Here is a 144,179-nt window from a genome sequence, read left to right on the forward strand (position 1 = left end):
GTACATGAATGCTATCAAGACTGAAGTCTCAAGGATCACAGCTGCTTTTGATAGATCCCTAAATGAGATGAGCATTTTTGTATATTGTCAGAGTGAAGGATCATTCAAAGTGTCACTTCATCTATTTGAGAATCGTTCGTTGTCAGAGATTTGGGTTCTTTTAAACAAAGTGAAAAGAAGCTCAGAGTTGAATGAAGTTCTTCGGGAAAGGCTTAAAGAGTTTGCCAGCAGGGCTAGTCCTCAAGTGGTCAACAATCCTCATCAGGTGAGATTCTTTAAGTCTGATTGTCTTCAAATCTGTCAGCTAGATGTACAATCTCTTAAAGACTACTCAGCTAAGCATCTGGTCTGGATGGAACATCATTTGAGAACTGCTGGATATTCATCCATGTTGAAGACTCAAGCTGCTGACTTGATTCAAGCTTATTGTGAGAAGAATGTTAAAAGGTACAATCAACTCAAGAATAAGTTGAAGACAGTTGGAGTTCAACCAGTCAGACCTGCAAGCTTCACTTCAGAAAAGGATCGTGTTTTTGACAAGGAATTGCTTCAAGATTTAGAAGAAGGTGAAGTCAGAAGAGAAGACAACTAAAGTCAATTAGCTCAAAACTCAATGTAATATGATTAGAGCGTTATGAATCAAGATAGTCTAATGTAGTTGTATGTTCAGGCTAGAGGAACATCTATCTTGTATTCACTTGTAAATTTCATTTGGAATCTGGAAAATGTTAAATATAATCCAGAACTTTTCTGCTATTTACTTTACATTACTGTTTATATCTTTTTCTTATTTGTTAGTTGAGTTATCCTCTAGGTATTTGTTGTTATTGTCTAACAAGCAAATAGGGGGAGATTGAAAGGCATATGTCATAGCCTACTCGTTTATTCGAGTATTTAACTCAACTCAAATAAGAATGTAATAAGTAAATAGTGGATCAAGCATCAGAGAGATCTCACAAAGTAACATCTGTCAAAGAATAAAGAAACATTGTTCATCTGCAGACTTGAAGATTCACTGGAAGAAGTTCAAGAATTTGATCATGCCTCAGTGATATAAATCAAGATCGTGGATTTAATCAAGTGACAGAGATCTCGTCAAGGTATCATTTATTACAAGGATTCAATCAGAACAACAAAGTCAAGACATGAAGAAATGTCACAAAAGTTAGTCACTCATGAACCAGACAGTACATCGAGTGTCAGCATTGAAGTGACGGAATTGATTCATAAGTCTCAGAGACTTTCAGAAGATTGTCAGAAGAATGGATGCTGCTCAGGGATAGTATTAATTCACTATTAATTAATTAAGTCATATAATTTAATTAAGAGAATAAATTAAATCTGCAAGGATTAATTTATTGATTAATTGAATTAAATTGATTAATTAATTTAGAATTAATAATGAGGATTTTCAGAATGTTAATTGATTAAAATCTGTGATAATTCTAAAAAGACAACTGATTGTACTAGCATGACAATCGGTATGACAATTGATAGTCATACCGAATGTCTTGCTAATTCAGTTGATTGTATTGATAGAATTTTCAATTAGATTAAAATCAATTATGTATTCAGAAAAACAATTTCAATTGTACTACTATGACAATCGGTATGACAATCAATAGTCATACCGAAAGTCTTGCTAGTTCATTTTAATTGTCTTCCTAGCTCTAATAGATTGTCTCACCGAAAGTCTTTCAAGCTCAAATAGATTGTCACACCAGTTCAACAACTTCAGCTGTGATTGATTAAAAGAAAGCAGAAGACAATATCAACTCACTACTCAGCAAAAAACAGAGAAGCACATACAGAACAAGAAAACACAGCAGAAAACAAAAGAAAATATTTCATCATTCATCTGCTTATTCAAGATCAAATATTCTAGTTTGTTAATGTTAAATCCAAACCACTAGAATTACTTATCTTGTTCTTGTATATCAATCTAGCGGATTAAAATCCCTAGAACTTAATCTCAAATCGCTTTTAGCATTTGATCTTTTAATTACAAAAATAGAAAAAGTTCATGTCGAATTTATTCTAAATTTGTAATAATTGATTTGAGATTAATCCCTTGTAATCGATACCGTAGTTGTAACACCTTTCAAGTTTAATAAAAGTTTTATTTAACTTGAATTTTGTTTCACAATTTTATTCCGCATTTTATTCGACGAAACGGTATTGTTTGCATTCAACCCCCCCTTCTACAAACAAATTGGGACCTAACATGTTTTTCTTCAAAAAACCGTGAGCAAGGAGATGGGGGGAGAAATGAATGTGTTTGCTTGGTTGCTTCCTTTTTGTTTGTTAATTAACCTTTTACCATGGTAAAAATTGTGTGGCCCACAATCAACCAACCAACCCTTCCCATTTGGTCATGCTTATGTCATCTACTTATGTCATCTTGTTACACTTGTCTTCCTCTTGTTGGTGTGATGACATCATCATCCACTAACCACTTTGATTAACTCCTAATTACTTGGCTAATGATCGCTGATCTGTTATACGGTTCGCTTAACTTTCGTTCGCGTTTATCGTTTGAGGGATCATATCCGGGGTCTTATTATTTGGGTTCCCCTACCCTTTCTCAATATTTTATATTCCTTTTATAATCCCCTCTTATAATCCTTGAATTTAAATCCTTTTAATCATGTTACCTTATATTCAATTCTTTCGGTATCTGTTGGATTTCGGGAAAAATCAAAGTGTTCGAATTTGGATTCTCACGATCTTTACATACACTTATTTACTTTATGGAATACTAATACGATCTTATAATTTTCATAACAGTACTCCTATATAGTGTGGTCTGATAATTTTCCTTAATCAGCATCATCAGCAAAAGTTACTATTCATCAGGGTTTCAAAAATTTCCAAAAATTGGGGTTATTACAGTCTCCCCTGCTTAAAAGGATTCCGTCCCGGAATCAGATAGAAAATGAATAGGGATACTCTCTTAGCATTGCACTTTCTAACTCTCAAGTAAATTTTCCCACATTGTGGTTCTACCATCAAACTCTGACTAGTTTGATAACCCTTCTCCTAAGCACTTGTTCCTTTTTCAATCTATAACCCTTTCTGGTTGCTCCATATAGCTTACGTCTGGTTGCATGTCTATGCGCTCATATGCCCCTATTTGTCTGGCATCCGAATTACACTTCCTTAACATTGATACGCGGAACACGTTATGAACTTGCTACATGTTCGGGGGTAGGGCTAGCTCATATACTAATTTCCCAATACGTCTTAATATATCCAAGGGTCCAACAATTCGTGGGCTTAGCTTTCCTTTCTTTCCGAACCTCATCCATCCTTTCCAAGGGAATACCTATAACAGCACTAGGTCCCCTACTTCCTATTCTTTGTCCTTTCGTGTCAAATCAACATACTTCTTATGTCCATCTTGGGCTACTACCAGCTGTCCTTTGATTAGATCTATTATATCCTTGGTTCTTCGGACTACTGCAAGTCCAAGCATCTTGCGCTCTACAACTTCATCCTAACATAAGGGAGATCGACATTGTCTTCCCTCAAGGATCTCATAAGGCGACATCTCGATACTGTCATACGATCTATTGTCGTGAGAAAACTCAATCCGCGTTAAGTGATCATTCCAAATTATTTTAAGTCTTATTGCACAGACTCTCATCATAGCTTCTATCATTATAGCTTTTGCTTCTCAATACTCCTTCTTTTCTTGTTCGTAAGCGTTACTATCTTCCGTACAAAATACTATTCTAGATATACCTTTACTCGCTAGAGTTTTATAACCTTTTAATAACCACGTCAACCTTAGTATCACGTATGTGTTAGATTCGGAATACCACCGCACTGGTACTACTCCTTTCTAGCTGCTTCTATCTTCAAAAGCTTGGTCCTTCATATAGAAGTAAAAGAATTTATTGAGAGATCACTATGATCATGAACACTTGTTATATCACATAATTAGTACAGAAGGTGGCCAGCCTTTAGTACTTGACAAGCAATTAAACAACATGTGGTATCCTACCAGGCTTCTATCACACAGATAGATAGTCATTCGGCAATACCTCCCTTTCTGGAAGGGTTTTTCTTCTCAGCTTATAAAAAATGAAAAGGAGAGAAAAGAATGAATTGAAGAGAATTGTATATATATAAAATATACTGCCACAAAATATCTGGCTTGGAATCTACCTCTGAACTATAGAGCTTTATCATAGGAGAACAAAACATATATATATATATATATATCAACATCAAGTATTATAGCATCGCATTTCACATGCCTAAATATTTTTGATATTCTGTCCATCATTCTATGGACCCATTCTCTTGCTCGAGCTTATACAAAATCACCTTTGAAACTCCCTCGACGTCGAAAATCGAATCTGGGATCTCATTCTAGATATCATCGTTACTAGAATTCTATGCTTGCACCGCAACCTTCCTCGTATAGTAATACGACTTTCTATTGATAAGAAGGAATAAGTATTCAATAGGTAAATAATCGACTTAATTAGTCTATTAATGATAACTTATACATCACCACAACCCGATTAGTGGTACCCAATCTCAACATCCATTACACTACAACTCTCACGGTTGTAATCGGCTCATTATTCAAAGAATCGTTGCTGCATTACTATGGTCCACCACTGACCTATTATCGTCATTCATTTTCCTTGGAATCTTAATAGCTAACCATACGGAGTCCATACCTGTCGTATCAAATTCTTCTAAGGAGTTAACATAATCACCATTCATAATTCATGAAGAACACTCCAGATCCTGACGTACTTTCATGACATGAAGCAGATAAAATTGCAGAAGAGTTTCAATCAAAGCAATGATAGCAGGTTAATACCATTATTAACCATATGTCTTTATTTGGAGACATGCATCTCAAAGGTTCATTTAGTCATTTCGTAACATGGTCCTGACTTATCTCAAGATAGTACCTTCTAAGATAGATAGCCCGCTCATGGCGATTACACGAATTAAACCTTTACCAAACTACTATTACGGTTGGGTATTGCACAGTTATCAGAAGGAATGTCAATCTTCCAAACCATAATACAACATTCATGGCTTTAACCATCGTCACTGTATTCCTCTGGCACGAGCTCCTATAATTGCTCTCTTACACTTAGAGTGTCGGCCACCTCTTTGGCCTTTCCTGATAGTAAAATTTCCTTACAATCAATGTCATTTTAACCACCTCCAATAAATTTTCTGTAACGCTTGGGAAATATTATGTAATTATTTTTATCAATAAATAATTATTATGTGAGTTTTGTGTGAATTATTTGATGATGGATAATAATATTTGAATGTTTATTTCTGATAAAATTTAGATATTCTAATTTCCAATTATCCAGAATTAAATCTAGATAATTTTGGTATTTTTCTGGTAATTTTTGGATTACCATATGATTTTATAAGGATTTATAGAATTTATAATGATTATTTTACATAATTATAAAATTAATTTTTAGAATCAGAAATCGTCCCACTTCAATTGTTTTTGCGTTTTTACAACCCGAAATTCTTCCGAAAACTCCTTCCTAACCTAATCTGATAATTCTGAACACTTTTCATGTCTTGACTTTTTCGATCCGGGGTACGGTTTGACCTGTACGAGTCCTGGTGTGAAATTTTCGATACACAAATCATTTTATATATCGATAAGAATTCATATTCTCAAAAGACGAGACATTATTATCTTATTTTCGTATAAATTATTTTATAGGAAGTTCTGTTTTGATAATTATCCAAATTTGGTATTAAAATCGTATCGTCTTTTCAGTTACTTAGCGGCTAAGTAACCTATTTTCGGAACCGATCTATAAATGTAATTATCGAATTATTAAACAAATAAAATATGTAATGGTTCTGTCAGCTATGTGTTGCTGTATTATCAATTGTTTGTGAATTGTTGGGCGCAAAGATTAATTTTATAATTAATTATTGAGATGTATGAATTTAATTCATTTTTAAATGATTTTATTGAATATTTAGTCTCATAAATGCCTAAATTGCCCTAAAAAATATTTTGTTGTTTTATAATTTTATTTATTTATTTTAGGAATTTATAAAATTTAGAAATCAATATTTTATTAATTAATTATCGTTAAATGATATCTGATTTTATTTAATTGAAAAATCAATAATTAATTTTAGAATTTTTCAAAAATTTTGAAATTTATATTTTATTAAGTTTGGAATATCCCGAGAATTTTTAAAATTATTTTGGTAATTTGGGGATAAATTTCACCTGCGCATTATTTCGTTTATTCGTTAAAAACATGTATAAATTGTGTTTCAAACATTATTTTAAAATTTCAAAAATCCTATTTTTTATTAACTTTTATTTATTTGTGATATGTTATAAAATATTTTATTAATGATCGAGTTTTAATTACCCGTAAATTGTTCGTTAAATAATTAATGTGCGGGTCAGATAATATTGTGTTGCGGGGTTTATAAACGAAAAAAATAACAAAAAACAAACAGCAGAAGGGGGTGGTTTTTAATCGGTTATAACCCGTTTGTTCATTGCAGTTCATGTATTTCCTTAATCAATCTCTCATCTCTCTTCGATCCTCTCTCATCTCGATTTCTCTCCCTCGTTCTCTATCTCTCAACTCTCTCTACCTCTCTTAATTAATCTCTCCTGGTGTCTCCCCCATACTCTTCTTCCCTTGCCCTCTGTTTTCGCGATTCCTCTTCCCGTCGCCGGTAAGCCGCCGCCTGAACTACGGTGGGTTTGGTGGCTTCGGTTCTGTTCTCGTTCGATTATGCATGTATACATATATTTATGTATTTGTGTATATCTGTGGTATGGGATTGTGCTGTGTGTGAGAATTGTGTGCGTGCCTGTGTGTGTTTTTGTGCGTGAGTGGGTGCGGTATGTGTGGTGACGCTGCTTGTGTTACTTCTGCTACACCTGTTGCGTGGTTGTAGTTCTGCTATGGTGCTGTTGTACTGTGGTTTAATTTCTTGATTAATTTTGTGGAGAAATTTGATGAGAACCTTTGTGATTATTGAGTTAATTATTTGGTTTACAGAAAATATCGGTGAAATTCGTGAGGAATCCCGAAAATAATCGGGCACCGACGAATTTTACCGCCGTCGGCGATGAGCCTTGGCGAGCCGATGGTGGACTATGATGAATAATTTCTGAGTCCTACAATTTAAAATACAAAATATGATTTAAAATGAAAATTTCGAATAAAATTATAAAATGCGAATTAAAACGTAAAATAAAAATATAAGTATTAATTGATAATTGTTTTTAATTGGTGATTGTGAATTTGCGAATTAATATTGTGAACTGAAATCGGTGGTTGGGAATTGAATTGTAGTTGATCTGGAATTTGGTTGTGATTGATTGACATCGATTTAATTTCGACGGGTAGGCCGATAAACAAAGGAGACGCTGCCCGATTTTCGGGAAAATAAATTCTGAAAATACGGAAACGTAACCTGTAGTTGTCGGTAACGTCGAACGAGGATATAATTAAACTTCCTTAAACCTATTTACGTGACCTGACAAGATATTTCGTGAGTAATCGATTACCCTATTTTCGAAATAACAAATATACTTATTTTCTGAAAATAAATACTGAACCGAGTTTCGAAGAGGTGGACCATAATTGCTATGTGTATTTCGATAATACATATAAATATGAGTTTGGTTATGAAATCGTATGGGTAGAATGGGGTGACGATTTGATGTTAAGCTTAAGCGGTTATCTGAATTAGGATATTTTAACCCTGTAAGTTTAGACGGAAGTCCCAAGACGTGACATCGGACTAGGAACGATCTAGTGATTAGACGTCGAGATCAACGAAATTCCAACCAAAGGGTCTGAATGTTGGGATCGTATCGAGAATAGGATAGTAAGTGAACGATAAAGCCGAACGATCAAAGTCGAACCAAAGTCAACCAGTAATAACGGTTAAAGCTTATTGCGGCAAGTATTCCTAACCTTTCTCCAAAATTATTGCAAGTATTCTGGATTTTTCTTTTTCCATACTGCAAGTATTCCAGAACACTCTTTTATATACTGCAACTATTCTGGATTTTCTTTTTAATACTGCAAGTATTCGTGCTTTTCTTTTAAATACTGCAAGTATTCTTGAATTTTCTTTTAATTATTGCAAATATTTATTCGCTCATATTCTAAGTTCAGAATAGTTAAATATTTTACATTTCACTGCAATTACTCATATTATGCTTTTTCATTTATTCTTGATCCTGTAATTCGATTGCTCTCGTGAGAAAATACCCATTCTTTCGGGTTATTTGCGAACCCTGAATTGGGAAGTTTTGCCTTCAAAATGGTTTGACATCAAAACACTCTACGGGCTGGATAGTGATACTTTGGGGACTAAGTTTTACTTAATCCTAAGGACCGAAATATAATCGGTGCCTTGAGATGGGCCGTAGTGCCTGGGGACCCGACTGGATCTATACAGGTAGGTATAGATCTACACTGTATCCTGACTGATCAACAGGGTATAAGTGTGAACTAGTGTCCAGTCTAATTTATTGTTGATCACCATTAATGGCATTCCTTCTTGAAATAAAATGTGATTATGGATTAAAGTTAGTTTTCTTTAGCACTCAGTTTCGGGAAATTACAAGGTTTCTAAATAAATTCAAGGCTCAGATTGTTGCTGCAACATTAGTTGCTCAGTAATAATTAGAATATTAAATGAATTGAGATCTTTTTAATTATTCAACCCATCCTTATCAGGCTGGTTTAGCAGGCTAAGTCCATGGCAACTTAGTCGATAATGATGGATACTGAATAGTTAGGAATTTCTTGAACGTCGTTTTATGAATAGTTATTGCATTCGTTGCTCAAGTATAAAGTGTTACCAGAAAATATTTCGAAAACACGTGATCTCTGAAGCTCTTACAAAATGTCATTATTTCCTATGTGATTTATAGCAATGCAAATCAAATTGATTTTAAGATAATGAAGTATATCCTTTAAACAATTTCGTGTTTCGCTCTTCAAAATATTTCAGAGATTTTGTCCGGAAGTTTTCTTTGATATTAATGTTTGAAACTCAAAATATATACTTGCTGGGCATTTTTGGCTCACTCTTGCTTTGTCAATTCTTATTTCTGCCAGAAACAGATAAGGATAAGAATGAACAACGTAGATAGACAGCAGAAGTTCGAGAAATCTCCGCTGCGAGAGGTTGAAAAAGTTAGAAGAATATGTTATGAGCATTAGTTCAAAGGTATTTACATTTGTATTTTAGTTGTTGAAAGTTGTAGAAGGTTAGATTCTTATTTCATACCATAACCTGTAAACGATCCGGATTCAAGGGGTTATTTATTTATATCTTTATTTTATGTTAAGATTGTTTAGTGACACCAAATCTTGACCCCGGATTTGGGGTGTTACAGTTTGGCATCAGAGCTGCAGGTTATTGGTCACTGAAATAAGAATAGGTGAGAGTAAGATAGGAATGATAGGCCGTACAGGATAGGAAAGACCCTAGGCATATTCATGATGAATTGAGTTGAGTGCGAATTAGGGTTAGTAGATCCGAGATGGAGTTGCTAAGGCAGGATTGCTGAGAAAGTGCAAGGCGAATGTCGCAACCCTATAGGTATATTGAGTTCTCAGATCCTATAGTAATGAGGAATCGACAGATCGATGGAGATGGGTATGTTACCCTACTTTTCATGTGGTTTTGAAGGGAAGCTAGGTGAGTGTTGGCACGATTTAAATTAGAATTAGGTAGTAAGAGAGCTTCTCGTCGGAGGCAACCAGTTGATGGAAGCTGATGAAGAACAAACGTTACACGTCTTGAAGGCACCACCGTTGCGAGAAGATTCTTATCACCTATCGGGGCTGCGCGAGGAATGATAGCTACCTTAATAGGTGTAGGTAAGACTAGTAAGAAGATGCGACCCTATCTACCGACAGAACATCGAATTGCGTGCGTGGTTGTAATCATAACGTCAAGGACGATGACAAGAATAAGAAAGACAATGGCAGATGTCAGCGTTGGGTCCGAGTTAGGAATAAAATGGCATATAAGGGTGAATGGAGTTTTGTCGGCTAATAAGTGCATGTATAATTCAAGGAAAAGCGGAAGAAGTACCAAAATGAAGAGACCTTATATGGGTATTCTTTTAATTAGACATTTCATTGGTAAATCATAAAATAGCAAGTAACTTATATAGTAATGACGACCAAATATTTGATTTTCAAAACTTTAAAAATGAGATTTTGGAAAAGATTTTGCATGAAATAAGTTTTACAATTTGGTTGTCAAGGTCCTACTTAAGTTCTTGTTATTATAAACAGAAAATGACCTAAAAAGAAGAATGGAATTAGACTCAGTGTTGTTAATTCAAAGGGCCAAGTAGACCCACCAGCAGGGAGAAGGTTTAAGGTTTGCTGTGAAAAATGAAAGTAAACGTTGTTTAATAAAATCAATAATTAAATCAATATATTAAAATATTATTTACCCCAATTCATGAAATTATTAAAATTTAACGAGATTCCTGATTGAAGGAAATGGTAGAATCTTCCAGACGATTGGAGGAGAATCGTATTTTATCGACGAAATTGAGGCATGGCGTGCTCGATGGGTATTTTACGCGATATAGATAAAATCTGAAGCCGTGATTATAAATTTCGGGAGGACGCGATTAAGACCAAATCATTGAAGCAGATGATGTGAAGGCATTTCCAGACAGCATTTCGAAGCAATGATGTGACTTGAATCGTGAACCTGTATTCGCACAATCCTGAAGGCATACGTAAGTGAAGCGTGGAGGTGATCGGCATTGATATTCTTTCTTCTAATATGATAGTATATGTTTATCTTGATTCATGAATACGTCTGAGCTTTTTATGTTGATAAATTATATGAGGTGGAAATGAGAGAAAATTTCTTATATATTCCTTCTGAATTGTTTCCTTTCTCAAACTATTGATTTCTGATTGAGACAACAGTGTTGTGATATGACGTTTTGTCGAAATGACGAAAAGTCGGGTGGGACGCCACCTAATCATGTGTTGTATGCCATATAGTATGAAAGACTGGCCATCTTGAGTACGAATATGGTTGTCTCATTCTTCACTCATTTTTCTTCCTTCAATTCTCTGATTTACAAATTCTTTCAATTGATTGTTGTATTATTATTCCTTATTTACCGTTTTTAATCAAAATCATGTTTACTAACTCTCCTTTTGCGCAAAGTCTGATCTCTGACGATTTCAAAAGAAATGAAATAGTGTGATGCGTGGAACCATACAACGAACATAGATACGACTACAAATCGATAAATCTGCGAGCGAGGAAAAATGGATGCACCGACAAATATGGACGTGGCGAAGATATCAAACAGTTGTTCATGTTACGAGGATCTCGTTAATATGGTAGATTGCGTTAACGTAATGCACTTCAAACTAGAGGATTTCGACGCGAAATGAGTGGTTAGCCAATCATACCTTAATTACGAAATAAGGAAGTGAAGTTGTGTGCTCAAATGAAGCAAACGAGTATCGGGACGACGATCAAAGATCAAGGAAATTCTAAACAATAACTCAGACATGCAATTACGACGTGAAACATCCCTTCGTCACTGGAAGATACTTGTCGTGAAGATTCAAGATGGGGAAAATCTTAAATGTAATCAAACTTCGAACGTGTTCTCTAAGGAATTGTGAGGTTCTCTAACTTGCGTAAATAAGTGATTGTGAATTCAATGATCATACCCGGGTCAGTGATGAAACTTCGATGTAAAGTCATAAGTGGAGATGAAACAATGGTGACTCGACTGTGAAACATTTCAAGAAATAATGATCTAACGGTTGAGAATCTATGAGATTTTGACGGTAATAATGAAGACCATGCGCAGTTATTCAAAGATAAACCGATTAATAATGGTCAGAAATAAATTAACTGAATCATGAAATCAAACCTTAAATTCATTAAGGACAATTCGTAATATTCTAAAAGAATTGAGAAATGTATGGTTATATTAATCATTGTGGGAATTGATGATTTTAGGTTGATGAAAGTAGGTGGACATGATTGGGAAGGATTTGGTTGATTGATGGTGTCGGCGTAAGTCCGACTGGTAGTCAATAGTGTAGGGGAAGTGCTGCCCAAATTTTCAGAAATTTCTTACGTTCAAGAATGAAAAAGTATATTGTCGTTCTCGTCAGCATTCCAAATAATTGCGATCTCGGTTCTTGAGAAAGTTGTTATGACCAAACCAACTTTATATAATTGGTCTTTAATTCCAGTTAGCTAGTCAACATGTGGTTTAAGGGATCAGTTAAAGGAGTTAATTGATCAACTTTACCAACTAATGGTTAGATAAATGGAGATCGATTCCAATTAGATTGAGTCAAGCTCTAACATGATTTCCAGATCCGAAATTAAAGCGATAAGAAATTTGGAAAAAGTAATGGCGTTAACGTAAATTAAAAGGATTAGTTTAATTAGCGTAATGATACTGTAATCAGGTGCAAGGTTTGATCTAGAAGAATACGCTCTTTTGGATGAATAAGAGGAACAAGAAGTTACTGGTACACACTAGTAAGAAGAATATTTTTAAGAACTGAAGGTTCAAGATAAAGTAAAGGGATTATATCATCTGCAATAGCGTTCCACGAAGAACTTGGATGTATACCCATATCGAATGACGAATTAATAAAAGATTTGAATGTACACTTCTTTTGAACGACGATAGAATGGAAGTTGCTGTAAAATAATGGAAAGCTCGCAAATTCAAGCACCCAATGAAAGACGGAGATTGATGAAGTCCGCATGTGAACTTAGGAAAAAGGGATGATGGTCAATGAAGAGAAGTCAAACACGCGATATGTGATACGTCAAGCAAGGCTAAGAAACTAGATACTGAGGAAATTCGATAATTCTATTAGTAAGAATTTAAATAGTACAAATAAAAGCCTTCATTCCAGTATGAACTCCAGAAATGACCTATCCAATAATAAACAGAGTAATATTACTAAGAAAAAGAAATTCGTGATGTCTAAAGAAGATAATGAATAATGAGAATGAAGAACTAATCAAGACAAGAAGTGAAATCAAAAAGGGTGATAAAGAAATTTTATAAAATAATCCAGAAAATATGCAAGTTGGGCACGTCGGTTGTGCCAGAACTATTAGGAAAATGAGGTGAAACGTCGATAGTTGGAGATAGGAATTTCATTCAAGAAATGCATGTAAACAGGAATGATTAAACAAAAGAATTAATGTCAAACGATTGGAGAAGCGCGTTGCAATGAATCTCAAAATGGAATTCTTTAGAACTAAAATGGAGTCCCGGAGGTTCGAAGGAATGCTTTAACAAGATTACCTCAAGGAATGAGGTAAGAATTTCTCGTCGGTTACTGCACAGAGTCAAGCTGGTGATAAAGGCCCCATATCGTCTAACTCAATAGGGATGAAATAATAAGTGAAGGAAAACCTCGGAAATGTGAAATGTAAGAATAAAGAAATAGAAAGTATTTTTCGCTAAGCAAAAAAGTGGTTATGGAAAAAGAAAATAGATATATGATGTTACGCGTCGATTATCAGAAATTGTAAGTTTGAAGGTTAAGTGAACACAATATACCAGGAGTATTGGGATAGTGTGATTGTAATTATTGATAACATCCTCGCTAATTCAAGGACTAAGGAAGACCAAGTTGAACGCCTGAAGATATGTTTGCGAAGAATTGAGAAATAGCAGCTGCATTCTCAGCTTCAAAGATATGAATTCTGGTTATAATTGATTTGAGCTCCAATGTGTGGTTAAATACCAACCAGGAAAGGTCCATTTAGGGACATATGTTTTGAATAAAAAGAAAAAGAGTGGATACCATTAAGATTGTTGGGAAATGGTTAAAAGAATTGGAAAAGTCAGAAATTGAAGAATATGTTTTGATCCGTCTTCTGGGTTATGCTGATACTTACTTTGTTGTTATATATCAAAGGTGGTATTAATACAGATGATTGATGTTGACCTCAAGATGGGACGTTGTGAGCATCAAAGTTCGTATTGATATCTAATTTGATAGGATAACAAAATGAGTATTAGTACCAAGAGTCCGGATTTTTAATAAAGTTCTAATTCATTCCGTTCCCAATTAATGTACTTTCTTTCAGATAGTTAGGGATTCTCGCTTGATGAAGCTACTTGATAGTGATTGAAAAGAAATAGAAGTATGCTACCAAATGGTGAGTAGATGCAACTGCCGAGATTTTTCTTTTTAGCTTTTGAATAGATGTAGAACATTTCGAAGCATCAGACGTCATGAACTCAGGACATCGGGTGCAGATGAATAGGAAATGAAAGAGACCGATTAAAGATTCTTGAATACGATTAGAAACAATTATAGGTCAATTTAACCGAACAGAAGGAGACATGATAAGTAGAGAAGAACAGTCAGTGAAAATAGAAATTTTATGAACAGGAACTATTAGAATTGGAAAGAAAAGAAGGGTAGTGTAAATTAAGTTAGTCCTTTGAAACAATGAGATAGATAGAACGATTGTGAATGAGTTGGTCTTGTTGTCACAGGTGTAACGAGTCCATAAGGCATTTATGTGTGTATGGCTATGAAGAGTAATTTAGTTCCAAATATTTGAAATAAAAGATTGAGTTAGGGGTTGCATGAGCAACTGATAAATCTGATGACGGTAGGAGACCGTTGGAACATGATCAAAAGTAGTGAGTCCTGAGAAGTTTTAAGTAGATACTCGAAAGGTAGCAGTGTCTGTTCTTTAGCATGATTTTAAGGACAGACTCCTTTTAAAGGGGGAAGAATGTAACGCCCGGGAAATATTATGTAATTATTTTTATCAATAAATAATTATTATGTGAGTTTTGTGTGAATTATTTGATGATGGATAATAATATTTGAATGTTTATTTCTGATAAAGTTTAGATATTCTAATTTCCAATTATCCAGAATTAAATCTAGATAATTTTGGTATTTTTCTGGTAATTTTTGGATTACCATATGATTTTATAAGGATTTATAGAATTTATAATGATTATTTTACATAATTATAAAATTAATTTTTAGAATCAGAAATCGTCTCACTTCAATTGTTTTTGCGTTTTTACAACCCGAAATTCTTCCGAAAACTCCTTCCTAACCTAATCTGATAATTCTGAACACTTTTCATGTTTTGACTTTTTCGATCTGGGGTACGGTTTGACCTGTACGAGTCCCGGTGTGAAATTTTCGATACGCAAATCATTTTATATATGGATAAGAATTCATATTCTCAAAAGACGAGACATTATTATCTTATTTTCGTATAAATTATTTAATAGGAAGTTCTGTTTTGATAATTATCCAAATTTGGTATTAAAATTGTATCGTCTTTTCAGTTACTTAGCGGCTAAGTAACCTATTTTCGGAACCGATCTGTAAATGTAATTATCGAATTATTAAACAAATAAAATATGTAATGGTTCTGTCAGCTATGTGTTGCTGTATTATCAATTGTTTGTGAATTGTTGGGCGCAGAGATTAATTTTATAATTAATTATTGAGATGTGTGAATTTAATTCATTTTTAAATGATTTTATTGAATATTTAGTCTCATAAATGCCTAAATTGCCCTAAAAATTATTTTTGTTGTTTTATAATTCTATTTATTATTTTTAGGAATTTATAAAATTTAGAAATCAATATTTTATTGATTAATTATCGTTAAATGATTTTCTGATTTTATTTAATTGAAAAATCAATAATTAATTCTAGAATTCTTCAAAAATTTTGAAATTTATATTTTATTAAGTTTGGAATATCCTGAGAATTTTAAAAATTATTTTGGTAATTTTGGGATAGATTTCACCTGCGCATTGTTTCGTTTATTCGTTAAAAACAGGTATAAATTGTGTTTCAAAAATTATTTTAAAATTTTCAAAATCTTATTTTTTATTAACTTTTATTTATTTGTGATATGTTATAAAATATTTTATTAATGATCGAGTTTTAATTACCCGTAAATTGTTCGTTAAATAATTAATGTGCGGGTCAGATAATATTGTGTTGCGGGGTTTATAAACGAAAAAAAAACAAAAAACAAACAGCAGAAGGGGGTGGTTTTTAATCGGGTATAACCCGTTTGTTCATTGCAGTTCATGTATTTCCTTAATCAATCTCTCATCTCTCTTCGATCCTCTCTCATCTCGATTTCTCTCCCTCGTTCTCTATCTCTCAACTCTCTCTACCTCTCTTAATTAATCTCTCCCGGTGTCTCCCCCATACTCTTCTTCCCCTGCCCTCTGTTTTCGCGGTTCCTCTTCCCGTCGTCGGTAAGCCGCCGCCTGAACTACGGTGGGTTTGGTGGCTTCGGTTCTGTTCTCGTTCGATTATGCATGTATACATATATTTATGTATTTGTGTAAATCTGTGGTATGGGATTGTGCTGTGTGTGAGAATTGTGTGCGTGCCTGTGTGTGTGTGTTTTTGTGCGTGAGTGGGTGCGGTATGTGTGGTGACGCTGCTTGTGTTACTTCTGCTGCACCTGCTGCGTGATTGTAGTTCTGCTATGGTGTTGTTGTACTGTGGTTTAATTTCTTAATTAATTTTGTGGAGAAATTCGATGAGAACCTTTGTGATTATTGAGTTAATTATTTGGTTTACAGAAAATATCGGTGAAATTCGTGAGGAAACCCGAAAATAATCGGGCACCGACGAATTTTACCGTCGTCGGCGATGAGCCTTGGCGAGCCGATGGTGGACTATGCTGAATATTTCTGAGTCCTATAATTTAAAATACAAAATATGATTTAAAATGCAAATTTCAAATAAAATTTTAAAATGAGAATTAAAACGTAAAATAAAAATGTAAGTATTAATTGATAATTGTTTTTAATTGGTGATTGTGAATTTGCAAATTAATATTGTGAACTGAAATCGGTGGATGGGAATTGAATTGTAGTTGATCTGGAATTTGGTTGTGATTGATTGACGTCGATTTGATTTCGACGGGTAGGCCGATAAACAAAGGAGACGCTGCCCGATTTTCGGGAAAATAAATTCTGAAAATACGGGAACGTAACCTGTAATTGTCGATAACGTCGAACGATGATATAATTAAATTTCCGGAAACCTATTTACGTGACCTGACAAGATATTTCGTGAGTAATCGATTACCCTATTTTCGAAATAACAAATATACGTATTTTCTGAAAATAAATACTGAACCGAGTTTCGAAGAGGTGGACCATAATTGCTATGTGTATTTCGATAATACATATAAATATGAGTTTGGTTATGAAATCGTATGGGTAGAATGGGGTGACGATTTGATGTTAAGCTTAAGCGGTTATCTGAATTAGGATATTTTAACCCTGTGGGTTTAGACAGAAGACCCGAGACGTGACATCAGACTAGGAATGATCTAGTGATTAGACGTCGAGATTAACAAAATTCCAACCAAAGGGTCTGAATGTTGGGATCATATCGAGAATAGGATAATAAGTGAACGATAAAGCCGAACGATCAAAGTCGAACCAAAGTCAACCAGTAATAACGGTTAAAGCTTATTGAGGAAAGTATTCCTAACCTTTCTCAAAAATTACTGCAAGTATTCTGGATTTTTCTTTTTCAATACTGCAAGTATTCCAGAACATTCTTTTATATACTGCAAGTATTCTGGATTTTCTTTTTAATACTGCAAGTATTCGTGCTTTTCTTTTAAATACTGCAAGTATTCTTGAATTTTCTTTTAATTATTGCAAATATTTATTCGCTCCTATTCTAAGTTCAGAATAGTTAAATGTTTTACATTTCGCTGCAATTACTCATATTATGCTTGTTCATTTATTCTTGTTCCTGTAATTCGATTGCTCTCGTGAGCAAATACCCATTCTTTCGGGTTATTTGCGAACCCTGAATTGGGAAGTTTTGACTTCAAAATGGTTTGACATCAAAACACTCTACGGGCTGGATAGTGATACTTTGGGGACTAAGTTTTACTTAATCCTGAGGACCGAAACATAATCAGTGCCTTGAGATGGGCCGTAGTGCCTGGGGACCCGACTGGATTTATACAGGTAGGTATAGATCTACACTGTATCCTAACTGATCAGCAGGGTATAAGTGTGAACTAGTGTCCAGTCTAATTTATTGTTGATCGCCATTAATGGCATTCCTTCTTGAAATAAAATGTGATTATGGATTAAAGTTAGTTTTCTTTAGCACTCAGTTTTGGGAAATTACAAGGTTTATAAATAAATTCGAGGCCAGATTGTTGTTGCAGCATTAGTTGCTCCGTAATAATTAGAATCTTGAATGAATTGAGATCTTCTTAATTATTCAACCCGTCCTTATCAGGCTGGTTTAGCAGGCTAAGTCCATGGCAACTTAGTCGATAATGATGGATACTGAATAGTTAGGAATTTCTTGAACGTCATTTTATGAATAGTTATTGCATTCGTTGCTCAAGTATAAAGTGTTACCAGAAAATATTTCGAAAACACATGATCTCTGAAGCTCTTACAAAATGTCAGTATTTCCTATGTGATTTATAGCAATGCAAATCAAATTGATTTTAAGATAATGAAGTATATCCTTTAAACGATTTCGTGTTTCGCTCTTCAAAATATTTCAGAGATTTTGTCCGGAAGTTTTCTTTGATATTAATGTTTGAAACTCAAAATATATACTTGCTGGTCATTTTTGGCTCACTCTTGCTTTGTCAATTCTTATTTCTGCCAGAAACAGATAAGGATAAGAATGAACAGCGTAGATAGACAGCAGAAGTTCGAGAAATCTCCGCTGCGAGAGGTTGAAAAAGTTAGAAGAATATGTTACGAGCATTAGTTCAAAGGTATTTACATTTGTATTTTAGTTGTTGAAAGTTGTAGAAGGTTAGATTCTTATTTCATACCATAACCTGTAAACGATCCAGATTCAAGGGGTTATTTATTTATATCTTTATTTTATGTAAAGATTGTTTAGTGACACCAAATCTTGACCCCGGATTTGGGGTGTTACATTTTCTACCTCATTTCAAATCACTGCTTGTGTGAAAATGCTCTTCCTTAAGCTTTAGTGAGAAAAAAAAGATCACCATTTTTCCATAAGTTATTGCCTCGGTCTTTAGATGTGAACATTGTGACGACCGACTCTCGATCATACTTAGGACGTCTCTTATCTTGGGTCCTTCTTGTTTTCACCAATCTCGACCCTCATTGGGTCGATCTATACTTTCTTATGGTTCAACACGTGCCCCACCTGGCATTATTATATTTACGTCACATTCCCTTTTATCAAAATTTCTATTCTTGAGAACTTTGAATATTACCTTTTTCCTTGTAAAACCTCTAAGGTTATCCTTAAATTCTTAATCCGGTACTCCCTAGGTACAGGGCATATCAAGATACCATTTACTAATACTAGAACCATTGTTTAAGTACTTCTGAAAAATTTCTCTACTGATCTTTAAAGGTTGTTGTTACCTTAGTCCTTCGTTCCATACTACCCAACTCATAATGTCCCTATTAAGGGTGAAATGCCATCCTTTATGCATCCCCCATGGTTCATCTCAAGCTATTGAGGTTATGTCCTTAATTCCACCTTTAAAAAGGTATTTGCATCCTTACATGGATAAATCAAGTCATATATCCCTGATAAGGGTATCTTATTCAATCATTCCCATCTCGATAGTATATGCCTAATTTCACAATAACATCTGTATTCAAAATGAGGTCAATCAATATGGCCTCCAAAAGATAACTACGATTATCTACTTTTCTTGCCAGATTCAGTAATGATAACAGGGATGTTCTAGAAGATATTGGTCGTGTTCAACATGAACCTTTTAGTTCTAACTACTCATTTACTTCTTTTATTTATCTCAACAGTCATCTCAACGTTGGGATATATTTTATGTCTGGTGTCCCCCTTTTTGGGTATCAATTCACATGCGTTACTTACACTTCACATTCTTGAAGGTCACTTCCTTCATCCAATTTTTCTAATTTCTTACTTTCTTGTCTCCTCAGTCCATCCGTGTTTCCTTATTAATCAATCGATCTATCTCAAATTTTCATCGAATACTGTCAACTTTAAGGGAATTAACTATACGTATCGCTTATGCCTTCAAACCTTGAATTTATCTCATGATCAGTCACCATCACGCTGATGATGACACACTTCTCTATATTTATTGCAAGGGTTTCTTAGGGTTTCCCATACCTAACTCCCTTATCACTTTTTAACTCTATTTCCTTTATATCCCTTTATACTCCTGCCATTTTCAGTCTTTTATTTTCGTTTCTATTACAACCATTACATGAACCAACACATCATAAGCATTAATTTCAAACATCCCGTCATTCTAGATTCATGTCCTCAGAACGAATCTTGACAACTTTTACAACTTAGATTCATAATTCATCATACTCATCCTGCTTTTGTTCCGGTTCTAAAGCTTTTACACTACCTCCATAACCTTGGGAAGTACTTTCCCGAAAACAATTGTCTGAACTTTAATCAGTTTATTATAATCTCTGGCCCCGTGCCTTTCTTGGCCTTTCACCAACGGGTGGCCTCTCTCTTAGGGGGTAAGTGACAAAAATAGTCTTTTGTGTTTCGTCAATCATTTAGAATCTCAAATGATTCCTATATTTCCTTTAGCCAGGCTCTTGCCTCAACTGGGTCAACCTGTTCCTTGGAACTCTGAGAGCTTAGCAACTTAAAGGTCATGAAAGAATTTCCTACGGCATTGTTTCCTCAAGGTGGTGGTTGGAGATAAAAGTATAAGTTTTGTTTAGGCAGGTCCATGAATTGCCCCATAGGAGTACCGTCCTAGTTCTCCCTATCTTGCTCGACTTCTATTTTCTCAGTATGAAATATTTTCTCCTCCTCCCCATAAACGGGGTCATCCTACATGTTTTAAATGCTCAGTTTCCACTTCATTATGTTATGGGTTCCTTCTATCTTGATGGCGACCTCCCTGACTATCGCATTCAGGGTTTGCCCTAAATCTTATTCCTAGAACTATGGCTTTCATCTAAGATCTCGTCCTTAAGCTCTTGAACGTTTGGAACCCAAATTCTGTAGGAATACCTCATTATTCCCTTATCATCTTTCTCGGTATTAATCTCTTCTCTATTTTTTGGCTCTCTACCTTCATTCATCACTTTTTCTTGGCATAATATGATCTTTTCCAAGAATTCGGGCTGTATTGCAATCTCAAACAGCTTTTCGGTACCGGCTCCGGTTACCTTCACTTCTATTTCCATTTTCTCAAAATCTCTTATCAACTCTCCCAAAGACATTTTCATCTTAAGTCTCTCTTTTATACTAAGGGCATTAGCCACCATTTTGGCTTTCCATGGATGATAAAGAATCTCACAATCGTAATCCTTGATTAGCTCTAACCACCTCCTCTGGCGCATGCTGAGCTCTTCATGCGTGAAAATATACTAGAGCACTTATGGCTTATGTAAATCTCGCACTTCTCTCCATATAAGTAGTACTTCAAATCTTTAGGGCAAAACTATTGCCACGAGCCCAAGCTCATGGGCGGGGATATCGAGTTTTATATTCCCTTAATTTTCTTGACGCGTACGCGATTACCTTGTTGTGTTGTATAAGAAGCACCCTAATTCCTTATACGAAGAGTCACTACACATCACAAAATCTCCTTTTCCATCTGACAACGCCAACATAGGGGTCGTCACCAATCTTTGCTTCAGTTCTTGGAAGCTGTTCTCGCATTTCTCTGTCCATTCAAACTTCTCAGTCTTACGAGTAAGCCGCATTATACGGGATGTGATCTTTGCAAACTTGAACGAACCTCTGGTAGTAACCGGACAATCCTACCTTTGGCAGTCGCCCTGACTACGGTCATCAATTCCTCAGCGGTCATTTCTTCATTCTTGTCAGGATCTCCCACGAGATCCTTTTCAGCAACAATCCCTTCTAGGATAACATCCTTAACCGTTACATCCTTAATATGAACATCATTTGGTCCCTCATTAGAACGCTCTATCGGATCCACAATCTGATCTCCAATAAGTAATAAAACATCATCGCGCTGTTGCTCCTCAACCTCAGGGTTCGGAGTCCCGCTACCATATACGATAACGAACTACGCTTCTATCACGATATTTATAAGGGTTCCTATAAGGGTTTTAACTGTCAGTACTATGTTAGGTAGCCCGACTATGAACTTGGCAAGAGTTCTTATTATCTTAGTGAACTTATTATCTTAACGTCACATCATCTCTGAGGTTTATAACGCTTAGCTCTGATACCATTTCTGTAACACCCCCAAATTCGAGGTCGGGGATTCGGGTTGTTATGAGTTCCATTTCCCTTATCAATACTTAATCTTAACAGTCAACCAACTACTGCGTACTGTGACCCCACAATATACACACACACACCACAAGTTATAATCTCAGAGATGAATACCAAAAATAACACAAGTCATTTTATTCCACATTATAAGCCATTACACCTCAAGAGGGTTTCTGAATAAATTTACATTTCTTTGCCATTATTACAATTCATATAGATACATAAGTCTGGTACATCAGAAGTTGGAAGCCTAGCCTATTGGTACTTCCTACCTCAGCTACAACAGCATCAACGCCTACAAGAAACTGCGGAACGTTTCCTATCCGCTCGCAAATTGGGAGCTTGGTCATGTTCATCTTGTCTATCTGTTGTTGTGTGATGAAAAAAGAAAGCAAGGGTGAGAAACAAGCCCACCGAAATAATATGTATAATAATTGACAATATATGAGCATTCTCATAGTACTCATGAAAGTCTTGGTCAAGAAGAAAAGAACCAAGTTGATATTTTAACGCGACCAAGTCGCAAAATATTCAGTATATATATACATATATACTTTTCACAATCTTTGAAATCCTCTGACATGTATAATATACACAGAGTTCCGGTTTATAACTGTATAAAAATATCATTGCAAGGTGATCTCATATATCTAACCTTGTCTCAACGTTTTTCTGAAAAACTTTGTCTATCATAAGATAATCATTAACTAGATATAAGTTTAAAATATGAAGTTAAAAGATACTCCAATATACTTATATCTTTTTCTGAATACTACTTGAACTACCACCGTTCAAGGTATAAATAGTTCATCCCATAGATGAAGGTACATGACAAAACTTGTATAGAATCAATCTTTGAAATATCATCAAAATGAAATGAAGTTACGAGATACTTCAATTGATGAAAACATCATTTTGAAAACTCGACCCTGCCAACACTCAACAATCGCCCAGCCGTAGCCTTTTATCGAAGTGCTCTGGGTAGTGTTGCAGAAATATCCAATTGGATAATGAACTCATTACGGGAGTTTGCCGCTCCAGGAAGACCACTTACAATGATCAGTCGCAGTAGTGCAACCCCACCATTTTCTACATGTAGAGGAGAACAGTCGGATTTACTTGTCAACCGAACCCTGGACTCCTAAGGAATGGACCGTCTTAGCGGAACTTCCAGGCCATTTGGGCCAATATAATAAGGCTGGGCCGGCGCCACTCGACCACTTACGCCACTCCTAGTTTAGATGAAATCCATGACTCTGAAACGTAAAACTCGTCCCCCCTTTCCCCAAGTAGAAACTTGTTGATACGGCTCCACCAAGAAGTCGTATCTAGTTGGAAAGGAAAACTCACCGATATTTTCCAGGCGATGCCTGTTAATGGATTAACTTGTTCCAAGAATTTTACTTCCCGAGTGTTGGGTAAGTAATCAAAAACTCTTTTATCAAAACAGCAACCTTGTTGCGAATATAAAATACACCACAGAGCCGGATCCCTCAGGTTTTGAGCGATTATTTAAATCCCCTTCGAAAGGAAGATCTTAAATATAAAAAAAATGAGTTTTGGGATCCGCCCTAACCTTTAAAAATCATTTTGAAGACTCGAAAACATTTTAAGAATGTTTGGAGTAATGCTGATTTAATGAAATAAATCAGTCCCGATATATTAGAAAATATATGAATATTATTATTTAAATAATATTCCCATAAAGGATAATCTTTATAAAAATAATTGAAGTAGAAGTTTTAAAACTTATACTTGAAATGAATAATAAATAACCAAAGATATATTTATATGAAAGTACGAACTTTATTTGAATAATCAAAAATAAGTTTGATTATCGAAATATTATTCTTTAATAAAATAAAGAATATTATTTAATAAAATAAGCGGAGTCATAAGTCCTCGAATAAATATTCAAAATAATATTCATTAAATAAAATAAACGGAGTCATAAGTCCTCGAATGAATATTCAAAATAATATTCATTAAATAAAATAAAGTTATCGAATAAACCTTATTCGATTAATAGTTTTGAAAACTATATCGTATATATATATAAATATATATATATATATATATATATATATATATAATATACTCGGGAACATCATCTCCCAGTTTAGAAAATGTTCACCTCTGGGTCCCCTATACCTAGGGTATACGCAACTACTACTTATCTCTAGCATATGTATTATGCAACTTATAAGCATTTGAATCAACAATTAGATATCAAGATTACGAAACAGGCATGCATATAAACCATATCAGCATGCTCCAATATATCGCAAGATTTGCTAATAATCATCATGCATCTATCACAAGATAATGCATATACATATATACATCACAACAACAGTATAACGGGTAGAAAACTTGTCTGAGTGTTCCCGGATAGACTTAAGCTTAGAGTGGGTCCGATAACCTATGAACAACAACATAAGTCATAATTAAACCCCGGTCGCTGAAGAAACAAGACTTTAACCAATTGAACCCTAACGTTCGCTTATGGTCACTTCTACGCTTAACGAATCACATTAGTCGTTCGAGTACCCTCGGCTCCACCATTTTTAATAAATTAGGCATTAAGAATTTTAAGGAGATTCTTTCGCGAGTACTCTACCAACTGCCTAATCCACTTTACATAATTGTTTCATACTCCAATTAGTCAGTTATGGGCCTTAACAAAGGTTTCAAAGTAAGGCGAGGGGTAATGGTTCATTCGCGAAACGCCGTTACTTAAAACGGTCGTTTCTCCTAAACCGTACATCGGATTCAAGCGAACCACACATCAAAACGAAGCTCGTAACATGAACTATCTAAAAATGGCAATGATCAGAATCTTACAGTGAGTTCACGGGTCCTGAAGTTAAGAACAAAACAGTCTAAGGTAAATCGGGCATTACGACGGCTATGTTTACGCGATTTCCCAAATTTTACCATTCCAAATCATATCAATCCAACTACCAATCAACAACAACTCAAGATACACATCAATGCTACTGATTTCAGTCATAATAAGCCCAAGAATCTCAATTTAATCCAATATCATACTATCTTCAAATTCAACCAAACTACTTAATCAAACAAGGTTCAATTCATGCTTAAACATTTAAACTACTATTCCTCCATTAACAATCATCAACACCTCAATTAAAATCCAATCACTACAAACCCAACCAAACTTTAAACACACAAGCATCATGCTTCTCATGAACTATATTAATCAAAACCACTCCTAAATATTCAAAGTAAAACTAGGGTTTGAAGTTTTATACCTTCCTTGAAGCTTTTAATCAATGAAAGATCCTTGGAATGCCCATGGAAGCCTTAATCTATGCTTAAGCTACCTTGACCTTACAAATAAAATCAAGAATCAAAAATTTGTTCTTGAAAGTTACTATTCACCCTAAACTAAAATGATTTATTTGAGCTAGAAAACCTTGGATTCAAGCACTCAAACTACTTGCTCTTCTTAGTTATGAAATATAGAATCCAAGGAAACAAACCTCTTGAATTATGATTGAGTGGAGCTTGGGTTTGGACATTTTCTTCTTGTTTTTCTTCAAAAAACCGTGAGCAAGGAGATGGGGGGGGGGAATGAATGCGTGTGCTTGGTTGCTTCCTTTTTGTTTGTTAATTAACCTTTTACCATGGTAAAATTGTGTGGCTCACAATCAACCAACCAACCCTTCCCATTTGGTCATGCTTATGTCATCTTGTTACACTTGTCTTCCTCTTGTTGGTGTGATGACATCATCATCCACTAACCCCTTTGATTAACTCCTAATTACTTGGCTAATGATCGCTGATCTGTTATACGGTCCGCTTAACTTTCGTTCGCGTTTATCGTTCGAGGGATCATATCCGGGGTCTTATTATTTGGGTTCCCCTACCCTTTCTCAATATTTTATATTCCTTTTATAATCCCCTCTTATAATCCTTGAATTTAAATCCTTTTAATCATGTTACCTTATACTCAATTCTTTCGGTATCTGGTGGATTTCGGGAAAAATCAAAGTGTTCGAATTTGGATTCTCACGATCTTTACATACACTTATTTACTTTATGGAATACTAATAAGATCTTAGAATTTTCATAACTGTACTCCTATATAGTGTGGTCTGATAATTTTTCTTAATCAGCATCATGAGCAAAAGTTACTATTCATCAGGGTTTCAAAAATTTCCAAAAATTGGGGTTATTACAATATATGAAGCCAGACTTTCAACAAATTCTGATGGTTCTGCAATCTGTCTGTTAAGCAGAGCATCAATTGAAGAAAGCTGGAATTGGCACAAGAGACTCTCTCATTTAAATTTCAATAACATAAATGAGCTAGTAAAGAAAGATCTTGTGAGAGGACTGCCAAAATTAATATTTGCTCCTGATGGTCTTTGTGACTCATGTCAAAAGGCAAAACAAAGAAAATTTTCATTCAAGAGCAAAACTGAATCTTCAATTCTTGAGCCTTATCACTTACTGCATGTTGATCTATTTGGTCCAGTCAATGTCATGTCTATTGTAAAGAAGAAATATGCTATGGTTATAGTGGATGAGTTCATAAGATACACTTGGGTGTATTTCTTGCATAAGAATAATGAAATTGCATCTACTCTAACTGATCATGTCAGATAGCTGGATAAGTTAGTCAAAGATTCTGTTAAAATAATAAGAAGTGATAATGGCATTGAGTTCAAGAATTTAATTATGGAAGAGTTCTACAAAAAGCAAGGAATAAAGCAGGAATTTTCTGCACCTGGAACTCCACAGCAGAATGGAGTTGTAGAAAGAAAGAACAGGACTCTTATTAAAGCTGCACGAACTATGCTTGATGAAGCAAAGCTACCAACATATTTTTGGGCTGAAGCTGTGCAGACTGCTTGTTTTTACACAGAATGCTACACTCATAAACAAGCATGGAAAAACACCATATGAGATGGTGAAGAAAAAGAAGCCAAATCTGAAATACTTTCATGTATTTGGATGCAAGTGTTTTGTTCTTAAGACTCATCCTGAACAGCTGTCAAAATTTGATCTAAAAGCTGATGAAGGAATTTTTGTTTGATATCCACTTTCCACAAAAGCCTTCAGAGTCTACAATTTAAGAACAAGGGTTGTCATGGAATCTATCAATGTATTTTTTGATGATAAAAAGATTACTGGACTTGAAGATTTCAATGATCATGATCAGCTGAGATTTGAAAATGATTCTGTAAATTCTGATTCTGTAAATTCTGATGACCTAAATCCTAATCCTATAAGTTCTGACGGGTTAAATTCTGATGTCATTGAAACTGTGGTAACTACTCCAAAGGAAAATGTACCTGTTCAGGGGGAGCAAGCTGATGATCATACCACATCTCAAGACTCTCTAGAAGCATCAGAACCAGTCACTGGCTCTTCAAGTTCTGATTCATCAAGTTCTGATGAGCCAAATTCTGACAATTATGGAAACTCTAATTCTTCAATTCCTGAAGGATCCAACTCAAATTCTGGAATCTCAGAGAGCATAACTTCAGGGGGAGCATCAGAAAATGCTGATGGAGACAGCATAGATCATGGGGGAGGATCCAGTTCTAAAGATCAACTTCCATCTGCAAAAAAGTGGACTAAATCATACACACCTGGCTTAATAAATGGAGATCCTGAAGCAGGTGTCAGAACTAGAACAACAGCAACAAATGAATGTCTCTATCATTCCTTTCTATCTCAGACTGAACCAAAGAAAGTGAAAGAAACTCTTCAAGACGTTGATTGGGTGCAAGCAATGAAGGAAGAGTTAAATGAATTTAAAAGAAATAAAGTTTGGACCCTAGTACCAAGACCAAAGGACAGATCAATTATTGGTACAAAATGGGTGTTCATAAATAAAACTGATAGTGATGGCATAATTACAAGAAACAAAGCAAGGATGGTTGCTAAAGGTTACTCTCAATATGAGGGTATTGACTATGATGAAACATTTGCTTCAGTTGCTAGATTGGAAGCCATAAGAATCTTTTTGGCTTATGCTGCTCACAAGAAGTTTAAAGTCTTTCAAATGGATGTGAAATGTGCTTTTCTCAATGGAGAATTGGAAGAAGAGGTATATGTTGAACAACCTCCAGGCTTTGTAGATCCAAAATTTCTAAATCATGTCTACAGGCTTGACAAAGCACTTTATGGCCTTAAGCAAGCTCCTAGAGCATGGTATGAGACTCTGGCTCAATTCCTTCTGGAAAGTGGATTTTACAGAGGCACAATTGACAAGACTTTATTCTACCTCAATCATGGAAAGGACTTATGTTAGGAATATATGTGCATTAGTTTGATGATATGTTTAACAAAACACTTAAGTAGAAATCTAGTGTTTGTAGCCTCAACGGATAAGACCATTTTGGCTATCCGTTGATGGTGTAGCTTTACTTAGAAATAAGTCTAGTGTTGTAGCACATTTCAGTCTCTTAATTTGAGATATAATTCTTAAATGTTAAGGGAAATTATAAGTCATGTTGACTACTAGAGGATATGCAAATAAGAAGGCCAATTGTAAATATTTCATGCCTTGTAATTTTGTATAAATGAAATGGTGTCAATGGATAACTTAAAGACCTTCAATGGATGAGAAACAAAGCTTCAACGGATGTCTCTAAAGCTTCAATGGATAACATCCTTCAACGGATGAGTGCATCAACGGATAGAGCTTCAACTGCTAACACATCAACGGATAAATCCATCAACGGATGAAGGCTTCAACGGATGTTCTGTTAAATAGCAGTTGACAAGTGGTAGTTGTACCTACAAACAGAGGCACATGGGTTGACAGAGACAACTGAGATGTGGTAGCCTAATTCAGGAACATCAGAAAAAGCAGCCGTTCTACTCTAGTATAAAGAGGCAATAGTCAACAATGCACTTGAGTAAAAATGGAGAAGAAACAAGTGGAGAACTTATTTTATTATTGTACTTTTTATCTTTGTCTTCACTTGTAAACTTGGTGATATATAAACCAAGTAGCAGCTAGTAATTAGATAAGAATTTTTCCAGAACTGTTTAGAAAAATCTTGAGAGAAAAATTATCTAGTTTGTACTAGGACGCAGCTGTGATCAACTTCTTGAATCACAGATTTTCTGAAATACCATCTCTGGTGGAACAACAATCCACCAGAAAAGTTTTTAAGGTCTGTTGTGTTCTTTACATTAGTGTTTGAATATATATCTGTCTGTATTAGCTTAAAGCAATTCATACACTTGTTTATCTTAAACACATAGCCTTTGAAACTGCTCAAAACTTGAAAAAGTTTTGAGATTTACATTCAAACCCCTTCTGTAAATCTCATTGTTAGTTCATTAGGAATAACAATTGGTATCAGAGCTAGCTTTTGACACACAAAGAGTTTAAAGATCTTGGAAACTAACAAAGATGAGTAAGAAGGATATTGGAGTAAAAATCCCAGTTCTTGACAAAGACAGTTATCACCATTGGAAGGTGAAAATGCACCTTCATCTACTCTCCCAAGATGAAGGTTATGTAAACTGCATTGAGAATGGTCCTCACATTCCCCACAAAGTAGCCACAGTTGCTACGGACACAATTGCTGTTGGTCAATCCATTCCAAAACCTAGAGCAGAATGGACAATGGAAGACACAGAAGAAGTCCACAAGGATAAGAAGGCTATGAACATTTTGTTTAATGGTCTTGACAAGGATATGTTTGATAATGTGATAAATTGCACAACTTCCAAAGAGGTTTGGGACACAGTTCAACTACTGTGTGAAGGTACAGAACAAGTAAAAGAAAACAAAATGCAGCTTCTCATTCAACAGTATGAGTATTTTCATTTTAAAGAAAATGAATCTTTAAATGACACATTCAATAGATTCCAAAAGCTGTTGAATGGACTGAAGCTGTATGGTAGAGTGTACCAGGTGAAGGATTCAAATCTTAAATTTTTAAGATCCTTGCCAAAGGAATGGAAACCCATGACTGTCTCCTTGAGAAACTCTCAAGATTATAAGGACTTCACTCTTGAAAGATTATATGGAATCTTGAAGACTTATGAACTAGAGCTGGAACAGGATGAGGTATTGGAGAAGGGAAGAAAGAAAGGAGGTTCAGTTGCCTTGGTAGCTGAAAATGAGAAAGAATGCAGACAAGAAACTGTGAGATCTACATCAAACTCCAAAGATGGCACAAGCAAATCAGAATCAAGCAAGGGTAAGGAGCAAGTTGCTGAGAATGAAGACAACTCCAGCCAAGATGACTCTGATGGTATTGATGAGCATCTTGCATTTCTGTCCAGAAGATTTGCAAAGATAAAATTTAGGAAAAACACTAGAGCCACTAAACCTCATAAGAACATGGTGGACAAATCCAAGTTCAAGTGTTACAATTGTGGTACAAGTGGACACTTTGCAAGTGAGTGCAGAAAGCCAACTTCTGAAAAGAAGAAATTTGACCAAGTAGATTACAAAAAGAAATATTTTGATCTGCTCAAGCAAAAGGAGGGGGCTTTCATTACTCAAGAAAAAGACTGGGCAGCTGATGGAGAAGAAGAGGATGAAAATGTGGAATATGTCAACTTGGCTCTCATGGCTGATTCTGAGGAAAATGAAGTTAGTTCATCAAGCAACCAGGTAATCACTACTGATTTAACACAGCTTACTAAAGAAGAGTGCAATGATGCTTTTAATGACATGTCTACTGAACTGTATCATTTGCGTGTGTCTCTTAAATCTCTTGCTAAAGAAAATAGTAGGATTAAAGAGAACAATTTGTTTTTAAGTGATAGAAATGCTGTGTTAGAAGATAAGTTGATTGACCTAGAGAAAACTAAGCTACATTGTATATCTGTTGAAAATGAACTAGCTGAATCTGTTAAGAAAGTAGAAATACTTTCTAATCAATTAGAGAGAGAGCAAGAGGTGATTAAAGCCTGGAAGACATCTAGGGATGTTAGTGCTCAAATTGCCAAGGTCCAAGGAATTGAATCATTCTGTGAGACTGCCTGGGATAAAAACAAAAAGAAACTGGAATTAATTGATGGGCTGTCAACGGATGTGGAATCAACGGATGATGAAAATTATCCGTTGAAGGTTCCTCAATTAAAACAGGCAGATGTTTCTAAAAGTGAAAATCTAAAGAAACTCAACAAAAAGTTTGGTTCAACTTCCAAGAACTTTGTCAAAGGAGAAGCAAGCACATCCAAAGATGTCAGTAAGGTGAATATAGGGCACATGACCTTAGAACAGTTAAAGAATAAGCTCAAAGTGGTTGAGGATAAAAAGGAAACTAAAAGGAAATCTAATAGAAATGGGAAGGTAGGGGTTAACAAACATAACAATTACACACCTGATAAGTATGCTCCTAGAAAAAGCTGTGTGCATTGTAGTAGTGTTAATCATCTATCTGCTAATTGCAAATCTATTAAGAAAACTCCCATTCCTGTACCCTCTTCCATGCCTAATATGTCTGCATCACCTCTGCATGCTATGCCTGTTATGTCTCATCAGAATCCTTATGCACATTTTGCAAACATGCCATATTTTAACAATCCTTATCTTGCTGCATTTAGTATGCCTCAAATGCCATACAATATGCCAATATGGAATAACATGCTTGCACAATCCATGCCTTATCAAATTCCAAATGTGCTAAATGATTCTGTGACTAACCCTACACCTCAACCAACTACATCTAAGATCAAGGTTGACTCAAAGTTACCTAAGTCTAAAGATGCAGGAGGAATGAAGTCTAGGAGAAAGGCTAACAAGATTGGACCCAAGGAAACTTGGGTACCAAAATCAACTTGATTGATTTTATGGTGTGCAGGGAAAAAAAAGAAATCTATGGTACTTGGACAGTGGCTGTTCAAGACACATGACAGGAGATTTCTCCCTGCTCACAGAGTTTAAGGAGAGAGCTGGCCCTAGCATAACCTTTGGAGATGACAGCAAAGGGTTTACTATGGGATATGGCTTGATTTCAACAAGGAATGTCATAATTGATGAAGTTGCACTAGTTGATGGTCTCAAGCACAACTTACTGAGCATCAGTCAACTATGTGATAGAGGGAATACAATTTCCTTCAATTCAGAAGCCTGTGTTGTCACCAGTAAGAAAGACAACAAAGTGGTTCTAACTGGAGTTAGAAAAGGAAATGTGTATTTAGCTGACTTCAACTCTACAGATGCAGAATCTATTACTTGTCTCTTCAGCAAAGCAAGTTCAGTTGAAAGTTGGCTATGGCACAAGAAGCTATCCCATTTGAATTTCAAGACAATGAATGATCTAGTCAAAAAGGACTTAGTTAGAGGAATTCCTCTTGTTGAATTCTCAAGGGATGGTTTGTGTGATGCTTGTCAGAAAGGCAAACAAAGGAAAGCATCATTCAAAAAGAAGCTTGAATCAACAATTGATGAACCATTACAGCTGCTACATATGGATTTATTTGGACCAGTCAATGTATTGTCAATTGCAAGAAAAAGATTTGCTTGGTGATTGTAGATAATTTCTCAAAGTTTTCATGGGTCTATTTTCTTGGATCAAAGGATGAAGCAAGTGAAATCATTATCAATCACATCAGGCAAGTCAATAATCATCCTGACTTGAAGGTTAGGAATATCAGGAGTGACAATGGAACTGAGTTCAAGAATTTGACAATGAGGCTGTTCTGTGAAGAAAATGGAATCATGCATGAGTTCTCAGCTCCAAGAACACCTCAGCAAAATGGGGTAGTTGAAAGAAAGAATAGATCTTTAATTGAGGCTGCCAGAACAATGCTTGAAGAATCAAAGTTACCAATATATTTCTGGGCTGAAGCTGTTAATTGTGCCTGCTACACTCAGAATATTTCTTTGATCAATCAAGCTAAAGGCATGACTCCTTATCAGTTGTTCAAGAGAAGAAAACCAACTCTAAACTTTCTTCATGTCTTTGGATGTAAATGCTTTATACTGAGAAATCAATCTAACCATAAAGGGAAGTTTGATGCAAAGGCTGATGAAGGGATATTTGTTGGTTACTCAGCTGGAAAATCTTATAGGGTCTACAATCTAAGAACCAACATTGTTATGAAATCTGTGCATGTTGTGTTTGATGATAAAAAGATTGATGGACTAACAGATGAGGGACACCATGAAAGACTCAAATTTGACAACATTGAGATATATTGTGATTATAGTGAAGAGGAGATTGATGGAAATGACACTTCAAAAGGGATTCAAGATATGCCCTTGGATAATGCACAAAATACTTCATCCGTTGAAAGTCAGAATTCTGCATCCGTTGAAAGAGGCAATGCAGTATCCGTTGAAAGATATAGTGCATCATCCGTTGAAGTACATAATGAAGCATCCGTTGATCATAGTTCATCAACGGATAATCGATTTACATCATCAGTTGATAGAACTCCAAGTTCCCTGCAAAGGAACAACAACTCAGGGGGAGTTTCAACTGATCAACACTCTGTCTCACATCACGACAATACTGAGGCCACCTCATCTAGAGCACATCTTCCACCTCAAAGGAAATGGACCAAGAATCATCCCTTTGAACTGATCATTGGTGATGCATCATCTAAAGTGCAAACAAGAAGAGCTACTCAAAATGAATGTCTGTATAGTAGTTTTCTATCTCAGGAGGAACCTAAGAAAGTGGAAGAAGCCTTAATGGATCCAGATTGGATATTAGCTATGCAGGAAGAGCTGAACCAATTTGAGAGAAACAAAGTTTGGAAGCTGGTACCCAAGCCAAAGAACAAGAGTTCCATTGACACAAAATGGGTATTCAGAAACAAGATGGATGAAAATGGCATTGTCATAAGGAATAAAGCCAGATTGGTTGCTAAAGGCTATTCTCAACAAGAGGAAATATATTTTGATGAAACATTTGCTCCAGTTGCAAGACTTGAAGCCATCAGAATCTTTCTAGCCTATGCAGCTAATGCCAATTTCAAAGTCTATCAGATGGATGTCAAGAGTGCATTTCTAAATGGGGAATTGGAGGAAGAAGTTTATGTAAGCCAACCTCCAGGTTTTGAAGATCAAAATTTTCCAGACCATGTGTATTATCTGTTGAAAGCACTCTATGGACTAAAGCAAGCACCTAGAGCCTGGTATGAGACTTTGTCAAAGTTCCTTCTAGATAATCATTTCACAAGAGGTACTGTTGACAAAACTCTCTTCTTTAGAAATGTTAATGGCTCTAAGATACTTGTACAAATTTATGTAGATGATATTATATTTGGATCTACAGATGATAAGCTTTGTAAAAAGTTTGCTAAATTAATGCAAAGTAAATATGAAATGAGCATGATGGGAGAGCTAACTTACTTTCTTGGGTTACAAGTTAAACAAGTTAGTGGTGGAATTTTCATTAGTCAAACTAAATATATTTATGATCTTTTAAAGAAGTTTGACTTAATGGATTGTTCACCTGCAAAAACTCCCATGGCCACTGCCACTAAGCTTGAATTAAATAAGGCTGAAAAGTCTGTGGATATTACAAGTTATAGAGGCATGATTGGCTCACTTTTATATTTAACTGCTAGTAGACCTGATATAATGTTTTCTACATGTCTCTGTGCTAGATTTCAAGTTGACCCTAAAGAATCTCACTTAGTGGCTATTAAAAGAATTTTCAGATATCTCAAAGGGACTCCAAATCTAGGAATTTGGTACCCTAGAGAGTCTGGTTTTGATCTAATTGGCTACTCAGATGCAGATTATGCAGGTTGCAAAATAGACAGGAAAAGCACAACAGGCACCTGTCAATTTCTAGGGAACAAGCTTGTATCATGGTTCAGCAAGAAGCAGAATTCTGTTTCCACATCAATAGCTGAAGCTGAGTACATTGCAGCTGGTAGTTGTTGTGCACAAATACTATGGATGAGGAACCAGTTATTTGACTATGGTATGACTGTTGACAAAATTCCAATATTTTGTGACAACACAAGTGCCATTGCCATTACTGAAAATCCAGTGCAACACTCAAGAACCAAGCATATTGATATCAAGTACCACTTCATTAGGGAACATGTGATGAAAGGTACAGTGGAACTTCATTTTGTTCCAAGTGAACAACAAATTGCAGACATATTTACCAAGCCACTTGATGAATCAACATTCACAAGATTGGTAAGTGAGCTAGGTATGCTTAATTACTCTTAAAATTCATGTCCTTATTGCAATTTGAATTGAAGCCTGAAATGTATTAGCTGCTAGAACAAATTTGATTTTTAACACAGATTATTCCATCAACGGATATTCCCTATCCGTTGAAAGTCAAAATTGTTCTGTCAACGGATTTTCATTATCCGTTGAAAGACATATACATTTCTGGAAATTTTTATCCGTCAACGGATAAAACTGAAGTGCTCTTCAACGGATGACAGTTTACTTTATCCGTTGAAATATCACACAAGTCGATTCAGGTGTTTCACAGCCGTTGATTCTATTGTCTTAACCGTTGATACTCATACATACAGCTGTATGTATTTGTTTTAAAGGCAGTTTTTAGAATACTTACAGTTTATTCTTAAACGGCTGAAATTCACTTACATATATTTATTGTTTAATCTTTTATTTATGCTTTTTAATTTGAGAAAGTATATAAGCCCTTCTGATTTTTCATTTTTACTTTACGCTTTCTTGAAATTTCAAAGCTTTTACCATTTTCTCTCTACAAAACCTTCAAGTTATTCTCTGCAATTTCTACTCACAACAATGGCACCAGTAGTAAAGATTATGTCTCAATCTGGATTCATCTATGAGAAGAACAATTTCATAGCTTTGGTAGAAAAGAATGAAGCCCACTCCGATTATCACAAAATGATGGACTTCATCAAAAACTATAAACTTAGCTATGCAATGCTGGAAGCCCCAACGATTTACTGTGAAGTAGTTGAGGAGATTTGGACAACTGCTGAGTTCAACTCAATAGATATGACTATCTCCTTCACCCTCAAAGGTAAAAATCACTGTGTTAACTGTGATGATTTACTAGCATGTTTTAAATTACCTGAGAACAATGCCATGACACCACACACTGATAATGATGTATCCAGCATGTTAGATTCCATAGGTTATTCTCTTAACTCTGCTAGTTTAGGGAGTATTAAAAGAAAAGGCCTTAGGAAAGAATGGAGTTTTCTTGGGGATGCCTTTATCAAGGTTTTCTCTAGGAAAATTAGCAATTTTGATGCCATAACTTCATCTCTTGTTAATATGCTCTATATGCTTGTTTCTGATAGGTATTTTAATTTTAGCAACTATGTTATGCTAGAATTGGGTACTAGATTAGGTAACAAAGCTAATAGATCTAATAACATCTATTATGCTAGATTCTTTATGTTATTGGCTAACCATGTTGCTGAAGGTTTGGTCATAACCAATGAGAATAATAAACTCAAGTGCTGGGCACAAGAGAAAAGAGTTCTTGCAGATTTATTGAGAATGGATCTCAACAGCAGTATGCCATTGGTATATTTACCAATCATGAATGCACCTCAGGTAAGTGAGGTAATTGCTTCTACAACTCCTACTTTTTCCAACCCCTCTATTTCTTTATCTTCTAGTGTGGTCATGGAATCTGTGACAATGCCCCAACAGATTCCTACCAAGGTCACCAAAACTAAACTTTCAAAATCAAAGACAAAGAAAACTACCTCTGTTGTTTCTCAAAAGACAACAGTTGTAACATCTACCATTAACCCTGAGGGGAGTGAACAGGGTGTGAGTGGTGAGGGGAGGGGTGAACATCAAAGAAACCCCAGGATAAGGAAGGAGAGATAAGTGCTTCCCAAGCTAGCCAAGCCACAGTTTCTCAAAAAGCTGTGGTGGTTGAAAGGGTTACTAGCATATCCCTAGCTGCATCCTCCCAAAAGGATGTAACTATTGAAAATAGTTCCCAACCAGGAACACAGAACAAACGAGGGAGGGACAATAAAGCCAAACACTCACCAACAAAAGCCTTTATTAGAAGAAAGAGAGCCAGAACCCAATCTTCTACACAGGGTGCACACACTGCACAGATACATCCATCTGTATCTATGCCTTCTCAAACTCAGCTTGATGTGGCTCCAACAAATGTGGAGTCACAGCCCCATTCTCTCACAATTAACACACATCAATCACCACACACTTCATCACCATCTCTAGATGTGGATATGTTATTCCCATCAATTCCTGATTCTCCCTCTTTACAACTCAGGGAGGAGCCCCACTCAAATACAGGTGATCATCATCTTTTAGATGATTTGTTGGATCACCCGCAAATTCTTTCAGATGTAATTGAAGGATCTGTGTCACCAAAACTCATATCAATCTACACAGATTCAACAGTTATATCACTTTCAATTTCTACTTCTTTTCCTTCTTCAACGGATATCACTCATCCGTTGACAAGTGGTTATTCTTCAACGGATAAGCTTAACAGCAGTTATCCGTTGATACCATCAGTTTCACCTTCAACGGCTATTCTGCATCCGTTGATAGTCTCTACACACACAACTGAAACAATTCCAAGTGTAGAAGACTTGATTACTATACAATCACTTCTAGGACTGAGGGAAGGGAGTGACAATTTGAGTGAGAGGCTGGGTTGCTCCCAGGCAAAAGGAGAGATTGAGAGCTCAAATATGCATGCTATTTCTTCCAGCATGACAAAAGTAAGTGAGAGGAGTACCACCTTAGTAGGTGAAGGTGAGGGAGTGAGTTGTGTGAGCCAGGGGGAGCCCCTGATGCAAGAACATAGAGAAAATGAGAGAAAGGCAGGTACAACAGATATAAGGATGGATCCAGCCATTGCTAGTGAGTCAATGATTGTGAATGATGCTGGAAAGGAAAGACAATTTCAGCAACATTACAAAGCTGTAATTGATAACATTTCCTTGGATGCTGACACTTTTACTCATCCTGTTTCAGCCTATCAATTATTGGCTGCACAGGGCAATGTGGAGGCAGAAAAGACACTACATCTAGTACATACAACAGCATCTCTTCAAAGGGACAAAGCTGCTATTAACAAGATGCCTTCAACAGCTGGTGAGTCATCTGAAGAATTTGGAGTAAATTCTGATGATGATGACTTTGTTTCTTCTGATGGAAGCATGAACTTAGGGGGAGATGAAGGCCCTAGTTCTATTCCAAATCTACCTGAATGGGCCTTAACAAAGGAGTATACAACAGGGCAATTCAATGTCTCCTTAGTCAAACAAATCAGTACTATCCAACAGGCCATTCAGAAAACTTCTCATGCAGGTACAAAGGCTATCCTTACAGCTCACTTGGACTCACTGCATCTCATGAAGTTGCAGCAAGTAAGACAGAATCTGAGTGTGGATGAACTCAGAAAGGATATTGCTGACTTGAAATCCTACAATTCTGAAAAATTGGATTCAGTCATGCCCTATGGTACAATGCAGGACATTTTGTTGAGATTGAAAAAGGAATCACATACTGAAAAGAGGCTGGCCAAATTGGAAGACAGAGTTCAAGTTATTGAAGATTCTGTGGCCACCATTCTTCATAACCAACAATCTCAAACAAATCTACTTATGCAGCTGGCAAAAGCACAGGGCTTGACCCCTCTCCTTGATGATAACAAAAAGGGGGAGAGTAAAAGGGAAGGGGAAGGAGAGCCATCTACAAAAATCCAAATATCTAAAGTGCTAGTTCCTGCCATCACTACTTCTCCAATCATTCAAATCAAAGGAAAGCCTGATGGAATTGATTTAATCCAGCTAGCAGCAGCTGAAATTCAAGTGAAAGAGCAAAGGAGGAGAATTGATGAAAGGGTGCAACAGTTGTTTGGCTCTACACAAGATAAATCAATATCTGTGAAACATAGCACAAAGGTTGAACCAATCAATATGGAGCACAAGCCAGAAAGGAGAAATAAGGTTGGAGAGACTTCTTTCAAGAATCTAAAACCTATGGTTCTCAAGCCCAACACTAGATCCAGCAAGGACTCCACAAAGAACCCTCTAGACTTTGCTCAAATGGAAGAAGTGGACTTTCCTCTTCCAAAGCCTGATGAAGACAAAGTTTTGGGTGCTAGCATCATAAAACACAAGGAGACCATGGATGAGGCAGTAAGGAGAAACATGGATATTATCTTTAGAGAGGGAAAGAGCATATGTGTGATGCAAGGACATCCCAAATTCTCAATAGCCAAGAGGGAAGAAACCAAAAGGTTAAAGAAAGAAGCTGAAAAACTCAAGGCTGACAAAAGAGCACAAGCAAAGCTTGAACAAAAGCTAAAGTCAAGTCTAGTTGAAAATGAGAAAGGAATTGAAGTCAGGGGTGAAGACAAGATTGCAAACTTAGATGAGGTTATTGGGAGTATATTTGGTGAAAGTATGGAGGAAAAAGAGGAATGGCAGAAGGGAAACAGAAGAAAGGCCAAGGCACATAGAAGGAGTGAAGGCAACACTGAAGAAACTAAATCTCTACCTTCCATACCTGAACCCTTTTTTGTTGATCCCACTATAAACATCCATGGTGAACCAATCATCCCAAAAGAGGAACCTATTGATTGGGACACCATCAATTTGCCTACCTTTTTAACCACTCTTCCACTATCAAAGAAACAGAAAAGAAAATCCAAATCTACACCTCCCCTAAACTCTAAGAACTCAAAAACATAAACCTAACCCTAAGCCACCCATTTCTAAAGATGATTATGTTCACATCTGTGATATAAAAGAAATTTCAGACATTGAACTCTATCTGGATGAGCTGGAGGATGTAAGGGGAATTGCTGCCTACAGACAGCTACCAGAGAGATTGGTGTTCAGATACAAAGGAGCTGGGGAAAGAACATGGCCTCTCTACAGGATTCTGAATGAAGGCTACTCTACCTCGATCAGAGTCTTTTCAGCCATACAAAAGGATTCCGGCTTTACCAGGACTGCCAAGACTGAAATTCTCAACAAGATTGCCAACATAAGGAAAACTTGGAGGGAGCCCAATGCTTTGCCCAGAACCTTACTCATTCAAGAAAGGGGAACTACAATTCACAAATCACCTCATTGGTTGATGGAATTCAGAGATGATAAAGGAGTCAGAAGATTTTTCAGACTTGAAGACCAACTCAAGATTGCCAGCAATGAAACTCTCAAAGAAATGCAATCTAAGTTGGATATCAGTGATGAAGATGAAGCTGAATTCTTCAGACAACTCCAACTCCAAATTGAGGAAAATGACAAAGGGCTAGGAAAGAAAACCAGGGAACAAAGAAGAAAAAAATGATTTGCTCAGGCTAGAGGAGCACCCTTGGAAATACTGTAAATCTTCAATTACCTTCTAGTACATACACTTTTGCAGCACTTTTAAATTTCTACTTAGTTTCAGTTCATATATTTGTTAAGTGTTTTGTTATCATCAAGTTAACCTTGAATTTATGTCTACAATTATTATAGACATAAATAGGGGGAGTTTGTTAGGAATATATGTGCATTAGTTTGATGATATGTTTAACAAAACACTTAAGTAGAAATCTAGTGTTTGTAGCCTCAACGGATAAGACCATTTTGGCTATCCGTTGATGGTGTAGCTTTACTTAGAAATAAGTCTAGTGTTGTAGCACATTTCAGTCTCTGAATTTGAGATATAATTCTTAAATGTTAAGGGAAATTATAAGTCATGTTGACTACTAGAGGATATGCAAATAGGAAGGCCAATTGTAAATATTTCATGCCTTATAATTTTGTATAAATGAAATGGTGTCAACGGATAACTTAAAGACCTTCAACGGATGAGAAACAAAGCTTCAACGGATGTCTCTAAAGCTTCAACGGATAACATCCTTCAACGGATGAGTGCATCAACGGATAGAGCTTCAACTGCTAACACATCAACGGATAAAGCCATCAACGGATGAAGGCTTCAACGAATGTTCTGTTAAATAGCAGTTGACAAGTGGTAGTTGTACCTACAAACAGAGGCACATGGGTTGACAGAGACAACTGAGATGTGGTAGCCTAATTCAGGAACATCAGAAAAAGCAGCCGTTCTACTCTAGTATAAAGAGGCAATAGTCAACAATGCACTGGAGTAAAAATGGAGAAGAAATAAGTGGAGAACTTATTTTATTATTGTACTTTTTATCTTTGTCTTCACTTGTAAACTTGGTGATATATAAACCAAGTAGCAGCTAGTAATTAGAGAAGAATTTTTCCAGAGCTGTTTAGAAAAATCTTGAGAGAAAAATTATCTAGTTTGTACTAGGACACAGCTGTGATCAACTTCTTGAATCACAGATTTTCTGAAATACCATCTCTGGTGGAACAACAATCCACCAGAAAAGTTTTTAAGGTCTGTTGTGTTCTTTACATTAGTGTTTGAATATATATCTGTCTGTATTAGCTTAAAGCAATTCATACACTTGTTTATCTTAAACACATAGCCTTTGAAACTGCTCAAAACTTGAAAAAGTTTTGAGATTTACATTCAACCCCCTTCTGTAAATCTCATTGTTAGTTCATTAGGAATAACAACTTACTTTTCGTACGGATATATATTGATGATATCATCTTTGGCTTTATAAATACAAAACTTTGTGAAAGATTTTCCAAGTTAATGCAGTCAGGATATCAAATGAGTATGATGGGGGAGTTGAGTTATATTCTGGGACTTCAAGTCAAACAAACTGAAGAAGGTACTTTTATCAGTCAATCCGAGTACACCATAAATCTACTCAAGAAATTTGGAATGCAAAACAGTTCTACTGCATCAACTCCCATGGCCACCGCCACGAAGTTAGATAAAGATACTGGAGCATCAGTAGATATTACTAACTACAGAGGTATGATTGGCTCTTTATTCTATTTAATTGCAAGTAGACCAGACATCATGTATTCTACCTGTCTTTGTACAAGATTTCAGGCTGATCCAAGAGAACCTCATCTAATAGCTGTGAAAAGAATTTTCAAGTACCTCAAGGGTACAGCTGATCTAGGATTGTGGTATCCTAGGGAATTAGATTTTAAGCTAATAGGTTACTCAGATGCAGATTTTGCAGGATGCAAAATAGAGAGGAAAAGCACCAGTGGAAGCTGCCAATTTCTTGGAGGCAGATTGGTTTCTTGGTTTAGCAAGAAATAAAAATCAATTTCCACATCAACCGCGGAAGCATAATATATTGTTGCAGGAAGCTGTTGTGCACATATTTTGTGGATGAAGAATCAGTTACTAGACTATGGGTTAGAATTTTCTAAAATACCCATTTACTGTGATAATCAAAGTGCTATTGTTATGACAGGAAATCTAGTTCAACACTCAATGACAAAGCACATCAGCATTAGGTACCATTTCATAAGGGAACATGTGATGGAATGTACAGTGGAATTGCATTTTGTTCCAACAGATCAACAACTAGCAGATTTCTTCACAAAACCACTATGTGAAGCTACTTTTACAAGACTGGTAAATGAACTTGGAATGGTTTCAGGTTCTTTCTCAAAATCTGTTTAGTTTTTATTCTCATACATCAAACTTTATGATCAGTGTTTACAGATTTTCTTATCTCAATGTAATATGTGCTTGAATTGTAATATATTAAACACTGCTTATTATCTGATGTGATTTTATAAACTCTGAAAGTGTTTTGAATGTTCTGTGACTATTCAAGCCAATGAGGATTATTTTGTTAGATACTGACTTAGTAGTCTTTAACAAACTATGTATCCCATGTTTGAATTAGTTATTTATGTGGAAATCACTAACACACGCAAATTCTGATTTTGTTCTTAGTCAAACTTACTTCCTGTATCTTATTACTAAGTCACAAACTAGATTATTGCTTCTTATCTGTGAAATTCTGATGTCAGTAAATCTTAAGGATGAACTACATGGTTGATAAGCCTCACTTATCTGAAGAAAATAAAAGAAAAGAAAAATTGAAATCAGATACTCCTTTGAGATCTAGAGTAAATATGTGAAAAGGAAGATCCAAGTGCATTTCTGGTATTAAGTAATATGCTTTAGAAAAGCAAATTAATTTTTTTTGGTGACTCTTCACATTCTCTGATTACTGGAGAAATATTCTGATAATAGCATTAATTCTGATGGCAGTTGTAACTCATTTACACTGAGAAGCCCTTGTCAAAAGAATTTCAAAAGATGCATAAAATAAGCACAAACAGTTGAGGTGGATTCTTGCATAACTTTATTCTACAGTAGACTTCACAATTAAAGACTGATTTTAAGTATTTTTCTTAGTTATGCCTTATTTCTAAGATTTACTGAAGTTTATCGGACTTTAATTTTTATCTGATCATTTGCAAATACATACACTCTCACTCCATATGAATGATGAAAATTATTGTGGTGATTAAGTTGTTTCTGATAAACAGTTAAGTATCATTTGCATAATTTCTGAGGACAAGTTCTGATTATGTTCTAATGACTACACTTTGAAGAAACCAGTCAGTATTTGTGTGAAGAAACACAGACACAATCATTCATCTTTTGAGTACAGAAGCCATGTTCTGATGACCGTTAAATTATGATAATAGTCAAGTTTTGATGCAAATCCTGATGCTTACGTGGCATTATTTATTTACTTGACTTATTTTTAGTATTTACTGTAACGTTTATATTTCACAGAAAAATAATTAGGTGAGATAAAAACAGTCATAAACACTCGTTAGTGGGTTGCGTGTTGGTTTTGGTATGTGCATGTGTGCAATAAATACTGCATGTTTACCATGCCCACTATTTATGTTTTGACTGATTACACGCTGCCAAGTGTAAAAACTGTCGGTTCTAATTCAAAAGAGACGTTACCATGTGTAGAGTATAAATATCGGAGATAAAAGATTATACAATCTTTTACCCACTCTTTTACTCTATTCTCTCTCTCTCTCTCTCTCTCTCTCTCTTATTTTCTTACTCTCTTATTTTCTAACGTTCTCTTACAGGCATTTTATCAAATACTTTGCAAACACAAAATTTTCACTTGATTTTTCAATAGAAATGGCACCAAAGGATGTTATTGAGCTTGTTCAAGCCAAGCAGCAGGCCCAACTGGATGAGGTATTACAAAATCAAGCTGCTCAACAGACTCAGTTAAATGAGATCCAATCTTCAGTGGAACTCCTTCTTTCTCTACTCCTGATAGATGATGCCAAAAAGGGGGAGAAGGTAGTTAAGTCGAAATGCTCACGAAGCCAAACACTGAAGAAAAAGGGTGATCATGGAGATGACCAGGGGAACTCTGAAAAGAGTATAGGTCAAAGTCAAGGGAAGCAGCTGAGCAGAATTTCCACTCAACAGACAAGTTCTCATCAGAGAATGTCTGGTAACAAGAACTCTGATAGATCTGCTATGCAAGGGAGGAATAAGGAAGGAAAGAAGCCAACTAGATCAGGATGTTCCTTTGTTGATCACAAATGCTGATACTTCAAATACTGATGATCAAGTTCTAACAACTACTTCTGATGTGATAGTCCAAGTTGGAAGCCAAGAGTCACAGAAATTTTTGCAGACTTTGAAATTCAAAGGAAAGAAAGTAACATTCTTCTACAAAGATCCCAAAATTCAATCTGTTGATGAAGAATTGGCCAAGAGACTATTCCTTAAGGAGAATCCAGGAGTGGATTTAGAGGAATTAAGAGAAGAAGAAGCTAAATTTGCTACTGAGAGGAGCAAACCCAAGTCAAAAGCTTCTGATGCTAAAAAACCACCAAGGCCAAAAAAAAAGGGGATTGTGATAAGAGAAAGATCTGCCACAGAGATTCCTAGATCAAGGACTAGATCTCAAACTACTACTGATCCCAAAGACAATGGAAATGAAAAGTTGGGGAGACAGTCAAGAAACAGAAGATGAAGATTCCTCAAATTCTGATGGATCATGTGTGCAAGATGGTTCAAGTCTTTGATGATGATACTGCTGAAGATGAAACAGTTGAAACTCTAAAGAGAAAGAGGATGAAAGAAGAATCTAAGACAACGTCTGACATAGCTCATGTTGTTCAGAGTGAAGAAGTTCAGAACTTAATAAATCCTGAAGATATTTCAGAACAGCAAGCTACAGATGAAACTGCAAATCCTGACCAATTCATCAAGACATCAACCTTTGACACTGCTCAAGTTGACATAGACAGCTTAACATTAGAAGACAAGGAGAAGCTGTTATGGAACAAGTCTATTCTAGTTCAGCCTAAGACAAATCAGATGTTGAATCAACTTGCAGCATTTGGGGTAAAAGCCAAGCAAGCTAGAGACACTTCTGGATTAGGTTCTGATAGAGAAAAATTACAGACTAGGATAGAAGTTGATATTAGAGATCCATTCACATTGATTGACAAGCCATATGAAGAGATCACACAGAAGCACCTTGATAAAGTAATTTCTGCTCAAGTAGTGATGGATACTAATGATGGTTATGAAGAAAAAGAGAAATTGATCTTATTTCTGATTGATGGCAGAACTTATAAATTATCTGACTCTGATGTGCTGAAGAAATCTGTCAAAGAGCTCCCCAATATATTCATTATCTACTAGAGGTAAATTCTGATGTTACCAGGAAATGGTCAGAATATATTCTAAGACAATAAGAGATTTACTCAGAATTTCTGGTACAAGAATGACAAAGTATACTCCAATGATGACTGAGGATGATGGAAGAGAAATTCTTATGAGGAAGAATATAGCTAAGGTAGAAGTAATACTGAAAGGAAGATGCTTATGCTATAATGAAGATTCTACACATCCAAGGGTAATCGGACTGGGAGATGGACTTGAAAGAAATCCAATTTCTACACTCGGAGCTGCCATATATCAGATTGGTGATACTGAAGATGACGAACTACAACAAGTCAAAGCTCAGTTACTTGAAGTTAAAATAAATGCAGAGACCAAGCTGGTATCAGACTTGGTAAGGAATCATTATGGATTTAGGCTGATTCAGTGAATTTGGTAAAAGCTGCATGGACTGTAAGTTGTATTTAGTTGTACATATAAACTCTCATTGCATTTGTACTTAAATGTTTTTGACATCATCCAATCTATAAACTTGTATATTTTTATAATTTACAAGTTGGGGAGATTGTTTGATATATTTATGATGTCATGTCAAATTTGATTTGTTTAGTTTCAGAACTTACTATCAGAACTTAACTGGAAATCAGAACTTACTGAAGACAGGAAGTTATCAGAACTTAAGCCATCAGGACTTACATCAGAACTTAAGTGCGGATACACTTCAGGGATGAAAAGCGGTTGATTTACAGGAGAGGATCTGGATTAAACAAAAGAAGATATGCTTGGAGAGTTGTACAACTAAAGGACTACAGTAGATAATCTCTGATTGATGTATTTTAGGAAATAGAACATATCATATCAATTAGGAGATATCTTGTAACTGTGTAGTATATAAACACAGATTAGGGTTTACACTATATGTGTTATCATTCACGAGAATATTATTCATTGTAACCCTAGCAGATCTTAGTAATATCATACATCACTGAGAGAGTAGATTAAACCTACTATAACAGAGTTTGATATATTGAATAAACTTGTTTTCAGTTACATACTTGTGTTTATAATCGAATTGATTGTAGATACTATATTCAACCCCCTTCTATAGCATCATTGAGGCCTATCATGATGCACCTGCTGATTTCATGGATTTGATGAATAGAGTTTTTAAGAAGTATTTGGACAAGTTTATGATCATGTTTATCGATGATATCCTAATTTACTCCAAGTCAGAAGTGGATCATGCTAAACATCTAAGGATAACGTTAGAAATACTACGAAAGGAGAAGTTATATGTGAAGTTTTCAAAGTGTGAATTTTGGTTAAATGAAGTTCAGTTTCTTGGACATGTAATTAGTAGTGAAGGCATTAAAGTAAATCCCACAAAGATTGAAGTTATGATAAATTGGGAAAGGCCTAAAACTTCAACTGAAGTAAGAAGTTTTCTAGATTTGGCTGGTTACTATCGACGATTTGTACAAGACTTTCCTAAGATAGCTAGATGTACCCTTAACAAGGTTGACCAGGATGTTAGGTCCGTAATACACATGTAGAGGGGGTGAATACAGTTTATGCAAATAATATGATAAAGCTTAACAGAATCAATATTTTTTATATTAATCAGATAAAAACAATTACAAAAGTACTCTCTCAAAGGATGAACAATTATCCTTGAGAGCTGCTAGGTTATCTAAAAGATATATCAATTCGTAACACATATAGTGTAAACTTAATATGTGCTTATATAGTGCAAAGATACACAATCAATAAGGAATCCTATTCTATTACAATAAGAAAACCTAATACATATCCATGTATGATTGCTTCTATAAGTAAAGTCCTTCACCGCCTTGTATTCTGCAATCCCTTTCCTTATTTGATACCTACTGATGTGACTAAATACTGATCGTTAAATGCTGATCATCAAATACTGATAGACAAGCACTGATGATGTCACCTTCAGTAAATCCTGATATCAAATGTTGATAATAAACTCTTATAATTTTATATCCTGATATTATCAATTTCTTCTAACAATCTCCCCCAACTTGTGCATTATGTAATTATGTACAAGTTCTAATTGATGATGTCAAAACTATCTAAATGCAGAAATCATATATATATAATCTTACAATCAGTGGTTATCAGACTTTAACTTCAGTTCTGAATTCTAACACAGTCTTCAGCTTCTTCAAGGAACTTCTTCAATAAATTTTCTTTCATAAAATCCAGATACTATTGCATCCTCTGTTTGATATCTTTTAGCTCATCTGTTGATTCATCATTATGGTAGATGGCTTCCCTGAGATCATGTAGCTTTGAATTTCCAAGTGATAGATCATCCAGTTCCAGAAATCCAATTTTCTTTCCATCAGGATTAAAAGTTAAGACTTCCTTTCCCAGAGACATAATCACTTTGGCTCCTCCAATAGGTATATCAATAGCATATCATGTGTAACGTCTGGGAAATATTATGTAATTATTTTTATTAATAAATAATTATTATGTGATTTTTATGTGAATTTTGGTAAATTATTTGATAATTGATATTAATATTTAGATGTTTATTTCTGATAAAAATAAGATATTTTAATTTTTAATTATCCAGAATTAAATGTAGATAATTTTGGTAATTTTCTGATAATTTTTGGACTATCGTATGATTTTATAAGGATTTATAGAGTTAATAATGATTATTTCACATGATTATAAAATTACTTTTTAGAATCAGAAATCGTCCCACTTCAATAGTTTTTGCGTTTTTACAAACCGAAACTCTTCTGAAAACTCCTTCCTAACCTAATCTGATAATTCTGAACACTTTCTGTGTGTTGACTTTTTCAATCCGGGGTACGGTTTGACCTGTACGAGTCCCGGTGTGAAATTTTCGATACACTAATCATTTTATATATCGATAAGAATCCATATTCTTAAAAGGCGAGACATTACTATCTTATTTTTGTATAAAGTGTTTTATAAGAGGATTTGTTTTGATAATTATCCAATTCTGGTATTAAAATCGTATCGTCTTTTTAGGTACCTAGAGGCTAAGTAACCTATTTTTGGATCCAATATGTAAATATAATTATCGAATTATTAAGTAAATAAAATATGTGATGGTTTTGTCAGCTAGGTGTTGTTGTGGTATTAATTGTTTGTGATTGTTGGATGTGGAGATTAATTTAGTAATTAATTATCGAGCTTTATGAACTGTATTCATTTTTAAAATAATTTTATTAAATAATTATTCTTACAAATGCTAAAATTGTTTCTAAAATTATTTCTGTTGTTTTATAATTTCATTTATTTTTTTTAGGAGTTTATAAAATTTAGAAATCGGTATTTTATCAATTATTTAATTTTAAATGATTTTATGGGTTCATTAAACTATAAAATTATTATGTAATTCTAAAATATTTCAAAAGTCATGAAAAATCCAGTTTATTAACTTTTGAATATTCCTAGGATTTTAAGATTTTCTTGGTCAATTTTGGGATCAAATTGACCCGTGCATTGTTTCGCTAAAATTATTAAATGCAGGTGTTAGTTATGAGTCAAAAATGATTTAAAAATTATGAAAATTTTAGTTTATTAGTTTTTAACTATTCCAAGGACTTTAATTATATTTTGGAATGATTTCTTTTATTTTTATTTATTTGTATCTTCAAAATCGTATCGTTATATTCAGGGTTGCGAGCAGATTGGGACACGAGGCGGACCGAGAAAAGAAAATATAATAAATAAAATAAACAGAAGATAAACACCAATTGTGTTTATCCCCGTTCGGTGCCACCGCTTCCATTTCCTTCTCTCTCGTCAATCTCTTTCCAATCTCTCTCGCTCTCTATCATCTCTCTCTTCTCTCTCATAGTCAATGTGCTTTCTCTCTCATCTCTCTCTCCCTCTTTCTTTGACTCTCTCCTTTTTCTCCCGGTTTTCGTCTCTATTTCTGGTAAGTCCGGCCGACCTCTTCATTTTCCGGCCATATCCCCTGTTCCTTTTGATTATTGCTTGTTTCAGTCTTAATCCGGTTGTATATATATATGTATTTGTGTATGCAGTCGGGTATTGTAGTGTTGCCGCCTTCCGGTGTCATCCTATTCCCTCGCAGCCGGCCTCTTTTCCGGAGAGGGTTGTAGGCATGTCTGTTATGTGCAGTGTTAAACGGTTGTTTGTGGGTCTGTTGGCAGCGCGTGTATGCGCGTCGCCCTGCTCTATTCTCGACCAATCTGATTTGTGTATATTATTGGAATTAATTAATTAATTTCACTAAATTCTGCAAAAATTGTTTGATGGTAATTCGTGAAATAAAAAGATTTGTGCGGGAATAATTATGAAATTATCGGTGAAATTTATGTAGGATGCCCGATATAACGGGAACCCGTAAATTTTATCGCCGTCGGCGATAAGCCTCGGCGAGCCGACGGTGGACTGTGATGACGCGGTTCTGAGTCCTACGAATAAAAACATAAAATAGAAATAAAAATACGAATAAAATAATTAATAAAGTAAATTCGTATTGGTGGATGGGATTGATGAAGTGGATTGTGAATTGTATTGTATTGTGTTTGTTGTTGGGATTGACGTCGAATTACTCGACGGGTAGGCCGATAAACAAAGAAGACGCTGCCCGATTTTTGGGAAATTATTTCTGAAAATACGGGAACGTAACCTATAATTATCGGAGATGTCGAACAATTATATATAATTATATTATACAAACCAGATTACTAGTCGTGACAAAATATTTTATAAAGAACCGATTACCCTATCTTAGCAAAACAATGAGTATACATACTTTCCGAAAATAAATACCGAATCGGATTTCGAAGATGTGAACCATAATTGCTATGTGTATTTCAATAATATATATAAATATGATTTGGGTTATTAAATCGTATGGGTAGAAGCGATAAGTAGTGTTATGTTAAGCGATAAGTAGTGTTAAATGCTGCAAGTATTCCTGATTTTTCTTTTAGAATACTGCAATTATTTCTTCGTTCCTATTCTAAGTTCAGAATAGTTAAATATTTTACATTTCGCTGCAATTACTCTTATTATGCATGTTCTTTTATTCTTGTTCCTATATTTCGATTGCTCTCTTGAGCAAATACCCATTCTTTCGGGTTATTTGCGAACCCTGAATTGGGATGTTTTGAATTCAAAAAGATTTGATATCAAAATACTCCACGGGCTGGATAATGATATTTTGGGGATTAAGTTTTACTTAATCCTAAGGACCAAAACATAACTGGTGCCTTGAGATGGGCCGTAGTGCCTGGGGACCCGACTGGATCTATACAGGTAGGTATAGATCTGTACTGTATCCTGACTGATCAGCAGGATATAGCCGCGAACTAGTGTCCAGTCTAATTTGTTGTTGATCGCCATTAACGACATTCTCTCTCGAAAGGTTTTATGATTCCAAAACCGGACAAAACCCTGACTCAGGAGATAAATCGGGGAATCGCCTGTCATTTTTGGATTTTAGCTAAAGGCTAGTGACAGCCAACATTTATTCGTTCACTCACTCAAAATAAATAGAATTGTTTAAAATTGTTTTGAGATTTTGTCCGGGAATTTTCCTTTGTTATTAATATTTGCAACTCAAATTATATACTTGCTGGGCATTTTCGGCTCACTCTTGCTTTGTAAATTCTTATTTCTGCCAAAAACAGATAAGGATAAAAGTGAATAACCTTGATAGACAGCAAAAGTTAGAGAAATTTCCGCTGCGAGAAATTGAAGATGTTAGAAGAATATGACAAGAGCATTAGTTTAAAGGTATTTACACTTGTATTGTAGTTATTGTAAATCGTAGAAGGTTAGATTCTTGTTTTATACCATAACCTGTAAACGTTCCGGATTCAAGGGGTTAATTAAATATTCTTTTATTTTATGTAATGATTGTTTAGTGACACCAAATCTTGACCCCGGATTTGGGTTGTTACATCATGTTTGATCAATGTACTTTGGAATGAAGTTTCACTTGTAAGTCAACCCTCTCTGCTTCAACTGTATCAAGTTTTTCAAAAATACAGACCATCTGGCAGTTACAGAGTTGTTTACCTTAAGAATTGTCGCAAAAACTTCCAACTCCTACCATGGTTTATCTTTCATCTGCTCTTGTGTTATCCTCAACCTCCCAGACTTGAGAAAAATAAGTCAGTTTCTTTCCAACAAGATCAATAACAATTTGTACTGACATAATCTTCTGCAAGTCTTCAAGCATCACATTATCTCCAATTTTTGTTAGATTTCCATGATTCCTTAGAATTAAAGCATCAAATATAAATGGATCAGCACCTAACCTTCCCAGACCACTAGTGATTCCAGGTCTTCTAGCATGAGAACTCCCACTGTAAATCTTCTTTAATGTTTTAGAGGAATCTCTTTTAGGTGCAGGGTTCTTGCTTCCCCATAATAACTTCTCACTACAAGAAAAAAGTCCATAGACATCGCTTTTTGACCGATGTCTATGCTGTTTCACAACCGATGTTGATGTCGGTGATGTCTATTCTAGACATCGGTGGATACCCGTTGTCTATACTCGATTAGACATCGATTTTAGTTAAAAAAACAGATGTCTATGTGTTGATTATTTACATAAAATGCTATAAATAAATTATTTAATAACTAAATTACACCTAATTAAACATGTTAAACACATCATGAGCTATGTTTTTTGTCACAAAAACATCGATTTTAGTGAAAAATACTGATGTCTATGTGATGATTTTTTCAAAAAATGCTATAACAAAATTATTTAATAATTAAATTACACCTATTAAAACATATTAAACATATGTTGAGCTATGTTTTTTGTCACAAAAACACCGATAATTTTGACAGAGGTGATGTAAAATGGCATATTAAACATCTGTTTCTTTAATGAAAGGTGATGTCTAATTTAGCGTATAGACATCACTTTTTTCTAGAATGAAGTGATGTCTATGTATCATTTAGACTTGAACATGTTAGTCTTTCACATCAGTTATTTGTCTGAAACTGATGTACATTACATTTTTTGACATCAGTTTTGTTTGGTTAAAAGTGATGCTTATAATGTAACTTGACATCAGTTTTATCTTAAACAAATTGATTTCTATGTTTCATTTAGGCTTGAACCTGGATTTCTTTGACATCAGTGTTTTACCTTAAAGTGATGTACATTATCTTTTTTAACATCAGCTTTTCTTATATACATGTCAAGTGCTAAACACTGCTAACACAAAAAGAAATAAACAAGATTTATGTAAGACTATGTAAACGGGTAGCCAGTATATTGAAAATTTCTTCAATCAGTAGTAATATTTCTTAAACTCTCTCTTGCATAGTAGGTTTACTATACATACACCTAAACACTAATGACCATAAAAGTAAGACATGATGTATATGAACGATTAGCTGCCTAACATTTACAGATAAAACTCAGATGCCACTGAGTCATTCTGTACTCGTCTTTCATATTATCTTCTAAAAGAGCTCCATTAATTGCTGGACAACATCTGATGATCAAGGAAAGTAAACACTGCATGTTATTAACTTTATACAAGCAAAGTTTATCCAAAAGTATAATGATCGTAAGTTATATACCTATTGCATAGCCAGTAATGTTTAGTCCAGTAATAATAGACTCCGGAAATATTACAGTTGAAGGAGCAATCAATATCCAATCTTTCAGAACACCAACAACTCGAATGGTCACTGCTTCGGTTCGACCAATCACTAAGAAAATTGAGAAGTTCCAAGCATCCAGTCATTTGTAGAATATGCATTCACAAATCTTCCAGACACAACCTGCAAAAGAACTGATCTATGAATTTAAAGGGAAACATAATGGATCACCAAGATAGATCGTTTATAAATAAAAAAGTAGGATATTACCTTCATTGCTTCTTCCCAGTTTTCACCTTTAATAGAAAGAGGTGAACCAAGGAGAAAAACTCTTTCAACCAGCTGAGCTGTAAGTATTCATTGTAACTGCATTAGAACAGTTCAGGCTAGCATAAACGAAAAGGAAAAAGAGTTTATGTCCATGAAGATACCATCACAGTCAGCTTTAGCCAGAGTTTCAAGACACTTGAAAATTACTCGTGCTCCAAGCGAAAACCCTATTAGCGTAACAGGCCTGAAATGTAGTTGGACACAATATATATTAAATTTTAAACAACTAACCATAAATGTATAATAGTTAACGTAACTTGTTCTATCATGGATATTTTTTACTGCTCCTGGCTGTAAATTTAGGAGAGTAGATAAATGAAAAGAAATGTTGTAATGGGGAGGAGGCTCTTGAATCATTGAGCACTGGACACGCAGACTAAAATGAAAACACATTGACTTGTTTTTAGTATTTAACTACAGGTGGGCATTTGCGGATGACAGAGCAATGTAAACACGAATTTCAACTTTCCATACAATGGAAAGCAAACTGCAACAATCTATGAGAAACCATCTGCAGCAATTCATAGCCAAGAAACATAAAAAAAATGCATAGACTATAACTTTTCAATCGGTTACCTGGCTGTAATGCTAAATGCCACAATAGCTTCACGCTGTTTATAGTTCTCTCTTGTGGAGCATGGATAACAACACCAACAGAGCCCATTACACATAAAACAATGGCAACCACACCAAAGATGTGCAGTCTTTCCTTCAAAACAAAATGAGCTAAAATTTCACTACAGTGTTATGAAGATACAAAACATTAGTACTTGTTGGGTTATAATATAAAATTTTCGTAAATAGCCAATTTAATATAGTTACCTGACAATAATACTTAAAGCTCCCAATGGAGTCACAAGAACTGCTGGTGCATATGCATAGGCAGCAAAATTAGCAATTTCCCTGGTAATCACTTCCTTCTATAAAATTTGTATTAGTACATACACATTTTACATCAGAAACTAAAACTTAAAAGTAGTGCAGTATGCAACTGCACAACCATTGCACCATGTAACTACAATTTAAAAAAAGAGGCATGAACTTGAAGAATATGCATATATTAAAGGTTTTACACCTTAAACTAACATCATCTGCCTCAGCTACAAGAAATTTACAGCACCTCATAAAGAAAGATGCAGAAACACAAGAAAAAGTACCTACTTGTTATCATTCCACTTTTAAGTAAGAGTGGCCTCCTGCTCCTGATAAACAAATTGCACATAAAATTACATCAAGCTTTAAAACGATCACTCTGCAAGTAGATGATGACACCAATACAAGAGGTTTTTACATTCGATTAGTTTAAATGTTGGAATTTTTTTTTACCTTAATGTATTGTCAAGTCCTCAAAGCATACATCTACTTTTGGAACCTCTATTCCAACTCTTTTACATGATAAAATTGAAGAAAAAATTACATCAGCTTCGAAAGCATTAAAATCTAGTTTTGAAAATAAGCACTAGGTCTGAGTAGGTTCATTAACAAAGATCATAGTAACGAAAAACCAAATATTTCCATCCCCATATATCAGAAAAAAGAAATACAGAGTTTAGGTACACGTAAATCAAGTTTATGCATTATAATCACTCAAGAAAGAGTTCATAACAAGACTATCACGGAATTAATCAGAAGAAACTTACACTAAATAAATCATAACAGTCACTTAAATTTCCAATTGAATAAATCATGAAATCAGCTTTCCTTTTTAACTTTATGCAGCGATTTGAATGCGTGAATGCTGATAAGTCTGTATGTGCTTCCTTTGGGTCTGAACCTTGAAGGAGTATCACTTGAATTAAACAACCCCCAATTTTACAAAATTAGGGTTTCGAATTCAAAAACCCTCAATTTATAAAACTGGTCTTCATGTAGAGAAGATCAGTTCGATTTGAGTATTTGAGTACATAGATAACTTACCGGAGTACAGAGCTTAACAGAGAGATAGTGAGCGGAGTTTAGAGAGATTGTGAGTGAGCGGAGAGAGAGAGGTTCGAGAGAGAGATGGGTTGAGAGAGAGTGAGCAGAGAGAAAGACAGATTTTTGTTTTTAGTTTTTAATTTTAGTTTTTAGATTTTAATTGTGAAGTGAGGAATGGGGGGAACAAAAAATTGGTTAAGGGGGGAAATTTTGGGAGGGGGGAATTTTGGAACAGATATGGAAGGGATTTTGACTGACAGGGGAAAATGAAGGTGAGCGCGAATTTTTTTTTTTTTTTTGTAAAGTTTAGACATTGGTTTAATAATAACTGATGTCTTCAAATAACAAAGACATCAGAAAAACACGGGGTGATGTCATTAAAATTTTTAACATCAGTGGCACCGTCAACCGATGTCTAATGTGTGTTGTCTATTGACATTTTTCTTGTAGTGTCTTCTTTTCTTCTAAAGAAAGCACTAGCTTATTAGAGTTTATGTTTTCAGAATCAGGATTTGTTGTCCCAGCTTGAATTGGGTTTGGAGTGTCAACAACTTGAGTAGTATTAGAGGTTGTGACTGGTTGAGCATCAGCATTTGTCTTTTCATTAACTTGAGAATTGTCAGAGGTTAATTTCAGTTTATCAGCCCAATAAGCTCCATAGGTCTTTCTTCTTTTAAGAGCTTGACTGACTTCTTCTTCTTTAACTTTTTCTTCAGTATTAAAAGCTTGAGTTACTATATAGACTGGATCTATCAGTATCTGAGGTTTGGATGCTTTAGATACTAATTTCTTCTTAGCATCTTTAGCTTTAGGCTTTGGCTTGGACTTCTCTCCCATCTTCTCTTTCCCCTTATGTCTCCTGTTAGTATCTAAGATTGCTTGGGACCTTAGAGGTCTTTCAGCATCTGCTTCGCTCACCTCCCTTATAATTACCCATTTGGTTGGTCTATTGGAAGGATCATCTTCATAGGTACTTGAGGGATAGCAACATCAGTATTTACTGTCCTCAAAGATTTGAATTCTTCCTCCAATTGCCTAAGCTGTTCAAGATCAACTCCAGGATTTTCTTTCTCAAATATTGTTGCACAGTAAAGTAATTGTTTAAAGGGGGTGGAATACAATTACTTAATAAATCGATGTTTTCCAAAAGTAAAGTAAGAACAGATGAATCAAATAACAGTTCATATTAATCTTTGATAAACAGTTACAAAACTCTCTTAAGAACAATATTCTTAAGAGCTGTTAGGTTACACGAATACTCGACTTGTGCTTTATCTCTTATTGTGATAACCTATTCTACGTTTATATACTACCCACCTACAAATCAGTCCTCTATCAATTACAAGATATGTTATAATATATCTCTAATACTTTATATATCTAAATCAACTACGATCCTGTAAATCAGCACCTTCTAATTTATCTCGCAGTCATGACTTATCATCCAAGTCATTCTTCAACGCATAGTTTTGATCAACGGATAAGTGCTTTAGCTTCAACAGATAATAATTTATATATATCAACGGATGACTAATCAATTGTCAATGGATGATATCTAAGCTTTCAATGGATAATCATATTACAGCAGTTGATCATATCTTTATTGTGATATAAATCCTGATCTTCGACTTTGCCAATTCTCAACAATCTCACCCAATTTATGCTTTGCAGAATAAGCATAAATTCAAATAGAATTGTCTAGTGCCAAAAACCAAATAGAAAAATAAGTAGTATACAGCTTACTTTGTTTCAGATGTAGATCTTCATATTTCTTGATAGACTCCGCAGTATCTATGAACAAAAGCTTTAACTATGTCATAAATCTTTTTCAATAGAATATCTTCTAACTTGATCTTTAAATTTTTTCATATTCTGTTATGTCAAATAATTGATAGATAGCAGCCCTCAGAATTCTAATTTGTGCTCTGTCTGTCATCATGTCTTCCAATGAAACATAGCAAGTTTTTCTTTCATAAGAATTCATAGTTATATGTCTCTGAGTAAGAACATTCTGAATGACAGTTTCACCTTTCTTCATGTTGACTTCTTGCCCTCTGAAATTTATGTATTTAGAAACATATGATCCGAAATAATATCGATCATCATCTAGTATCCTTCTTTTCAAATTGGAAAGAATCATGTTTGACCATAACCTAGAAGTTTCATCTTCAACTCTTAGCAAATAGTGAATGTACTTCAATTCTTTTGTAGACATGATCATTAGTTCATTAAGTGAAAGAACTTGAACTTGATCATTTTTTAATAAGAGTAAGATCTTCTGTTTAGATTCAGAACCATCATGTTTATCAAGAATAATCTTCACAGCTTCAAGTCTATCCAGATGATCAGCAGTTTTTTCCTGATCTGGACTATCAGCAAGCGTGAAGTTCAACAACTTTAAGTTGACAATTTCAGCTTCATGATGTCCTATTCCAGCTCTTATGAATGGTTCAAACAACTTCAGATTCTTAGCCCATTCTAACCAAGATTTCTTATCTCCCATGGTATTAGAACTAAGTAAACCATCCAACCTTATTCCTCTAGGAGTAAAACTCAATTTATCATTACAGTTAAGATCAACAACCTTTCTTCATTTGCATTTGTTTTTTTATCTTTGGAAATACTTGAGCTCTCCTTTCTGATTTTTCTTACAACATCTTCTTATTTATACTCCTCCATCTATTCCTTTCAGATCTTTTAAGAATATTCTTGTATTCTTGATATGCTTTATCAACCGCTATTCTGATTTTTCCTACCTGAGCTCTTTCTTCTCCGTTAAAAATCATTTATTCTACCTTGAAGTTTTCAGCATTAACAACTTCAACATAAGCAGAGAGAATTTGTATATCCATTCAAAATAAAATTTCTTCTTCTTTAGACTTCACAAAATCAAGAATCATTATCACTCTTTTAGTGTCAGGAAAATCATCAAAATTTGTATCTTGAAATCAGGAATTGGACTAGGAGTAACAAAAGAAGCTTCCTTGTTAGATCTATCTGACCTATCCTTAGAGACGTGCGTTGACTGTGTGTTCTTTAGACTTTGAATTCCAGTTCCAGATTGAACTTTCACAGTACCAACTTTCATAGCATCAGATGTCTCTTTTTCTTCTATATCACCATCATCATCAGAATTGGTATTTCTCCTCAAAAGTGATTCAGGTTGACATTTTTTCTGTGATACTATCTCCCCCTTTTTGACATCTAGACTCTGTAGTAGAGAGAAAATAACATCGAACTTGGAATTTGTAGTAATCTGACTAGCTTTCAAAGCTATCAGTTTTTCAGACATTTGATCTTGTTTTGCTTCCAATCTAAACATTCTCTTTAACATACCACTTTGTTCATTTGTACCTTTGATAGCCACAGAAAGATCAACAAGCTATTCCTAGATTTTAACAGTATCTTCCTTGAATGCAGAGACAGAAGAATGTAGTCCTTTGACTAAAAATGTAGTGGATTTGATAGATACTTTCATATCAGTATTTGATCAACTAAAGTTTGAGCATATTCCATATATATCTTTTCACTTGGTAATTTCCAGGAATGATTCCATTCATAAGCCCTATGAGGTTGTAGAATTGCAGCATGACCAGATGATGAACCAAAAGTAGAAAATTTAGAATCATCCTGGCGTCGAGCTATTTTTCCGCAGGACCTCCCCTCAATACTAGCTTTCAAAACAGCATCAGCAGGATTATCATCATCAGAGTCATCAGAATCATTTTGATCACCAGAATATCTCGATGGAATATCAGAATCAGGAACTATACATTTGAGCTTTAAATCAAGATTTGACTTAGAAGACTTAGTTACCTGTGTTGATCCTGTAAGAAAAGAACCATGAGTACATAAATCTCTCTTTTCTTTTAAAGTGATCTCATCACCTCTCACTCCACTCATCTCATGACTTTTAAGAGTCAGAGCTTCCTCACAAGGATTAACTAAATCCTGTCTCTCATCTACCTCTCCTTTTTCCAGGTAAGGATTTTGCCTCTCTGTAATTCTGTTTTTCACTAAATATTTTCTTTCAGTCTCACATGAAAAGCTCAGAAAAGTTTTTCCTACAGAAATAAGAGGTGGCTGAGAAGAGTTTTCTGTGATCATATGACTACAGGTATTCCTTTGTAAAGGGCTAATCATAGTCATATCAGCAAATAAAGTAGTAGTTAGAGAATTTGTACCTTGTGAAGTATCAACCATTGGTATATCCTTGAGAGGTTGTACCAAGATTGCTTCAATCTTGTCTTGAGAAGTGATCAATACATTTGTTGAATCAGGAATTAGGAATTGTTCTTGTGTCATAAATGTGTTGCTTGTCAGAAATTGATCCCTTAGTAGAATTTGATACTAAGTCTGCAACAATACTTTGAACTGTTGGTTCTTGTGTGACTTGAGGTGTAGAAGCTTCTTCAACCCTTTAAACTGAAGGTTCTTGTATGCTTCCCTTAAAGATAGGATCATGGATAACAACATCCAATTCAGAAATATGCTTTTGATGAGCTTCCCAGTCTTGTATTGTCTTCATAATGTCATCAACCACAGAAATTTGACTTCCTTGAGCAATGTCCGGAATAGTCAGATGTGAGAAAATGCTTGCACCTACACTTTGAGCAGGTGGTTCTTAGGTAGCTGGGGCTTTAACATGTGTATCTTCACTTTGAGAAGATGGTTCTTGTGTACTACCCCTTCTGTGGTGATTGAAGGGTGATCTTCTTGGATTTAGAAATAGATGAAGTCTTTTCTTTCCTCTTGATAGACTTCTGTAGATCAATTACTTTAGCAATTTTAACTTCCTTTGTTATTTTTGTTGTAGAAATTGTCTGATCAAGAATTATCATAAACTTGTCAGGAATTTCTTGAGACCTGTCAGGATGTGACAAAGCCAATACTTGAAGACCATCTGGTTTCTTGTGAATCTTGTCTGCTAACTTCAGTAATATTCTTTTCTTAGGTTTAGCAGCTACAACCAAATTTTGATCTTCTCCTGTACTAACACCAGTAACCTCCACTGGTCTAGCATGCTTCTTAAAAACAATTGGACCATCACTGTCACTTTCAGAGTGTGATGATTCATCAACTAGTTCATTACTAGTTCTAACTTTCCTTTTCTTGCTTTCTGCAAGCTTTTCTTGTGTGTTACTTATGAAACACTTTTCTGCCTTACTCCACCTTGTTGCTCCAAAGATATTGGTGAGAGTGAAACAACCTTTAGACCTGATTTTCTTGGAAACAAATCAGACTTATCTATTGTCTTTGATTTTGCAACTAATTCCTTTTGAGAAGAATCAGAGGTGATTTTGTGTTTCGATTTAAGTGAAGAAAAATGAACACTTGGGTCAAGAACAAGATTGGATGTGTCCTGTCCCATAGTGTCAGTATTTGAAAAACTATATTTATTAGGCATTTTGTTAGACAAAAATACCCACAATTCTCGAGCTAAAACTGTTTCTCTGCTGAAAGTATCTTTCCTTTTGCTAAATCAATCAAAGATTTAAAATTAATTTGAAAGATCATCAGTAATTCATCATTTTCAAAACTTTACATGTCATCTGTCGTTTGCTTGAATTTTCAATTTACTAACTGTTCTTGTCTAGACATAAAACATTCAAGTCAGGTTTACACATGTATGATCAACACGAGTATAAACAGTTATAGTAGAAAACATGTAAGAGAAAAACAAGTTTCCTGATATGCATTAAACAGAGATTCCATTGATGCTTTCGAAGATGATTACAAGAAGTTAAAATAAAAAGGATTCCTAACTCCTAAATATAATATCCGGGATATCGCATGTAATTATTTTATCAATAAATAATTATTATATGATTATTATGTGATCTATGGTGAATTATATGTTGATTGATATTGATAACTAGATGTTTATATGTGATAAGATGAGAGTATGTTAATTTTAATATGTCCAGAATAAAATTTATATAATTGTGATATCTTTCTAGTAATTTTTGGATAGTTATATGATTCTCTAATGATATATAGATTTAATAATTATTTTCCGAATAATTACCGGGAATCGTCCAAACTCAACCATTTTTATGTTTTTACAACCCGAAACTCTTTGGAAAACTCCTTCCTAACCTAATCTGGTAATTCCGGACATTTTCCGTGTTTTAACTTTTTCGATCCGGATTACGGTTTGACCTGTGCACATCCTGAAGCACAATTTTCGATACGATAATCGTTTAAATGAATCAACAAAACCCGTATTCTCGAAAGACGAGATATTGTTACATTATTTTCATATAAAGTGTTTATAAGAAGCCCGGTTTGGATAATTATCCAATACGGGTATCAAATTGGATCGTTTTTGCAGTTACTTAGCGGCTAAGCAACTAATTTATCGATCCAATACAATCCAACATGAACCAATATTCCATAAATATAAATAGCCCTTTTCTTATTTTATTTTATTTATATAATCATAATCAATCAGTAACAATATAGAATTTACATAGAAACCCCTAATTATTCGTTACGTTCTTGAAAATCAAACGCACAAACGAACACATTATCGAACTCCGATTAAAGCGTGCCATATATCAAATCGAAGCTCTCGAAAAGTTCTTTCTGAATCAATCAACCATTTTAGTGCAGAAATCAAGGTAATTTTCATATTTAATTGTTTTATTTTGAATTATTTAAAGATTAAATTATGAAATTTTATTCTTGAAGTTGTTGATACGATTTGATGGTATAATCATGTAAATAATTTTCTACTGATTAATTTGTTATATTATATGTCAAAAATAGAGTTTAATAACATGTAGAAAATGATGTTTGATTCTGGAAAACTGAAATTAGGGTTTTAATTATTTGAATGTTCTTAATTCAATTTGGGACTTTTAAATTGATTGATTCTGGGTATGATTGGTTATTATTAACTTGTGGATCGTGTCATGAGCAATCCAATCATGCAAACAAATCAGAAAAAGGAGGTCGGAAATGACCCGCCGGAAAAGCTTGAAGCTTCGCCGGTGTTAATGGTGATTTCGTCGGTTTTTTTATTTTGGGAACGTGTGTTGCTCTGGTTGCCATATTCAGACTTCTACAGTGATTCTAAACAAAATCCAATTAAAACATGAGCCGAAACACGATGATTGGCAGGGGATTGAGGCTCGTCGGATTCTTCTTCGGTGGTCGGGTTCGTCCTGCTCATAATTGACATGTTCTGGTCGATTTTGACCCGGGATTGACCCGATGTTGATCCAATTTTTCCCAAAACAAATTGTTAAAATCTATCTATACATTTTAGTCACTGGAGTTGTAGAATTTTTACAAAAACTGGATTGCGGTTTAGTTTTATTTTAATAAATTATATTTTTAGTATTTTAAAAATCAGAAGTTTTTTTATTTAATTATTTTAAATCCAGAAAATTGTTTAAATTATTTATTTATTTAAAAATAAATCTGATTTATTTTATCATTTAATCTTAATTAGTTTTTCATTATTTTAATTAATCGATTAATCTAATATTAATTGATTAATTAATTTAATTAATTATTAATTAATTTTAATTGATTTAATAATTAGATTTAATTATTCTTTTTGATTTAAAAATCCTAAAAAAATAGTGTCGAGCTTTAGTATATTATTTGAAATTATTTTCAAACCTTGATAATTATTATTTAATTATTTTAAAGTCTGATTCGGGTATTCATATTAAATACTTGGAAAATCATTTTAACCCCGAATCCTCTTCGAATTATTATTTTAATTGAATATCTTATGTGCTATGTGTTAAATGTGATCTGATTGCTGTATAATATGACTGTATATGCATTGTTTGATGGTTTTATTCATAACTTTCTATCCGAACGTCAGATTTGGGTGAAACGAAGGGTAGTTAGAAGCTCGTATTGTGTAGAAAGAGATGAGAATTAGTATTGATAGATACATGTAATGTTTAATAGAGGAAGCGAGACGTAGAAAGGGAAAGCAAGTGGTTGACATGTGAAAACCAGTAGTCAAGTACAAGTAGAGTATAATCGAATTAATAAGGCAAGTACTTCTGCTCTTTCTTGTAAAGTACTTTTGTACTCTCTTCATTATGTTGCGATTATTCCAAATAGTTCTTGTTCTATATTGCAATTACTTTTAAGTACTTAACCCTAAACCCTGATTCTTATTAATCTTGAGCCATAAGCCTCATTCTTTGTAAACCTTTGATTATTGAATTCCTAGATACGAACCACACATATACGATACTACTGAAAGGAATATGTCCTAAGTCCAATCATGTATTAGGATTTAGGAATAACTTCCTGTGTAATCTGTTTTGATTTCATTAATATTAATAAAAGACTTGTTTTGTTTTTATTACGGGCTCTATCTATTTAAGTGTTTAAATAAGATATACCATAGTTTAGAGTAAAGCTTTTTATGGATTATGATGAGATCATAATAGTGAGACCTAAAAGATGATAACTCTAAACATAAATAGTTCCTGATCATAGGATTACTAACTGGTAATTAATAATCCGCAAAGATCGGTACATACTATGCTTGCTTCATTATGAAGGATGTCTGTTCTCATAGACATTTGTGTGGTGACACTATAACTAGTATGTAGGTGCTTATTATAGAATAAATTCACTGAACATGACTCGCACAGCTGAACAACTGATGGAGTTCACTCACGTGTCAGCAGTTGTTCACATAGTGATAGTTGTACAAGTATCCTTAGACTTGAGGTCATCATAGTCATCTTGTGTACACTGAACTATGCTTAGGTTTAGTTCTTAGTCTCCAGGGACAATTATTAGGGCTCTACTGGGTATAGGAATTTGTACACGAAGATAGTGTATGATCAATAAGGGATCTACCCCTTCCAGTGAAGGAAGCGAATGTTCAAGGCTGATCCACTTATGCTAGTTCAGGAATCTCTGGCCAGAGTGAATGAAATTAGAAAGGAGTTTCTAATTTGCATAGAACTACGCATAGTAAATGGTAAGCAAGTGATTTAATTAGATAGGCTTGACACGAGATCCATGCCTTGTATTTAATCGGGACATTGTAGAAGGAGTTTATTGTATGGTAACTATTCATTGAATAGGTTCTTGGTATTCTAAGCAGTGAATTCATATTATCCGGATAGTCGCGATATGCTGAGAAGTATCCCTCACGATGTAGAATAAATGTGATTAATTAATTAATCATATTTAATAAATTAGAGAATTTATATAAATAATGATAAAATAGTTTTATTATTATTTATTTCTACTACCGGCTTAATATTGAACCTACAGGGTCACACCATAAAAAGAGAATGATTTAATGGTGGAGGAATTAATTAATAATGGCTAATAATTATTTATTTATGAAATAAATAATTAATTGGCAAATTTAATAATTGATTAAATGAGATTTAATTGATTATAAATTAATTAAGAAAAGTTCTTAATATTATTAATTAAGGATTTAATTTTTGGAAATTAAATCAAGAGAGAGAATTATTTCTAATGTGTTTAGAAAAAGGATTAATAATTAAAAGGTATTTTAATTATTAATGAGAATAATAAATGGGATAATAATAATAATATTTATGGAAAAATTTCAGTTGAAAATTTTGCCTATAAATACACTATTATAAACCCTATTTTTATTCTAACCCGAGCACCCCAAAAACCCAAAAAGTTTGGAAAACCCAATTCTCTCCACCTCCTTCCTCCTCCTTAACATCGTTTTCTTGGTGGATACCGGTGGAGTGCTTCACACTTGAAGAGCAACTGCTAAGGATCTCTGATGGTTGTCTCCGAATTATTTTAAAGGTTAGATTCGAGCCCTACGTTTTTACCACGATTTATATGCTTTTATTTGGATTTTGTATGTATAAAAGTGTTTTGCCATGCCTCCGCTGTGATTAAAATCCAACAATGGTATCAGAGCAAAGGTTGTATGCATATAGATCTGTGGTAAAAATTTTAGAATTTTATGTGCTTGTATGAATTAATTATGATTTTTACAAGTTATATCATGGATTAATTTTGTCTGATGAGAAATCATTTCACAGAATTATTTTGAATGTTGATCTGGGTTCTACAAGTGTTGTAGATCGTCTGGGTATTTTTTTCATAATTTTATGATGTATAGATTTTTTATTATGAATTTTTGAAGTTCTTGTAATTAAAATTCGTAATTAAATAAGTAAATATATGTATATATAGTATATATATATATATATATATGTTTGTATTGCTTGTCTGCATAATCTGTGATGTTGCACGGAGAAAGACACAGAAAAGGACGGCTTTCAGGCGCTGTCAGGCACGGATTTCCATAGACGGCGGCTGTTGCAAAAGAAAAAAAAAGGGTGTCACGCATTCCGGGAATGCGTTACACACCTGTGGCGCATTCACGGAATGCGTTACACCTTTTAATTGGCTTAAAAGGGTTGTAACGCATCACCGGAATGCGTTACAGGGCTTGTAACGCGTTCCTGTAATGCGTTACAGCCCGACATTCCACATTAAATTTGATTTTCTGGGAGTTTCGTAACTCCGTTTTGGGCGTGCAATATACCGTTGGATTCGTTTTTCCGAGATGGATCTAATGAAGTGATCAATTTTAGTTTATATAAAAGTTTTGAACTGTTTATATTTCTGGAAGTGTTTTAAAGCTGTTTTTAACTGCTTTTAAATGCTTCATGTGATACATAGAGATGTATAATGCTTAGACTAATGTGCTAGATGGTATAACATGCCTACCTTGATGTTTATTCATGTTTATATATATGATATATGCTTAGTTTATCATGCGATGATAGATTTAGATGAACTTAAATGAACATAAGGCGTTTGTTAGACAACCTAGTACAGTGAAATTGTTTCATAACCTTAATAATAATATTATGAATACAATCATGAGATTCTTGTGTTTATGAAACACGTAATTGAATATGAATTTTCGATATGAGAGAAAGGATGATTCTGTCAACAATAGATTTCTATCTGTAAGAAAGGGTTATTAAGTGACGCCTCTTGACAATGTTCCACCCGATCTGGGAATCATCTGATTATTGATTATTGATTTGAAATATTTAATTTAAAAGGAAGAATCTCTTTATAATATGATTATGATTGTAACGTAATATAATCCCTCTAAAATTAAATAATATCAAGTAGTAATTGGCCAATGACACAACGGGCTTGTGTCGGTTATAGCCTTCCAACATGATAGAAAAGTAGTTCTTATTTTTAAATCATTGTCGTTTCGTGCCACAGCCGAGGGCTTTGATTTCAAAGTAAGAAATACTTGTCTATTACATAGAGATGTGTACATTGAATAAGAATCTAAAGGTCGTTACGTGCCACAGCCGTGGGCCTTTGGGGACTGATTCAATTGTACGGAATGTTGGGTTAGACTTGACTTAGAATATTGAGTTTGTCGTGCCGCAGCGGTGACTCAATTATTCAAGAGGCTAAAGTTTGATTAGGGAATAACATTAGATGTAATTGATAAGAGTTGTCTGCCTATTGAACATTACATGGCGTTTCGTGCCACAGCCGGGGTTGTGTAATGGAATGTAGGATCCCTATTCCCACTAGCATTATGAATGCTTAATTTTTCACGTAGAGGGTTGAATAAATTAGATAAACTAATGGGAGCCACTTATGAATAAAGACCCGATTCATATAGTGTTTTAAAATGAAATCGAATATTTGCTAAGTGTTGTTATGTGTTTATCATTTACAGATTTACTTTGTACGTTATGTCTTCTCCACTATCACTCAGGAGCATACTAGATGCTCACAAATTGACTGGTCCTAATTATACTGACTGGCTTCGAAACTTGAGAATTGTTCTTAGGATTGAGAAGCTGGAATACGTGATTGACTCACCTAAGCCTACTGAACCTGCTAGTGATGCACATAATGATGAACATGTTATGTATCGCAAGTGGATAGATGATGCAAATGTTGCTCAATGCATCATGCTAGCTTCCATGAACATTGAGCTACAGAAGCAACATGAGCATATGGATGCTCACACTATCCTCATGCATCTACAAGAGTTGTATAATGTGGCGGGGAGGACAGCTCGATATGAGATATCGAAGGAGTTGTTCGGTTGTAGGATATCTGAGGGATCATCTGTGAATGACCATGTACTTAAGATGATCAATTTGATTGAACGTCTTGGACAACTTGGTTTTGCCATGGATGGGGAGCTGAGCCAAGACTTGGTCTTGCAATCACTTCCGAGTTCCTTCTCGCAGTTTGTTGTGAACTTTCACATGAATAAGTTGGATGTCAGCCTGCCTGAACTCCACAACATGTTGAAGACTGCGGAATCGAATTTTCCCCCTAAGAAGAGTTATGTTCTTCTAATTGGTGAAGGTTCCAATCCTAAGAAAAGGAAGAGGAACTCTTCCAAGAAAAAGAAAGTAGGTGAAGAAAAGCCGGTTCCACCAAAAGCTGAAGACCCCAATAGCAAAGTTATTTGCTTTCACTGTAACAAGGTGGGGCACTGGAAGAGTCACTGCAAGGTTTACCTTGCAGAATTGAAGAAGAAGAAGGGTAGTGAGACTGCCGCTTCTGATTCAGGTATGTTCATGATAGAAGTGAATATGTCATTAAGCCAAATTTCTACTTGGGTATTAGATACCGCCTATGGTTCTGACATCTGCAATTTATTGCAGGGACCAAGGAGAAGTAGAACTCTTGAGGAAGAGGAGGTAATTCTACTGATGGGAAATGGAGCAAGAGTTGCTGCTGAAGATGTAGAATCATTTCATTTACATATGCCTACGGGCAAGACTATTGTTTTAAATAATTTTTATTTTGTTCCCTCGATTGTGAGGAATATTATTCCCATGTTAGACTTGGCTGGATTTTCATTTATTATTGAGAATAATGAATGTTCTATTCTTAGAGATAATATTCTTTATGGACGTGGTACTTTAAATAATGGTCTGTATAAATGTGACATAATTTACTTCAGATTGAACAAACTAATAAAAGAAAAGGGATGATGAAAATCTCACTTCATTGTGGCACTGCAGTCTCCATTTAGTAGACATGGAGAGAGGACTGCAAATTTGCTAGGAATGGTACACACAGATGTATGTGGACCAATGTCTAAGCAAGCCATGGGTGGATTTTCATACTTCATTACTTTCATAGATGATAGATCTAGATTCGGATATGTGTTTGATGAAACACAAGTCTGAAGCCTTTGAAAAGTTCAAAGAGTATAAGTATGAAGTGGAGAAACAACCAAACATAGTATTATAACTCTTCGATCAGATCGAGGTGGTGAATACTTTAATGGAGTGTTTCTAGATTATCTCAAAGTAAATGATATAGTCTCCCAGTGGACTCCTCCAGATTGGTATCTGAAAGGAGAAATCGAACTTTGTTAGACATAGTTCGGTATATGATGAGCTATGCAAATCTTCCAGTATTCCTATGGGGTTATGCATTGGAAACCTCAGCATATTTACTGAATAAGGTGCTTTCCAAATCTGTTCCTCAAACTCCGTATGAGATATGGAAAGAAAGGAAACCGAGTCTTAAACACGTTAAGATTTGGGGATGTCCAGCTTATGTCAAGTAAGTTAACCCAGATAAGCTGGAATATCGATCCGTAAAATGTAGTTTTGTGGGATATCCTAAAGAGACTTTAGGGTATTACTTTTACACCGATCATCGGGTGTTTGTCTCCAGACATGCTACCTTCTTGGAAAAGGAGTTTATCCTTGAAGGAAACAGTGGGAGCAAAATTGAACTTGATGAAGTTCAAGAAGTACAAACTACTACAGATCAAGTGGAAACACCTGTTCTGACTGAACAACCTTTTGTGGAACAGCCCATTCATAGATCAGGGAGAGTGTCTCGCCAACCTGAGAGGTAATATGGCCTTGTCATTGAGAATGACAATGAGTTGTCGATCATCGATGATGACGACCCTGTAACCTATAATGAGGCTATGAGTAGTGTTAACTCAGAGAAATGGCATAGTGCCATGAAATCCAGAATGGAATCTATGTATACGGTATACAAAAGATAGATTATAGCAGATGGCCAGGTGGAGACCTTTAAGGCCAGGCTTTTGGCAAAAGGATTCAAACAAAGGCAATGGATTGACTTTGATGAAACTTTTTACCTATAGCCCTGTTAAAATCAGTTCAGATTTTGCTTGCGATTGCTGCTTACTACGACTATGAGATCTGGCATATAGCCAGATGGTTTTCTTTCCAAGGGAAATGAAAGCCTAGTGTGTAAGCTACTGCGAACCATATGTGGTTTAAGGCAAGCTTCTCGAAAGATGGAACATTCGTTTTGATGAGACAATCAAAGAGTTTGATTTTATCAAAAACGTAGATGAACCATGCGTCTACAAAAGGGTTAGTGGGAGTGCGGTAACATTTCTTATATTGTATTGAATTAGAGTTGACACACATAACAACATAGCAGACCCACTCACAAAGCTACTTTATGAAAGTCACTTTGATCGTCATAAAGACAAGATGGGTATTAGATACCAGAGTGATTGGCTTTAGTACAAGTGGGAGATTGAAAGGAATATGTCCTAAGTCCAATCATGTATTAGGATTTAGGAATAACTTCCTGTGTAATCTGTTTTAATTTCATTAATATTAATAAAAGACTTGTTTTGTTTTTATTACGGGCTCTATCTATTTAAGTGTTTAAATAAGATATACCATAGTTTAGAGTAAAGCTTTTTATGGATTATGATGAGATCATAATAGTGAGACCTAAAAGATGATAACTCTAAACTTAAATAGTTCCTGATCATAGGATTACTAACTGGTAATTAATAATCCGCAAAGATCGGTACATACTATGCTTGCTTCATTATGAAGGATGTCTGTTCTCATAGACATTTGTGTGGTGACACTATAGCTAGTATGTAGGTGCTTATTATAGAATAAGTTCACTGAACATGACTCGCACAGCTGAACAACTGATGGAGTTCACTCACATGTCAGCAGTTGTTCACATAGTGATAGTTGTACAAGTATCCTTAGACTTGAGGTCATCATAGTCATCTTGTGTACACTGAACTATGTTTTGGTTTAGTTCTTAGTCTCCAGGGACAATTATTTGGGCTCTACTGGGTATAGGAATTTGTACACGAAGATAGTGTATGATCAATAAGGGATCTACCCCTTCCAGTGAAGGAAGCGAATGTTCAAGGCTGATCCACTTATGCTAGTTCAGGAATCTCTGGCCAGAGTGAATGAAATTAGAAAGGAGTTTCTAATTTGCATAGAACTACGCATAGTAAATGGTAAGCAAGTGATTGAATTAGATAGGCTTGACACGAGATCCATGCCTTGTATTTAATCGGGACATTGTAGGGTAGAAGGAGTTTATTGTATGGTAACTATTCACTGAATAGGTTCTTGGTATTCTAAGCAGTGAATTCATATTATCCGGATAGTCGCGATATGCTGAGAAGTATCCCTCACGATGTAGAATAAATGTGATTAATTAATTAATCATATTTTATAAATTAGAGAATTTATATAAATAATGATAAAATAATTTTATTATTATTTATTTCTACTACCGGCTTAATATTGAACCTACAGGGTCACACCATAAAAAGAGAATGATTTAATGGTGGAGGAATTAATTAATAATGGCTAATAATTATTTATTTATGAAATAAATAATTAATTGGAAAATTTAATAATTGATTAAATGAGATTTAATTGATTATAAATTAATTAAGAAAAGTTCTTAATATTATTAATTAAGGATTTAATTTTTGGAAATTAAATCAAGAGAGAGAATTATTTCTAAAGTGTTTAGAAAAAGGATTAATAATTAAAAGGTGTTTTAATTATTAATGAGAATAATAAATGGGATAATAATAATAATATTTATGGGAAAATTTTAGCTGAAAATTTTGCCTATAAATACACTATTATAAACCCTATTTTTATTCTAACCCGAGAACCCCAAAAACCCAAAAAGTTTGGAAAACCCAATTCTCCCCACCTCCTTCCTCCTCCCCAATTCAGCTTATTGATTTTCATTGCTTATCATATTGTTATTCCAGAATTGAATTATTTTTAAATATAGACCAGATTCGTGGTCGGACCAGATTCGTGGTCGGACCAGATTCATGGTCGGACCAGATTCGTGGTCATTATAAGCCAATGTGTGCCTTAGATCTAGTATATAGAGCAAAGCTAGGACTCTTGCTCAGGGTTAGTGCGCGACTGATCAGCGGCTTAACCTTGGTTTTTAAAATGAAAGTGAATATCCAATTCTAATAATTGCTTATCATTAAACTTGATTCTTTATATCATTTCAATTGATCATTGTTTAATCTTAGTGTTGTCATTGTGACTTGTTGAGCTAGTTAGCTCACTCTTGCAAATCTGTTTATATTCTTTTCCAGTGAAAAAGGAAACTGGTGTAGCGAGGATCCCCAGAAAAGCGTGCGAACTCGATATCCAGGTTGAAATGGAATAAGCTAGCAGATGAGTTTTGGCTAGTTATGTGGATAGTTTGTAATAAAGTTTACTTCCGTTATAAGATAAATAAACTGGGATTTGGAACATTTGTAATATAAATAAGGTTGTGGCTTGTGGTCATACTTTAAACTGCTTCGATCCGTGGAATATGGTAAGTGCTACAACCGGCATATTCGTGTAATATTAATTATGAATTTGGTGTAATTTTAAAGCCGAATGCCAATATATTCAACTATTGTATGTTTGTGTGAATGAGAATTTCTGCGTCTTAAATTTTCGTTACGTGCTATATGATTTTTTTCAAAGCAAAAGTTTATTTATTTCTTTTATTTTTGATTTATAAGGAATATTTTAAACCTTGAATAAATATCTTTTTAAAAGTTATTTTGTTCACAAAATTCAAAAGTGGTTTTATAAAATTTCTAAAAATCCAAGTTATTTTATGGTATAAATTTTATAATTTTTGAACTTGTATTTTATTTTATAAAAGTAAATCTTTATAAATGTTAGTTGTCATAATTAGTAAATTACATGGTTGTCCTTGCATGCAAATCCTTCTCTATTCAATTCAAAGGGTAAAAGAGACAAATTCAACCCCACTAACTCTTATTTTTCTAGCCAAATTCCTTATTTACCCTTGCATGCAAAATGAACCAAGTATAAGTGGAGGGATAGTCTTGTCAATTCTCATTCCCACTCACATTTGCCAAATCAAAAACCATAAAGAAAGCAACTGATATGATCATCCACTCCACTCACCATCACACTTTCTCCTCCCACCCTCCTCACTCCCTCACTCTCGGCCCTCCCCCTCCTTCTCTCGGTTTTTCAGCCGAAACCAACCCCCTCCCCATTTTCTTCATTCCTCCACCAAGTTTCCACCTTCAACACAAGTAAATGTTACTTCCCATACCATGATCACATATATTCCAAGGAGTTTTGAGTAAAAAGTTTAAGTTTTAAAGTTGCATGTTAAGGTTTTAGTTGAAACTCAAAGTACAACCTTGATTTTTGTGGATTTAAGGTTGTTTTTGAGAGGACTAAAAGGAATGGTGAAGTGCCAAGTCTTGAGAAAGAAACTCTTGATGTTAAATGGCCATTCCCTTCCATTTCATTCTGTAATAACCCCAATTTTTGGGAAATTTTGAAACCCTTATGAATAGTGTTTTTGCTGAATGAGAAAACTTTTCATGCCACACTATGTAGGGGTTCTGATATGGATATTCTGAGATTTTATTAGTACTTTATATGGGATATAAGTGTATGTAAAGATCGTCAGAATCCAAATCCGAACACTTTGATTTTTCCCGGAAATCCAATAGATACGGAAATAATTGAGTATAAGGTAACAGGATAAAAGGATTTAAATTAAAGGATTATAATAGAGGATCATAAAAAGGAAATAATGTATTTAGAAAGGTTAAGGGAACCTAAGTAATAAGATCCCGGGTATGATCCTTCAAACGATAAACGAAAACGAAAGTTAAGCGAACCGTATAACAGATCAGCGGTCATTAGGCAAACAATTAGGAAGTTAATCAAAGGGATTAGAGAGGATGATGTCACCCAACCAATGAGAAGAGGCAAGGAGGGGAGGATGACATCATGAGGATGACACAAGCATGACATGGGAAGGAAGGAGATGTGGTGGCTTTTTAACCACACAAAATCAAGGGCAACTAGGTAATTTACTAAAACAAACACAAAAATCAAACCAACCAAGCCAAGCAAATCATTTTTCATCAAAATCAAAAAGAAACCAAGGCATGGTTCTTCATGCTCTCGGCTTTTTACTATTGCAAATGGGCAAGAATTCAAAACTCAAGATCCAAGCCTCCTAAATTGGTAAGATAATTCCCTAATCATCTTCATGCTTAGTTAGGGCTATATCATGAGTTTAAGCCATCAATTCCTTCTCAATCTTCTTCATTTAATCAAAGAAGAAGACAATGAATAGTGTTTTCAAGTTTTTAACTTGAAGTTTTTCTTGTTTTCCTTGAAGATCCAAGCATTCCTAAGACTTCTCAAAGCTTCTTAAGGCTTCCTAGCTCCTCCCACCACTTCAAGGAAGGTATATCATCTCCAAACCCTAGATTCCTATGTATTATAAGATGATTTTGATTAGTAGGGTGATATTGTAGCTTGATGTTGTGATTTAGAGTTTGGGATTTGAAATGGTAGTGAAATGGAATGGTAGATGTTGTTATTTTGATTAAAAGAACTTAAGTATGGTTAATGTTAAGCTTAGGCATAAGTATGAATGTTAAAATGGAATTGGTTGGGGTTGTTATGATGTGATAAGGATGGATGTTGGTTTTATGTTTGGTTTGAGGTTGAATTGGGTTGGTTTTGAATGGTTTTAAATTGGGAAATCGCGTAAACATAGCCGTCGTAGCGTCCGATTTTCTTTAGACTGTTTTTGTGCATACCATTAGGACCCGAGAACCCCCTGCTAGATTTTGACCATTTCCATGTTTAGATAGCTCATGTTACGAGCTTCGTTTTGATATGTAGTTCTTTTGATTCTGATGCACGGTTTAGGAGAAACGACCGTTTCAAGTAACGGCGTTTCGCGAACGAAACTTTTCCCCTCGCCTTACTTTGAAACAAAGGTTAAAGACCAAAAAGGGTTAATTAATGCATGAAACATTTATGGTAAGTGTGTTAGGTAGTTGGTAAGACACTCGCGAAGGAATCGCCTTAAAACTCGTAAAGGTTAAATTATTAAAAATGGTGGAGCCGAGGGTACCCGAGTGACTTAAGCGAGTCAGTAAGCGCAAAACAAGCGTTAGAGTCTAAGTTAGTTAAAGTATAGATTTACAAGTGACTTTGGTTTAATTCCAACTTACTTGTTGTTTATAGGTTACCAGACTCGTCCCGAGCCTTTTATCCCCCCAAGTCGCTCAGGAAAGTTTTCTACCAGTTATAATTGTTGTTGTGATGTATATATGTATTGCATTATCTTGCGATAGATGCATGTTGGTTAATTAGCAAATGTTGCAATATATTGAAGCATGCTGCCATGGTATATATATATGCATGCCTGTTTCGTATTCTTTCCATATATACCTGTTGATTCAGTTGATAATACCTATGCTAGAGGATAACGGTAATTTGCATATACCCTTAGTATAGGGACCCAAAGGTGAAAATATTTTCTAAATCCGGGAGTCGAGGATCCCGAGTAGATTTTTGTATATATGGATATAAATATATATATATATATATACTTATATATATATGGTCATAGTTTTCAAAACTATTAATCGAATAAGGTTTATTCGATAACTTTAACTTTACTTTATTATTGAATATTATTTCGAATATTATTCGAAGGCTTATGACTCCTTTATATTAAATGAATATTATTTTGAATATTCAATCGAGGGCTTACGACTCTTTTATATTATTTATTGAATATTATTTGAATATTCATTCGAGGGCTTATGACTCAGTTTATATTATTTAATGAATATTCATTTGAATATTCATTTGAGGATCTATGACTCCGATTATTTGCTGAGATATATTCTTTATTTTATTAAAGAATAAGGTGTCAATAATCAAACTTATTTTCGATTATTCAAATAAAGATAGTACTTTCATATAAGTATATCTTTGGTTATTTAATACTCATTTCAAGTATAAGTTTTAATACTTCTACTTCAATTATTTTATAAATATTATTCTTTGTGGGAATATTATTTAAATAATAATATTCAGACATTTTCTAAATATTCTGGGGACTGATTTACTTCATTAAATCAGCTTTACTCCAAACACTCTTTAAAGTGTTTACGAGTCTTCAAAATGATTTTTAAAAGTTAGAGCGGATCCCAAAACTCATTTTTATATTTAAGATCTTCCTTTTTAAGGGGATTTAAATACTCGCTCAAAACCTGAGGGATCCGGCTCTGTGGTGTATTTTATATTCGCAACACGGTTGCAGTTTTGGTAAATGAATTGATTACTTACCCAACGTTCGGGAAGTAAGTCCATCTATTGAGTCGGCATAAGTAACATGGGCTCAGTGGGCGTCCATGATAGTGCAAGTGGCTCAGTGGGAGTCCATCAAATGCATAAGTGGCTGAGTGGCAGTCCAGCATAAGGTCCTATTACGATCAGGGTGATGACCAGTGGGGAATTCGTCCATCTACTAGTAGAAAAGGTTACTTATGGGTATCTTCGCCTGATCAGCAAGATATCTGGTTTATGCCAAATTCTTTTCCTTTCCAAATTTATTGGATATTGCAATTCTGTTCATACTTTACATGACAGAGGTTTTCAGGAAATGTATAAAGAAGATGTATATGTGGATATATATATATATATATATATATATCAGAACTAAATGAAGTATATCATAACTTCATTTCCTTTAATAATATTTCAAAGATTTAATCTATTCAAATCTTGTCTGGTAGTCTCATCTATGTGATGAACTGTTGAAAGCTCATTATACTTTGAACAGTGGTAGTTCAAGTAGCTTTATAAATGATATAAGTGTAGTGAAGTATTTGGTAACTTCATCCCTTGTTTTTACTTATATCTAGTAAGTAATTATCTTACACTTGATAAAAGATTCTAGTAAGTATCCAATCTTGTAACTTCATCTTTTAAACTTATATCTAGTAAATGATTATCTTATGCATGACAAAGATTTTCAGAAAAACGTTGAGACAAGGTTAGATATATGAGATCACCTTGCAACGATATTTTTATACAATTATACACTGGAACTCTGTGTGTATTATGCATGGAAGAGGACTTCCAATATTTTGAAAAGTATATATGTATATATATATACTGAATATTTTGCGACTTCATCGCATTAAGATATCAAATTTGGTTCATTTCTTTTGACCAAGATTTTCATGAGTACTATGAGAAGGCTCATATATTGTTAATCATTATACATATTATTTTGGTGGGCTTGCTGCTCACCCTTGCTTTCTTCTTTCATCACACAACAACAGATAGAAAAGATGAACGGGACTAAGCTTCCGATTCGCAAGCGATTAGGAGACGTTCCGCAGTTTTCTAGAAGCATTGATGCCGCCGTAGCTGAGGTAGGAACTACCAATAGGCTAGGCTTTCAACTTTTGATGTACCAGATTTATGTATATTTATGAATTGTAATAATGGCAAAGAAATGTAAATTTATTCAGAAACCTTTTTAAGGTGTATTGACATATAATTGTGGAATAAAACGACTTGTGATTATTTTGGATATTCATCTCTGAGACTATAACATGTGGTGTGTGTGTTTATTATGGGGTCACAGTACAGGGTAGTTGAGTAATTATTAAGATTGGGTGTTATTAAGGGAAATGGAACTCGTGACAACCCGGATCCCCGACCCCGGATTTGGGGGTGTTACAGAAATGGTATCAGAGCTAACCGTTATAAACCTCAGAGATGATGGGACGTTAAGATAATAAGTTAACTAAGATAATAAGAACTATTGCCAAGTTCATAGTCGGGCTACCTAACGTAGCACTGACAGTTAAAACCCTTATAGGAACCCTTATAAATATCGTGATAGAAGCGTAGTTCGTTATCGTAGATGGTAGCGGGACTCCGAACCCTGAGGTTGAGGAGCAACAGCGCGATGATGTTTATTACTAATTGGAGATCGGATTGTGGATCCGATAGAGTGTCCTAATGCAGGACCGGATGATGTTGATATTGAGAATGTAGCGGTTGAGGATGTTATCCTAGAAGGGATAGTTGCTGAGAAGGATCCCATGGAGGATCCTGCAAGAATGAATAAAGGACCACTGATGAATTGATGACCATGGTTAGGTCGACTACCAGAGGTAGGATTGGTCGGTCACTACCGGAGGTTCGTTCAAGTTTGTAAAGATAGTAGCCCCTTTAACGCGGCTTACTCATAAGACTGAGAAGTTCGAATAGGCAGAGAAATGCGAGAACAGCTTTTAAGAACTGAAGCAAAGGTTGGTGACGGCCCCTATGTTGGCGTTGCCGGAGGGAAAAAGGAGATTTTGTGATTTGTAAGTGACGCTTCGCATAAGGAATTAGGGTGCTTCTTATATAGCACAGCAAGATAATCACGTCTGCGTCAAGACAATTAAGGGAATTTAAAATTTGATATCCCCACCCATGAGCTTGGGCTCGTGGCAATAGTTTTGCCCTAAAGATTGGAGGCACTACTTGTATGGAGAGAAGTGCGAGATTTACCTAAGCCATAAGTACTCTAGTACATTTTCCCGTAGAGAGAGCTCAACATATGCCCGAGGAGGCGGTTAGAGCTAATCAAGAATTATGATTGGGAGATTCTGTATCATTCGGGGAAAGCCAATGTGGTGGCTGATGCCCTTAGTAAAAAGGAGAGACTCAAGATGATAATGTCTTTGGGAGAATTGATAAGAGATTTTGAGAGAATGGAAATAGTAGTGAAGGTAACCGGAGCCGGTACCGAAAAGCTGTTTGAGATTGCAATAGAGACCGAATTATTGGAAAAGAGCATATCGTGCCAGAAAAAGGTGATGAATGAAGGCAGAGAGCCAACAAATAAATATGAGATTAATACCGAGAAAGATGATAAGGGAATAATGAGGTATTCCTATAGAATTTGGGTTCCGAAAGTTCTAGAGCTTAAGGATGAGAACTTAGATGAGAGCCATAGTTTGAGGAATAGGATTTAGGGCAAACCCTGAACGTGATAGTCAGGGAGGTCGTCATCAGGATAGAAGGAACCCATGACATAATGGAGTGGAAAATGAGGATTTTAAATTAAAAGATGACCCCAATTATGGGAAGTAGGATGAAACATTTCATACTAAGGAAACAGAAAGTCGAGTAAGGAAAGGAGACCCGAGACGATACTCCTATACGGCAATTCATGGACCTGTCTAGACAGAACTTAGACTATTATCCCCAACCACCACCCTGAGGAAACAATGCGGTGAGAAATTCTTTCAGGTTCTTTAAGTCGCTAAGCTCTCAGAGTTCCAAGGAACAAGCTGACCTAGTGGAGGCAAGAGTCTGGCTAAAGGAAATATAGGAATCATTTGAGATTCTAAAGGATTGACGAATCACAAAAGATTGTTTTTGTCACTTACCCTCCTAAGAGAGAGGCCACCCGCTGGTGAAAGACCAAGAAAGGCACGGAGCCAGAGGTTAGAATAAACTGATTTAAGTTCAGTCAATTGTTTTCGGGAAAGTAATTCCCAAAGATAAAGAGATAGTGTAAAAGCTTTGGAGCTAGAACAAAAGTGGATGAGTATGATAAATTATGAATCTAAGTTGTAAAAGTTATCAAGATTCGTTCTGAGGACACGACTCGAGAATGACGGGATGTTTGAAATCAATGCTTATGTTGTGTTGGTTCATGAAATAATGATAAGAGAAAGGAAAATAAAAAAGAAATTGAAGTGGAAAGGAATATAACGGCAATAGAGTTTGAGGAATGATAAGGGAGTTGGGTATGAGGAAACCCTAAAGACTCGTAGCAATAGACATAGAAAAGTATGCATTCGTCAGGATGAGGGTGATTCACCATGAGTTAAAGTTGATGGTTGAAGGCATAAGAGATATATATAGTTTACCCCCTATAAGTTGGGAGGATTTGAGGAAACCTTGAGATAGTTTGAAGGATAAATAATGAGACGCGGATAGACTGAGGAGACAAGGAAGTAAGAAATTAGGAAAATTGGATGAAGGAAGTGACCTTCAAGAATGTGAAGTGTAAGACCGGTGGCTTGATACCCAGAAAGGGAGACGCCAGGTATGAAAGATATCCCAACATTGAGGTGACTGTTGAGATAAATAACAAAAGTAACTAAGGAATTATTAAGAAGAAGTTCACGTTGAACACGACCAATATCTTCCAGAACATCCTTGTTATCGTTACCAAATTAGGCAAGACAAGCGAATAACCATTGTTATCTTATGGAGGCCATATTGATTGACCCCATTTTGAATACAGATGTTATTGTGAAATTAGACATATACTATCGAGGTGGGAATGATTGAATAAGACACCCTTATCAGGGATATATGACTTGATTTATCCATGGAAGGATGCAGGTACCTTTTAAAGGTGGAATTAAGGATAGAACAGCGGTAACTTAAAATGAATCATAGGGGAATGCATAAAGGTTGGCATTTCACCCTTAAAAGGGATAATATGAGTTTTGACAGTATGAATTGGAAAGGATTAATGTAATAACAACCTTTAAGGATCAATGGAGAAATTTTTTTCAGAAGTATATAGACTATGATCCTGGTATTAATAAATGGTATCTTGATATGCCCTGTGCCTAGGGTGTACTTGATGAAGGATTTAAGGATAACCTTAGAGGTTTTACAAGGAAAAAGGTAATATTCAAAATTCTCAAGAATAGAAATGTGGATAAAGGAAATATGACGTAATTATAATGATGCCAAGTGGGGCACGTGTTAAACCACGAGAAAGTATGAATCGAACCAGTAAAGGTCGAAATTGTTCAGGGCAATTAGGGCCTAGGATAAAAGATGTTCTAAGTATGATTGAGAGTCAGTCTTGACAGTGATTAGCCTCTAAAGACTGAGGCAATAACTTATGGAAAAATGGTGATATTTTTTTTACCCATATGATTTTAAGGAAACCATCTTCACTCAAGCAGTGATCGGAAATAGGGTAGAAAATTAGTGAGAGTGGTTAAGACGACATTGATTGTAAGGAAATATTACTATCAGGAAAGGCCAAAGAGGTGGCCGACACTTTAAATGTAAGAGGATAATTATAGGCGCTCGTGCAAGAGGGATACAGTGATGATGGTTAAAGCTGTGATGGTTGTATTTTGGGTTGGAAGATTGTCATTCCTTCTGATGACTGTGCAATACCCAACCGTAATAGTAGTTGGTAAAGGTTTAATTCGTGTAATCGCCATGAGCGGGCTATCTATCTCAGAAGATACTATCTTGAGATAAGCCAGGACCATATTTCAAAAAGGACTAAACAAACCTTTGAGTTAAGTCTTCTATTGAAGGCATATGATTAAGAATGGTATTAACCTGCTATCGTTGCTTTGAGCGAAACTCTTCTGCGAATTTTATCTGCTTCATGTCATGTATGTATGTCAGAATCAGGAGTGTACTCCATGAATCATGAATGGTGATTATGTTACCTCCTTAGAAGGATTTGATACGACATGTATGGACTCCGTATGGTTAGCTATTAAGATTTCATGGAACGTGAATGACGACAGTAGGTCAGTGGTGGACCATAGTAAGGCAGCAATGATTCTGCGAGTAGTGAGCTGATTACAACCGTGAGAGTTGTATTTGAATGGGTGTTGAGATTGAGTACCACTAATCGGGTCGTGGTAGTGTATAAGTTATCATTGATAGACTAATTAAGTAGAGTATCTACCTATTGTATATTTATTCTTTCTTATCAATAGGGAGTCGTATTATTATACGAGGAAGGTTACGGTGCAAGCATAGAATTCAAGTAACGATGATGTCTAGAATGAGATCCCAGGTTCGATTTTCGATATCGAAGGAGTTTCAAAGGTGATTGTGTATAAGCTCGAGGAAGAGCATGGGTCCATAGAATGATGGACGGAATAGCAAAAAATATTTAGGCATGTGAAATAGGATGCTATAATACTTGATGTTGATATAAATACATATATGTTTTGTTCTCCTATGACAAACCTCTATAGTTCAGAGGTAGGTTCCAAGCCAGATATTTTGTGGCAGTATATTTTTTTTTATATACAATTCTCTTCAGTTCGTTCTTTTCTCTTCTTTTCATTTCATGTAAGTTGAGAAGAACAACCCTTCCAGAAGGGGAGGTATTGCCGAATGACTGTCTATCTGTGTGATAGAAGCCTAGTAGGATACCAACTATTGTTTAATTGCTTGTCAAGTACTAAAGGCTGGCCACCTTCTGTACTAACTATGTGATATAACAAGTGTTCATGATCATAGTGATCTCTCAACAAATTCCTTTACTTCTATATGATTGATCAAACTTTGGGAAATAGAAACAGCTGAAAAAGGAGTAATAAAGTTGTGGTAGTATTCGGAATGGAAACACATTCGTGATACTAAGGTTGACGTGGTTATTAAAAGGTTATAGAACGCTAACGAGCAAAAGTATAACTAGTATAATATTAGGAACGGAAGGTAGTAGCGACTACGAACTGGGAAAAAGGATGGGTAGTGAGAAGCAAAAGCTCTAATGCTAAAAGCTATAATGAGAGTCTGTGCAATAGACTTGAAAGAAATTGGAATGATCACTTAACACGGGTTGAGTTTTCTTACGACAATAGATCATATGTCAGTATTGAGGTATCGCCTTATGAGATCCTTGAGGGAAGACAATGTCGATCTCCCTTATGTTAGGATGAAGTTGTAGAGCGCAAGATGCTCGGACCCGCAGTAGTCCAAAGGACCAAGGGATATAATAGATCTAATCAGAGGACGGCTGGTAGTAGCCCAAGATGGACATAAGAAGTATGTTGATTTGACACGAAAGAACAAAGAATAGGAAGTAGGGGACCTAGTGTTGTTAAAGGTATCCCCTTGGAAACCCTTGGAAAGGATTGATGAGATTCGGAAAGAAAGGAAAGTTAAGTCCCCAATTTGTCGGACCCTTGGATATATTAAGAAGTATTGGGAAGTTAGCATATGAGCTAGCCTTACCCCAGAACATGTAGCAAGTCATAACGTGTTTCACGTATCAATGTTAAGGAAGTGTAGTTCCGATGCCAGATAATTAGGGGCATATGAGCGCATAGACATGCAACCAGACGTAACCTATATGGAGCAACCAGGAAGGGTTATAGATTGAAAAAGGAACAAGTGCTTAGGAGAAGGGTTATCAAACTATTCAGAGTTTGATGGAAGAACCACAATGTGGGAAAATTTACTTGAGAGTTAGAAAGTGTAATGCTAAGAAAGTATCCCTATTCATTTTCTATCTGATTCCGGGACGGAATCCTTTTAAGGAGGGGAGACTGTAATAACCCTAATTTTTGGGAAATTTTGAAACCCTTATGAATAGTGTTTTTGCTGAATGAGAAAACTTTTCATGCCACACTATGTAGGGGTTCTGATATGGATATTCTGAGATTTTATTAGTACTTTATATGGGATATAAGTGTATGTAAAGATCGTCAGAATCCAAATCCGAACACTTTGATTTTTCCCGGAAATCCAATAGATACGGAAAGAATTGAGTATAAGGTAACAGGATAAAAGGATTTAAATTAAAGGATTATAATAGAGGATGATAAAAAGGAAATAATGTATTTAGAAAGGTTAAGGGAACCTAAGTAATAAGATCTCGGGTATGATCCTTCAAACGATAAACGAAACGAAAGTTAAGCGAACCGTATAACAGATCAGCGGTCATTAGGCAAACAATTAGGAAGTTAATCAAAGGGATTAGAGAGGATGATGTCACCCAACCAATGAGAAGAGGCAAGGAGGGGAGGATGACATCATGAGGATGACACAAGCATGACATGGGAAGGAAGGAGATGTGGTGGCTTTTTAACCACACAAAATCAAGGGCAACTAGGTAATTTACTAAAACAGACACAAAAATCAAACCAACCAAGCCAATCAAATCATTTTTCATCAAAATCAAAAAGAAACCAAGGCATGGTTCTTCATGCTCTCGGCTTTTTACTATTGCAAATGGGCAAGAATTCAAAACTCAAGATCCAAGCCTCCTAAATTGGTAAGATAATTCCCTAATCATCTTCATGCTTAGTTAGGGATATATCATGAGTTTAAGCCATCAATTCCTTCTCAATCTTCTTCATTTAATCAAAGAAGAAGACAATGAATAGTGTTTTCAAGTTTTTAACTTGAAGTTTTTCTTGTTTTCCTTGAAGATCCAAGCATTCCTAAGACTTCTCAAAGCTTCTTAAGGCTTCCTAGCTCCTCCCACCACTTCAAGGAAGGTATATCATCTCCAAACCCTAGATTCCTATGTATTATAAGATGACTTTGATTAGTAGGGTGATATTGTAGCTTGATGTTGTGATTTAGAGTTTGGGATTTGAAATGGTAGTGAAATGGAATGGTAGATGTTGTTGTTTTGATTAAAAGAACTTAAGTATGGTTAAAGTTAAGCTTAGGCATAAGTATGAATGTTAAAATGGAATTGGTTTGGGTTGTTATGATGTGATAAGGATGGATGTTGGTTGTATGTTTGGTTTGAGGTTGAATTGGGTTGGTTTTGAATGGTTTTAAATTGGGAAATCGCGTAAACATAGCCGTCGTAACGTCCGATTTTCTTTAGACTGTTTTTGTGCATAACATTAGGACCCGAGAACCCCCTGCTAGATTTTGACCATTGCCATGTTTAGATAGCTCATGTTACGAGCTTCGTTTTGATATGTAGTTCGTTTGATTCCGATGCACGGATTAGGAGAAACGACCGTTTCAAGTAACGGCATTTCGCGAACGAAACTTTTCCCCTCGCCTTACTTTGAAACAAAGGTTAAAGACCAAAAAGGGTTAATTAATGCATGAAACATTTATGGTAAGTGTGTTAGGCAGTTGGTAAGACACTCGCGAAGGAATCGCCTTAAAACTCGTAAAGGTTAAATTATTAAAAATGGTGGAGCCGAGGGTACCCGAGTGACTTAAGCGAGTCAGTAAGCGCAAAACAAGCGTTAGAGTCTAAGTTAGTTAAAGTATAGATTTACAAGTGACTTTGGTTTAATTCCAACTTACTTGTTGTTTATAGGTTACCAGACTCGTCCCGAGCCTTTTATCCCCCCAAGTCGCTCAGGCAAGTTTTCTACCAGTTATAACTGTTGTTGTGATGTATATATGTATTGCATTATCTTGCGATAGATGCATGTTGGTTAATTAGCAAATGTTGCAATATATTGAAGCATGCTGCCATGGTATATATATATGCATGCCTGTTTCGTATTCTTTCCATATATACCTGTTGATTCAGTTGATAATACCTATGCTAGAGGATAGCGGTAATTTGCATATACCCTTAGTATAGGGACCCAAAGGTGAAAATATTTTCTAAAACCGGGAGTCGAGGATCCCGAGTAGATTTTTGTATATATGGATATAAATATATATATATATATATACTTATATATATGGTCATAGTTTTCAAAACTATTAATCGAATAAGGTTTATTCGATAACTTTAACTTTACTTTATTATTGAATATTATTTCGAATATTATTCGAAGGCTTATGACTCCTTTATATTAAATGAATATTATTTTGAATATTCAATCGAGGGCTTACGACTCTTTTATATTATTTATTGAATATTATTTGAATATTCATTCGAGGGCTTATGACTCAGTTTATATTATTTAATGAATATTCATTTGAGGATCTATGACTCCGATTATTTGCTGAGATATATTCTTTATTTTATTAAAGAATAAGGTGTCAATAATCAAACTTATTTTCGATTATTCAAATAAAGATAGTACTTTCATATAAGTATATCTTTGGTTATTTAATACTCATTTCAAGTATAAGTTTTAATACTTCTACTTCAATTATTTTATAAAGATTATTCTTTGTGGGAATATTATTTAAATAATAATATTCAGACATTTTCTAAATATTCTGGGGACTGATTTACTTCATTAAATCCGCTTTACTCCAAACACTCTTTAAAGTGTTTACGAGTCTTCAAAATGATTTTTAAAAGTTAGAGCGGATCCCAAAACTCATTTTTATATTTAAGATCTTCCTTTTTAAGGGGATTTAAATACTCGCTCAAAACCTGAGGGATCCGGCTCTGTGGTGTATTTTATATTCGCAACACAGTTGCAGTTTTGGTAAATAAATTGATTACTTACCCAACGTTCGGGAAGTAAGTCCATCTATTGAGTCGGCATAAGCAACATGGGCTCAGTGGGCGTCCATGATAGTGTAAGTGGCTCAGTGGGAGTCCATCAAATGCATAAGTGGTTGAGTGGCAGTCCAGCATAAGGTCCTATTACGACCAGGGTGATGACCAGTGGGGAATTCGTCCATCTACTAGTAGAAAAGGTTACTTATGGGTATCTTCGCCTGATCAGCAAGATATATGGTTTATGCCAAATTCTTTTCCTTTCTAAATTTATTGGATATTGCAATTCTGTTCATACTTTACATGACAGAGGTTTTCAGGAAATGTATAAAGAAGATGTATATGTGGATATATATATATATATATATCAGAACTAAATGAAGTATATCATTCCTTCATTTCCTTTAATAATATTTCAAAGATTTAATCTATTCAAATCTTGTCTGGTAGTCTCATCTATGTGATGAACTGTTGAAAGCTCATTATACTTTGAACAGTGGTAGTTCAAGTAGCTTTATAAATGATATAAGTGTAGTGAAGTAGTTGGTAACTTCATCCCTTGTTTTTACTTATATCTAGTAAGTAATTATCTTACACTTGATAAAAGATTCTAGTAAGTATCCAATCTTGTAACTTCATCTTTTAAACTTATATCTAGTAAATGATTATCTTATGCATGACAAAGATTTTCAGAAAAACGTTGAGACAAGGTTAGATATATGAGATCACCTTGCAACGATATTTTTATACAATTATACACTGGAACTCTGTGTGTATTATGCATGGAAGAAGACTTCCAATATTTTGAAAAGTATATATGTATATATATATACTAAATATTTTGCGACTTCATCGCATTAAGATATCAAACTTGGTTCATTTCTTTTGACCAAGATTTTCATGAGTACTATGAGAAGGCTCATATATTGTTAATCATTATACATATTGTTTTGGTGGGCTTGCTGCTCACCCTTGCTTTCTTCTTTCATCACACAACAACAGATAGAAAAGATGAACAGGACTAAGCTTCCGATTCGCAAGCGATTAGGAGACGTTCCGCAGTTTTCTAGAAGCATTGATGCCGCCGTAGCTGAGGTAGGAACTACCAATAGGCTAGGCTTTCAACTTTTGATGTACCAGATTTATGTATATTTATGAATTGTAATAATGGCAAAGAAATGTAAATTTATTCAGAAACCTTTTTAAGGTGTATTGACATATAATTGTGGAATAAAAGGACTTGTGATTATTTTGGATATTCATCTCTGAGACTATAACGTGTGGTGTGTGTGTTTATTGTGGGGTCACAGTACAGGGTAGTTGAGTAATTATTAAGATCGGGTGTTATTAAGGGAAATGGAACTCGTGACAACCCGGATCCCCGACCCCAGATTTGGGGGTGTTACACATTCGGCCATGACCTTAAGGGAGCCGAATGAATGGTCCTAGAGATCATTCTTGTTGCTTGGTTCAATTTTTGTATGTTTAAGTGATAATGGCATGAAACTTATAGTGAAAATTTGATAAAACTCTTTGCATGCTAAGTGATCATCTAGGTATAGCTTATGTTAGGCTTGCATGTCAATTTTATGATAGAATATATTTAGAAAATATGTTGTTTTGGTTTGTAAAACTCGAAGTTATGCATGCATGTGAATTTCTATTGAAATGTTGGAAGATTTTGATCATTAGGAAGGATTAATTTCAGTAGGAATAAGGAGTTAATTTTGATTAATGCTTCTTGATGCATGGTAATAATTCGTGTATATCTTTTATAAAAATGCATAAACTTGTTATTTCAAAAACTTGATGATTTGTGAGTTGTGAAATATGGTTTCTTTTGTTTTGCCATGATTGCACCTTAGGTAAGGATGATCTCCACCAAGATTATTTTGAGTATAAGGGAGTTAGTTCAGTAGATCACCATGTCTAAGTCTTGGTTTGGGTATTGGGTTTTTGGTGGTTGAGTTTGTCAAGTAAAAACCTTAGAGAAAGGAGAGTCATAGTTTCTGCAGAAAATCAGTTTAGTACCCTGAGGTTTAGAGTGAGTTTTGACCATGTCATTGATGTGCACTTTGAGGCCCAAGCCACCAGAAGTTAGTATTGGGAGTATATAAAAGGTTTTAGGTGTTGGTTGGAGGTTTGCATGTCATTTGGTTAGGTGCACAAGTAGAATAACAAAATCTGTCCAGGGGACAGTTTTGTTGCAACTTAGAAATAGGGAGATTTGACCATGTCATGGGTAGGCCCTCATTAGGTCCTGTTTGGCCTTAGTTAGAGGGAGTGTCAGAGAATTTTTTCCAACCCTAGATCATAGGATATGAGTTAGAACCATGTGTCACAAATTAATTCAAGTCAGGGCGTTTTCTGCCCAGAAAAACAGGGGAACCATGGACTTTGAGCTTAGGCCCAAGAAGGCCTAAGCCAGGCCCTTGAGCCACATTAAGTTTGGGAGATGCCCTTAGGTCAGGAGAGTCTTGTGTAAAAGTTTTGAAGGATAACTTGTAGTTTAAGAGTGTCTAATACACTCAAGAAACCATAGATATCATTCTGAAATTTGCACCAGGGAGCACTTACACTTATCACATAGTTTTAGAACACTTAGGAGTGAGATTTAGGTTGACCACTATAGTTGTACGATAGTATAAGGTCAGTAGAGCAAAAGGCCCAAGTGAGGGTCAACAGGTCTTGGATAGTTTAGTAAAGGCACATCGAGTTAGGAAGCCAAAAATTAGAAGACTTTGTCTAGTTTAGCGACCAAGTGACTTAAGTTGTGAGTCGAGATCATCCAAGCCAAGTGTTGCATTATGGTGTATATGCTGTTATTTGGTATTAATATATGATATGTGATTATGTGGTTATGTGTGTGCAATTATAATTTAAAGGTGAATATAAATTAAGTGCATATAGGCCTAAGTGCCATCCGTGTTTAAATTTGGGTTGTAAATAGGTTAAGTTGGTGAGGATATATTATAATGAGGATTATTATTATTTATGTAGGATCTCGAGATGAGGGAAAACTTTCCATAAAGGTTGAGTGAAGCTTCCAGTTGCTCCTACCAGTCAGACCAGACCAGCCTTTCTCAAGGTAAGTGATTCAACCTGTCTTTCGTATTCACTGTAAATAGTTCATTTATATCGATGCAACTATCCTGAGTCATTTTAATATATATATTTAAGTCAAGCGTATCTTATGTTTATCCTTGAAATGCCATGAACCCTTGAGTACGTATTGCAAGTAGTTCAAAAGCCTTATCATGATAGTAATTTAAAGTAATTTGAATGCCATGATAAAAGAAAGGGTAGTTACAACTCTTGGTTGATTCTCTTGATTAACATGCTAATGATTCCTAAGTATTGATATCTCATCCTGATACTTGAACCCCTATAGAACCTTACCTTGAACCCTGAAAGCCAGATATTTATCAAAGTGATTCCTCATTGATTACCCCTCTTTCTTATCTTAAAGCTTGACAATTCTGATAAATCCTGAGCTAAAGATCATTTCTTCATACCTTAACACCCTTAGTATTCATGAAGCTTACCTTCTTGATGATCCAACACTTGAACCTTGATGAGAAACCATTGCTTTAAGCCCAGTTTGGTATTACCCTTCATAATATCCAATAGCCTCGCTAAATTCCCTTGTCCAAACTTTGATATATGAAAACTATTCAGTTACCCTAATAGAGTATAGTTTTGTGGATCATGGCCCTGAAATTTAGTACCATATTTCCCGTGTTTCGAGTAGATCTATAATTCCTTGATAAAATGTTTTTGTTAAAAGAGATTTTGTTATATTTCGGCATCAGTTTTTGAAATAAATAAAACGTGGGTTTTCAGTCCCAAAGGGGGATAAACGTTTTCTTGAATAGTGGATCTGGACTGACACGCGAGTCCTTTCCACACTTATATTAGGCTTAAAAGTTGCCTAGGGATTCCCATTAATGTTGTAGAACCCAGCGAGGTTCGGGATTACTTCGCGGCTGATCACCGGCTGTAATCCGTAGCATCATAAAATGATTTTGATTAAAAGTATGATTTTGAAGTTGTTTTGATACAACAAAATGATGCCACCACCCAAAAGTTTTATCTCTCGATATCATTGGTTATGTCCTCTCATTGACATTCTTTAATATATATCTTGACTTATGTTTTGTATCGTATTGATTAGCACTTGTTGAGCATTTGGCTCACTCCTTGCTTTACCCTGATATTACAGCTAGCAGCTATGGTTAGATTCAAGCAGACCGTCCGTAAGACCTGTGATGCTGATGCTTATGTTCGAGCTCAGGTAGAATAAGAGATAGTAGTTTTGTTTGAGGACTCGATATTTAAAATCAGTTGTAATAGATGGTAGTGTTGGGCTGTTATAAACCCTAAACTGTAAGATCTTGGATTTGGTTATGTTTATTTATTTTTAAATGGTGTAATAGTTACATTTACTTTGCTGTTTGAGTTGGGGGTGTGACAGGTTTTGGTATCAGAGCTACGGTTTAGAGTCCCTGGATAACCCAAATAGGTTATAGGGTATATGTATAGGTTATAGATAATATGCGAGAGAGTAGGTTAAGTAAGTTTATTATTAATACTCCTTTTATTGGTTTGTCAGCAAAGGGCGCATTCCTCGTCATCCTCTGGGATGGACGACACCATTACCTTCTCCGTGTATGCTGAGTTGAGGCGCGAGTTCGACATGCTTCAGGGCAAGTACGACCGACTGATAGACCGACTAAAGAACGTATACCCGGACAACCAAAACTATGAAGGGAAGCCCAAGGAGCAAATGACTGCGAGACTTGAGACCTTGGTTCAGTACGTCAACGCTAAACTTGAGGAGATGCCAGCGCACCGAGACCGCACCAGCCAGTATGTCATTCAGATGGTGGCGGATGAGCTCAAGAGCATTGTGAAGATGCTTCGAGAGGAAAAGACTACCAAACCCCGTTCAGATGGAGTGGAGCCTTAGTTCTTTCCATTTACCTTTCCATGTTTTTGTATTATCAGACTCCGTAGAATTCCCAGTTGTTTCCATTATTTCCTTTAACTAAGCCTGTTGTTCCTAGAATCAGACTTTGTCCTAATCCTATGTATTGTGACCTTTAAATTTCAATAATCATGCTCTATTGTTCCATTTGCTCTCAACTATTATTTTACGCTTTTATATGCATCGCCATATCTGCTTAATTTGAAACTTGACCTCATAAGTAAATAAGAATGCCATGTGATACCCTCAAATTATTTTAATCATTCATATCTGTTTTGACATAACTCTTATTTCAGGATGTTAGGTCACACTTTCACTGTAGAGGGGGTGAATACAGTGTTTATTACAATCAAATCAAACTTCAAGAACTTATGTAACAGAAAACAAACTTTATTGAAATAATAAACTCTGTTACAATCTGGAACTGTTATCTCTCAGTGATGAACAAAATATCACGAGAGCTGCTAGGGTTATATTAAATAATATTCTCGATAATGATAACACTTATAGTGTAAACCCTATGTCTGTGTTTATATACTACACAGTTACAAGATAATCGCTAATTGATATGGAATATAATTCTGCTTCCTAAAATATATCAATCAGATATCTTCTATTCCAAGTATTCCATTCTTCACGGAATTCCTTCTTCATGCATATCTCTTCTTATGTTTATCTTGATCTTCTTAACTTTAATCAGCTACTGTCCTTATCTGATCATCCTTCAGCACTTAAGTTCTGATATCTATCTCCTGATGCTTATCTCCTGATAACATAAGTACTGATATCCCTTAAGTTCTGTCGTCCAGTATAAGTACTGATCAGTTAAGTACTGATTTGTTCTGTTCAAATAAGATCTGAAATCTAAACATAAAACATATTAGCCATGACATTATCAAATATATCTAACAATTTCCCCCAACTTGTAAATTAGCAAAATATACAAGTTTAACAGATATTTGATGATGTCAAAAACATTAAGTACAAATGCATGAGAAATAGACAAGATAACTACAACTTACAGTCCTTAAAGTTTTTACCAATTCAACTTCTGATAACAACTTCAATCTGTATAAATATCAGAATTTAAGCAGTTATAGATCTTCGACTTGGCTTCATCATTTTCTGATCTCTCTGATATCAGGAGTTGTTCTGAGATAGTTCTTCAACAAACATTTCTCAGCATATCTGAGTTCATCAATCATTCTCCGTTTGACATCTTTAAGCTCTGCAGTATCTTCACCAGTTTGAAATATTGCAGCTCTGAGATCATTAATCTTTGCTTTTCTCAACTCCCGATCTAGTCTTATGACATAAGCTTTGTTAGACTCTAGATTGAATTCAAGCCCCTTAATACCAAGATATGTTCTGATCTGTGCAGTATTAGGCTTCATATCAACAATATCACCATTGTGATTTCTGTACTTTGGAACATATCTGCTGTCAGACTTAACAGAATAAAGCCTTCTCTGTCTCTGAATCTGTTCTTTTAAGTAGTTTGCAGCAGTCTCTGTTATTCTGTCATCCACTTGAAGTAAGAAAAGTACATGCTCCAATTCTTCAAAATACTTCAATGGAATGGCATTTTGTCTTATATGATAAACCCTACCATCTGTCATGAAATACAACATAATGTATTCTTTCAAGTAGGTATGGTAAACCATCTGTACAGATTCTAGTTGATTCAATCTCTCAGGAGTTGCTCCAATACCTGGTTCACTCAAGGAAGTTGGATCATCAGTAGTGTTGTGTACTCTTCTTTCATCAGCACTTCCCAATCCAGTTTTATCTCTAGCTTCCTTTCCAGTAACTACTCTTGCTTCAAAACCACTTGTAGTAGTCTTCAAAGATTGAGTCTGTTTTGCTTTAGTGAATCCTGGTAGGAGTATTTTAGATTTATTTTCTGATATCAAGTTAATTTGAGCACTGTCAGAGGTTACTTGCTTCTTCTGAATATCAGAACTTACAATTTCTTGACTCTGAACAACTTGAGCCATGTCAGAGGTTGTTTTAAGAACTTTTCTTGAAGTCAGAGCAAGATCATCTTTTCCACCAGTAATTTCTTCTTCCTCAGGAGGTACATAAGGCTTGATAGGTTCACCAACCTTTTCTTTACCCTTGGATCTTGGATCTATCTGTGGTTGTGATCTAGCCAAAGTTTCTTCAGTATGTATCCTTTCTTTGATCACAATGCCTTTAGGTTTTGGAAGTAACTTTTTACCAGAAGCTTCAGATTTAGATGTGACTTTCTCTGATTTAAGTCTGGCTTCTTCTTCCTTTAAACTTTCCAAGTCCATCCCTGGATTTTCTTGAAGAAATAACTGTCTTGACATTTCCTCATCAAGATCTAGAAGTTCATCAGAACTTATCCTTTTACCAGCAGCAGAACTTACTCTTTTTCCAGTATCAGAACTTGTTCTGTGACTAGCTTGTCTTGATGTAAACCTTCTACCTTGACTATGACCACTACCCATTCCAGAGTTTCCTTGGTCATCTTTTCCATCATCCTTTCCTTGCAGTGACTTGTTGGTTTTGCATTTGGACTTAATTACCTTCTCCCCCTTTTTGGCATCAGCAGGTAATAAAAGAGAGATAAGTAGTTCCACTGAGGTCTGGATTTCAGTAAGTTGCGATTGCTGAGAAGCTTGATTTGTCAGAATTTGATCAATCTGAGCTTGTTGCTTCTCTTGAGTTTTCTCAATATAAGCAACCCTGTCAATGGTAGGTTGGAAGAACTTTTTCTTATCAATTTTCCAAACTTGTTCCTGTTTGATAAAGTTCTCCTGAATCTTGTGTAGCTCTGCATGAGTGTTGGAATGAAGACCTTGTAGATGTTTAGTACTCAATGCAGTGACTCTAAGCTGGGTTTTAAAATCATCAGAATGTAACATGTCATCAGCTTTAGTCAAGTGCTCAGCAAGATGTAAAGCATTTGGAACACATGAAACTGAGTTCCATTCCTTAGTCCACTCCTGACCTGCAGGAGTTTCACTCCAAGGTACTGGTGCATCCCTGATAACAAACTCCTTTACCAGTTCAGACTTAGGAAGAGTCAGTGGAGGAGTATGTCCTGAAGGACCTGCTTCATCAGCATCTATAGTTGTAGCAGCCTCACCAGTATCTCCAACATTTGCAGCATCAGAACTTAGAGAATCAGTATCTTCTGATAAGACAACTGTGTGAGTAGCAATGGAGGCTTCAACATCCTCTAATTGCTGATCTGATACTAAGTTCTGATCAACAGCCATATCCTGATGTTCACCTAAAATCTGATCATCAGCATCTTGATGCAGAGAAGGTGTTAGTGATAACTCAGGAGTTTGAATAGCATCAGGAACAGGTGTTGTGGAAAGATTATTTGCTGTTGGAGCTTCTAACAAAAGTATTTCAGGCACAACCAGGTTCTGAATATCAATTTCAGCACTTGTTCCTGGATCAACAAGAGACATAGAAGGTGAATTAGCCTTGTCAGATACAGGTTCCTGAGATGGAGTTGATGGAGAAGAAGTGACTAGAGCAAATTCCTTGTCTTGTGAGATCAGAGAGTCCTGATCCCCTTCCTTAGCTGCTTCCTCCTCATCATCTGAAAATGGCCTTTGTGCCCTCTGTTTCTTGTACTTCCTTGTTGATATGGATTCCGTGGGAGTTTCAGGAACCGTCATACGTCTAAGCCTCTTGAGAAGCCTAGAACCCCCAATTGCAGAATCCTTCTGAGAAGTTGCCTTCTCAGCTTCATTTACCACAGGTTCTGAAGAGGGAATCTGATCCTCAGAATCTGATTCATCTCTCAAAGTAATCCTCCTCTTCTTCTGAGATGTTTGAGGAACAGTCTTTGTTCTCTTTGGCTTAGAGGATGTAGGCTTCACAGTAGGTGCTGAAGAAGAAGGTTGAGCAGTCTGTGAAGTGAAGAGATAGGATTTGAGATAAGTTCTGAGGGTAGGTTGAGTAGAATGAGAGGTAGGGACTGAGGTTGATGGATTTTGGTTATGGTGAGTTGGTTGAACATTTGAGTAAACAGATTTGTAAGTAGCAGGATCAGCATTTACCAGAATCTGTTTCACAGACTGAGGAATCTGTAATTAATTCTACCTCGTCTCCCTAGACTTTGAAAAAGAATAACAGTCATTGGAAAAGGAATGTGCACATGTAACAAGAGTGAACTGTTCAAGGACGAGTGCCATTATGTTTTAACCATAGACTATTAATCTTCCATTTCAACATTTCGAAATTAATCCGAGACTGTTACCAAATTTTACTCATAGATAAGTCAAGTAAAGGGTTAGACTGACAAAACAGAACTTAGACCTATACCAGAACTTAACAGTCATCAGAACATAATGTCTTAACTCGAACAAGGAATATCTATCTTAGTAAATACTCATACAAGTTCTTAGTTATGAACGTCAGAACTTAATCATCAGAACGTGTAACTAGAACTTGTCCTCAGAATTTGTGCAAAAATGACACAATGACTGTTTATCTAAAATAACATAGACCACCACAGAAATTTCATCATTCATATGGAGTGATTAGTGTGTGCATTAAGCTAAATAATAGACAAAGAGTAAAGTCTGATTCACTTCAGTACATCTTAGAAATAAGTCATAATTAAAATTTTGCTAAAGAGCTGTCATTATCCTGAAACCTACTGATAAATGAGTTCATGCATGAGTCCACCTCAACTGTTTTTGTGCTAATTTTATGCATCTTTTGAAATTCTATTTTACAGTGGCTTCTCAGTGTAAGTGAGTCACGACTGTTTATCAGAATTTATGCTATTATCAGAGTATTTCTCCAGTAATCATAGAGTGTGAACAGTCACCAAGAAAAAATATTTTGCTTTTCTAATGCATATTTACTTAATACCAGCTATGCACTTGGGTCGTCCCATTCACATTTTTACTCTAGATCTCAAAGGAGTACCTGATATTATTCTTTGATTCTTGTTCTTCTTCTTTTGATAAGTGAGGTTTATCAGCACTTAGTACATTCAGCAGTTTTACTAGAATCAGAACTTAAACAGATGAGTAGCATTATTCTAATTTGGGACTTAGTAGTAAGATGAATAAAGTAAACTAAACTAAGCTCAAGTATCAGAATTTGCTTGTGTCATAAGATTTCCACAGAAATAATTACTTCTTTCATGGGATCATTTGTTTATTGAAGACTAGTAGGTCAGTATCTAGCACAGTTATCCTCATAGGATTGAATAGTTACTGAAACAGACATATCACTTATCAGAGTTTAGAAACATATATCAGACAACAGTCAGTACTTAAAGACATTTATCAATTAATGCACAGAATATACAAAGAGATTAATTCTGTAAATACTGATCATAAAGTCTGATAACATAGAACAGGTTTAAGCAGATTTAGAGAAAGAACCTGAAATCATTCCAAGTTCATTTACCAATTTTGAAAAGGTAGCTTCACACAGTGGTTTTGTGAAGATATCTGCTACTTGTTGATCTGTGGGAACAAAATGCAATTCCACTGTACCTTCATCCACATGTTCCCTGATGAAATGGTACCTGATGCTGATGTGCTTTGTCATAGAGTGTTGAACTGGATTACTTGTCATAGCAATAGCACTTTGATTATCACAGTAAATAGGGATTTTGAAATATGTTAACCCATAATCCAGTAACTGATTCTTCATCCAAAGAATCTGTGCACAGCAGCTTCCTGCAGCAATATACTCTGCTTCTGCAGTTGATGTGGAAATTGACTTTTGTTTCTTGCTGTACCAAGAAACCAACCTGCCTCCAAGAAATTGGCAGCTTCCAATTATCAAATCAGGTGTATGTGATTTTGTCTACTTCCTTGCAGATGGAAGATTTTCTCTAGAACTGGATGCTCCCCCATGATTCATGCTGTCTTCGGTTTCATTTTCTGATGCTCCCCCTGAAACTATGCTCTCTGAGTTGGATCCTTCAGTATTTAGATTTTCAGTACTGTCAGTACTTGGCTTATCAGAACTTGACGAATCAGAATTTGAAGAGCCAGATGTATGTTCTGATGCTTCTTGAGATGTGATAATATCTTGAGTATGCTCCCCCTGCATTGGTGCATCTTCCTTTGACGTAGTCACCACAGTTTCAATAACATCAGAGTTTAATCCATCAGAATTTACAGTATCAGGACTTAGACTGTCAGGACTTGAGGTATCAGAATATGAATCTTCATTTTCAAATCTCAGCTGATCATGATCAATGCAATCTTCAAGTCCAGTGATCTTCTTGTCATCAAAAGAGACATTGATAGATTCCATGACCACTTTTGTTCTCAAATTATAGACTCTGAAGGCTTTTGTAGAAAGTGGATATCCAACAAAGATTCCCTCATCAGCTTTTAGATCAAACTTGGATAGCTGTTCAGGATGAGTCTTGAGAACAAAACACTTACATCCAAATACATGAAAGTATTTGAGATTTGGCTTCTTGTTCTTCACCATCTCATATGGTGTTTTTCCATGCTTGTTAATGAGTGTTGCATTTTGAGTAAAACAAGCAGTCTGCACAGCTTCAGCCCAGAAATAGGTTGGAAGCTTTGCTTCTTCAAGCATTGTTCGTGCAGCTTCAATGAGAGTTCTATTCTTCCTTTCAACAACTCCATTTTGCTGTGGAGTTCCAGGAGCAGAAAATTCCTGCTTTATTCCATGATTTTTGCAGAACTCTTCCATTATCAGATTCTTGAATTCAGTGCCATTATCACTCCTCAAAATTTTCACAGAATCTTTGATCAATTTATCCAGATGTTTGACATGATCAATCAGGATAGATGCAGTTTCACTTTTTGTGTGCAAGAAATACACCCATGTGTATCTGGTGAACTCATCTACTATGACCAACGCATATTTCTTCTTTGCAATAGACATGACATTTACTGGACCAAATAGATCAACATGAAGTAGATAATAAGGCTCAAGAATTGATGATTCAGTCTTGCTCTTGAACGAAGATTTTCTTTGTTTAGCCTTCTGACATGAGTCACAAAGACCATCAGGAACAAACACTGATTTTGGCAGTCCTCTCACAAGATCTTTCTTGATCAGTTCATTTATCTTGTTGAAGTTTAAATGAGAGAGTTTCTTGTGCCAATTCCAGCTTTCTTCAGTTGAGGCTCTACTTACTAAACAGATTGCAGAACCATCAGAACTTGTTGAAAGCTTAGCTTCATAAATGTTACCACGCCTGAATCCCTTCAGAACAATTTTTCCTTTAGATTTACTAACTATTTCACAATGTTCTGCAAAGAAATCAACATGATAACCTCTGTCACAGATTTGACTTATACTCAGTAAGTTGTGTTTAAGTCCTGAGACCAGAGCTACATCTTTAATGATGACATTCCCAAGATTGATATTGCCATATCCCAAAGTTTTTCCAACGTTGCCATCTCCATAAGAAACACTTGGGCCAGCTTTCTCCACAAAGTCTGATAGCAGGGCCTTATTTCCAGTCATATGTCCTGAACATCCACTGTCCAGAACTAAAATATTTTTCCTGTTGCCCTGCAATCAAAAAGACCACTAATTATTAGTTTTAAGGACCCAGACTTGCTTGGATCCTTTGGCCTTTTTAGATTTGTTAACATTTGCAGCGGATTTAGCATCAGATTTTATGTTAACAGTTTTCTTATCAGAACTTATACTACCAGACTTTGAATCAGAACTTACACTAGAAGGAACAACAGAAACTTTCTTTAAAGAAGGTTTTATTTGATAATAATCATAGTACAAACTATGATATTCCTTACAAGTATAAATGGAATGCCATAAACTACCACAATGAAAACAAGGATTTTGTGGTTTGTATCTAACAGACTGACTCTTAACTCCTGACTTTGTAGATAAGGAGTTAATATTCTTATTCTTCCTGCAAAAAGAAGCCAGATGGTTAGAACTTCCACAGTTATGACATGCTTTCCTAGGAGCATCAGGAACAGATTTATAGTTATTGCTTTTATTCACACCTTCCTTTCCATTCCTGTTTTTCCTAGGTGATTTTACCTTGTTTGCATTCTTAACATCTTTCAGCTTATGCTTAAGCTGCTTCTTTGTCATTAAGCCTATGTTAACTTCAGCTGTCTTTTCCTGTTTTAGTTTGTCAGAAGCTAATTCCTTTTTAACTTCTGATTTCTCATTTTCAGATTTTTCAGTTACAAACTTAACAGGTTTTAGCTTCGGCTTTTGCTTATCAACAGGCTTTATTTCTACAGTTCCTTTTTCATTTTTATTTTCTCCATAGCCTAAGCCCTCTTTCCAGTTTCCACTGCTTAGCAAATTTTGAGTTGTTTTGCCAGAGTTAGTCCAAGTTCTGATAATCTCTCTCTCCTTTTCTAACTCAGTTTTTAGAGATTCATTCATTTTTAGCACTTCATCCCTAACATAAAAAGCATCATCTCTATCCTTCTGAGTTTGATGGAACATGACTAACTCTTTTTCTAAGAAATCATTTCTTTTCCTAAAAGCAAGATTTTCAGAAGTTAATCTTTCACATGTTAAAGTTTGATCTCTATAACTAACAAACATGGTTTTAAGATATCTTCTCAACTCATTAATATCATCAGTATGAAAAGCATAAGTAGTCTGAGGTACCTTTGTTTCAGCAGCTTCAGAACTGCTCTCAGAACTTGATTTATCAGCATTTGCCATCAATGCATAGTTCTCCTCACTTTCAGAGTCTGAGATGTCTGTCCAGCTTTTCTGCTTTGTGACAAGAGCTTTGCCTTTGTCATTCTTGGTCTTCTTGCAATCAGGAGATATGTGGCCTTTCTCACCACAATTATAACATTTAACATTAGCGTAATCTCCTCTGTCAGACTTTCCTCCTCTTCCTTCAGATCTTCTGAAATTCTTCTTATCAGAACTTATGCCTTTCCTGGAAAACTTCTTTCCCTTCCTGAACTTCCTGTATGCAATCTTTGTGATTCCTTTCACCATAAGAGCACACAACTTTATCATCTCCTCATCAGCATCAGTTTCAGGCAAGCTTTCAGAATCTGAGTCATCATCACTCTCAGAACTTGATGACTCAGTATCAGACTTTATGATAAGAGCTTTACCCTTGTCTTTCTTTGAGGAAGGTGGTTTGGGGGATTCCTCTTCAGCCTTGAGAGCAACTGTCCTTGACTTTCCTCCTTTCCTCTTGCTTCTTTGTTCCATCTCAAGTTCATGAGTTTTGAGCATTCCATTGATTTCATCAAGAGTTGTTTCATCAAGATTGTAGTTGTCTCTTATTGTTGTTGCCTTCAAATCCCAACATTCAGGAAGAGCTAACAGGAATTTAAGGTTTGTATCTTCAAGATCATACTCCTTATTTACTAATGACAAGTCATTCAAGAGTTTGACAAATCTATCATATACATCAGTCAATGACTCATTAGTCCTAGAGTCAAAGTGTTCATACTCTTGAGTGAGTATTGTCTTCCTGTTCTTCTTAACTATTTCAGTTCCTTGACACCTTGTCTCCAGTGCATCCCATATCTCCTTAGCAGTCTTGCAGTTGATTACCCTGTTTGACATTACATTATCAATGGCACTATGCAATAAGTGTCGTACCTTGGCATCCTTAGCAATAGATGCTATATCTTCAGCAGTGTAATCACTCTTTTCCTTTGGTACGGTCATTGCTGCTTCACCTGCAACTACAACAGCGAGCTTGGTAGGTTTGTGAGGCCCTTCCTTGATTCTATCAAGGTATTCTGGATCTGTTGCTTCCAGAAACATGGTCATCCTTACCTTCCATATGGGATATTCAGATGGTCTCAATATGGGAACTCTGATAGTCTCATATCGACTCTGAGTTGATGTCTTTAATGATTCCTCAGTTTTGGTAGGCTTAGTTGGAGTTTCTGTGTCAGACATGATTGTGTTTGGATCTTTAACTGTATGTGTGTTAACAGAAGGCTCTGATACCACTTGTTAGGTCACACTTTCACTGTAGATGGGGTGAATACAGTGTTTATTACAATCAAATCAAACTTCAAGAACTTATGTAACAGAAAACAAACTTTATTGAAACAATAAACTCTGTTACAATCTGGAACTGTTATCTCTCAGTGATGAACAAAATATCACGAGAGCTGCTAGGGTTATATTAAATAATATTCTCGATAATGATAACACTTATAGTGTAAACCCTATGTCTGTGTTTATATACTACACAGTTATAAGATAATCGCTAATTGATATGGAATATAATTCTGCTTCCTAAAATATATCAATCAGATATCTTCTATTCCAAGTATTCCATTCTTCACGGAATTCCTTCTTCATGCATATCTCTTCTTATGTTTATCTTGATCTTCTTAACTTTAATCAGCTACTGTCCTTATCTGATCGTCCTTCAGCACTTAAGTTCTGATATCTATCTCCTGATGCTTATCTCCTGATAACATAAGTACTGATATCCCTTAAGTTCTGTCGTCCAGTATAAGTACTGATCAGTTAAGTACTGATTTGTTCTGTTCAAATAAGATCTGAAATCTAAACATAAAACATATTAGCCATGACATTATCAAATATATCTAACACAAGATTATGCCTCCCAAAAAGAAGAACCCTACAACCACATCCACCACAGACCCATATATTCTTCGATTACTGGAAGCTTTGCAACAAAAAACCAATGCTATAGCTCAACAACAACCAACCCTTCAACAGCTTATTGAAAACCAAGATAACCGTGAACCACACCAACCACCTGAACCACCATTACCACCTAGACAAGTTGTCACTTTCAAAGCTTTTCAGAATGTAAATCCACCTGCATTCCATGATACCACTGATCCAGTAATAGCTAACACATGGATTAAGGAAATAGAAAGGGCTTTTGAGTTGGTACAGTTAGGAGACGATCAGAAGACGCCGTATGCTACTTACTTCTTGAAGGGTGAAGTCATCTATTGGTGGGAATCAGTAAAAGCTATGGAAGCAACTCAACAAGTTTCTTGGGAGAGATTTAAGAAGTTATTTTTGGACAAGTATTACCCTAAGTACATGCAGAATCAGATGGAGCTTAAATTTCTTGAGTTGAAGCAAGGGAACATGACTGTATTGGAATATGAGAAGAAGTTCACTGAGTTGTCAAGGTTTGTAACAAAGTATACCAGCACCGAGAAGGAAAAAGCGAAGAAATTTCCGCAAGGATTGGAGCCTTGGATCAAAGATAGAGTGGCTATGTTTGAGCTTGAAACTTATGCGGGAGTAGTACAGAAAGCTGCTCTGATTGAGAATAATGGGACGCAGTCAAGGAAGGAAAGGGATAATAAGAAGAGGAAGGTTCCATTTTATGGAGAAAAGTCTGAAGCCGGAAGTTCACAAGATCGGAATGTAAAGAGGATCAGATTCTATAAGGGCGGAAATTTTCAAAAGAAGGAAAATTTGGGCAAAAGGCAAGAATCAAAAGGGAACAACCAGGCAAGCCAAGGACAAGTTGGAGAAAACAGGTTCCAGAGACCCGAATGCAAGCACTGTGGAAGAAGGCCCCCCGAAGTGTGTAATAAGTTGAGCATAACATGCTATAGGTGCAATCAGAAGGGACATTTGGCGAATGAGTGCAAGATGCCGAAGCCAGGAGTTACGTGCTACAAGTGTGGGAAGACTGGACATATGGCTAGGGAGTGTAAGGCAATCGGACCAGTCAAAGCTCTAATGAACGTGGCAAGTACCAGTGCGAGCGTGCCAGCTGAGGTATTGGAATTACCTCCACCACCCGCACCAACCCCGCAAGCAACAGCAAGGACATTTGATCTGAAAATGAAGGATGTTGTTCAGAATTCTGAGGTAATAGCAGGTACACTTTTACTCAATAAAGTCAAAGCTAAAGTATTGATTGATTCGGGAGCAACAAGATCTTTCATATCAGAATCTTTTGTTGATAAGCTTTAATGTGATAAAATGATTATGAGTGAGGTAGTAAATATGGTAATTGCGAACCAAGAGAAGATTCCTGTGAATCAATTCTGTCCAAAGTGTGAGATCGATATTTCAGGATATAAGTTTTCAGCCGATTTGATACTCTTCAAGTTGGGGGAGTTTGATATAATTCTAGGTATGGATTGGTTAGGAGAGAATAACGCTCAGATTAATTGTAAGACCAAGAAAGTGTATTTAAAGACGAAGAGTGGAGAGAAGGTAGTATTTAAGGGACAGAGGCAAGAACAGCTATTTCTTACAATCGTTCAGGCTAAGAAGCTACTTAGAAAAGGTTGTGAGTCGTTCTTAGCGTATGTAGTGGATTCAGAAAAAGGCAGTCCCACGTAGAAGATATCCCCGTAGTTAACGAGTTTCCCGACGGGTTTCCAGATGAACTACCAGGCTTACCACCAGATCGACAAATCGAGTTTGAGATCAACCTTGCATCAGGCACGGAACCAGTTTCAAAAGCCCCATATAGGATGGCACCAGCAGAAATGAAAGAGTTGGCAAGCCAGCTACAAGAATTGTTAGATAAAAGAGTGATACGGCCAAGTACGTCGCCATGGGGACCACCTGTTCTGTTTGTCAAGAAGAAAGATGGGAGTATGCGGCTATGCATAGATTATCGGGAGTTGAATAAGGTGACGATCAAGAACCGCTACCCGCTACCAAGAATAGATGACCTTTTTGATCAGCTGAAGGGAGCAAAATGCTTTTCAAAGATCGACTTGAGATCGGGATACCATCAATTAAAGATCAAAGAAGAAGATATTCCCAAGACAACATTTAGGACCAGATATGGGCATTATGAATTCCTAGTAATGTCGTTTGGATTGACCAACGCCCCGGCCGCATTTATGGATCTGATGAATCGAGTATTTAAGAAGTATTTGGACAAGTTTGTCATGGTATTCATTGATGACATCCTTATTTATTCTAAGTCGGAAGAAGAGCATAAACAGCACCTCTGGATAGCATTGGAGATACTTCGGCAAGAGAAGTTGTATGCCAAGTTTACCAAATGTGAGTTTTGGTTAAAGAAAGTTCAATTTTTGGGGCATGTCATTGGAAATGAAGGAGTTAAAGTGGATCCGGCAAAGATTGAGGCAGTTATGACTTTGGAGAGGCCAAAGACTCCTACGAAAGTGCGAAGTTTTCTAGGATTGGCAGGATACTATAGAAGGTTCATCAAGGATTTTTCGAAAATCGCCACGCCATTGACCAAGTTAACCAGAAAGAATCAAAAGTTTGAATGGAGTGCAGAATGTGAGGATAGCTTTCAAGAGTTGAAGCAGAGATTGGTAACAGCTCTGGTGTTAGTGCTTCCAGATGACCAAGGAAACTTTGTGATATTCAGCGACGCTTCACATAAGGGATTGGGCTGTGTGTTAATGCAACATAGTAAGGTGATTGCGTATGCGTCAAGACAGTTGAAATCACATGAGTTGAAGTACCCGACGCATGACTTGGAACTAGCCGCCATAGTGTTCGCACTTAAGATTTGGAGATATTACCTCTACGGAGAAAAGTGTGAAATCTACACAGTACATTTTCACTCAGAAGGAGCTCAATATGAGGCAGAGGAGATGGCTGGAATTGATCAAGGACTATGACTGCTCGATAAATTACCATCCTGGAAAGCCGAATGTTGTGGCCGATGCTCTAAGTAGGAAGGAGAGACTGAATATGATGACAACATCAAAGGAATTATCTGAAGAAATCAAGAGATTTGAACTGGAACTTTGTGATTGCGGAAAAGTTGAGGAAGTTTGTCGTGCAATGACCTTTCAGCCAACACTAGTGGAAAAGATAAAGAAGTGTCAAGAAGAAGTAATGGAGAAAGAGAAGAATCAGTTATCTGGAGAGGAGATTAATACTCAAAGGGATGAGCAAGGGATACTAAGGTTTTCTTCCAGAATTTGGATTCCTCATGTACTTGAATTAAAGAATGAGATCCTACACGAAGCCCACAATTAGAAATTTTCAATCCACCCTGGGAGTACCAAGATGTATCGGGACTTAAAGAAAAACTTTTGGTGGCCAAATATGAAGCGAGACGTAGCGGAATGGGTTGCGAAGTGTTATACTTGTCAGAAAGTGAAGGCAGAACATCAACGACCAAGCGGATTAATTCAGCCCCTAAAGATTCCAGAATGGAAATAGGAAAATATCACTATGGACTTTATAGTAGGACTACCACGAACGAAATCCGGTCATGACGCTATATGGGTTATAGTTGATCGTCTTACGAAGTTAGCGCATTTCCTTCCAATTAACGAGAAGTCGTCATTAGACAAATTGGTTCATCTGTATATGCGCGAAATCGTACTAAGGCATGGAGTACCCGTATCAATAGTTTCAGACAGAGATCCCCGATTTAACTCGAGATTCTGGAAGCAATTTCAAGAATGTCTTGGCACGAAGTTGAATATGAGCATGGCGTACCACCCGCAGACTGATGGTCAGAGCGAAAGGACAATTCAAACAATCGAAGACATGTTGCGCAGTTGTGCAATCGATTTTGCAGGAAGATGGGATGACCACTTGCCGTTGATTGAATTCTCTTACAATAATAGCTATCATTCCAGTATTGGCATGCCACCATACGAAGCTTTGTACGGGCGAAAATGTAGATCAGCAACAAGTTGGGATGAAGTAGGAGAAGGAAGAATTCTCGGCTCGGAATTGGTACAAAAGTTGCATGACACTGTCAAGTTAATTCAGAAAAGGTTGCTTGCTGCTCAAGATAGACAGAGGAAGTATGCGGATCCAGCGCGTAAGGATGTTCGATTCCAAATTGGCGAAGTTGTTTTGTTGAAGGTGTCACCTAGAAAAGGGTTGTCTAGATTTGGCAAGAAAGGGAAGTTAGCAACTAGATATATAGGTCCTTTTGAAATTTTGAGTCAAGTGGGGAAGGTGGCCTACGAGTTGGCCTTACCACCTCGGTATCAGCATGTGTATAATGTATTCCATGTATCGTTGCTTAAGAAGTACAATCCTGACGCTAGCCATGTGATAGAATATGAACTAGTAGAAATTCAGGCAGACCTGTCATTTGTGGAGCAACCGGTCAAAATACTCGACTGGCAAGAGAAGAGTCTTAGAAATAAGTCAGTAAAGTTAGTAAAAGTACTTTGGAGGAACCCTAAGGTCGAAGAATCGACTTGGGAGTTAGAGTCTGATATGCGTTCCCGGTATCCTCGTCTGTTCTCTTAGATTCTGGGGACAGAATCCCTTAAGGGGGAGAGGATGTTACAACCGGCATTTTCGTGTAATATTAATTGTAAATTTGGTGTAATTTTAAAGCCGAATGCCAATATATTCAACTATTGTATGTTTGTGTGAATGAGAATTTCTGCGTCTTAAATTTTCGTTATGTGGTATATGATTTTTTTCAAAGCAAAAGTTTATTTATTTCTTTTAGTTTTGATTTATAAGGAATATTTTAAACCTCGAATAAATATCTTTTTAAAAGTTATTTTGTTCACAAAATTCAAAAGTGATTTTATAAAATTTCTAAAAATCCAAGTTATTTTATGGTATAAATTTTATAATTTTTGAACATGTATTTTATTTTATAAAAATAAATATTTATAAATGTTAGTTGTCATAATTAGCAAATTACATGGTTGTCCTTACATGCAAATCCTTCTCTATTCAATTCAAAGGGCTAAAGAGACAATTCCAGCCCCACTAACTCTTATTTTTCTAGCCAAATTCCTTCTTTACCCTTGCATGCAAAATGAACCAAGTATAAGTGGAGGGATAGTCTTGTCAATTCTCATTCCCACTCACATTTACCAAATCAAAAACCATAAAGCAAGAAATTGATAGTTTCGTATAAGGCACATCGAGTTAGGAAGCCAAAAATTAGAAGACTTTGTCTAGTTTAGCGACCAAATGACTTAAGTTGTGAGTCAAGATCATCCAAGCCAAGTGTTACATTATGGTGTACATGGTGTTATTTGGTATTAATATATGATATGTGATTATGTGGCTATGTGTGTGCAATTATAATTTAAAGGTGAATATAAATTAAGTGCATATAGGCCTAAGTGTCATCCGTGTTTAAATTTGGGTTGTAAATAGGTTAAGTTGGTGAGGATATATTATAATGAGGATTATTATTATTTATGTAGGATCTCGAGATGAGGGAAAACTTTCCATAAAGGTCGAGTGAAGCTTCCAGTTGCTCCTACCAGTCAGACCAGACCAGCCTTTCTCAAGGCAAGTGATTCAACCTGTCTTTCGTATTCACTGTAAATAGTTCATTTATATTGATGCAACTATCCTGAGTCATTTTAATATATATATTTAAGTCAAGCGTATCTTATGTTTATCCTTGAAATGCCATGAACCCTTGAGTACGTATTGCAAGTAGTTCAAAAGCCTTATCATGATAGTAATTTAAAGTAATTTGAATGCCATGATAAAAGAAAGGGTAGTTACAACTCTTGGTTGATTATCTTGATTAACATGCTAATGATTCCTAAGTATTGATATCTCATCCTGATACGTGAACCCCTATAGAACCTTACCTTGAACCCTGAAAGCCAGATATTTATCAAAGTGATTCCTCATTGATTACCCCTCTTTCTTATCTTAAAGCTTGACAATTCTGATAAATCCTGAGCTAAAGATCATTTCGTCATACCTTAACACCCTTAGTATTCATGAAGCTTACCTTCTTGATGATCCAGCACTTGAACCTTGATGAGAAACCATTGCTTTAAGCCCAGTTTGGCATTACCCTTCATAATATCCAATAGCCTCGCTAAATTCCCTTGTCCAAACTTTGATATATGAAAACTATTCAGTTACCCTAATAGAGTATAGTTTTGTGGATCATGGCCCTGAAATTTAGTACCATATTTCCCGTGTTTCGAGTAGATCTATAATTCCTTGATAAAATGTTTCTGTTAAAACAGATTTTGTTATATTTCGACATCATTTTTTGAAATAAATAAAACGTGGGTTTTCAATCCCAAAGGGGGTTAACGTTTTCTTGAATAGTGGATCTAGACTGAGACGCGGGTTTTTTAACATTTTCTTGAATAGTGGATCTGGACTGAGACGCGAGTCCTTTCCACACTTATATTAGGCTTAAAAGTTGCCTAGGGATTCCCATTAATGTTGTAGAACCCAACGAGGTTCGGGATTACTTCGCTGCTGATCACCGACTGTAATCTGTAGCGTCATAAAATGATTTTGATTAAAAGTATGATTTTGAAGTTGTTTTGATACAAACAAAATGATACCACCACCTAAAAGTTTTATCTCTCGATATCATTGGTTATGTCCTCTCATTGACATTCTTTAATATATATCTCGACTTATGTTTTGTATTGTATTGATTAGCACTTGTTGAGCATTTGGCTCACTCCTTGCTTTACCCTGATATTACAGCTAGCAGCTATGGTTAGATTCAAGCAGTCCGCCCGTAAGACCTGTGATGCTGATGCTTATGTTCGAGCTCAGGTAGAATAAGAGATAGTAGTTTTGTGTGAGGACTCGATATTTAAAATCAGTTGTAATAGATGGTAGTGTTGGGCTGTTCTAAACCCTAAACTGTAAGATCTTGGATTTGGTTATGTTTATTTATTTTTAAATGGTGTAATAGTTACATTTACTTTGTTGTTTGAGTTAGGGGTATGACAGTATGTAGGGTCATTGCAAATATTATTATATTCATAAACAGGTTTAAATATGGTATGTGTGTGTTGTGGACCCCAAACTTCTGACCCGGGTTTGGAGGGCATCACAAGATTGGAATCAGAGCTAAGGTTTAAAGTCACTGCCACAAGTCTAGATTATCGGGAATAGATAGAGGGTTTAGGATAAAGAAATAGAGAAATAGAATGTTAGAAGGTTGAGTATGACTAAATAGTAGGTTTTAGTATGATTCGTGATGAGATTTGAGATTCTTATCTAGCAACGTAATTTTCAGATAGTAGGGATGGTAGATTCCTTTATTTCGATATCATCTGATCACTCGGAGCCTTTAGTTGGAAGACCATCATCTGATCCACATCCTGCTCTTCCACCAGTTTCAGCTATAATACATGTTGCGACGGTTGCACCATTGCGATCTATTCCACTTCCTGGTGTGAGACCACCTATTCGAAGACCTCCACCTGCTAATTATGACTCTACTGGACATTCGGTTGCAGGTGCGTCTTTCCAGTTTACTCCACACCCTGTTTCATACTATAAGTATGAGGCTCTTCTTTTGGAACGAGAAGCCCTGTTGGCACAGATCCAGGAGCTACATCACATTATCGGGACTATAGATGTTTACAGGAATGTGAGAGAACTTCGGAATGAGATTCAGGTGACCCGGAGAGTACTTGAGGCCAGACTTCATGGAGCTACTTGTGAGTATGCAGCCCCAGATGCTCTTATGGGGTGGGCCAGAGAGGTATTGGAGGATTTTGAGAGGCTTGGTGGACCAGAGTTTCCCTAAAGCTAGATGACGGAGATGATGTGATAACTGATATATGTATAATAGTTTGTAGTGTGTATTATCAGACTTTTGGTGGGTATATAAATAAACTAGACTTGTGGAATAATGGATAGGCCTATTATACCTTTGCCTTTAATAAAACGTTTCACGCTTGTACTACCAAAGTTTGACATATATATCAGTACCCTTCTTTTTCCAGCATTGTCATTTACTTTACTATACCTGTTTTATCTCATTGCACCAATTATAAACTCTTGTGATAACATGTACCCTATTTCCCTTAACTGTTCACCTTCTGTAAAGAAGCATGCAATTTACTTAGTTCAGCTATTAAATTTTTTTTCCAAAAAGAGATCTTTCTATTTTATAAAAACCTTTTCATAAAAAGGATTTGTTTTAAAGGATAAATAAGTTGTTTGATTCTTTACAGAAAATGCCTCCAAGAAGAAATACCCGTTCGACCAACCAGAATGAAGAAATCAACAACAACAACAACAATAACAACACCCAAGACATCAATAACCAGAATGTGAATCCAGGTCCCATAGACCCAACTGTAGCCCAAATTCTTCAGATCTTGGATCAACAGACAATCCACCTGACTCAATAACAATAGAGGCAAACTAATCCTCAGATTACCTTTAAGACCATTCAGGCGGTGAATCCACCAGAATTTAAAGGTTTTGTAGACCCGATTGAGGCAAGAGTCTGGTTGAAGAAAATTGAGAAGGCATTTGTCTTAGTCAAGGTGATAGAGGACCAGAAAACTGAGTTTGTGAGTTACTATCTGAAGAATGAAGCCACTTACTGGTGGGAAACTGTAAGTGTTGGAAGGTATAGATGATGTTACGTGGGATAGATTCAAGGAGTTGTTTTTAGAGAAGTATTTCCCTCAATTTGTTCAGGATCAAATGGAATTGAAATTTATGGAGCTCAAGCAGGGGAATATATCAGTGGCAGATTATGAAAGTAAGTTTGAGGAATTGTCGAGGTTTGTACCATCATATGTGGAAACTGATAGGAAGAAAGCCAAGAGGTTCCAACAAGGTCTTAAGACATGGATCTATGGGAAGGTAGCCATATTTGAATTGGACACGTACGCGGGAGTTGTGCAGAAAGCTATGATTGCGGAGACAGAGAGTGAAATGTCTCAGAAGGAGAAGGAAAGTAAGAAAAGGAAGTTTGAGGGGAGTGAAGGACAATCACAAGCAGGGAAGTTTCCAAATTTCAATCAGAGGAAAGTGATAGGAATATGTTGTGAACTTGATGATAGTTTAAACAAAACACCTTAGTAGATTTAACTTAGTGAAGTTTTGTAGCTCTCGATGAATGTTTTATTATAGTCCCAACGGATGATCTTTATAGTCCCAACGGATGAAAACTGGACATCCATCGAGAGTGTAGCTTATGTAACAATAAGTACTGTAGCATATTTCTGTAAACAACTAAGTTTTAGTCTAGTAGATTCTTTAGAATTCTCTAAGTCATGTTGACTACTAGATTGATATACAGAATAGGTTGGCTAATTGTAAATATGAGATGTCTTGTAATTCTGGATAAGTGAAACGGAGTCAAGTGACAGATAGACTCCCGACGGATGATCTACAAGGCTCCCGATGGATGATCAGCATAATCCTGACGGATGTTCAACATAATCACGATGGATGATCATATTCAAAATAGCTGTTGATAGTGACAATACAATCACATGCGTCGGGTGTTTGCAAAAGGAATGTGGGAGCCTGTTAAGCAGGATTTTGAGAACAAAGAAGCATTACCATTTCTATGCAAATGTGAAGATATTCAAAAATGCTGGATAGAGTAATATAGCAGCATGATATTAGACTAGATTCATTTTGTTTTATTATCTTGTCTTATTATCATGTAACTTTGTGATATATAAACCAAGTGTAGCAAGTAGAAAAAATAACTAAGCAAGAACATTTTTTAGAGAGATAGATAAAGCTGTACTTGTTAAGAATTTCTCTGTAGTTTTATCTGTTCACTTGTAAAGCAGCTGTGTGCTATTCAAAGCATTACAGAGTTCTCAATCTGATATATAAATATATATCTCTGGTGGATACATTCAAATCCATCAGAAAGTTTTGAAGCTTTGTGTTTTATTACTTAGTGTTTCGATTTCTATTATTCTTCCTTTCCGCATTACTACAAATCAAACACTGTTATATGTATTAAGTTAGAACATTTTTTAATCTCAAAAAGTAGCCAGAATTACATTTAACCCCCCTTTGGTAATTCTTGTTGTATTGTTTGGGAATAACAATTGGTATCAAAGCAAGCTCTTGAAGCACAAAAAGTGTAAAAATCACAACAAATCAACAAGATGAACAAGAAGGATGTTGGAGTAAAGATTCCATTTCTGGACAAAGACAACTATCACCACTGGAAGGTGAAGATGCACCTATATCTTCTCTCTAAAGATGAAGTTTATGTGGACTGCATTGAAAGAGGTCCTCATGTCCCTATGAGAGATGCTACAGGGAATGAACCATCAGTTCCAAAGCCTAGGCATGAATGGTCTAATCCAGATATTGAGCAAGTCAGGAAAGATAAAAATGCCATGAATATACTGTTTAATGGTGTTGATGGTGATATGTTTGACAACATCATTAACTGTAAAATAGCCAAAGAGGTTTGGGACACAATACAGATTATCTGTGATGGTACTGAGCAAGTAAGGGAGAACAAGATGCAACTCTTGATTCAGCAATATGAGCACTTCTATTGTGAAGAAAGTGAATCACTCACTGATATTTTTAGTAGGTTTCATAAACTGTTGAATGCTCTAAAACTGCATGGAAAGGTTTATGTTAGTCCCTTAACAATATGACAAGAATTACAGAAGGGGGGTTGAATAGAATTCTTGAAACTTTTTCTTGAAATAAAAATGTTCTAACTCGAATATATATAAGTGTGAATTGATTAGCACAATGCGGAATAGTTACTTAAGTGCGTCAAAACACAAGTAATTAAAAACAAGAGTCTTTAAAAACTTTCTGGTGGATTTGAATGATTCCACCAGAGATATATATTATATATCGAGAGAACCCTGTGTGCAAAATGCTCACAGCTCCTTACAAGAATTGAACAACTAAGAATACAGAGAAATGCTAAGGATTCTGCTTACAAATGTTTCTCTGCTTATTTCTTAGATTCGATAGTTCCTTAGTTGCTACTTCTTGGTTTATATCTCACCAAGATTACAAAGTCATGAGACAGGATAATAAAACAAAACTATCTAGTCTATTACAATGCTACTTCATTACTCTATTCCAGCATCTTTGAATATCTTCATAATAGCATGGAAATGGTAATGCTTCGTTGTTCTCGAAAACCCAATTGAATAGGCTACCACATTCCATTTTCATCCACTCGACGCATGTGACTGAGTTGTCACTGTCAACAGATATTTGAATTCTTTATCCGTCGGGTTATTGATCATCCATCGAATTCATTGTTTGTTCATCCGTCGGGTAACAATCAGGCACTAGACTTAATTTCACTTATGCAGAATTACAAGACATCATCTATGTACAATTAATCAACCTATTCTGCATATCTAACTAAAGTCAACATGACTCAAGTACTACTACAGATTCTAAATAATGTGTATGCAAAAATGTGCTTCAGACTTATTATTACATAAGCTACTCATTCGACGGATAATAAGTCATCATCCGTTGGGACTATATTGAGTCATCCGTCGGGACTTTAAATCTTATCCGTCGAGTGCTACATTATTTCATTAAGTAAAATCTACTAAGATGTTTTGTTCATGTAATCATCAAGTGCACAACATATACATAACAATCTCCCCCAATTTATGTCTACTAGAATTGTAGCCATAAATTAAGTGACACTTGATAATAACAAAACATCTTAACAATACAACTTTAAAAGGAAGTAGATATTACTGAAAAGTGCTTCAATTAACAAAATGTACAAAGTTTTTACTCACAGTCATTTTCAAGATGCTCCTCTAGCCTGAGCAGATTTATCTAGTTCCTTGAAAGTCTAGATCTCTTTCCAAGCTTTCTGTTGTTTTCCTCAATCTGATTTTGGAGCTGCCTGTGGAATTCCAGTTCATCAGATTCTGAGAGATTTAGCTTTCCTTGCATTTCCAAAAGAGTCTCATTGCTAGAGATGCACAATTGGTCTTCTAATCTAAAAAATCTTCTCACTCCTTTGTCATCCATGAACTCCATCAGCCAGTAGGGCCTTAGATGCACTCTTCTCCCTGTGTAGGGGATAATTAGAGTCTTTGGGAGTGCATCTTTGGCTCTAACACTCCTTAGTTCTTCAATCTTCTTCAGTACTAATCTTCTTGCAGTAATATTGAACCCAAAGTTCTTCTTGAATGATGAATAAACTTTAATCCACACAGCTTGGCTTTCTTGAAGGATCCTGTGAAGTGGCCACTGAATCTCCTTTCCTTCTTTGTACTTGAACACTAACCTTTCAGGTAGGTTTCTGTATGCATCAATTCCTCTCACTTCATCTAGTTCATCTAGATAGAGGTTTAGATCAGAAAATTCTTTGATGTCACACAAGTACATGTAATCTTACTGACTTTAGATTGAGCTTTGACTAGAGATTTGGATTTGAGAGGTGACAGCTTCACTTTCTTGACTGCTCTTGACTTTGTTCTCTTTGGCTTATTAAGGATTGGCAAATAGAAGTCAGGAATTGGTATGTTCTCCCATTCTACTGGCTCATCCTTAGGCACTATAGGCTCACCATGGATGTTCCTGTAAGGATCCACCACTTTAATATCTTCAAATACCACAGAGGGTTTTGATGCTTGAGTTGTGGTTAGAGTGGATTCCTTGGGAAACTGATTCTCCAATTCCTTATCAACCATGTCCAGTTTCCTTTTAGTTCTTTTAGCCAATTCCTTGATTCTTGGAGATTTCTTCTGTTGTTCAACTTGCTTCTTTGATTCAATAACTTCAGATGGCTGAGAAGGAATTTGTTGTGATGAATTTACAGCATGTAGCTTGGCCAAGATAGCAATTTGCTCTTTCTTTTGTTTAGTCCTTTTAGCATCCAGAGCAGCTTGCTTCTTTTCCTACTTCAATCTAGCCTTTTCTTCTCTCTTTTCTTGAGCAAATTGAGGGTGTCCAGCCACCACACAAATTTCTTTCCCATTCCTGAAAATTTTAGCAATTCTTCTTTTTAAAGCTGAATCAGCTGGATCTTTGTAGAAAATAATTGATCTTGACAGAAGCTTCTCCTCATCAGGCTTAGGTGTCACATACACAGTATCCAAAAGGTTCTTCAATGATGATTTTGAATAGTTTACCCTTGGTTTCAGAATTGTTTCAGCCTTTGGAGATTTGATGCAGGATGGCTGTCCTCTTTCCAGATAGTTCACGCTCATCTCATTCACACTGATTTGCTTGAATTGAAAGTGATGGATGGCTGACTTAACTGGCTCCTTGACAAGTTCAAATTTCTTCTGTATTTCCTCATCAATTTTCTCCCAGTTGACTAAACTCAACTTCTTCTTATCAGCTGCTCTTATGTTGGTTGCCGCTACATTTATCAGATCAATACTGTCTGTAACTGGTGGCTTAGAGATAGTAATTGAAGGCATAATTACGTTACTGATTTGAATCTGAAGCCTCTCCCCCTCACTTGGTCCTTTCTCCCCCTTTTTGTTATCATCAAGTTGAGTAAAGGAGGAGGTTTGAGCAGCCACCAATTTTTGAAGTAGATCTGTCTGTTGGGCTTGATGAAGATGAATGGCTGTTAAAGATGCTTCCATGGCTGACATTTTTGTGTCCAAGGCATCTATCTTGGTTGACAGATCAGAATTTTTCCTTAATTGCCTCTTGTAGCATTGTAGCTTCTGGAAGTTTAGAATCTATCTTGTCTGAAAGGGCCTTCTTCATCTCCTCAATATCACCCTTCATGGTGTTTACATCCCTAGCATGCTGGAAGCCCTGGATTTGTTGAAGTTGCAGGAAAGCTAGATGTGCCTGAAGAAGCTTCTTGGTACTGGCATTAGTAGTGGTTTGAAGAGCAGTATTTGTTTGACTGATTAATTGGATCAGGGTGGTCTTGAAGTAGTGCTCATCACAGTGCTTTGAGAAGGCCCATGATGGCACACCTAATCTTGAACTTGAGCCTACTTCTTCCCCTATGTCCATTGCCTCATCTTCACTGTCCCCACTCCCATCACCAAAGAAATCAGCTGAACCACCAGTCTCACAGTCCACATCACCAGCTGTAGAAAGCAAAGCTGTGATGGCATCCTTAGCTCTCATCATAGACTGTGTGGTATGCACTAAATTCAGCATCCTTTCTGCATTGTCATTGCCATGTTCAGCTAGAAGTTGATAAGCTGGAACAGGATGAGTAAATGCCTCAGCATCAAAGGAAGTGGAATCTATAACAACTTTAGGAGGCTGAGATAGTCCTTCCCTGTGTGCATCCTAGACATTCATTGACTCAATAGCAATGCCATCCATCCTTATAGCTCCAGTACCTGCATTTCTCTCATTTTCTCTCTTTTATTGCATCAGGGTCTCACCCTGGCTCCCCACCCTCACACCCTCACCTTCACCTACTAAGGTGGGACTCCTCTCACTTTCTTTTGCCAATCCTGAAGAAATGGATTGAATATTTTTCACTCATTTCCTCTCCTTTTTTTCTGGGAGCAACCCAGACTCTCACTCAAAACACTCTTCTCTCTCAATCCTAAGAGTGACTGTACAACCACTAGATCTTCTGCACTTGAAATAAATGAATTTTGAAGCTGTTCAGAGATACTCGACGGATGAGTGATATCCATCGAGTGAGTGGATTTGCTATCCGACGGATAACTGCTGTCAAGCTTATCCGTCGGGATACAATCACTACTCGACGGATGAGCAATATCCGTCGAGAGAGTAGAAATGAATGAGATGGAAATAGAAACTATTGTTGACTCTGTGCTTATTGAAGATATTTTGGGCACAGATGATACAACAGTTCCTGAAAGAATTGGCAAGTGAGCCAACAAATCATCTAAAAGATGATGCTCACTTGCACTAGATTTTGGCTTCCCCAACAGAGTTAAAGAAGGGGAATCAGGAACTGATGTGTTTATCATATCCACATCCAGAGAATTTGTTGGTGAGTTTGGTGTTTGAGGTGCTTGTATAACTAGAGATTTTGGCTGTGACTCCACATTTATTGGAGTCACATCAAACTGAATTTGTGAAGGTGCAGTGCCTGTGTCTGTTTCACCGGTTTGCACTGTGTGTGTACCCTGTGCATCCCCAAAGGTTTTAGATTTCTTCTTTCTGGAATAAGTTTGGGGTGAGCTAGTGTCCCTAACCCTCTTGGCCTGTGCTCTTGGTTGAGAACTTTGTTTAATAACTGCATCCTTTTGGGAGGATACAGCTTGAAATGAGCTTTTATCCTTTTTAAGCATTGCAGTTTGTTGGGAAACTACAGTGTGGCTAGGCTGGGATCCACTCAACTCTCCAACCTTATTCTTGGGGTTTCTTTTATTTTCACCCCTTCCCTCACCTAACTTGCCCTCCTTCACACTCCCCTCTTTGGATTTAGTGGATTTTTCAACTGGCATCTTTTAGGAGATACCAGAGGGGGCTTTCTTTGATTTGGGTTTGAAAATTTTTATAGTTTTGGTAGCTTGGGTAGGCAACTGTTTGGTCATTGACATAGTTGCCATAGCCACACTAGAACTCAAAGAAATTGTTGAGGTTGGAATAGTTGTAGGGATAGATGAACTTACCTCACTTACCTGAGGTGCTTGCATTACAGGGAAATAGAACAATGGAATATCCTTGTGATGATTGGCCCTGTTCAAATCTGCAATGAGCATTCTCTCTTGAACCCAACAATCTAGTTTGTTGTTTGGGTTCTCAAGCACAATCTCTTCACAGAGGTGGTTAGCTAACATCATAAAGAATCTAGTATAATACATATTTTTACCTCTTTTATTTAATTCTCCTAATTTAAAGCCTAACTCAAACAGGACAAGATCACTGAAATTATAGAATTTATCAGTATCTAGCATTTATAGCATGTTAAGCATTGAGATATTGACTGAATCAAAATTACTGACTTTACCCGAAAAGACCTTTGTCACAACATCACACATAAAACTCCATTCTTTCCTAAGACCCATTCTCCTAATATCACTTAACTTAGAAGTAGAATGAGCATAGTTCATGGAATTAAGCATATTGATAATATCAGTGTCAGTGTGTGGTGAGGTCACAGTGTTATCAGGAATCTTGAAACATGCTTTTATAACATCACTATTAATACAGAACTCTTTACCTTTAATGGTGAGTGTGATTGTCTTATCTGTTGAGTTGTAGGTAGCAGTGGTCCACATCTCTTCAACAACTTCACAGAATATTATGGGTGATTCCAGCATGGCATGATTGAGCTTGCAATTCTTCACAAAGTCCAACATCTTGTGATAGTCACCAGATTGCTGAATCCCCTTGTTAATCAGTGCAGTGAAATTGTTCTTCTCATAAATAAACCCAGTTTGAGACATAATCTTTACAACATGTGCCATTGTTAGAGAATAAGAGCTTGAAGAGAAAGAGAGTAAGTGCTTTGAGAGAGAATGAAATTAGAGCAGTTGAATTGAGAGTGATAAAAGAAAAGTGATTGAAAAGAAATAAGCTTTTATACTCTCTCAAAAATAACTGTCAAAAATAATAAAGTAAAATAAAGTAACCAATAGAAATTGCCTAAAATAGCCATTTAAAAATAAAATGTAAAAATTCCATCCATTATCCGTCATGTTATGCTTACAAACTGTAAGTATACTCGATGGATAATGCACAGGGAATTAACGGCTAAGATTAAGACAATTCGACGGATGAGGATAAACGGTTATCCGTCGAGTCATAACATATTCCAAAAAAATAATTGATTTTTATTAGCAAATAGTATTCCGATGGATGATCAAACTTGATGGATAAAGATCATCCGTTGAGATGTAAATTTTGACTTAGCCAAAATTTCATCCTTGACTTAGAAATCAATTAAATTTCTGGCTGCATTTCAACTTGCAAATAAACTCATATAGATTTAAGAATAATTAAGCATACATAACTCACTTACCAACCTTGAAAAGGTGGATTCATCGAGTGGCTCGGTAAAGAAATCTGCAAGCTGCTTCTCACTTGGAACAAAATGTAGCTCCACAGTACCATTCATTACATGTTCCCTTATGAAGTGGTACTTGATATCTATGTGCTTTGTCCTTGAATGTTGTACTGGATTTTCAGTGATGGATATTGCACTTGTGTTATCACAGAAAATAGGAATCCTCTCAACTTACAAACCATAGTCTAGCAATTGATTTTTCATCCATAATATTTGTGTACAACAACTACCAGCAGCAATATATTTAGCTTCAGCTGTAGAAGTGGAAACTGAATTCTGCTTTTTACTGAACCAGGGCACAAGCTTGTTTCCTAGAAATTGACAGGTTCATGTTGTACTCTTTCTATCAATTCTACAACCTGCATAATTTGCATCTGAATAAGCAGTTAAATCAAAACCAGAATCTCTAGGGTACCAAATGCCAAGTTTTGGTGTTCCCTTGAGATATCTGAAAATTCTCTTAATAGCTATTAAATGAGATTCTCTAGAATCAGCCTGAAATCTAGCACATAAACATGTAGCAAACATTATATCTGGCCTACTAGCTATTAACTACAGAAGTGAGCCAACCATGCCTCTATAACTTGAAATATCCACAGACTTTTCTGTAGTGTTTAATTCAAGCTTAGTTGCAGTGGCCATGGGAGTTTTTGCAGATGTTCAATCCATTAGATCAAACTTCTTTAAAAGATCAAAAATGTATTTAGTTTGACTAATGAATATTCCATCACTAACTTGCTTAACTTGTAAACCAAGAAAGTAAGTCATTTCTCCCATCATACTCATTTCCTACTTACTTTGCATCAGTTTGGCAAACTTTTTGCAAAGTTTATCATCTGTAGAGCTAAAAATAATATCATCTACATAAATTTGAACAAGTATACTAGAGCCATTAATATTTCTGAAAAACAAAGTTTTATCTACAATACCTCTTGTGAAGTGATTTTCCAAAAGGAACTTTGATAGAGTGTCATACCAGGCTCTAGGTGCTTGCTTCAGTCCATAAAGTGCTTTCAAGAGATAATAGACATGTTCTGGAAAGTTTATATCTTCAAAACCAGGAGGTTGACTGACATAGACTTCCTCCTCCAAGTCTCCATTCAGAAAGGCACTTTTGACATCATTTGATAGACCTTGAAATTTGCATGGGCTGCATAGGCTAAGAAGATTCTGATGGCTTCAAGTCTTGTAACAGGAGCAAATGTTTCATCAAAATCTATTCCTTTTTGTTGACAATATCCCTTAGCAACCAATCTAGCTTTGTTCCTAACTACTATGCCATTTTCATCCATCTTGTTTCTGAATACCCATTTGGTGTCTATTGGATTCTTTCCTTTAGGCTTAGGCACCAGCTTCCATACATTATTCCTTTCAAATTGGTTTAGCTCCTCCTGCATAGCTAAAATCCAATCAAGATCCAACAAAGCTTCTTCTATGTTCTTTGGCTCTTCCTTGGAAAGAAAGCTATTGTACAGACATTCTTCTTGAGTTGCTCTCCTTGTTTGGACTCTAGAAGAAACATCACCAATAATGAGCTCAAAGGGGTGATCTTTTGTCCATTTTCTTTGTTGAGGTAGATTAGCTCTAGATAAAGAGGCCTCATTGTTGTCTTGATGTGTGACTGAGTTTTGATTGTTAGAAACTCCCCCCGAGTTTATGGATCTTTGATTTGAGAAAGGGGAACTTTCTATAGGTGATCTATCTTGATTTCCAGCTTCTCTTGATAACCCGACGGATGGTGATTTTTGAGTATCGACGGATGAAGCTGATTGTCTCCCGACGGATAACGCAGATTGCCTCCCAACGGATGAAGCATTATGCAACTCGACAGATGTTGAGTTTTGTACTTCATTTGTAGTGGATTTATCTGCATTATCCTTAGGTATAGTTTCTTGATCACTTTCGTCATCACTATCATCACTAACCATCTCCACATTGTCGAATTTGAGGCTCTCATGGTAATCTCCATCTTGCAGTCTCTCAATCTTTTTATCATCAAAAAAAACATGTATTGATTCCATAACAATGTTGGTTCTTAGATTGTAGACTCTATATGCTTTACCAACAGCATGTCCAACAAAAATTCCTTCATCTGCTTTAGCATCAAACTTTCCATTTTGAACAGTTTGATTTCTCAGAATATAGCACTTGCAGCCAAAGACATGAAGAAAATTTAGGGTTGGCTTCTTATTCTTGAACAATTGATATGGAGTCATGCATCTTGCTTGATTAACCAGAGAAATTTTCTGAGTGTAGCATGCAGTATTAACAGCTTCAGCCCAGAAATATGTTGTTGGCAGTTTAGATTCTTCAAGCATAATCCTTGCAGCTTTAATAAGTGATATGTTCTTCCTTTCCACTACTCCATTCTGTTGTGGAGTTCTTGCTGGTGAAAACTCATGCAAAATCCCATTTTCCTCACAAAATGCTCTCATGACAGAATTCTTGAACTCAGTTCCATTGTCACTCCTGATTCTTCTTGTAACACCCCCAGATCCGGGGTCGGGGATCCGGGTGGTCACGGTCTTTTTTTCCACAATAACACTTCACTTAATTAATAATAAACAACCTTATGCTGTGACCCCACACTAACACACACCACAACCCGTTATAGTCTCAGAGATGAAATTCAAATAAGTACAAGTCTTTGAATCCACAATTTAAAAGTTATTACAACCCAAAACGATTACTTGATAAATTTACAGTTAATTGCCATTATCTGCCACAAGTTATAATTATACATAATTGATTCTCAAAAGTAGATGGTCTGATCTACAATAGATCTACCTCTGCAGCTATAGCAGCTACGACATCATCGGGAAGACGAGGGACGCTTCCCACGCGCTTGCGCTGGGTTTGCTGGAGTCTGGCCATCCTTCCTAACTGTTGTTGTGTGATGAAGAAATAAAGCAAGAGTGAGCCTAACAGCTCGCAAGATAATACATAGTGATAACAATAATATAAGTATCTAAATGGATACTTACTAGAATCTTTATCGTGAGTAAGGTAATTACTTACTGGATATAAGTTTTAAAACAAGGGATGAAGTTACCAAATACTTCACTATACTTATATCATTTATAAAGCTACTTGAACTACCACTGTTCAAAGTATAATAAAATTCACGAGGTCATCCCATAGATGAGACCACAATAAAACTTGAAAATATTTGATCTTTGAAATATTTTGAAAAGAGATGAAGTTACGAGATACTTCATTCAATGGATACACCAATAAAAATGTTTGACCCTGTCAATGCTTCGGCAACCACCTATTAGTAGCCTTTCGATCGAAATGCTATGGGTAGTGTTGCAGAATTATCCAAATGGATGATGAACTCATTACGGGAGTTTACCGCGCCAGGAAGACCACTTACGATGATCAGTCGTAGTAGTACAACCCCACCATTTTCTACATGTAGAGGAGAACCTGTCGGATTTACTTGTCAACCGAACACTGAACTCCTAAGGAATGGACCGCCTTAGCGGAACTTCCAGGCCATTTGGGCCAATATAATAAGGCTGGGCCGGCGCTACTCGACCACTTACGCCACTCCTAGTTCAGATGAAATCCATGACTCTGAAACGTAAAGCTCGTTTCCCCTTTCCCCAAGTAGAAACTTGTTGATACGGCTCCACCAAGAAGTCGTATCTAGTTGGAAAGGAAAACTCACCGATATTTCCCAGGCGATGCCTGTTAATGGATTAACTTGTTCCAAGAATTTTACTTCCCGAATATTGGGTAAGTAATCAAAAACTCTTTTACCAAGACAGCAACCTTGTTGCGAATATAAAACACACCACCGAGCCGGATCCCCCATGTTTTGAGCGAGTATTTAAATCCCCTTTTTAAAAGGAAGATCTTAAATATAAAAATAGTTTTGGGATCCGCTCTAACTTTTGAAAATCATTTTAAAGACTCGAAAACACTTTAAAGAGTGTTTGGAGTAAAACTGATTTAATGAAGTAAATCAGTCCCCAGAATATTTAGAAAATGTCTGAATATTATTATTTAAATAATATTCCCATAAAAGATAATCTTTATAAAATAATTGAAGTAGAAGTATTAAAACTTATACTTGAAATGAATAGCAAATAATCAAAGATATACTTATACGAAAGTAATATCTTTATTTGAATAATCAAAAATAAGTTTGATTATCGACACCTTATTCTTTAATAAAATAAAGAATATATCTCAGCAAATAATCGGAGTCATAGATCCTCAAATGAATATTCAAATAATATTCAATAAATAAAATAAGCTGAGTCATAATACCTCGAATGAATATTATAAATAATATTCATTAAATAAAATAAAGGAGTCATACATCCTCAAATGAATATTCAAATAATATTCAATAAATAATGTAAAGGAGTCATACGCCTTCGAATAATATTTGAAATAATATTCAATAATAAAATAAAGTTAAAGTTATCGAATAAACCTTATTCGATTAATAGTTTTAAAAACTATATCCATATATATATATATAAATATATATATATATATATATATATATACTCGGGAACATCGACTCCCGGTTTAGAAATATGTTCACCTTTTATCCCCTATACTAAGGGTATACGCAACTACTTGCTTATTTCTAGCATAGGTATTATGCAACTATAAGCATTGAAATCAACAGATAGATAACCAGATTACGAAACAGACATGCATATATACCATATTAGCATGCTCCAATATATCGCAAAATTTGCTAATAACAATCATGCAATATCACAAGATAATGCATATACATATATTTACATCACAACAACAGTATAACGGGTAGAAAACTTGCCTGAGCGACTTGGGGGTGAGAAAGGCTCGGGACGAGTCTGATAACCTATAAACAACAAGTAAGTTGGAATTAAACCAAAATCACTTGTAAATCTATACTTTAACTAACTTAGACTCTAACGCTTGTTTTGCGCTCACTGATTTGCTTAAGTCACTCGGGTACCCTCGGCTCCACCATTTTTAATAATTTAATCTTTACGAGTTTTAAAGCGATTCCTTCGCGAATGTCTTACCAACTGCCTAACACACTTACCATAAATGTTTCATACATTAATTAACCCTTTTTGGTCTTTAACCTACATTTCAAAGTAAGGCGAGGGAAAAAGTTTCGTTCGCGAAACGCCGTTACATGAAACGGTCGTTTCTCCTAAACCGTGCATCGGAATCGAACGAACTACATATCAAAATGAAGCTCGTAACATGAGCTATCTAAACATGGCAGTGGTCATAATCTAGCAGGGGGTTCTCGGGTCCTACTGTTATGCACAAAAACAGTCCAAAGAAAATCGGACGTTACGACGGCTATGTTTACGCGTTTTCCCAATTTTTAACCATTCAAAACCAACCACAAACCAACCTCAAATCCAACATACAACCAACATCCATCCTCATTACATCATAACAACCCCAACCAATTCAATTTAATCATTCATACTTATGCCTAAACTTAACTTTAATCATACTTAAGTTCCTTTAAATCAAAACCACAACAATTACCATTCCATTTCACTACCATTCCAAATCCCAAACTCTAAATCATAACAACAAGCTACAATATCAACCCACTAATCAAAATCATCTTATAATATATAGGAATCTAGGGTTTGGAGATGGTATACCTTCCTTGAAGTGGTGGGTGGAGCTAGGAAGCCTTAAGAAGCTTTGAGAAGTCTTAAGAATGCTTGGATCTTCAAGAAAACAAGAAAAAGTTCAAGTTAAAAACTTGAAAACACTATTCATTGTCTTCTTCTTTGATTAAATGAAGAAGATTGAGAAGGAATTAATGGCTTAAACTCATGATATAGTCCTAACTAAGCATGAAGATGATTAGGGAATTATCTTACCAATTTAGGAAGCTTGGATCTTGGATTTTGAATTTCTCTTGCCTTTTGAATAGTGAAAAGCCGTGAGCAATGAAGAACAAAGCCTTGGTTTCTTTTGATTTTTGATGAAAATGATTTTACTTGGCTTGGTTGATTGGTTTTTGTGCTTGCTTTAGTCAATTACCTTCTTGCCCTTGGATTTGTGTGGTTACAAAGCCACCACACCTCCTTCCTTCCCATGTCATGCTTATGTCATCCTCATGATGTCATCCTCACTTCCTTGTCCTCTTTATATTGGTTGGATGACATCATTCCCACTAATCCCTTTGATTAACTTCCTAATCGTTTGCCTAATGACCGCTGATCTGTTATACGGTTCGCTTAACTTTCGTTCTCGTTTATCGTTTGAAGGATCATACCCGGGATCTTATTACTTAGGTTCCCTTAACCTTTCTCAATACATTATATTCCTTTTTATGATCCTCTATTATAATCCTTTAATTTAAATCCTTTTTATCCTGTTACCTTATACTTAATTCTCTCCGTATCTTGTGGATTTCCGGGAAAAACCAAAGTGTTCGGAATTGGATTCTGACGATCTTTACATACACTTATATACTTCATAGAGTACTAATAATATCCCATAAGATCAATAACAGAACCCCTACATAGCGTGGCATGAAAAGTTTTCTCGTTCAGCAAAAACACTATTCATAAGGGTTTCAAAATTTCTCAAAAATTGGGGTTATTACAGTCTCCCCTCCTTAAAAGGATTCCGTCCCGGAATCAGATAGAAAACAAATGGGGATACTTTCTTAGCATTACACTTTCTAACTCTCGAGTCAATTTTCCCACATTGTGGTTCTACCACCAAACTCTGCCTAGTTTGATAATCCTTCTCCTAAGCACTTGTTCCTTTTTACTCTATAACCCTTCCTGGTTGCTCCATATAGGTTATGTCGGGTTGCATATCTATGCGCTCATATGCCTCTATTTATCTGGCATCTGAATTACACTTCCTTAACATTGATACGTGAAACACGTTACGACCTGCTACATGTTCGGGGTTAGGGCTAGCTCATATGCTAACTTCCCAAACGTCTTAATATATCCAAGGGTCCAACGAATTGTAGACTTAGCTTTCCTTTCTTTCCGAACCTCATCAATCCTTTCCAAGGGATACCTATATCATTACTAGGTCCCCTATTTCATACTCTTTATCCTTTCGTGTCAAATCAACATACTTATCATGTCCATCTTGGGCTACTACCAGCCGTCCTCTGATTAGATCTATCATATCCTTGGTCCTTTGGACTACTGCGGGTCCGAGCATCTTGCGCTCTACAACTTCATCCTAACATAAGGGAGATCGACATTGTCTTCCCTCAAGGATCTCATAAGGCGACATCTCGATAATGACATATGATCTATTGTCGTAAGATAACTCAATCCGCGTTATGTGATCATTCCAATTTCTTTCAAGTCTATTGCACAAACTCTCATTATAGCTTCTATCATTATAGCTTTTGCTTCTTAATACCCATTCTTTTCCAGTTCATTATCGCTATCACCTTCGGTTCCTAATATTATACTGGTTATACTTTTGCTCGTTAGCGTTCTATAACCTTTTAATAACCACGTCAACCTTAGTATCACGAATGTGTTTCCATTCCGCATACTACCACCACTTTATTACTCCTTTTTCAGTTGTTTCTATTTTCCAAAATTTGATCAATCAAATAGAAGTAAAGGAATTTGTTGAGAGATCACTATGATCATGAACACTTGTTATATCGCATAGTTAGTACAGAAGGTGGCCAGCCTTTAGTACTTGACAAGCAACTAAACAATAGATGGTATCCTACTAGGCTTCTATCACAAAGATAGATAGTCATTCGGCAATACCTCCCCTTCTGGAAGGGTTGTTCTTCTCAGCTTACATGAAATGAAAAGAAGAGAAAAGAACGAATTGAAGAGAATTGTATATATGAAAAAATATACAGCCACAAAATATCTGGCTTGGAACCTACCTCTGAACTATAGAGGTTTGTCATAGGAGAATAAAACATATATGTATTTATATCAACATCAAGTATTATAGCATCGCATTTCACGTGCCTAAATATTTTCTCTATCCCGTCCATCATTCTATGGACCCATGCTCTTCCTCGAGCTTATACACAATCACCTTTGAAACTCCCTCGACATCGAAAATCGAATCTGGGATCTCATTCTATATATCACCGTTACTAGGATTCTATGCTCGCATCGCAACCTTCCTCGTATAATAATACGGCTCTCTATTGATAAGAAAGAATAAATATTCAATAGGTAGATACTCTACTTAATTAGTCTATCAATGATAACTTATACACTACCACTACCCGATTAGTGGTATTCAATCTCAACATCCATTCCAATACAACTCTCACGGTTATAATCAGCTCACTACTCGCAGAATCATTGCTGCCTTACTATGGTCCACCACTGACCCACTGTCATCATTCACTTTCCATGAAATCTTAATAGCTAACCATACGGAGTCCATACATCTTGTATCTAATTCTCCTAAGGAGTTAACATAACCACCAATCACAATTCATGAAGAACACTCCAAACTCTGACGTACTTTCATGACATGAAGCAGATAAAAGTGCAGAAGAGTTTCAATCAAAGCAACGATAGCAGGTTAATACCATTCTTAATCATACACCCTAAATAGAAGAATTAACTCAAGGGTTCATCTAGTCCTTTTTGAAACATGGTCCTGGATTATTCTCAAGATAGGACCTTCTAAGATAGATAGCCCGTTCATGGCGATTACACGAATTAAACCTTTACCAACTACTATTACGGTTGGGTATTGCACAGTCATCAGAAGGAATGTCAATCTTCCAAATCATAATACAACCTTCACAGTTTTAACCATCATCACTGTATTCTTTTGGCACACGCGCCTATAATTATCCACTTACCTTTAAAGTGTCGGCCACCTCTTTGGCCTTTCCTGATAGTAAAATTTCCTTACAGTCAATGTCATTTTAACCACCTCCAAATAAATTTTCTACCTTATTTCCGATCATTGCTTGAGTGAAGATGTTTTCCTTAAAATCAGATGGGAAAAAATATCACCATTTTTCCATAAGTTATTGCCTCATTCTTTAGAGGTTAATCACTGTCATGACTGACTCTCAATCATAATTAGAACATCTTTTATCTTAAGTCCTAATTGCCTTGAACAATTTCGACCATTACTGGTTCGATCCATACTTTCTCGTGGTTTAACACGTGCCCCACTTGGCAACATTATAATTACGTCATATTTCCTTTATCAACATTTCTATTCTTGAGAATTTTGCATATTACCTTTTTCCTTGTAAAACCTCTAAGGTTATCCTTCAATCGTTCCTCCTGTATTCCCTAGATACAGGGCATATCACAATACCATTTACTAATACTAGAACCATTGTCTATATTCTTCTGAAAAATTTCTCCACTGATTCTTAAAGGTTGTTGTTACCTTAACCCTTTCCCAATCATACTGTCAAAACTCATACTGTCCCTATTAAGGGTGACATGCCAACCTTTATGCAGTCCCCTAGGATTCATTTTAAGTTACCAATGTTCTATCCTTAATTCCACCTTTAAAAGGTACCTGCGTCCTTCCATGGATAAATCAAGTCATATATCCTTGATAGATTATCTTATTCATCATTCCCACCTCGATAGTCTATACCTAACTTCATAATAGCATCCTTATTCAAATTGAGGTCAATCCATATGGCCTCCAAAAGATAACAATGGTCATCCGCTTTTCTTTCCTGATTTGGTAATGATAACATGGATGTTCTGGAAGATATTGGTCATGTTCAACGTGAACTTCTTCTTAATAATTCCTTATTTACTTTTGTTGTTTATCCCAACAGTCATCTCAATGTTGGGATATCTCTCATACCTGGAATCTCCCTTTCTGGGTATCGAGCCACCGGTCTTACATTTCACATTCCTGAAGGTCACTTCCTTCATCTAATTTTCCCAATTTCTTAATTCCTTGTCTCCTCAGTCTATCCGCGTCTCATTATTTATCCTTCGAATTACCTCAAGGTTTCCTCGAATCCTCCCAACTTACAGGGGATAAAATATATGTATCTCTTATGCCTTCAACCAGCAATTTTAACTCATGGAGAATCACCCTCATCCTGACGATTACATACTTTTCTATTTCTATTGCTACGAGTCTTTAGGGTTTCCTCATACCCAATTCCTTTATCATTCCTCAAACTCTATTGCCTTTATATTCCTTTCCACTTCAGTTTTTTTTTTCCTTTCTCTTATCATTATTTCATGAACCAACACAACTTAAGCATTGATTTCAAACATCCCGTCATTCTGGATTCGTGTCCTTAGAACGAATCTTGACAACTTTTACAACTTAGACTCATAATTTATCATACTCGTCTGCCTTTGTTCTGACTCTAAAGCTTTTACACTATCTCCTTATCTTTGGGAATTACTTTCCCGAAAACAATTGACTGGACTTAAATCAGTTTATTCTAACCTCTGGCTCCGTGCCTTTCTTGGTCTTTCACCAGCGGGTGGTCTCTCTCTTAGGAGGGTAAGTGATAAAAACAGTCTTTTGTGATTCGTCAATCATTTAGAATCTCAAATGATTCCTCTATTTCCTTTAGCCAGGCTCTTGCCTCGACTGGGTCAGCTTGTTCCTTGGAACTCTGAGAGCTTAGCGATTTAAAGGTCCTGAAAGAATTTCCCACCGCACTGTCTCCTCAGGGTGGTGGTTGGGGATAATAGTCTAAGTTCTCTTTAGACAGGTCCATGAATTTCCGTATAGGAGTACCGTCTCGGGTCTCCTTATCTCGCTCGACTTTTTGTTTCCTTAGTATGAAATGTTTCATCCTACTCCCCATAATTGGGGTCATCTTTTAATTTAAAATCCTCATTTTCCACTCCATTATGTCATGGGTTCCTTCTATCTTGATGGCGACCTCCCTGACTATCACGTTCAGGGTTTGCTCTAAATCTTATTCCTCAAACTATGGCTCTCATCTAAGTTCTCATCCTTACGCTCTTGAACTTTCGAAACCCAAATTCTATAGGAATACCTCATTATTCCCTTATCCTCTTTCTCGGTATTAATCTCATATTTATTTGTTGGCTCTCTGCCTTCATTCATCACCTTTCTCTGGCACAATATGCTCTTTTCCGATAATTCGGACTGTATTGCAATCTCAAACAGCTTTTCGGTACCGGCTCCGGTTACCTTCATATCTATTTCCATTTTTTTTTTCAAAATCTCTTATCAACTTTCCCAAAGACATTAACCTCTTGAGTCTCTCCTTCTTACTAAGGGCATCAGCCACCACATTGGCTTTCCCCGAATGATAAAGAATCTCCCTATCATAATTCTTGATTAGCTCTAACCGCCTCCTCGGGCATATGTTGAGCTCTCTCTATGGGAAAATGTACTAGAGTACTTATGGTTTGTGAATCTCATACTTCTCTCCATACAAGTAGTGCCTCAAACCTTTAGGGCAAAACTATTGCCACGAGCCTAAGCTCATGGGCGGGGATATCGAATTTCATATTACCTTAATTGTCTTGACATGTACGCGATTACCTTACCGTGCTGCATAAGCACGCACCCTAAGCCCTAGTGCGAAGCGTCACTATACTTCACAAAATCTCCTTTTCCATCCGGCAACGCCAGCATAGGGGCCATCACCAATCTTTGCTTCAGTTCTTGAAAGCTGTTCTCGCATTTCTCTGTCCATTCAAACTTCTCAGTCTTACGAGTAAGCCGCGTTAAAGGGGCTACTATCTTTACAACTTGAACGAACCTCCGGTAGTGACCGGCCAATCCTACCTCTGGTAGTCGACCAAACCATGGTCATCAATTCATCAGTGGTCCTTTATCCAATCCTGTCAGGATCCTCCATGGGATCCTCCTCAACAACTATCCCTTCTAGGACAACATCCTCAACCGCTAAATCCTCAATATCAACATCATCCGGTCCTGCATTAGGACACTCTATCGGATCCACAATCCGATCTCCAATTAGTAATAAAATATCATCGCGATGTTGCTCCTCAACATCAGGGTTCGGAGTCCCGCTACCATATATGATAACGAACTACGCTCCTATCACGATATTTATAAGGGTTCCCATAAGGGTTTTAACTTTCAGTACTACGTTAGGTAGCCCGACTATGAACTTGGCAAGAGTTCTTATTATCTTTGTGAACTTATTATCTTAACGTCCCATCATCTCTGAGGTTTATAACGCTTGGCTCTGATACCATTTCTGTAACACCCCCAGATCCGGGGTCGGGGATCCGGGTCGTCACGGTCTTTTTTTCCACAATAACACTTCACTTAATTAATAATAAACAACCTTATGCTGTGACCCCACACTAACACACACCACAACCCGTTATAGTCTCAGAGATGAAATTCAAATAAGTACAAGTCTTTGAATCCACAATTTAAAAGTTATTACAACCCAAAACGATTACTTGATAAATTTACAGTTAATTGCCATTATCTGCCACAAGTTATAATTATACATAATTGATTCTCAAAAGTAGATGGTCTGATCTACAATAGATCTACCTCTGCAGCTATAGCAGCTACGACATCATCGGGAAGACGAGGGACGCTTCCCACGCGCTTGCGCTGGGTTTGCTGGAGTCTGGCCATCCTTCCTAACTGTTGTTGTGTGATGAAGAAATAAAGCAAGAGTGAGCCTTACAGCTCGCAAGATAATACATAGTGATAACAATAATATAAGTATCTAAATGGATACTTACTAGAATCTTTATCGTGAGTAAGGTAATTACTTACTGGATATAAGTTTTAAAACAAGGGATGAAGTTACCAAATACTTCACTATACTTATATCATTTATAAAGCTACTTGAACTACCACTGTTCAAAGTATAATAAAATTCACGAGGTCATCCCATAGATGAGACCACAATAAAACTTGAAAATATTTGATCTTTGAAATATTTTGAAAAGAGATGAAGTTACGAGATACTTCATTCAATGGATACACCAATAAAAATGTTTGACCCTGTCAATGCTTCGGCAACCACCTATTAGTAGCCTTTCGATCGAAATGCTATGGGTAGTGTTGCAGAATTATCCAAATGGATGATGAACTCATTACGGGAGTTTACCGCGCCAGGAAGACCACTTACGATGATCAGTCGTAGTAGTACAACCCCACCATTTTCTACATGTAGAGGAGAACCTGTCGGATTTACTTGTCAACCGAACACTGAACTCCTAAGGAATGGACCGCCTTAGCGGAACTTCCAGGCCATTTGGGCCAATATAATAAGGCTGGGCCGGCGCTACTCGACCACTTACGCCACTCCTAGTTCAGATGAAATCCATGACTCTGAAACGTAAAGCTCGTTTCCCCTTTCCCCAAGTAGAAACTTGTTGATACGGCTCCACCAAGAAGTCGTATCTAGTTGGAAAGGAAAACTCACCGATATTTCCCAGGCGATGCCTGTTAATGGATTAACTTGTTCCAAGAATTTTACTTCCCGAATATTGGGTAAGTAATCAAAAACTCTTTTACCAAGACAGCAACCTTGTTGCGAATATAAAACACACCACCGAGCCGGATCCCCCATGTTTTGAGCGAGTATTTAAATCCCCTTTTTAAAAGGAAGATCTTAAATATAAAAATAGTTTTGGGATCCGCTCTAACTTTTGAAAATCATTTTAAAGACTCGAAAACACTTTAAAGAGTGTTTGGAGTAAAACTGATTTAATGAAGTAAATCAGTCCCCAGAATATTTAGAAAATGTCTGAATATTATTATTTAAATAATATTCCCATAAAAGATAATCTTTATAAAATAATTGAAGTAGAAGTATTAAAACTTATACTTGAAATGAATAGCAAATAATCAAAGATATACTTATACGAAAGTAATATCTTTATTTGAATAATCAAAAATAAGTTTGATTATCGACACCTTATTCTTTAATAAAATAAAGAATATATCTCAGCAAATAATCGGAGTCATAGATCCTCAAATGAATATTCAAATAATATTCAATAAATAAAATAAGCTGAGTCATAATACCTCGAATGAATATTATAAATAATATTCATTAAATAAAATAAAGGAGTCATACATCCTCAAATGAATATTCAAATAATATTCAATAAATAATGTAAAGGAGTCATACGCCTTCGAATAATATTTGAAATAATATTCAATAATAAAATAAAGTTAAAGTTATCGAATAAACCTTATTCGATTAATAGTTTTAAAAACTATATCCATATATATATATATAAATATATATATATATATATATATATATATACTCGGGAACATCGACTCCCGGTTTAGAAATATGTTCACCTTTTATCCCCTATACTAAGGGTATACGCAACTACTTGCTTATTTCTAGCATAGGTATTATGCAACTATAAGCATTGAAATCAACAGATAGATAACCAGATTACGAAACAGACATGCATATATACCATATTAGCATGCTCCAATATATCGCAAAATTTGCTAATAACAATCATGCAATATCACAAGATAATGCATATACATATATTTACATCACAACAACAGTATAACGGGTAGAAAACTTGCCTGAGCGACTTGGGGGTGAGAAAGGCTCGGGACGAGTCTGATAACCTATAAACAACAAGTAAGTTGGAATTAAACCAAAATCACTTGTAAATCTATACTTTAACTAACTTAGACTCTAACGCTTGTTTTGCGCTCACTGATTTGCTTAAGTCACTCGGGTACCCTCGGCTCCACCATTTTTAATAATTTAATCTTTACGAGTTTTAAAGCGATTCCTTCGCGAATGTCTTACCAACTGCCTAACACACTTACCATAAATGTTTCATACATTAATTAACCCTTTTTGGTCTTTAACCTACATTTCAAAGTAAGGCGAGGGAAAAAGTTTCGTTCGCGAAATGCCGTTACATGAAACGGTCGTTTCTCCTAAACCGTGCATCGGAATCGAACGAACTACATATCAAAATGAAGCTCGTAACATGAGCTATCTAAACATGGCAGTGGTCATAATCTAGCAGGGGGTTCTCGGGTCCTACTGTTATGCACAAAAACAGTCCAAAGAAAATCGGACGTTACGACGGCTATGTTTACGCGTTTTCCCAATTTTTAACCATTCAAAACCAACCACAAACCAACCTCAAATCCAACATACAACCAACATCCATCCTCATTACATCATAACAACCCCAACCAATTCAATTTAATCATTCATACTTATGCCTAAACTTAACTTTAATCATACTTAAGTTCCTTTAAATCAAAACCACAACAATTACCATTCCATTTCACTACCATTCCAAATCCCAAACTCTAAATCATAACAACAAGCTACAATATCAACCCACTAATCAAAATCATCTTATAATATATAGGAATCTAGGGTTTGGAGATGGTATACCTTCCTTGAAGTGGTGGGTGGAGCTAGGAAGCCTTAAGAAGCTTTGAGAAGTCTTAAGAATGCTTGGATCTTCAAGAAAACAAGAAAAAGTTCAAGTTAAAAACTTGAAAACACTATTCATTGTCTTCTTCTTTGATTAAATGAAGAAGATTGAGAAGGAATTAATGGCTTAAACTCATGATATAGTCCTAACTAAGCATGAAGATGATTAGGGAATTATCTTACCAATTTAGGAAGCTTGGATCTTGGATTTTGAATTTCTCTTGCCTTTTGAATAGTGAAAAGCCGTGAGCAATGAAGAACAAAGCCTTGGTTTCTTTTGATTTTTGATGAAAATGATTTTACTTGGCTTGGTTGATTGGTTTTTGTGCTTGCTTTAGTCAATTACCTTCTTGCCCTTGGATTTGTGTGGTTACAAAGCCACCACACCTCCTTCCTTCCCATGTCATGCTTATGTCATCCTCATGATGTCATCCTCACTTCCTTGTCCTCTTTATATTGGTTGGATGACATCATTCCCACTAATCCCTTTGATTAACTTCCTAATCGTTTGCCTAATGACCGCTGATCTGTTATACGGTTCGCTTAACTTTCGTTCTCGTTTATCGTTTGAAGGATCATACCCGGGATCTTATTACTTAGGTTCCCTTAACCTTTCTCAATACATTATATTCCTTTTTATGATCCTCTATTATAATCCTTTAATTTAAATCCTTTTTATCCTGTTACCTTATACTTAATTCTCTCCGTATCTTGTGGATTTCCGGGAAAAACCAAAGTGTTCGGAATTGGATTCTGACGATCTTTACATACACTTATATACTTCATAGAGTACTAATAATATCCCATAAGATCAATAACAGAACCCCTACATAGCGTGGCATGAAAAGTTTTCTCGTTCAGCAAAAACACTATTCATAAGGGTTTCAAAATTTCTCAAAAATTGGGGTTATTACACTTCTAACCTTGAAATCAAGATGATTATTGACTTGCCTTGTGTGATTGATGATGATTTCACCAGCCTTATCTTTAGACTTTAGGAAAAATGTCCAAGAGAACTTTGAGAAATCATCTACAATTACAAGGCAAAATCTTTTTCTTGAGATAGACAGCACATTGACTGGTCCAAACAAATCCATGTGTAGCAGTTACAAAGGTTCTTCAATTATTGAATCAAGTTTCTTCATGAATGATGCTTTAATCTGCTTCCCTTTTTGGCAGGCATCACACAGTCCATCCTTGGAAAACTCCACTAGAGAAATGCCTCTAACCAATTCTTTCTTTACTAGCTCATTCATGGTCTTGAAGTTTAAATGGTATAGCTTCTTGTTCCATAGCCAACTTTCATCCTGACTTGCTTTACTGAGAAGGCAAGTAACAGATTATGTATTAGATGAGTTGAAATCAGCTAGATACACATTTCCTTTTCTCACACCAGTGAGAACCACTTTGTTGCTTCTTTTATTAGTCACAACACAGACTTCTGAGTTGAAGGTTACTAAGTTGCCTTTGTCACAAAGCTGGCTGATACTCAACAAATTGTGTTTGAGACCATCCACTAAGGCAACCTCCTCAATGATGACATTGTCCTTTGAAATCAAGCCATATCCCACAGTATAACCCTTGTTGTCATCTCCAAAAGTAATATTTGGGCTAGCTCTTTCCTTAAACTCTGTGAGCAGGGTAGAATCACCAGTCATGTGTCTTGAACAACCATTACCCAAGTATCAAAGATTCTTTCGGTTTCCCTACACACATCAAAATCAAATCAAATTGATTTTGGTACCCAAGTTTCCTTGGGTCCTGCCTTGTTAGCCTTCTTTTTCTGTTTCTTAGGCTTTATATCATTTGACTTGAAGATATTAGATTCATCCTTGGTCATTTGAGTTGGACCTTGGAAGCCATTCATTGTAACAGAATTATCATGCTATTAGTAAACATGTTATTCCAGTATAGCATGCTAAATGGCATTCATGGCATACTAAATGCAGCATAATAAGGATTAGGTTCAAATGGCATGTTAGCAAACTGTGCATTCATATTCTGTGTAGACATGGCATTCATAGGCATGGGAGACATGGCATTCATGTTTGGAAAGTGAGGTGGCACAGACATGGAAGTAGGCATGGCAGATTTGTAATTAACAAACAGATGATTTACACTACCACACTTGACACAGATTTTTCTAGTAGCATATTTATCAGGTGTATAGTTATTGTGTTTGTTAATCCCTACTTTACCATTTCTATTGTTTTTCCTTTTAGTCTCTGTTTTTACCTCTATCTTTTCAAGTCTGTCACTTAACTGTTTGACAGTCATGTGACCAACATTGGCCTTTTTCCCTTTCTTAACTTGACTCGATTCTCCTGAAACAAAGTTCTTGGAAACAGACCCGTACTTCTCATTTAGCTTAACAAGTTTGGCTTTACTGATAGGCTTGCTCACAGCCGACGGATGAGGATTTTCATCATTCGACGGATAACCCTTTTTGTTATCCGACGGATGATCCTCATCATCTGTCGAGTCTACATCTGTTAGCACTCCATCCACCAAATGTGGTTCTAGTTTCTCTTTGTTCCTTTTCCAGGCTACATCACAGAAAGACTCAATTCCTTGAACTTTGGTGATTTGAGCATGGACATCCCTGGATGTTTTCCATGCCTGAATCACCTCTTGTTCACGCTCGAGCTGCTCCTTTAAAATTTCTTCTTTCTTCAAGGAATCAGTTAATTCCTCCTTGGCAATTTTACACTCAATTCTTAACTTTTCAAAATCAATGAACTGAGACTCAAGCACATTATTTCTCTCACTCAAAAACAAATTGTTTTCTTTGATTTTAGCATTTTCTTTAGTAAGGGACTTAAGTGTAACACGCAAATGATATAACTCTGTAGACATGTCATTTATGGCATCATTACACTCAGCTTTAGATAAATGTGCAAGGTTTGCAGTAATTACCTGATTACTTGAAGAACTTGTTTATGTCTCATCAGACTTGGTCATTAGGGCTAGATTAACATAGCTGACATCTTCATCTTCATCCAGACCATCTGCTGCCCAGTCATTTTCTTGTGTTATGATCCCTTTCCTTCTGTTTGAGCAGTTCAATGTATTTTTGCTTATAATCCACATGCTCAAACTTTTTCTTACTGGAATCTGACTTCCTACACTCACTGGCAAAATGCCCTACCAATCCACATTTGTAACATTTGAATTTTGATTTCTCCACCATGTTTCTATTTTTCTTGGCTGCTCCAAAGTTCTTCTTGAACTTGAGCTTGGCAAATCTCCTGGAAAGAAATGCTAGGTGTTCATCAATGTCCTCCATGTAATCTTGGCTCAAAGAATTTTCATTTTTAGTTGCAAGCCCCTTACCCTTGCTTTCACAGACCCTTGAAGTTGACTCAACAGCTTCATTCTTCACTTTCTTCTCTTTTTCCAACTCAGCAACTAGTGCAATGGATCCTTTTTTCTTCTTTCCTCTCATCTTGCTCTATTTCAAGCTCATAAGTTTTCAGGATGCCATACAGTCTCTCCAAAGTAAACTCCCTATAATCTTGTGAGTTTCTTAATGAGACTGTCATTGGTTTCCATTCCTTTGGAAGAGATCTAAGGAATTTCAGATTAGAGTCTTTTGTCTGATAGACCCTTCCATGCAATTTAAGAGCATTTAGTAGTTTTTGGAACCTACTAAAAATGTCAGTGAGAGACTCACTTTCTTAATTATGAAAATGCTCATATTGCTGAATCAGGAGCTGCGTCTTATTTTCTCTAACTTGCTCAATGTCATCACATATGATCTGTATTATATCCCAAACATCCTTGGCAGTTTTGTAGTTGATAATGTTGTCAAACATATCTCCATCAACTCCATTAAACAGAATATTCATGGCCTTTTTATCCTTCCTGACTTGTTCAATGTCAGTATCAGACCATTCATGCCTTGGCTTGGGGACTGATGGCTCATTTCCTATTGCAGCTTTCATTGGAACATAAGGGCCTCTTTTTATGCAGTCAACATAGGCCTCATCTTGAGAAAGCAAATGAAGATGCATCTTTACCTTCCAATGATGGTAATTATCTTTATCTATAAAAGGGATCTTGACTCCAACATCCTTCTTGTTCATCTTGTTGTATTGTTTTGATCTTTAAACTCTTTGTAAGTTAAGAGCTTGCTCTGATACCAATTGTTAGTCCCTTAACAATATGACAAGAATTACAGAAGAGGGGTTGAATGGAATTCTTGAAACATTTTCTTGAAATAAAAATGTTCTAACTCGAATATATATATAAGTGTGAATTGATTAGCACAATACGGAATAGTTACTTAAGTGAATCAAAACACAAGTAATTAAAAATGAGAGTCTTTAAAAACTTTCTGGTAGATTTGAATGATTCCACCAGAGATGTATATTATATATCGAGAGAACCCTGTGTGCAAAATGCTCACAGCTGCTTACAATAATTGAATAACTAAGAATACAGAGAAATGCTAAGGATTCTGCTTACAAATGTTTCTCTACTTTTTTCTTAGATTCGACAGTTCCTTAGTTGCTACTTCTTGGTTTATATCTCACCAAGATTACAAAGTCATGAGACAGGATAATAAAACAAAACTATCTAGTCTATTACAATGCTACTTCATTACTCTATTCCAGCATCTTTGAATATCTTCATAATAGCATGGAAATGGCAATACTTCTTTGTTCTCGAAAACCCAGTTGAATAGGCTACCACATTCCATTTGCATCCACTCGATGCATGTGACTGAGTTGTCACTGTTAACAGATATTTGAATTCTTTATCCATCGGGTTAGTGATCATCCGTCGAATTCATTGTTTGTTCATCCGTCGGGTAGCAATCAGGCACTAGACTTCATTTCACTTATGCAGAATTACAAGACATCATCTATATACAATTAATCAACCTATTCTGCATATCTAACTAAAGTCAACATGACTCAAGTACTACTACAGATTCTAAACAATGTGTATGCAGAAATGTGCTTCAGACTTATTATTACATAAGCTACTAATTCGACGGATAATAAGTCATCATCCGTCGGGACTATATTGAGTCATCCGTCGGGTCTTTAAATCTTATCCGTCGAGTGCTACATTATTTCACTAAGTAAAATCTACTAAGATGTTTTGTTCATGTAATCATCAAGTGCACAACATATACACAACAGTTTATCAAACAAAATATTCTAACCTCAAGTTCCTTAGATCTCTCCCAAAGGAGTGGAAGCCAATGACAGTCTCATTAAGAAATTCATAAGATTACAAGGAGTTCACCTTAGAGAGACTGTATGGCATCCTGAAAACCTATGAGCTTGAAATAGAGCAAGATGAAAGGATGGAGAAAGGAAAGAAGAAGGGAGAATCCATTACACTAGTTGCTGAACTAGAGAAGGAGAAAGAGGTGAAGGTGGAAGCTGTTGAATCTACATCAAAGGTCTGTGAAAGAAAGGATAAAGGGCTGGTAGCTGAAAATGAAGAACAGTTGAGCCAAGATGACATGGATGATATTTATGAGCATCTAGCATTTTTATCCAGGAGATTTTCCAATCTCAAATTCAAGAAGAATTTTGGAGCATCCAAGCCAAACAGAAACATGGTTGATAAGTCCAAATTTAAGTGTTCCAAATGTGGATTGGCAGGTCATTTTTCTAGTGAGTGTAGAAAGTATGTTCCTAGAAAAAAGAAGTTTGAGTCTATTGATTATAAGCAAAAATACTTTGAGTTGCTCAAGCAAATAGAAAGGGCTTTCATCACACAGGAGAATGACGGGGCTACAGATGGATTGGATGAAGATGAAGAAACAAACTATGTCAACCTAGCCCTAATGGCCAAATCAGATGAAATAGAGACCTGTTCATCAAGAAATCAGGTAATCACAATTAACCTAGCACATCTATCTAAAGATGAGTGTAACGATGCAATAAATGACATGTCTACTGAATTATATCAACTGCATGTTACACTTAAGTCCCTCACCAAGGAAAATGCAAAAATTAAAGAAAACGGTTTGTTTTTAAGTGAGAGGAATAGTGTGCTAAAGTCTCAATTTATTGAGTTTGAAACATTGAAATTAGAATGCAAGGTTGCTAAGGATGAACTTACATAATCCTTAAAGAAAGAGGAGATTTTAAGAAGGTAACTTGAACGAGAACAAGAAGTAATTAAAGCATGGAAATCATCTAGAGATGTTCATGCTCAAATTACTAAAGTTCAAGGTATAGAATCCTTTTGTGATGCAGCTTGGAAAAAGAGCAAAGAGAGGCTTAATTCCAATCAGGTTGAAGGACTCTTTACAGATGTGGACTCGACGGATGATAAAAATCATCCGTTGAATAATCAAAAGGATTATCCGTCCAGAGACAAGGAGCCACATCTGTCGGCAGTGAGTAAACCAGTTAGAAAAGCTAATTTAGACAAATTGAATGAGAAATATAGATCAGTTTCTAAAAACTTTGTACCATGAGAATCAAGTCAAGTGAGAAAAGAAAAGAGAGTTAATGTTGGGCATCTGTCTATCAAGCAATTGAATGACATATTATAAAAGATTGAGGTTAAGACAGAAGCAAAAAGAAAAAATAATAGAAATGGGAAAGTAGGGATTAACAAACACAACAACTACACACATGATAAATATGCTCCAAGAAAAATATTTGTTAAGTGTGTTAGTGTTAATCATTTGTCTGTTAATTGCAAACTTGCTATGCCTACTCCCATGTCTACACCTTCTTTTTCCAACATGACTTCCATGTCTACAATGCCTATGAATGCTATACCAGCTCAGAATATGAATGCACAATTTGCTAATATGCCATTTACACCTAATCCTTAGTACGTTGTATTTAGTATACCTCAAATGTCATTTAGCATACCTTACTGGAATAACATGTTTGCAAATAGCATGCCTTTTCATGTAAACCAAAATGTGCATGATAATTCTGTTTCAATGACTGGTTTCAAAGGTCCAACTCAAATGACTAAGGATGAATCTGAGATTCCCAAATCTAATGAGGTCAAACCTAAGAAACCAAAGAAAAAGACTAATAAGGCAGGACCCAAGGAAACTTGGGTACCAAAATCAACTTGATTTGGTTTTGATGTGTGCAGGAAAACAGAAAGAATCTTTGGTATCTAGACAGTGGTTGCTCAAGGCACATAATTGGAGATTGTACCCTGCTCACTGAGTTCAAGAAAAGAGTTGGCCCAAGCATCACTTTTGGAGATGACAGCAGGGTTATACTGTGGGATATGGCTTGATTTCAAAGGATAATGTCATCATTGAAGAGGTTTCCCTAGTGGATGGACTCAAGCATAATTTGTTGAGTATCAGCCAGCTTTGTGATAAGAGCAAATCAGTCACTTTCAATTCTGAAGCCTGTGTTGTGACCAACAAGAAAAGCAACAAAGTGGTTCTCATTGGAGTGAGAAAAGGAAATGTGTACCTAGCGGATTTTAACTCATCAAATGCAGAATCAGTAACTTGTCTTCTTAGTAAAGCAAGTCAAGATGAAAGTTGGCTATGGCACAAGAAGCTGTCCCATCTAAACTTCAAGACCATGAATGAGTTAGTCAAGAAAGAATTGGTTAGAGGTATTCCTCAAGTGGAGTTTACTAAGGATGGATTGTGTGATGCTTGCCAGAAAGGAAAGCAGATTAAAGCATCATTCAGAAAGAAGCTTGATTTAACAATTGAAGAACCTTTGCAACCGTTGCACATGAATCTGTTTGGACCAGTCAATATGTTGTCCATCTCAAGGAAAAGATATTTCCTAGTAATTGTAGATGATTTCTCAAAGTTTTCTTGGATATATTTTCTAAAATCAAAAGATGAAGCTAGTGAAATCATCATCAATCACATAAGGCAAGTCAACAATCATCCTGACTTCAAAGTAGGAAGAATCATGAGTGACAATGGAACTAAGTTCAAGAATTCTGTGATGAGATCATTTTGTGAAGAGGATGGGATTATGCATGAGTTTTCTGTAGCTAGAACTCCACTACAAAATGGAGTGGTGGAAAGGAAAAATAGATCTCTCATTGAAGCTGCAAGAACAATGCTAGAAGAACCAAAGTTACCAACATATTTTTGGGCTGAAGCTGTGAATACTGTATGATACACTCAAAATATTTCTTTGGTTAATCAAGCAAAATGCATGACACCCTACGAATTGTTCAAGAATAAGAAGCCAACTCTAAATTTCTTACATGTCTTTGGCTACAAATGCTATATCTTAAGGAATCAAACTGATCAACATGGAAAGTTTGATGTCAAAGCAGATGAAGGAATTTTTGTTAGATATGCTATGGGAAAAGAATATATAGTCTACAATCTAAAAACCAACATTGTTATGGAATATGTACATGTTTTGTTTGATGATAAAAAGATTGAAGGACTGCAAGATGGAGATTTCCATGAAAGCCTCAAATTCGGTAATGTTGAGATGGTTAGTGATGACAGTGATGATGAAAGCGATCAAGAAATAGTGGTTAAGGACAATGCAGAAAAATCTATAACCAATGAAGCACATAACTCAACATCCGTTGAGTTACACAATGCTTCATCTGTCGGTAGACCGTCAGCTTCATCCATCGGGATACGAAGTGCATCATCCGTTGGAACAATGAGAAGCTGAGAGTCAAAATAGATCACTTACAGAAAGAACCCCATCTTTAAGTCAAAGATCCATTAACTCAGGGGGAGTTTCTAATAAACATTACTTAGTCACAAATCAAGACAATAATGAGGCCTCTTCATCTAGAGCTAATCTACCATAACTGAGAAAATGGACTAGAGATCACCCTTTTGAGCTCATTATTGGTGATGCATTTTCTAAAGTTCAACAAGGAAAGCAACTCAAGAAGAATGTATGTATAGCAGCTTCCTGTATAAGGAAGAACCAAAGAAGGTAGAAGAAGCTCTGTTGGATCCTGATTGGGTTTTAACTATGCAGGAATAGCTAAACCAATTTGAAAGGAATAAGGCATGGAAGCTGGTACCCAAGCCTAAAGGAAAGAATCCAATTGACACCAAGTGAGTATTCAGAAACAAGATGGATGAAAATGGTATAGTTGTCAGGAACAAAGCTAGATTGGTTGCTAAGGGCTACTGTCAACAAGAAGGAATAGATTTTGATGAAACTTTTGCTCATGTTACAAGACTTGAAGCCATCAGAATTTTCTTAGCCTTTGCAGCACATGTTAATTTCAAAGTCTATCAAATGGATGTCAAACGTGCCTTTCTGAATGAAGATTTGGAAGAGGAAGTCTATGTCAGTCAGCCTCCTGGTTTTGAAGATCCAAACTTTCCAGAATATGTCTACTATCTTTTTAAAGCATTTTATGGATTAAAGCAAGCACCTAGAGCCTGGTATGATACTTTGTCAAAATTTCTCTTAGAAAATCACTTCACAAGAGGTATTGTTGACAAAACTTTATTCTTTAGAAATGTTAGTGGCTCTAGTATAATTGTTCAAATTTATGTAGATGATATTATATTTGGCTCTACAGATGAAAAACTTTGTAAAAAGTTTGCCAAATTGATGCAAAGAAAGTATGAAATGAGCATGATGGGAGAACTAACTTACTTTCTTGGTTTACAAGTTAAGCAAGTTAGTGATGGAATATTCATTAGTCAAACTCCCATGACCACTGCAACCAAACTTGAATTAAACACTACTGAAAAGTCTGTGGATATTTCAAGCTATAAAGGCATGGTTGGCTCACTTCTGTACTTAACATCTAGTAGGCCAGATATAATGTTTGCTACTTGTCTTTGTGCTAGATTTCAGGCTGATTGTAGAGAATCTCACTTAGTAGCTATTAAGAGAATTTTCAGATATCTCAAGGGAACACCAAAACTTGGCGTTTTGATCTAACTGGTTATTCAGATGCAGATTATACAGGTTGTAAAATTGATAGAAAAAGTACAACAGGAACCTGTCAATTTCTAGGAAACAATTTAGTATCGTGGTTCAGTAAAAAGCAAAATTCAGTTTCTACTTCTACAGCTGAAGCTGAGTATATTGCTGCTGGTAGTTGTTGTGCATAAATTTTATGGATGAAAAATCAACTATTGGACTATGGTCTACAAGTGGACAGAATTCCTATTTTATGTGATAACACAAGTGCAATTGCCATCACTAAAAATCCAGTTCAACACTCAAAAACAAAGCACACAGACATCAAGTACCACTTCATTAGGGAGCATGTGATGAATGGTACTGTGGAACTTCATTTTGTTCCAAGTGAGAAGTAACTTGCAGATAACTTTACCAAGCCACTTGATGAATCCACCTTCTCTAGGTTAGTAAGTGAGTTAGGTATGCTTAATTATTCTTAAATTATTTCTGATAATTTTGCAAGTTGCGATG

Source organism: Apium graveolens, chromosome 7 (genome assembly GCF_009905375.1).
Source record: "Apium graveolens cultivar Ventura chromosome 7, ASM990537v1, whole genome shotgun sequence".
Lineage (NCBI taxonomy): Eukaryota > Viridiplantae > Streptophyta > Magnoliopsida > Apiales > Apiaceae > Apium > Apium graveolens.